The sequence below is a fragment of the Phymastichus coffea genome, unplaced genomic scaffold, assembly GCF_024137745.1.
Source record: "Phymastichus coffea isolate CEN01 unplaced genomic scaffold, Cenicafe_Pcof_1.1 PCOF00047, whole genome shotgun sequence".
In the NCBI taxonomy this organism is placed as follows: Eukaryota; Metazoa; Arthropoda; class Insecta; order Hymenoptera; family Eulophidae; genus Phymastichus; species Phymastichus coffea.
The window spans coordinates 990,879-1,101,722 of record NW_026706858.1 but is presented as its reverse complement, the minus strand read 5'-3'; the positions used below and the strand labels follow the sequence as shown (position 1 = coordinate 1,101,722).

The 110,844-nt window shown below is 44.9% G+C and overlaps 6 protein-coding genes across 12 annotated transcripts; 3 read left to right on the top strand and 3 right to left on the bottom strand.

The window, feature by feature from the left end:
- Positions 1-4,214: 4,214 nt before the first annotated feature.
- On the top strand, positions 4,215-81,864 carry LOC131665078 (5-hydroxytryptamine receptor 1-like). 4 transcript variants are annotated; one of them, XM_058936681.1, is made up of 6 exons: positions 4,215-4,605; positions 53,840-54,334; positions 54,997-55,202; positions 57,831-58,074; positions 59,605-59,829; positions 78,489-81,864. In XM_058936681.1, exons 2-6 carry the CDS (start codon positions 54,176-54,178, stop codon positions 79,164-79,166), a joined length of 1,512 nt encoding a protein of 503 aa, XP_058792664.1. In that variant the 5' UTR covers positions 4,215-4,605; positions 53,840-54,175; the 3' UTR covers positions 79,167-81,864. The 4 variants fall into 4 exon arrangements, with proteins under 4 accessions (XP_058792664.1, XP_058792661.1, XP_058792663.1 ...); XM_058936678.1 differs by having other exon boundaries at positions 54,907-55,202; XM_058936680.1 differs by lacking the exon at positions 4,215-4,605 and adding an exon at positions 29,452-29,526 and having other exon boundaries at positions 54,907-55,202.
- A 7,383-nt stretch (positions 81,865-89,247) lies between these two features.
- Positions 89,248-91,119, top strand: LOC131664994 (transcription factor BTF3 homolog 4). The gene is made up of 4 exons (XM_058936552.1): positions 89,248-89,487; positions 89,938-90,309; positions 90,399-90,514; positions 90,592-91,119. The coding sequence occupies exons 1-3, from the start codon at positions 89,410-89,412 to the stop codon at positions 90,495-90,497; spliced, it is 549 nt and encodes a 182-aa protein (XP_058792535.1). The 5' UTR covers positions 89,248-89,409; the 3' UTR covers positions 90,498-90,514; positions 90,592-91,119.
- Positions 91,120-91,307: 188 nt separating this feature from the next.
- Positions 91,308-92,946, bottom strand: LOC131664993 (RING finger protein 37). Its single transcript, XM_058936551.1, has 2 exons — positions 92,199-92,946; positions 91,308-92,114 (listed from the first exon to the last, which is right to left on the bottom strand). The coding sequence occupies exons 1-2, from the start codon at positions 92,813-92,815 to the stop codon at positions 91,337-91,339; spliced, it is 1,395 nt and encodes a 464-aa protein (XP_058792534.1). The 5' UTR covers positions 92,816-92,946; the 3' UTR covers positions 91,308-91,336.
- Positions 92,947-94,865: 1,919 nt separating this feature from the next.
- On the bottom strand, positions 94,866-99,446 carry LOC131664973 (CCHC-type zinc finger nucleic acid binding protein). 3 transcript variants are annotated; one of them, XM_058936514.1, is made up of 3 exons: positions 99,290-99,446; positions 97,447-97,700; positions 94,866-97,003 (listed from the first exon to the last, which is right to left on the bottom strand). In XM_058936514.1, exons 2-3 carry the CDS (start codon positions 97,687-97,689, stop codon positions 96,761-96,763), a joined length of 486 nt encoding a protein of 161 aa, XP_058792497.1. In that variant the 5' UTR covers positions 97,690-97,700; positions 99,290-99,446; the 3' UTR covers positions 94,866-96,760. The 3 variants fall into 3 exon arrangements, with proteins under 3 accessions (XP_058792497.1, XP_058792499.1, XP_058792498.1); XM_058936516.1 differs by having other exon boundaries at positions 94,866-96,985; XM_058936515.1 differs by having other exon boundaries at positions 99,278-99,361.
- Positions 99,447-100,168: 722 nt separating this feature from the next.
- Positions 100,169-105,037, top strand: LOC131665184 (peptidylprolyl isomerase domain and WD repeat-containing protein 1). Of its 2 annotated transcripts, XR_009302005.1 has the most exons (9): positions 100,169-100,478; positions 100,545-100,647; positions 100,739-100,935; positions 101,008-101,201; positions 101,274-101,611; positions 101,677-102,439; positions 102,582-102,747; positions 102,851-103,141; positions 103,200-105,037. XR_009302005.1 is itself a non-coding variant. In XM_058936892.1 (7 exons), exons 1-7 carry the CDS (start codon positions 100,385-100,387, stop codon positions 102,723-102,725), a joined length of 1,833 nt encoding a protein of 610 aa, XP_058792875.1. In that variant the 5' UTR covers positions 100,169-100,384; the 3' UTR covers positions 102,726-102,805. The 2 variants fall into 2 exon arrangements, 1 of the variants encoding a protein (XP_058792875.1); XM_058936892.1 differs by lacking the exons at positions 102,851-103,141; positions 103,200-105,037 and having other exon boundaries at positions 102,582-102,805.
- Positions 105,038-106,967: 1,930 nt separating this feature from the next.
- LOC131665056 (mitochondrial pyruvate carrier 2-like) lies at positions 106,968-108,051 on the bottom strand. Its single transcript, XM_058936654.1, has 3 exons — positions 107,423-108,051; positions 107,188-107,329; positions 106,968-107,124 (listed from the first exon to the last, which is right to left on the bottom strand). Exons 1-3 carry the CDS (start codon positions 107,517-107,519, stop codon positions 106,968-106,970), a joined length of 396 nt encoding a protein of 131 aa, XP_058792637.1. The 5' UTR covers positions 107,520-108,051.
- Between the last annotated feature and the right edge of the window lie 2,793 nt (positions 108,052-110,844).

Genomic DNA, 110,844 nt, shown 5'->3' with positions numbered 1-110,844 from the left:
CGAGCTTTCCCTTTTTGCACGGGATCGCTTTTTCTCGTTTGAACTTGGAAACTGACGGCGAGATTCCTCTTCCTGCGGATTTTCAATTTCTGAAATGTTCTCTAATGAGTTTAAGCCGTTTATATCAAGAGTACTCTTCCCGTGATAAAAATATTTTCCTTTGAGGAAAATTGCATTTAATGCAATCGCTTAGCTGTTTTTGAGTAGGAGTGAACTGCTGGATAACAGCTTTACGTAAAAAATCAACGTGAACGATCATTAAGCCTGGCTCATTTGTATCGATTCGGCGATAAAAAAAAGATTCTAAAGTTTTGGAAAAAGCCTTGCCATAAGAGCACATAGCGGAGTTTTGAAAGTTGTAAGACTCAATTTTCACTGATTAACAGTTCGGTCGCACCTGCTTCGTTCGGTGAATTAATTCAAACTTTGCGCAGCGAGCTTTTTTTACGGCATCGGCGGCTGAAAATAAGCTTTCATCGATAACGGTAGAAGAGAAAAAAGCTGGTCCGAGGTGGAAGCTCGATGTCATCTCGGGGAAACTTACCATCTTATTAGAGCAATCTGCAATGCTAAGTGAAAACTCAGCAGCAGAAAGACTTGCAAAGATTGTCGATGAGAAAGCCTGCATTGATTAGCCTGCGTTCCGAGCGTTTCACGAAGGCAGAGGGCGGAGATGTTCCCAAGTGAAATTTTATCGTTAATTCGTTCGATAAAGTCCAGGAGAACGAAGGCTCGCTCAGGAATGATTTAAAGCATCATGCGTCGAAGCGAATATCTGTGACATCTAGCATTTTCGCGTTTACGATCAGCGCGCTTTGTGCGCTTTTTAGTATGGCAGCTGTGCGCGCTCGCGACTGGCAATTTCACGCTGCCGCGGCATTGTTTTCTTTTTCGCCTCTGCCGCGCGCGCCTGAATATGTATATTTCATTTTTTGGCGAATTCTTGATGAACCGGCCCGCTTTACAGCGTTGACCCGTAGTGACATCAATTGGGTGAATTGCGCCGTCGTGGCTCCACTAATCATGTCAATGAAAATTGCAGCTGAATATTTCGCGCGTAGAGCCAAACAATAGCGTCAAAGCCAACGCGTGGATTATTATTTTCCATCGAGTGCGTGTTTATTACCCAGATGGAAAAAGCAGCTGAGTGAACTCACTTTATTATTTGCCATTTTGCACTCGCCATCGCGAACAACGTGGCCGAGATATTTTTCTCTTTTTTTTTTCGACTTTGAAAAAATCAACTAAGCCCACTCGGTCAATTAGCTTTTGTTATTTCGGTTTTGAAAAAAGCCGAGGATAATTAAATTTAAGTTAGAACAATGAACATTAAAAGGCCATTAAACGCTCGAGAAGATCTTTTGTTAAACAGTTCAGTAGTCCGAAATTAAACTAAATTTAACTGAAACTCGCAGCGGTTGATCCAACAATAAATGCACTCGAAAACTTTAGTAAAGCATTATCATGCCGCATAAACGCGATCCGCAGTTTTCGGCTCGACAAACACAAGTGATCAAGTCCCTTTGTGCATAGTAATGAGAAGCCGCGTGCGAGCTTTCTCCGCAGCAACTAGAACGTGGCTTTCGATATATTCGACGCCTCGCCTTTTCAAATGCTCTCATTTCTTTTCGAGCGGGGAGGTGATTTCCGCTCCCGAATAACTTCGGCACGCGATTCTGCGCGCGTTGACCGGCTTCTTTTTTCCAGCGCCGAGAACTTCTAAGCGATGCCTTCTATTTTGGTTGTGTGGCTTTTACGAGAGCACGCTCCTGGCTTTTCGAGAAGCGGCAAGGATGGAGCGCAAGCAGGAAATCGAAATGAAAGTGGTCGAAGGAAACGCGCGCGCGCACGTGTCGAGCGAGCAGACGGGGCCGAGCGGACGGCATTCGAAGGGTCATCTTCGGCCTGTTTTTCCGACGATGCGTCTCGCCGCGGACGACATTCGCGCTCGCGAAACTCGCAAACGGGAGTTTGAAGCGAATGATAAATAGGAACGCTTGACAGCGTCACGCGAAAGGGCAAGCGCAAAGGCAGATCCGATGAATTTTCCGGACACGTATTTCAATTCTCCTTTCCAATTTGTGCGTTTGCTTGAGACCGCTACCGGCGCTAGCTATAGCTGCACGCGCCCTGGCCCGCACATAATCTCTCAAAGTTAATGCGATCACGACAAGAAATAAGCTATGCTCGCCGGCCCTTCGAGTGGCGCAGAGGTGAAATGCAATTTTCTATATAGCGCGCGCGACGTTCCCTAAGATTTTTATTCTATTGGTGTTTTATTGGAACTGCTCCGTATATCGCGCTTATCGCATTGCCTACATCTATATGGCAAATGCTTTCTCTGCGTTGCCCCTCCCTTTCTCCCCGGTTATCTTGGCAAACGATAAGAAACAGACGCAGGTAGCTTATAAAGTAAAGGCAAAAATAGAGCAGAGCACCAATGTCTTCGAAGCTATGTATACGGCTTCTCCAAATAAGGGCTACTCTCCAGTACGGCGGTTCTCTCAAATATCGGATTTTTAGCAGGGACGCTTTCATTTGTACGCGCAGCGCCGAGTGAGAATTAAAGCCAGCCACGTGAGGCGCCTCGCAACGACCGTCACTCTGGCGCGCGATTATTTGAACCCGAGATATGTAATTCCGCGCGATCGCCGTTCGCACCGAGCATTCATCGAAGGTAAATAGGACCGTTGTCGCGTGCATTATCATAATTGCTATTTCATCGCTGATTTAATCAACGAGCGCGCCGAATGTAGCGGCTGGTTTTAAGTACAATTCAGCCAGTCCTGGCCCCGTCTGATCGATAATTCGATAAACAGCGCTGTAGATGCCGCCTGGCTTATATTTCCATTACGCGCAATCCAATTATCTTATAGTACTTGGCAGCGCACTTCAATAAACTTTGCTAAATGCCTTTGTCGAGTTTCGTCGCACGCACGCCAGCACAAAGTCAAGGGCTGCTCCTCGGTCTCGTTCTCGTTCCTCGTGCACTAATCGCTTGCCGACGCGACGATACGCGCCCAATTTCGATGCTCGAGCGCGCCTCGAACTCTTGAACTGGGATCAGTACGTCGAAGGCGGACATCCGCTCGCAGCGGTCCGCGAAGACCCATGGCGATCTCACTTTTGATTGAGAGTCTCCCCGTCGCCCTCGCCAGCGCCGGCGCAGGCTTACCTCTCGGCATTTCTCTTTTCGTCTCTATTTATAGCTCCTCCAAAATAACTATCTATTAGCGAACAATCATTGCAATCTTGCCGCGGTTCTTGGGCGTACCCTCGACAAACTGTCGAAACGTATTGCCCAGAGTGCGCATGCGTCAAAGACCTAGAAACGCTTGTCAAGTCTTCATTTGCATGATAAGTTTTTTTTTCGAGGCAAAGCTCCGTCGCGTGACATCGACTCCTTTCTTGCAACGTATTGATGTTCTCGATACTTTCGTGAGTCATCGCGAGAGAAAAGGAAACATCGAGTAGGTTCAGTGAAAACTTGACGTTTCAGTACTTTGCTGCATGCATTAACAAAAGTACCATCATCGGCTCGCGGTGCAACGTGAACCTGATAAACCATTCCGTTAGATAAGCTGCCAGTCAATTTTGACAAATCAATCATTTCCAATCAGCTGATTCGAATAATTGAGGAAAACTCGAACGTCTTAATTTCACTAGAAAATGGCGAAAACGCCGCAAAATAACACGACAGTGTCAAATGATACAAGCGTGTTTGAAGCTCGGACCGAGCGCCGGAGTTCGTTCGATCAATGCTTTTTCAAATGCCATTAATATAAATAACTGGAACAGTCGGAGTAGACATTTTCATTTGAAATTGCGTCATAACGAGACCAATCGAAAGAAATTCAGCTGTTGTACGCTGAAAAAGGCAATTGGCCAAATTGTCCAGGAATCCATTAGCCTGATAGCATGAGGATGGTCACGATCGCAAATCTTATAGCCTCCCCGGTGCAACGCTTCTCGTCGATTCTGGCTTAATAAGCAGCGATACGCGAAGAGTGAATGGGCAATCTGACGACAATCATGCATCTTCTCGGCAGAAACACTCCGAACGAATGTAGTAGGGCCGACCTGATCCTGGCAAGAGAGAGCACGCGCACACCTGCTGCACGCGGTGGCGGCGGCGGCGGCGGCGGCGGCGGCAGCGGCGGCGGCTGCGGCGACGACGCAGAGACAGTTGTCCTCTCGCTTGCTCGCTCGCTTGCTCGCCCGCTCGAGCCATCCATCAGTAGAGCGAAGGCGCTTGCGCGCGCCCTCCTCTTTTCTCTCTCTCTCGTTCTCTCGCTCTCTCGCTCTTTCGGGCGCGCGGTACGTACGCGCGGGTCAAAGTCTCTCCGTGTCTCGCGCGCTTTAGTCTAGCCGTACACACGAGACCGGCGCGTCCGTCGGCTCTCCAAGCACTCGTTTCGGTCGCCGTATCAGCGAGCTCCTCGCACGAGTGTGTCGCGACGCCGACCACCAACGAAACAGTCCTCTTCGCGCGTGTGCAGTTGCTCGTTGTTTTGCTTCTCTGCTCGTTTCATCGGCGAGCACGCGGCGACTCGTTTGAAGGATCAACCCCCACGGAGATGCATCCGTTCGCCCCGGACAGAGGAGGTGAGTTATGAGTGGTGAGTTAATTTCCCCCGCGGCTTTAGCTTATCGATTGCAACAGGTTGCCTCGTCGAAAAACTTTTTCATCCAGCGCGTGCACCGCTGCTTTCGTCTGCGTTTCGCTCGTTATCAGCGACTGCGACTGCGAGTGCGACTCCAGCAACTTTTTCCCGCTCGCTTTTTTGTCTCGGCTTCGGCGGCCGTGACGAAAGTTTTTCAGCGCCACGCCGAGGCCATCGTTTCAGTTCATTAAAATTATATTATTAGCACCGCAGGGCGAAATCGTTGCTAGTTGGCCGTTTCGGAACCAATTAACCGCTTGCCAGCGCAAAACTTGCATCCTTTTCCTCCGGCGAGTATTCTAATCGACGGTGGCATTAATGAGACTGACGAGCGCATTGCAAATTAGCATTAATTATTCGATATAATTAATGCAGTCGAAATTCTGAAACAATTGGCTTAAATAAATAACCTACATGGGAATCCTACTCCGGCGCTTAGTGCAATTATTGAATAAACTAGCTTTCGAACAATTATTGACTCTGTGTTTTTCACAGTCAGTCGCGCAGGTGAGAAGCAAACCTTTGTACATTTCACGAACGGTTCGCCCGCGTATGAATCACAACCTCGTTAAATTTATATGTAGGTATAAATTTCTTTTATATAGATCTCTTGAAACGGCACTGAGCACCTAACGATCCGAAACGTCGAGTTTACAATAAAGTTTTTTGCGCTCCGACTGGACCGCTCGAGTCTGTTCTCATTTTTGCACGGACGTACTTGATACATGTCCGTGAGCAAGCTGATAGGGAAAACTCGCAGCTATGCGATGGTTAACAATATATCATCGTGCTACTCTCAAACTCTCCGCCGCACTATTTCTTCGTAATTATTCACTACATCATAAGTGTCTCGTCCGTAACCGTCACGCTTATCGTGTATACTTCATTATAGATTCATCATGATAACCGAATCTCGTTTGTTTGAAAAAAGCATCGTGCTTTCCTAAGCTGGCATCGTGAAAACGCGAGCACGCTGGTCCAATGAGAACGTACAGTAGGTGGGTTATTTACACAATTGTTTGAACATACGCTCGTTCCGAATTGCCCGCCGAGCGCGCAACGCGCACAGCCGCACCGATCAAAAAGGAGACATTAAAAATAACAAAAAACAGCTCTCAAATCGCATACTGTTTGTGGGTACGACTACGCGCTTGTCTCTCGATTCAATGGCCAATGCTATTTTTAGCCAATTTTCACGCAACAGGACTTACAGCAATCATAATTGTCGGTAATTGAATTCTCGACGAACGCCGCGCGCGCACACGACTTCATTGTAGCAGATAACAAGTCCGCGAATTGGGCAATTTGATGCTTTACGCGCGCGTGCCTGGATATATTCAAGTGACGATTTGTCAACAGCTCACTCGTGGCGAACGGGAAAATTGGTAGCTATGCTAGCCACGCGCTCGCTTCTCATTAAATATTGTATCAGCGGAATCAGCAGAATCTGGCACTCTCTTTTTCATAGCGTTTCGATCAAGCGAGACACGATTTGGCAACGGTAGCTTACCTGCCAAGTGTTCTGTTTACTCCAGCTCGAGAGCGCGAGAGCCATCGATTGCCGTAAAGCTTCGTGTATGTCTTATCGATCGCTGACGGTCAATCTTCGCAACGCACTTTCAATAAAAGCTACGTTCGTTAAAATCGCTCTCGAGGCGGAAAAAAGGGAGTTTAATTGCTCTCGAAGCGTCAGGGTTGAGTCGACTCGCTCACGGCTGGGAGAGGGTTGTTTTTGCTCTCGACTAACTTCGTTGCTTTTTCTTACAATTTATCGCCTCCCGAGAGATAGACGACGAATTTTCAAGCTTACGGCCTGGCATCCTACCTTTTTTTCTCCCTCGCTTTTTCTCTCTCTCCATTTCTCTCTCTCTCTCTCTCTCTCTCCCTCTCTCTCTCTCTCTCTCTCTCTCTCACTATCTCTCTGACTCGAGTGGTTTTCTAGTTGCGCTTACGGTAGATCTCGAGTAAACTCGTGAACTGTGTTAAAAGTCAATGTTTTGTCTTAATGTTTACTCAGCTCTCTTGCTCTATCGCTCTCCCAATGGAATTTTACAACTTTCGCACAAACACTCATACTCGGACATATCGCTTTTTTTTAGCATTTTATGTCTTCGATTAAAGGTGATTGCTTTTGTGCGGAAAAAGTACATTCGCGTTTTATTTTTCGCCACGTTTTAATTCCGCGGGAATCGTTGATATAATACGTCGAGTCGCCACTAGAACAATTTGCATGTGGTAATGCGCTCAACAAGATAGAACAGCCAGTTGTAAAATCATTCAGTGACTCAAGAATGGAAATTCACGATAGAAGATGTAAGTGCAAATGATGAAACTGAATAAATTCTTGCGCGAAGTCGCACGTTCCCAAAGAAAGTCTCATCGTAAAAATGAAAAAATCAAAACCGATTTTCAGCTGGTTCAACTATTCTTGAATGTTTGAGACAAAACAGAACAGTAGTATTTTCACTTGCGTGAGTATTATTATTTAATAGTGTATATAGACTTTTCTCCGAACTTGTTCTTTTTTCCCTGCGGATTTCTTTTACGATTCCACTCGTAAAAGCATTGTACCACCTGAAAGAATCTTCCCTTTCTCTTTTGGCCCTCGTCCGTGAGCGATGAGCGACGAGCAGTTGCATAAAAATGGCACTCGGCAGCGGCAGCAACAGCGGCTTTGCCAACAGCTGTCGTCGCTTGCTCCTTTTTTCAGCTCATTTTTTTCCTCTGCACTTCCTAGCTTTTTGGCTTGGTTATTCAAGTGTGCTTTGCCCGAGAAAGAGAGAAAGAGAAGCGTTGCATAAAGATGCTCAGGTCCTGCTCTAAATGCAACAAACAACCAAGTAAAGCGGTTGCTCTCGACAATATTGAAGGGAAGAAGTAGATTCGAGCTTTTGCCTCTGAATAAAGCATCCACGGATTAGATTGAATTTCCGCAAACATACTTTTTTATCGCGCACCGCTGCAGTATACCTGCATTAAATCTCCACAGTTTTATCCATAAAGAGTGGCGTCATCGCAGATAAATCTTCTACAAGGCTATGCTTTCACAACAACGAACAAAACAATGTTGCGCTGTTACTCGTGATAGTGCATTGCATCCCTCTTCGTTAGAGTTACTTAAAAAAGCTCTATCGAGGCAGATAAGATAGTCGAAACAAAACAAAAAGAGGTACAACGTGAAAGCAAGCCGACGCTTTCGTGTTAAATTATTTAATTGTGTTAAGTTAGACGACTTTGTTCAATTATTCTCTTTCGGCGAATTCTCTCTTCATTTCCTGTCGGCAGCTCGCGCCTTTTTCCATCTTTCAAAGCAAAAAAAAATTCATTTAGCCAAAGTTGCGAGACAACTTTTCAAACTTTCCGTTTTTTTTGACTTTGTTTTTCCATTAATTTTTTGAATCGTTACCTTCTTCAACCCTCCGGCCACGACTTTAATGTTTCTGACCTATTTAAACGCCCGAAAAGTTCGGCGTCACTGCTTCTGCATAATTAAGTTCAAAGTTGAAATTCTGATAACTTTTGAATGTTACATCTTGAGACTAATGAACCTGTTTATTAAATAGTAGTAAAGAGCTCAGTCAGTTTATCGGCATTATATCAAAAGCTTATTTAATACGCATCAAAACTCTGGCGCGCGATCTAATTACATCCAAGCGTCTTTCAGTTAAAGCATAACGCGTTGTCACTTTCAGCAACTCATTTACTCCGCAAGCTCTTTTCCGCTTTTCTTTTTCAATGCACTTGCTCTGTTGCGCACGACACTCGTATTTCCGAAACCTGAAACTTGGCGCGCAGTAGAGTTATTATCTGGAGGGGTGTATCTTGCTTGATGGGCAAAGTTGCACCGTCGGTTTTTTGTAATCCATTTCCAATAGTTTTTCTCTTGAAACACACGCACAGAAACGCGGGCGGAATTCGAAATACCGGTCGAGAGCGATAAATCGTCGCGCTGTTGCGATTCCTCGCAGCGTCGAAAAGTTTTTCGATGCAAGCTATGCGTTTTTTCGTCGAGCGAGCGCGCAAATTCGTCGACAAATCTATACGAAGTAATCGTGTCTGCGCGCTGGCTCACGTGCGAGAGGAAAGGGAGAAAGCTCTGGAAAGTTTCCAGCTGCACGCGATGGGCGTTAAACAAATGTACTTACAGCCAGATTTACATGCAATTAGCTTTCGCGCGCGCTCGGAGCTTTTATACGGCAGAAAGCTCCGAAGAATGAATTGTCGATCGATTTACCGTCTTTATAGAGTCGTAGGCGTGCGCGCCTGTTGACTTTAATCCATGACTGATCAATCTGAGTCGCGATCTATCGATTGTCGCACTCGCTGCGATGAGACGCGAGTCGCGAGACCAAAGTTGGTGCAGATATCGAAAAAGAAGCTATCGATTAGCATGTTGAGCGTTGGTGCGCCTCCGTACCATCTCAGTCGGTTCGCCGTGTGTTCCGCGCGATATCCCTTAAAGAAAACAAACGCATTTTACAGCTGGAGTGCTTTTCGCTCTCTCAAGCTTGCCAACCTATCGCGCTGTTCGTGACGGCGCATACGACAGTTCCATCCGAATCCAAATACACCGCAAGCGACTTTCGACGTTCGATATATCGACGACTCCGCGCCAGCAACGAGCAGCGTCGCGCCCAACCGAGCCTTCGCCTGCGTCTCCTTCGTTATTTTCTTCTTTCCGCGGAAGACTCCTTTCGCGCTTACACGAGACGGAATACGCGAGTCGCGCGATCGAAAATATAAGCGACGATGAAATGCACATCGACGAGCAAGCATTGTACACACCGTGCGGATGTGCGTTGTTGCGCGAGACGGAAGAAAACTGACAGGCTCGAAACATCATTCGTCACCAGGTCGGCCTACTCTGCGAGTCTTTTTCATCGCGCGCTCATGCGTGCATCGACAAGTGGTATGGATCCGTCATCGTCGGAGGCAATTGCTAAGTCCCGGGAAACGCGAGCGAGTGTGGATATGCACACAGCAGATTAAATAATCGACGGCTAGCGTGATGATCGTTAATTACCCGCAGGCCGACTCGAGTCGAAAGAGATATAACGACGGTGCAGCTCGCCCTCCTCTCGACTTTAGTCCATTAGCGGCCGCGTCGCTAAAAAAGAGGCTACCGAACGAAGACGAACATCAATCATACTCTACTGCCAACTATATTCGTGATTCCGAACTCCTCGTTTACGCACCTCTTCTCGCTTCTGCTTTCCGTATCACGGCTCTTTTAGCCGTGATTTGCCTCACGGAAGAGAAAACATTGCGCGACATCGCGATGCCTGTGCTTATATATCAATCATTATTACGATTCGCTGACGAGCAATTCAGTCAGCCTCTAATGAGCTCGCAGCTCTACTTAAAGGCGGCTTTCGTTGGATTTAAATAGTTTTATGAAGGCAGATGCCAATGCGAAGCGCTGCGTGCTCTTGCGAAAATCAAGATTTAATTACGTCGCTGCGCTTCATACTCTATACGAAGCTGATTTAATTCGTACGTTGCACTAATAAACATTGCCGAGCTCATTAAAAATGCACCGCACTCTCGTAAAGTATAACAAACTCGATAAATTGTGGCGGCGTTTCGCGAAATTGCCCGGGAAAGCAAATTCAACGGCAGAAAGGGGCCTTGTTGTCGAGGAGCTGGAAATAAAGAGAATAAAAGAAAAAAGCCCCTTGAAAAAAGCGAAATATTGAGAGCTCATAACACCCGGTGGTTTTACCACCTCGTAAAATCAGTCAATAGAAGACGATAGTGACGAACGGCTGCGATTCAGGCGAGAGGAAAAAAAGAGAGTAAGAGAGAGAGAGAGAGAGAGAGACAAAAGTAAATAATTCCGGAGGCTGATATCCAGCGGCAGAGAGGAATGTACAAGGAGGATTTTCTCGCCTGATAGTCCGGGAAGACATAGTCACGCATGCATCTATCCTTCGGTGATACCTGCAATAGCCCCGGTGGAAGTAAGAAATTTGTCGAAATTACCCGGGCGAGCGTGAAGTAACCGAGAAAACGTGTATCGCGCTGCGCTCGGCATGCATTTATGTATAAGCTCTAGCAAACGCACACACATAGTGAATATTAATATCGCTTGCCTCTCTCTCTCTCTCTCTTTCTCTCGTGAGCTTTGAATAAGATAAGTCGCATTTCCATTCGACGCAAGCTCAGCGCGTACACACGGCCTCGGAATGCACCTCAGCAGTACACATCGCTCTGCTTTATCGATCACTCGCTAACAAGCTTAAGATCTTTCCATTAGCATGGGCTGCCTGGCAAAAGATACCTTTACTTTTCTCGTAGAAAGAGCAAAGAGCAGATCGGCGGAAAAGGAATGCTGGCGCGCGACCAACGATCCGTTACAGCGCGACGTAATGGCCCGCTAACACGATTTGACGCACGTGCGCGCGCGCGCGGGCGCACACACGACACGCGTCAAAGCTCGCTTCTGTCTTTCTGTGTATAACCGCGCTGACGGCTCTGGTTTCCGAATCGGCCGTTTTGATAACAGTCGTCGTTCGGTGCGAAAGAAGCATAATAAGCATTTCCGTCCTAGTTGCGCGCGAGAAAAGAGAAGCAGGCTGATGGAATATTTGTGGAATCGATTCGCCGCCACCACCGCGGAGGAGCGATTAATCTTCTCGCGGCCTATGACGGACAGCCGACAACCCTTGCGGGCCGCTCGCGCATGTGCGTCTGTGTGCACTCGCTTTCTATCTCGGACTTTCTTCCCACGCTGATACACGGCAATTTTCGGACAGCTTTTTTTCATTCTCCCTGTCTTGCTCGAGGGAAGGGAGGAGGCGGCGACGTAAACCTCGTAATATCTCTCGACGGCTAGGGCGTTGTTGGAATGGACTTTCATCTCCTTTCATCGATTTCGGAATGTGCTCTCTTGCTGCGCTGCGGCCTTCCGCAGCCTCTCTCACCCTCTCTGTCTCTCTTTCTTACTGCTCTACGTTTCGGATCGTGGCTCTGAGTGACAAGTAGTATATAAGAATACACAAGTACGCGTTTTGTGATGAGAATATCCGGTATACTCGAGGCAAGCGTATACGGCTTTTTTGGAATTCTATGAATTTTAAATTGCAACGCTGAGTTCAGAATCACGATTTCTTTTTAGAAAATTACGATGACTCGCTGGCATTGACGCTAATCCTAGAAACGTTTTTGATGGATATTACTTATCTCTCTTGTGTCAGCTTATATATCATTTGTATGAAATATCGGCAGGGGGAAAAAGTATCCGCTGCTACTGCTACTGCTACTGCTACTCGCTAGCTTTGCGCTTTGAAGTTGCATACTTCATCGATGGAATGTAGGTCAGTCGCAGTTATTGGATTTACTTCTGCACTTTTTTTCTCTTTTAATTTCTTCGAATCATCGGTCCGCATTACATACACTCCAAGAATAAATATTCAGCAGATTTACACATTTCTTAGGCAAGTTTTGCGACGAGCAGCTTGGCTGCGTCTGCAACCCCACCCGTAGCATGTCGTAAGAAATCACTTAAAAATTCGCAACTCCGCCGCCGCCGCGTGCAACGCACATCGTTTCTCGGCACGTCGTCGTAACGAGCGCCGCCGCCAGCTGACTTCGGTGGCGCAACTTTGCCGCGAAAGCGCGCAGCCCGCCTTACTTCGCTTCATCTCTGCGCCATAAAATATTCTCGTGATGCATTATACGAAAGTTTGCGCGTCGCGGGGCTGCCCGTCGGATTACCGGAATAAGCAACACAAAGAAGGAGTGAGAGAAAAAAAATATGGAGAACGAATGTTTCGGACGTTCAGCAAACGATCGTGGCAATCTCTTGCAGGCTCGCAAGGGCCTCGTGTATCGAAGACAGCCCTGATACTTACGTTCGAGATACATTCAGTCGTCGCGCCAGAAGCTGAGGAATTCTTCAGCCGTCGGTCACTGACGCGCCAGCGACAAGATCGTTATGGCACGAGCACCCATTTCACGTATTTCGCTTTCGCCTGTCTCCTCGAGAACGCAAACTAGACGGCTTGCGCCTGGCGCATAAAGTGCAAAACAGATGTGCAAGCTATCTGTAGCTGCCTATAGTGCTACAGCCATAAATTACGTAGGCGGCGCGCTGCGAGTAGAATTAAGTTGCAAACGGAGAACAACATAGTCCAGCGATAAGTTTGTCACGAGAAGAACGAAGTATTAACGATTGTTAGCGACCAAAGACAATCAGAACTACGAGTGTGTTGGGCGGAGAGGCCTTGGGTACGCCTCTCGCGGGAATCCGTGAGACGCCGAGCGGCCATATAAATGACCCTCCTTGTGCTGCCCATGATTAGAAGACATGCGTATAAAAACACGTCGCAAGATCGCTACGACTACCTTCAGACCCATGCGTGGGTCCTTACACGATTAAGGAAGCCGTGCACGTGACAAGTCGGAACATATAGGTTTCCGCAGTTGGAAGACAAAAGACGGAAGAGGGATCAAAATTTCCTGTTTTCTTCAGAGAAGAAAAGAGGCAATGAGCGACCATAAAAGCCGAGTGGCAAGACTTGGAAGAGGCCGACTGGTGTCTCTCTTCTTGGACCCGCCCGGGTAAACGCACAGACTGACTCTGATGCTCTAGTCAAGTTTGTGATTTTTACGCCAGACAAGCAGGTTTTCCGCGTATAGTTAGTAACAACTAATTAATAAAAACGCTTCGACTATTTATACCGCGATCCCATGTTAGTCTTCGAGTTATTATTTATTTAGATTTCATTTGTTGTTAATCAGTGTTAATCCATTGATTCAACTTCGTGTTGTTAGTTTTTTATTGTTGGGCCTGTCATTTTAGTCTTAAATATAATGCTAAATCTATCTGTCGTGGGTTTAGTTGATTGTTTGAATTGGAATAAATTTTGACTATGTAACGAAAAGTCGAGTCACAGTATCACTTATTCTCTCTCAGGTCGATGAATCGGTTATCAAAATCAGACAATTTTCATACAAATTGTACATGCCGGACTATTTCTCGCGCTTTCGATAGGTTCTCCCAAAACAGCAAGATCGGCGATAAGTTTGGATGTTCCGTGCCTGCGCCGAAAAAGAGAGACGATCGTATGCTATTTGCGAGCGAGAATACGGTTGATCTGAATATTTACGGCGATTGTTGTAACACCGCTGCCGGGACAATAACCAAAAAAAACCGCGGCTTTCCCGTTGCGCCGGTAACGCCGTAATAAGCGACGATCCGACTGCGCCCGAATGAATTTCAAATACGGCTGTGATTATAAACGAGATGTATATCAATGAATAGCGTATCGCATTATATTTTTGACTTTGGCTTCGACTCGGCCAACGAATTTACATGTTACGCAGCAGTCGACCAGGTTTTTAAATAATCAACTTGCCATTATGATTTGCTTTTAAAATCAACGAGTGTTTTTGGAGCTCTATTCTCATTGGCTTCTCGGTCGAAAACGTCAAAACGCCAGATCTCGTAGCGTTTAGTGTACCGCTCGTCGCCGAAAATAAGTACAGTGACGCGCTTCTTTTTTCTCGTAAAAAATGCTGCTTGCCGCTCTTAACTATCTCTATTGCTGTTGATACTTTATAAAAAAGCCATTAACTCGACGCATAATGCCATAAAGCTCCCGGCGAAAATACCCCGTCGTGTATACCTGTATACCTGAGACGCAGGGATGCCGGTGCATCCTCTTATCTCGGTCAACGTAATTTGCACTCGCTGAGCGATTCCTCGCTTGGCGGCGATACGTTGTCCGGCCACCGGAGCGACCGAGAACGCCGCGCTTCCCTCCGCGAAGCTTCCATGAATCGCGCATCGACGCCATATCCTTAGCGTTAATTTTCACCCGGCTAATTCTGTTTATGGACGTGGCCTGGTCTCTTTACTTGGCTGTCCCGTCGCGCACCGGAAACCAAGGCGATCCTAATTATTTGATAAATGCGCGAGAGGCAGAGAGTAGCGAAAGAAAGCGTCTAACTTAGGACGGCGACGAGCTCTATCGGGTGAGAGCGAGCGCTGCGTGGCGCCGGCGTATTTTTTTTCAGCCGGCGCTCGTTGCCTTTCGCACTATTTACTTGTGCTCGGGAATTTCAAGGAGATTGATGGCTCTGGCTGTGCCACGTTGACAGCTGCATATCCGCTGCTCTCTCGTGCCCGCGAGCGCTGTTTAATAATTGTTTTACGGCGTCCGTTTATGCCAGGCGCGATGCGCTTATTGATTTCGATCCCAACTCTGCCTCCCCCTTCCTATAATTGCGGTAGCCCGGATTACCTACAACGGCGCTCGAGTCCGCTCGACATTTGACAGATTTTGGGAAGCGACGCCGGAATTCGCAACGAATGGGTTTTACGAAGGCTTACACTCTGTTTCGCTTGGTCGTGCGCGCTCGCACGAGCTTTCCATTGGCTTTAAATGTACTTTGTTGACGAATCGATACGAGGTAGAAAAGATTTTTGAATAATTTCCCGACGTTGCCAGAGCTTACTCTGCGACTTCGATTCGAAGATTGATCGATGTTTCCGAAAGGCAAAGTCGTCAATCATACATGTTTCAAGCTTGCAGTGCTAGTTTGAATCCGAGAATCGAAAGGAAACAGGTACATAAATCAATCAAAAGTGTTTGGGATCAGATAGCGTCGATAACATTTTTGAAAGAGGCGAAAAATCAAAAATTAAACCGAAATGAGGGGAAGGACGGGAAAAACTAGTGTCTGTGCGCGCGAATGAGATAAAGAGGCTGCGCCTTTAAGTCTTTCGCTGCATCCTCCATCTGCAAACGCAGATTGAATTAGCAGCCCGTTTCTCCTCTTTTCACAATTTGTTTCGAATCATCCATTCGCGAGACAATGTGTGTTCGTGGTCCAGCGCGCGGGGAAAAAAGTGCGAAAAATCAGAAGGCCAGTGGATAGCTGCCCGACTACTACCGCTGCGTGACAATTGGCTTACTTGGAAAAATGTATTTTCGTGCTCGTGCCGCTCGGCGGCGTATTTACACTAGTAGCCGTTGCGCGTTCACTCAACCGAAAACTCGAATTCAACTATATATGTATATAGGAGATTCTCTCTCTACCAGCAGTTGCGCAGTTTTGATCTTGCAGTGTCTGCTCTTTCAAGCAGAGCTTGCTTTTGCTGCTGCTACTGCCGCCACCGCCGACGCCGCCGCTGCTGCTACTGCAAAGAAGTATCAAGACTTCCTTATGCATTGAATTTTCTCGATTCCGCGAGAACTGTGAAAAGGACGCGTGAAATTTCTTTCCGAGTAGATACTCTTAGAACTTCCTTAACCGCACGATACTTTCCAATAAGAATGTAAAGCCACCTGATATAATATAATAATAAATCTGATAAAACAAAGTAACCGGATAAAATTTTATCCGATGAAATTGTTTGCGTCCTACGTTATAACTCCGATGATAAAGGAAAAAAAGCCAACTTTAGTCGTCGCGCGCAGAGATTCTGTACAAGCTGTACAACTCACGCATATATTTTTCGCTCGTTTGCGTAAAAAGTATCCATTACTTTGCGTGGCCGCGCCGGCAAACGCTCGCGTTGTGCATACAGAGTGTACTCATCATTTTATTCCCTCGAAGCACGGGGTTTGCCACTCGGGAATAGGAAACGAAAATCGGACGATCCAGGAACTAATTTCAGCTCATTAGCACAACTAAGATAAAAATTTGTTACTAGTTTGTAACTTGGGGGCTGAATAAAGTTCGAGAGAAGATCGCTGAATTGCAGGATTCCTGAATCCCACGGAAACGACGAAACAATTGAGCAAGAACGAGTTGCGGAAACCGCAAATTCGCTCCTCGCAGGTAAATGCTGAATATTTATTGAAATCTGCGTGCTACGCGGTGCGGGGAGTGTCTCGATGCAATCATTCGTCGTCGCGCGTACGTGCGAATCAAGTTGGGAGAGAACCAAGTCCGCGGCGACGAAAGCGAAAACATACGGCTCGCAAATAAAGGACAAGCGGCAGCTAACGATCGTGAAATAAAAGCTCAAAGCACAAGTCAGCCAACGGCGAAATACGAGCTCTCAGAAAGAGAACCCTTTCTTCCCTTATTCCGCTTTGATTGCGTCGCTCGCTTCTGCTGCTCGCGGAAAGAAGAAGGAAAAGCGCTCGAGTTTTCTTTCTCCTCGCCTAAGGATTTCGATTTCAGAGAGCAAGGGTAACGCTAAAAACTTGAACCGACGCGAATTGCAATGACTTCGTTAGGGGATAATCTTCTCTCGGGGATGACGGAGACTCGACGGATAATCACTTCCTGCCGCAGGCTCCAGCTACTAAACTCGACAGCGCCTAGTTTGCTGCTCTGTGATTTTCTACCTCTCTCGTTTACACCTGCAGATCTATTGCAGTACTTTTGTTGTTACGATTCTACCGAAAAATACGATAGCTTTTTTCTGTTTTCTGTCGCTTTATGGCTTGTTGCATTGTCCATAGCTTTACAAAATGCTCTTTGTCGTTTTTTCGCGTTTTTTTGATTTCTCTCCGGATTTCGTGAACGAGAGCTTTCTATTTACAAAAAGCGGCGAAGAAAACGCGAACGAAAAATCAGATAACTCGATATAGAAAAACATCTGCCTGTTTTTTGCACTCGTTAGGACGAAATATTTTGCTTTCGCGATGCAAACGCTGCAATTAAATCGTATCCAATTTTGTTCTCTCCAGCACTGCTTTTTAATTAGCAAACACACTCTCTCCCAGGCACTCAATTAGAAGAAAAAATTTAGCAATATTTATTGGCGATGCAGTAAAGGACCGACGATACACCCGCAGCACACTAGAAATTGGACGTGCGCCCCGACGAGCCATGAGTCACGTGGAAGAAAGCGGAGGAAAGGCAGGCTGAGACTTTTACTCTCGCGGGCGTTCGATTGGATTCCAAGTTAGAGTGAAATAGAGCTACGAGCGAGCAAAAGGTGCGTGCGGCGAGCTGGAATTCTAAGCTAATGCAATAAGCGAGAATGTCGAGCACCGGCCGGAAGGAAGGCATATCGGCCGGGGCTATAAAGCCCGAACCGCGCGATCTCCGGATCGGGAAATGCCTTTGCACGAGACCTCGCTCTGTGCCTCTCCGCCGCTGCTCCTCGTCCAGTGATAAAATCGTTATTTCGTGCTCTATTGTTTTCCTTATTGCGCGCCAGTCGTAAGCTACTGCCCCTTGCGCCGACTTTGCCGATATTGCGATGGAGCCGTGCGCTTTTTCGTCTGGCTTATTGAACTTTCTTCGATCTTGTTTCTTGAAAATCAATATTCGTTTGTTAAAAATCAACGATTTTCAGTTCGTGCCGAAACAACTTTGAACCGTCGATCCGACACAAATGCAATTTCGTTGTAAGTGCCGCTGATAAAGCTTAGCAAAGTCGAAACAACGCAAGGGCCATCGGAAAATAACACGATTGCAGAATATCTGCACTGGCGATCCCGCGGGCAACACTCAGCGCGGCAACGCGTTAAGCAATCAAAACGCGAGCTCTATCAAATGGTATCACCCGCGCGATCAGCGGTAGCTTTTTCAGCTCCGATCGCAAGTGGCGTTTTACGGGAAATCGCGTTATCAGATGGATGAGAGCTCGCGCGTCAAAACCGCAATATGCAAACGCGCGCGGCTCTCCAGAGTTTGCGCAAACAAATTATTCTGTCATTGTCGAAGAGAGTGCCGAGTCGCGCGACGAGAGGGACTCGCGTGAGCTCCGAATTGCGCTTGCTGCCGAGTCCCGAATGAATATGCAAAAGCGAGAGCAGGTTCGAACGAGAGCCCGAAAAACTGGAACTGGATGGCCTCCTAGACAGAGAGAGAGAGAGAGAGAGAGAGAGAGAGAGAGAGAGAGCAGGCCTGCGTTTAAATGCGCGCCAATCTATATGTTCCTTAGCCAGCTGAACAGTGCCAATTAATAGAGCATAATTGTAGCTGCGCTAGCATCACCGAGATATCAATTAAATTCTCAATTGCAACTGGCAGCTCAGATGAATGGCGAGCTAATATAATTAGTCGTGATCTGCAGATGGAAGCAAAGACAAATATGAGCGAGCCGCAAGCTGCAGCGGTCCGAGTGGCAGCGCGCGCGTGCAAAGCTGCCGATTATCATCTGCGCGCGAGGTAGTTCAGCGTCCGCGTATCCCATTGATAATCGACGCCAATTAGCGATCGAGTTACTCGCTCTCCTCCGCGCCAAATCAATCTTCTTTGTCCTCGATTCGCCGGATAGACTTTTGCGCCACTCGGTGCGATCTGTCTGCCGGTCCGGCAGTAAATATACTCCGGCTCCTTCTTTCGCTTTTTACCATTGATTTTTCATAGCACGCAGACGATTTAATCCCCATCTCGCAAGAGCCCGCTATAACGAAGCGAAAGCTCGCAACGACGTTAGATCCCACGCCAAGGAGTAGGTAAATATATGTGTATGTGTGTGTGTTGCCGCTTTTGTAGCAAACGACACAGCTCCCTCTAGCACGTACTCATTGGCTGTCCGAAATTGCCTCAGGAGCACGGCTAACGTTCGCGAAACGTTATTAACTCGTCACACGACTAACCGTATGGTCTCTAAACGAGTTTTGATCTGCGTGGACCAGACGCTTGATAACGTAAAGTCTTCAAAAAAAAAAAAATACATTAAAGCATACCGCCGGGTTTTCAAATTAAGAAGTTCTCTCGAACGCTCGTACGCGAACCAAAGCAGATTATCGCAAGCTCCAGGCTGTATTTATTGCGAATTGTTTACACAGATACGACGACTTCTTTTGTATCATCCAGCAAACAAAGCCTTCGCAAAACAGTTAAAAAATTAATAAACATCCACCTGTGCTTTAAATCAAGTGCCACTTGAAACCGAAGAAGCCTTAACCCGCAAGGAGTCATAGTGCAATAAAAATCCCTTAAACGAGCGGCAATAAAAAAAACGAGGCAATTGAAAGAGTAGCGCTGCTGAGTGCGGCAAAAGAAACTTGGAGTAACTGAACTTTTCATTAACCCCCAAAGCAAAACGAGTCAAAGCAGCAGATCGCCGAGAGAAAGGAAGAGGAAACAGAAGGAAAGAAGGCAGAATAAAACGATATGTAGAGTGGCTGTTCGACGGACGATTAGAGCGACATCTGGAGAAACGGCCAACGAGCGGAAAACAAGAGACGAGGAGTTCCTGGGCGGGACGTATGGACTCTACTCGTCAGCGTGCATAGCCAGTGGTCAGCCGGCTGGTGTACTTTATACAAGTGTAAAAGCACAACAAACTTTCGCTCAAGATTCCGCGAGACAAAACTCCGCGGCGCACCACTCTTTCCTCCTCGCTTCCTTTTATCTGTGGGATGGATAAGTACGTCGTTTCCGCCTCTCTCCTATGTAGTGCAACTTTTCGCGCGCCCTATTTGAATAATTTTATGGAACTGTTCGCTTCTACTTTTTCCCCCGACGCTGAGGCCACATCCTCCTCGTTTGTAGTGTGGCGTGACTGAATTTGAATACGGTTTTGCTGGGAATTAAAGAGATTCCCCTCGTGAATGATAAAGAAGAGGCTTATTGCATTATGCACTTGCTCGGCTTCTGTATTTTATAGTTGCTCGTCCAAAGTGGAGCTGGAGCTTTTGTATCGACGGGAGTGCTTTTAAATATTTCCATGCAAAGTTGAGCCGCGCATAGCGAGCGTAAGTGACGAGCCAGCAAAAATGCTTGAGCGCTGACCGGGCTCCTCCGCGATACGCAAAGTTCAGCCGCGCTCCGGCAGGCAGCCGCATCCGCGAGCGCTTTCCGCGCTCGGAACGGCGCCGCTATCGAGTGACGCTCCGAAATGCTCTAATGGAATGAGCGCGCGAACGTATACATCATCTTGGGTCGAAGCGCGCGTGCACGGGTATTGCCTTTTTCGCGCTCCGAGGCGAAGAGCAATTCCTCGAGCGGCATCTTTCTCCGATGCTGCGCGCGCCTACACAGCCAGCGAGAAATTTTTATCTTTCTAGTTCAAAGAAAGGCTTTCAATTTTACAGAGCATTCAGAGAAAAGAAAACGGCGACGACGACGCGTGGAACGGCATATCGGTCGTGCGCGCGAAAATTGCCATCTCGGCTGCGCCGGCGAGGAAAGCCGCTTTCCGTGCGCGTGCAAATCGAAGTGGAAGGTCGTGAAAGATGGATCCGCGACGACTGCAGCGCCGGCAGATAGGACCATTACGCAGATAAAACCGCCTGAATGTCGCGATCAATTGTCCACGATCCCCCTGTAGAAATAAGAAATAAATTAGTTGAAAATATCCTTATCGACTTGTTTGTCCACCTACAGGGCGAATCGCAACTTTCCCAATTTTCCAGATAATTGAGAGTGCAGCATTCCGCAAGCAGCTGACTGCTGTGTTAATTGTCGAGAAATGCAGCAGCTCACCTGACCAGATGCTCAATGAAGCAGACATCAAAACGGTCCTGCCCAGCCCAAGTTTGTTTTCGAAACAAACTGTGCGCGCGTCTGGAGGAACTTGAGTCCGGTGAACACGGAGGTAGCGGCGCGCGTGCGTCCGAGATAGAGAGAGCGAGAGAGAGAAATAGAGTGAGAAGGAGCAAGTCTTGGATCTAATTTAGAGCAATTTTCTTCTCCTTTCTCTCTCAAGTTTTCTAGTTAAAGTTGCATGCACCCGTTCCGACACAGGATGCGAACAAGCGATTCGCCAAGGCGATCGCTTCCGCGATTTTCATGGCTTCCGGTGTCGACTCTCATACGAAGCTTACGTCACTTACCCAATCAAACGCGTGCCCGTTGTGTTTTTTATTTATCGGCCTAGTCCTGTGCGTTTTTATGCTGGAAGTTTCGAGCGCCATTCGATTTCAACGAAACAGCACCGGTTTACTGCCCCAAGTGAGATAACGTTACGCATTGTGTCGTTTATCTCGAATGGTAAATGACAATTACCAACGAATTCATCGTAACCGAAATTGATAATTTTTTAAAGCGATAAAATTATAGAAAACTTAAGAACTTTGACCGTAAGCGGACAATAGGCATTGATACCATCTGCAGAATAGAGAAAAATCTCGTCTCCCGGCGATAAAAAAAGGTAACAGAATCCCAAGTAGAATAAGGTGAAGTCTCGCTCGCGACGTTGAATTGGCATTTTTCCTCGTGTTCATCCTCTCTTTCTTATTCCCGTTACATTGTTACGAGGTAACGCCGGATAGATATCTCACGGCCATGACGATCGGCTGCTATAGATCAGCTGGATAAAGGGAGCCATATCCCAAACCTTCTCTCTCGCTCGACGGTCCGAGGCGGACAGTTAAATGCACATAAACTTTCATTTTATTCTCTCGTCTTGACTCCGTACATTTTTCTTTTATGACAATATCCACACCCGCTATCTTCTGTTTATTCATGTATCTGAACTTTATGCGATGTCTCTTCCTTACCCTATTCTTCACGCCTGACCATACTCGGGCTCTTCTACTTGGCTTACTGCCACTGCCCTTTTTTCACTTACTACACTCGCCGAGCGCTCACGTTTTTCTAGACTTTTCATTCGAAACTTTTCGCTTTTATTGCTGAGCTTCTACTTTGAGTAATCCAGCACCTTTCCGACAATCATCTTAGGCGAAAGTTGTCAGCAAAACGCGAAACGCCGTTATCAGTCGCTAAATTGGATTTCGCTAATTAATATTCGTCTAATTGTCTCTTACAGATGAGCGTGCGTTGCGCATGATATATGCACAAGCTTCCGTTCGCATCCCGCAGATGCACTACGAACTACAGCTCGTAATCCGGGACCCACGACGCGAGTAGTGCTTTTTTCGCGAGGACACGCGCGCTTTTCTTTTTCTCCCGCTTAGCGCAATTCAAAGCCGGACAAAGACAACACGCACGAGCGCCCGCGTATGGTATTCACGGGACTTTTCTCACCGAGAGTGCCTTGTATTGATGTTTCGTATATACAGACGATGCCGTAAATTGTGCTATGAATGCCTACTGGCGTCTTGAAAGCGTGTTTACCTTTCATACGAGCACGTTTACTCTTCTCCTCCTGCCCCCCCCCCTTCGTGGTGTAGAAGCTGAAAGTGTATTTTTCTTGGCGATAATAGCATTGGAATGTTAGCAATTAGAATGTTTAGCTCGCGCGGCTTCCTACATCTTCCGCTCCGTCGCTTATTTACGTCAAACCTTTCCCTCTGGCAAAACATCATCTCGATAATTATTCGATAAACCGCTGGGATGCTGTTTTCCTTATTGTTACCAGGAGACTTGATTAATTGCGCTCCACTTGTATTGACGCAATCCTGTGCAAGATTGGTTTTCGAATCGAATTACAATGTCTATTTCTTCCGCTTCTACTTCCTCTTGACGAGACAATTGCGTCAAGCGCGCGCGACTTTGACGTGGTTGGGCCTTGGCAGCCGATGTTTATTTACTCATCCGGCAAAACCGCGCATCTTTTGCGTTATGTAAAGCGCCAGCCGGGAATAGCTTTTGACTTTCGAAAAAAAGAAAACCAATATAGAAGGAATTGAACGCGATTAGCCGAGTGGAGTTGCGCGATTTAATTTACCGCTGAGAGATTTAGCAACGGCTTGTTTACTTGTTTGTGCCACGCACATTGAATCTGGGTCGAAAAAATAAAGTGACAAAGATAGAGAGAGCGAGAAAGAGAGGGAAAGAGAGCAGCCAAAAATAGATCGCGGAAGGGTTTCAATTAATTAGTTTCGGCGTTAACCTAATGTCCGGCCGCAGAGTAGAGGTCCACGCGGATAACCATTGATTCCGTCGCATCCAAGTAACAGGTACGTGGGGGTTGACGTACGGATAAACCAACGATCAAAATTCAATTAAGTCAAGAGACAAGGGCTGGCGCACGAAAACAACCAAATTGTTTTTCCTTTGGCGACGATGCCGCGTCGCGAAGCAAGAGCTGACCCGTCGTCTACACCACGCTTATATACAGCTTGCTGAACTAATCCAGTCACGTTTGCTTGCCCTGGAGCGCGACTCTAATGGCATTTTTTTTAAAGAATTAGCCAACATTGTTCACAGTTGGCCAACTGATTCGCTGATACCACGAGTGGCTGCTCGGCGGGTTTTATCGGATATGTGAATGACGATCGATGCGTGTTACGTCTATAGTACTGTAGCGAACAAAGTGACTGGAGATTAGTGGAGCGGCAAAAAGGCATACGGTCACAGAGAGGTGATAAATCGACTCGTAAAGCAGTGGCTGGAACTCATCAAGGTATATCATAAACGAAGCTCGCGCGCTCGTCTTTCCTCGGTCGAAACTTTGACAATAAAGCCAGAACTGCCGTAGTCCCTTTGCGAGAACTTGAGAAAAGATAAGAGATTTGGAATGTTGTCGGCCTACCAATAAACCGCGCGCTCTTGAGCAACTTCTCCGCGTGCGCCATATCGCGCGTCTGCAAGAAAGTTAGTCGTACTGTAAATTACTCGAGGTGCAGAGCCACGGGCGGCAGCAAGAACCACTCCCATTAATAAGTGAGCGCCACATTTTCCGGATCGCCGCCCGTCCGATCGGGTTATCGGCCTGTGGCCGTGTAGAGACAATGGGCGACCGACCAATTTTTTGCCTCTTTTCCACGTACGCCGCGCGCGCGTAGCACCCGTGATATTGGATTAAACTGCCGCCGTGAGCCAAAGTGCAGATTGCATTAATTTATCGGGTTTGCAGGCAGCGGCCAAGCGACCAGTGGGAAAACAGGCGCAGGACGTTATGCAGCTCCAACGACGCGATCGGATTAAGCGCTTACTTTATTATGTTATCCTTGGCTTATTGCTGCCAACAGAACGTTCGCGTGGTCACTACATGTCAATTGCGAGACTCGGATGAATCGCGCGAGCCTTCTCGGCGCCTATCTCGAGAAACAATCTCGTTTTGAGAGGTTCGGCGTGCGCGAGGATGACAGGCACGGCCATTTCGCGCTATCTTTCCGCGGGAAACAGAGCAATGGATAGCTCAGCGGTGGGAGCGTCGAAGCTCATTTTGTTCACCCATCCGACAGATGAATCGCAGAAGCTCGAATAGAACGACCATCGAGGCTCGCGTCTTCACGGCAGTGATGCGTCTTTAACGAGGTGTCGTTATGGCACATACACGAAGACACTGAGCCGTAGCCGGGGAGAGTCAGCGCAGCAGGGAATAGCCAAACTGAAGCAGCTTCTTGAGGAATTAATGTTTGATCGCGCTGCTATAGCCTCCGGCCGCAGCAGCAGCCCGAACTCGCGCGCAGTTTATGATGGGCCAGTGCGCTCTAGGCTCGCTCGACGGTCAATAATTCACTCGCCACCTCGGTTATTTTTTCCGCATTCGCGAGCACGCACACGCCCGAGTTGGTTGGCGGCGCCACTTGAAAAATGCACGCAGACGGCGCTTACGTCCGATAAATTCGCAGGCAATTGCAGCTGGCGCGCGTCCGAGCGAAATTAGATCAGTTTCGGGGCTTGTCCCCGCAGAGAGGTAGGCAGCTCGCGACACGAGGCTGCGATGGCCTTGACGTAATTAAACCGGCGTAATTAGAGAGCGGCCGGGATTTTGCAGAGCGCCGGCCGCCACCGCCGGCGTCGCTCGGCGAGGCGCTTTTATTTTGCGCGCCGTTCGCTCACCCACAGCGTGCGTTCAATTTGCCGGCTTGCGCGATGTATCATCTCAAAGAAGGGAAAACCTATCGCGTCGGCTATAAAATCGGATAATCGTAAATTGGGTATCGGTGGCGTTACTATCGGGCCGGCCGCCGTGCGCGCGTTTTGTCCGCGGGGGGGAGAGCTTAAACAACGACGCACTCCAACAAACAACTGCAATATATTCTAGCAAGTGCACTTAAACTGTTTTAGCGATTATAATCCCCGGGCAGAATTCCAACGAGCATATTCATGTTTTGCACGATAGCTCGAATAAGCGCCACTCGCCTATCGTCAAAAGAAACCAAAAAAAACGCAATGGACATGACGTAATGGAAACGTTAGTGGCTTTCTTTTCTGGGAGAAAGCTCAGGGGAATGAAAAGGATGACGGACAAAGAGGATCAAGTGAGAGTGAATTATTGCCTTTTCGCCGTGCACCCCTATCACACAATGACCGCATCTAAACTGCTACTAAGAAGAGGGAAGCATTGACAAATGGCGCGATGCATAAGAAATTCACTCGATTGATGCAAACTTTTTCTATAGCCTCGCGCGCGTGTGCGCGACTCTTCTGCGTGCAAGTTGCGACGTTATTATGGCATAAATTCAGCTTCAATAGCAAACTACCTATTGTGTATATACGTGTGTGTGCGCGCGCGTTCGTGTGGATGTGTGCGACAACTTTCCAAAGTGCTTCGTCGTCCCGTTCGTACATTTCGAAGACGTTTAGAAAATGAAAAAACTTTGTAATGAAATTATGTTGTTTTCCAGACCTCTCTTGACTTGTGCGCGAACGGGTCACACGCCTAGAACTAGCTTTTCATATTCAGCATTCGAATCGTACAAGTTCATTAAAGTTTTTCAGTTTGCTTTTTACACACTGTTAAAGTTGTCATGAATATTAAAATATGTTTTGCAAGAAGAAATTGTACTTTGCGACGTTTCGAATGACAAAAGGCATTTTTTTTTTCGCCAAAAGAGCTCCACGAACTCATATTTCGCTATAAGCTTACGAACATTAAAGCTCGCCTTGTCGTCCCTGCCAACTCGACGTGTTCTGTGAAAAATTTTTTTTTTCATAAAACGCGCAGAAAAAAAAGCGAAAGTCGTGGCAAAAGTGTGACAGGTGAGAGTGAAAAGGTCGGAACGAAGGGAATGACTATCGTTTGGAAAATCCAATATGGCGATGACGTCGCAATTTCGTCCCTTGGCTAGCGAGAACGAGGATCTTACGGATAGGATTTCGCGCGATGGCCCAGACCGCATCAGCGTTGATTTTCATTGAGCGCTCGCGAGCTCATAAATAAAATATAAGCCGCTGCCTAGCGCCCCGATAGATTTACAAGCGAGCCCTACCACAGCCGCAAACTTTTAATCCGCATCGATTATTTATATGACCGCTATATCAGCACACAGAGAAATGACGATAAATATAGCTCGAAAGCTAATAGCGCTATGCCATTAATCTCCAGTATTTTATTAATACCGTTGTCGAGCAAAGTTCTCGTGACATGGAAGAACGAGTCGGGGAGGAACGTCAGAGGCAGACTGCATTTCCGTTAATTGAATTGCAGTCTCTCTCTCTCTCTCTCTCTCTCTCTCTCTCTCGGAGCCAAAAGAGATAGGTAGAGAAAGAGAGAGAGAGTGAGAGAGAGAGAGAGAGAACTAGCTGTCTTGTGACCGAGTTTAGGAGATTAGCTTCCCGCGTCCACGCAAAATAGATATGGCTTTCAAGTGAGCTTACGTGTTTGCGCACGGCGCTCGCTAGTACAATCGTTATTACTGTGGCAGCCTTCTTCTCTCTCTCTCTCTCTCTCTCTCTCTCTCTCCCCGTTTCGTTAATGCTACTTTCAGTGATAGACGTCGAGTTGTTCCGGCATTAGTACCAGTACACTAAGGCGATTAGATTTGGCGGCTCGAAAAGCTTTGGCATTGGCGTCCAATCTCGACTACACGAAAAAAGTAATTCGTTATATTCTGGCCATCGTGTTTAAACGTCATCTCTGCGGATTTGCACGAGATGATATTTCGCAATCGCGAGTCAATATTATACCGCTGTAATATTATATAGTCTACAATCGATATTCTCGCCAATGCATCCAAGCATAATCAAACATTTACGAATACGTTTGAAAAGATTGCGAACAAGAATTGGCAAAGTTCCATCAAGGACGTTCGTTACAAACGACCACGATCGAAACTGGAAAGAATCGCCAGACGCCAAGTAGTTACGCCAGCAATAATAAATGTGTAAGTTAAGTGAGATCGGTGAGTTGATGTTGAACTTCTTTGGCGTCGAGAGTCGCGCACTCGAAGCGTTCTCGAACGAATGAAGATAACTTCCATCCAAGTTGGCTCGGACCAATATTCTAGAACAAATACTCATGCATTAAACATATACTCATGCGCTCGGTCGTCAGTTCCGATCGAAGAGATGCGTCTGGATCATAGAGCAACAACTCACGTCAGTCAAATTCTAAAATTACAGCAGTTCTCATCGATGCCTAGCCGCAGCGCCAAGATACAACGCCGTAAATAATCATTTGTGGAGAGGCGCTCAGCGCAGAGCCAAGCTTGGCGAAGGATTGCGTTACATCTCATTAATCTTGCGGTAATGCATCAGAACACTGCGTGTGCACGAGACGTTGTGAATTTCAACGCCGCTGCACGTAAACTGCGCTGCGCGCGTGCGCGTATTATATCGCCGTTCGCTTACTCCTTCGCAACGTGTCGCCACACATTTTTCCGAGCGAGCGAGGCTATTGAAAAATCGCTCGGCGATCCGTAAAGGAGCGCGACGCGCGACCGCGCCGCGTCGTGTACTTGAAGCGCACTCGTTTTTCTCCTCTCCTCGCGGCGCGGCTGGGCACTCGCGCCTCTCGATTTTTCAACTGCAGCTTAAGCACAACCTGGAAAAGTCGCGTGGATTTGACCGTTTAATTGGCCTACTTTCTTTCTCGCCGCGCTCCAGCTCTTTTCTCTTTCTTTTCCGTAGCCAAAGAAAAATAAAGCGAATCGCTGAGACGACTGTTTATCATGGTGGTGATTCGCTGGAAAATGAGAAAATAAACGCCCGGCGGAGAGCTCACCGGTGACAAGCTTGAGTGAAAAATATTTCAGTTGATTCTCGTCGGTTTAAAGTTCTCAAGTCATCGTGTAAAGTTTTATCCCGCGGAACCGAGGAATGCTCATTGCTTGTAATAATGTCAACCAGTATCTAGACTTATTACTATTAATGGTCAGTAAGACATTGCCAACCATAAAAGGTAGGTATCCCGAGAAAAAATAAATGACACACTCGTCCACTTGCTTGAAAAGTCAATAAGTATCCCCCTCTCTCTTCGTTTCAATATTAAATAGCGTCTCAGCACGTGATGGTACCAATGCGCCGTCACGCGCGCGCACCAAATGTCAATACCAGTCTTCAGATTTTACATGTCTAATGAACAGACAACTAATGCATCACGTCAAAATTCGACTCCTTTGAAACATCATCTCGCGTGCATAACGCAATCTTATTTCACTCGGCGGGCAAATGCCACGATAATACTGTCAGACGGAGAAATGCAATTTGCGCAAGACAAGAAGTTCCAAAACAATGCTTGATTGTTAAAAAAGCCTGTTTATCTAATAATTGACGAGCTACATTCTTATTGGCATTTGTTATTAGTAGCCACTGCCGCAGCCGCATTCTAAACATCAATGCCCGAGCAAACAATTAATTAGCGTGACGCAACGCATGCACATACACCGGTTTAACAAGGTTGAGTGAGAGTGAGAGAGAGAGAGAGAGAGAGAGAGAGAGAGAGAAATAACGCGAATTATGAAAGCCGTGAAAGAGCTGAAAGCAAAAAGCATATCATTTGGAAGTCATAAAAGCTCGTTGCAAAGAAAGAGCGCACTCGCCTGAATGAGCTCCTCGCATCCCAACCCGTAATCGTTAATCCCTCAAAGCTCGGCTATTTTTAATGCCCATCTCATCCCTTCACGACAGACATTGTAAGGAAAAAAGGAAAGAAGCACGTGAGAAAATTTCCACTCTCATCCTTTAATGAGCACCGACGATTCATTAGCGACGCTTTTTTATCGCTCGACACTTACACCGCCCGACTATTATACCTCTGTCTTTTCCCAGTTTATCGAGCTGTAATTCATCTCTCTTTCTCTGGCAATTTGCATGTGCCCATGAAAACAAGCAACAAAAAAGTATTATTCATCGCGGTCCCTGTGGAGCACGGTAGCGGATGGAGAGCGAGCTTTTTTCGACGAGGAAAATATTAGCATCGGTAAAATTAAACGTTAATTAGCATGCAATTTAGCTTCGTAGAGAGAACGAATGAGAGAGAATAAATTAAGCTGGCTTACAAGAGTCCCCTGTAATCACTCTTTATAACAAAGTTGGGGAAATATTCCAGGCGACGTAGTCGCACTCTCTTTCTCCCCCTCTCTCTCTCTCTCTCTCAGCTAAAAGGTCAAAAATGATAATACGACTAATGAAGTAGCTCAAGTTTTAATCGAGACGTTTTTGATGCCAATTGTATTTTGCGAGAAATTCTCTTTTGGCTTTGTATGTAGTGAGTAATAATTTTGTCTTATTTATGCACTTTTCAGATTTCCATTCACTTTTGCGGCGTAAGCATGAAAAATAGCCTTTAATGTACCACGGCTTTGTACAATGAATTCGAGAATGAAGATCTAAGCCTTTATGGTTAATGGAGTATCATCAAGAATGTAGCCCTGAAATTCTAAATATTATTTGTGACTTTTGGCTTTTATTCGTCGCGAATGATCATTCGAACACTGATAAGGGTGAGGTGAGCAGGAAATAATCGTATGAGTTTTCTTAGTTTTTTTTTTATTATTTAGTTTACAATTATTAAATTCCCGAGAGCAAGAATGAGCGACTTGCGCGCTTGCTGGCTGGACCAACAGTGCTGGTTCTTTCCTGCTCTGCCTCGCTCGGCGGAAACCTTCCGCAAGAGGCGCTACAGGTTTTCGGCAAGCAATTAACCGAAGATACGATCTGCCAGCAGTCACACATGTCGCTCAAACTTTTACAGCGCTATATATCTTATTTAATACCCTACTTATCTAATGGTTCATGCGTCGCGCATATGGTTGTCGCTTGGGTCGCAGCACGCTTGCCGAACAAAGGATTTTCGAAACCAATCGCGGAAACCTTCTACGCTCAGTCCGGACGCGAGTTTCTTCGTTTGCCCCTCCATTCGATCTTTCGCCCTCACTCTCGCTTATCCGCTCCCTTGTCCGCTTGCCTGCCGGTCTAGGGTAACATGTAATTACCCTTCCCGTATTTACGCAACTTGCGTAACGCTGATTGTTGCTCAATTCTTTAGCCTCCAGGAGATAACTCCTCAAAGCTGATGGGGCATCACGGCCACGAGTACGCCTTCCAAGCGCTCGCGCACGTCCATGAGCAGGACAAGGAGCGGCAAAAAGACGAGGCACATATTCAACATCCCGGTTCATTAATTGTAAACAACCGCGCACGAACTCGAGAACGGCTTACGACGCAGGGCTTCGAAGAACCTAAAAGGAATATGATGGGACACGTCTGCGTCACACGTGGCTCGCACTCGTTCATTAACGCTATCGTCACCGAGATCGCTCGAACTCCCGCCCCTCACAACCTTCACGCGCTGGTCAAATTTTATTACTTTTTCCAAAATTTTTCGTTTACGCCTCTCGAATACGGTTTGAAGATTTTACTTTCGGCGTTTCTTACAAACACAAAAAATTTGTATGAAAAACTATGGAAAACATCAGCCTGGGTTGAAATATTTCGCGGAGGATGCCTCGATCACGGAGATGTGCAGTGTTCGGTTAATCGGTTAGTATGGAGAAAAATATTCTTCTACGGATATCCGAGAAAACAATCAAAAGTTGGTTGTTCCGAGGAATAAGGTGATTTCGTGCAGTTCAATTTAATCCGATAAAAGCAATACACACAGGGGCGTGATCTTGCGTTTGGCACCTGACTGAAACTCCGTGGGAAGACACAACTGAAAACAAAGTTTAGCCGGTCAGTGGTAGCAGAGCAGTGGCGAGGCCGCGCTTTCATCGAGTTATGAGACTAAACAAACTGCTCCCTGCGAGCCGCCGAAACTCAAGCTAACAACTTGCGATCAAAGGTGCACGAAAACTTATGCGCTTGATATTTCCTCTCGTTTTTCTTTTTGTTAATCGAATAGTTCATTCGTCTTTTCAATTTGCTCCCCGATGCTAGCGTTTCCACCCCCAAGCTTCCCTTTCACGTTATCTTTGCAAGCAGTATCTTTAGTGTTTTGTTTTTCCGGAAGGACAAATCGTAAATTCGCTGAACTCGTGCGGCACAAGGAAGAGAAATCAATTTATCGAAGCATTTTGACGAGTTGTCTTGTTAATAGAAATTGATTTGAAAAAATATGGAGTCTATTTTTGGGATATATATACCGTGGTAGTAAACAAAATTTACATGAGCAAGTTTGTCATGCTCACTCAAAGGGAACTTGCCAACATTTTAACACATGGAAGATCTTTTCTGCCGGTGATCGATGTTTTATCGAGAAATATCATTAATATCTATTTGCATTTATTCGCCCGGGACTGAAACGTGATATTTTGTGTATTTCGTGCTTCGATAATGTAGCATAGCTTTCGCACGAGATAGCAAATAATCAAGCGCAATACGTAATTAACGACTCCAGCCGCCTAGTTAAATATTTGATTTTTACTCAATTGAATGAATGCCGGATACTTTTTTCGTTTGCAAAATTAATGACATTGAGACTGTGTAGTCTAGTAACTAGAAGCTTTATTGTTTCAACGTATTTCCGCTAACTTGAAAAGTACACTTGCAAGCTTGCAAAGTCTATCTTCATCTCCAGACTAATCAAGCATAGCGCCTCCTCGGGCATGGGCGAATGAGAAAAAAGTCCAGCTCCGTGCTAATGAGAACGAGCGCGCGCAGGGAAAATAGCCCAAGGATAGCGCGTCGCCTCCCCCCATTGGCGATGCAGTACACTCGAATCTCGTTGAAAGTCAGATGCTTCCACAGTTCATCAAAATCAGCGAATTGCATTTAACTAATCAAGCGGAGAAAACGGGTTTCCCCCCCATTAGCGCCAATGAACGCGAGGATTTACCGCTGCTCATTTTCTCTCGGTCTTGTTTCGCTTGTTCCGCGTGCAGTTTTTCCGGTTGGGTGCGAACGGATGTTTCCGTCTGAAGCAATCATGGAAAGGTCGAGCTGCCCTCCGCGCTGAGCCGCGTCTTTGCTTTGGGCCACGTTTGTCATACGGACCACCAGGCAATTCGACCGACGAATGAGCCATTAGCAAACATTTAGCCGCGCCCCCGATCAAGCCTGGCCACGCGAACAAGCTCATTATCGGATGTAGCGCCGCGCCGCTAGCGTTTGTCTTCGTGGCCTTTCAGCGGCGTTTCCCTCGCCGCGCCTTTGAAAAATCAGCGCTCTCATGGCCGGTCGGATAGGCTGCCGCTGGCGCATGTACTTTTCCGCGTGATCGCGCGACAACTCGCAAAAAAGAGGAGCGACGATCGATCCGAGCTGCGCTAGCCGGCGCGACTATGTAGAACGGCGGCAAAAAAATGCGTTTCACGCGCGGGCGGCAAGGACCTTGTCGTCGCTGTACGGACAACCACCGACGGCGAGCTGCTTACGGCAGCTAAGCGGATTAGGTGTCGCAATGGGAGTAGCAAGCTCCCTTTCGCTGCAGCAGCCACTACTTAGCTCAAACGCGTCCTCCCGCCTATTTTTAATGCTAATTTTTCTCGTTCACTCGATACGCCTATCGCGCACTCGTTGCGCGCGCCCTGGGTGAACAGCTTTTAACCTTTGATGCCAATCTTAACTGTAGCTTCGGCAGCGCGCTCAATGTTTCTTTCCATTCAAAGATCGATAAGAGCGTGTGTGGGTCGACGACGGTTCTGCATTGTAATTCAGCGTGAAGCCTTTCGAGAGAGAAGGGAAATCACCTCGCCGAGATCTTTTTATCTCGGCGGGGTGTTTCACGTTGAAGAGAAAAAGAGCACGGCTTCGATTGACGGGAAGCGAACTAGCGCTGCGAAACCCGTAGGTCGATTCATAAATAGTTAAGAGTCGCGGTTCACAGGTAGGCGAACTGTATGCATGCAGAGTAGAAGTCATTAGGAAAGATCGAATATTCCAAGCCTATCCTGCAAGCGTGTACTATTCATGAACATCAGTGCGCACAGCCGCTGGTATGCACCTTCGAGGACCATTAATATCGCAGCCAAGCCGTCATTATACGCTCTCGACAGACACAGAGAGAGAGAGAGAGAGAGAGAGAGAGAGAGAGAGAGAGAGAGAGAGAGAGCGCTGCGACGCGTAGATAAGATGCCCATTGTTCATGCCGCCCTGGAATGCCACTTGTCCCGTTTCGTAGCCTGTATAAGTTTCATTTACGGCCGATGCCACTCCGTCGCACGAAAGCTCCGCGTAACGTGTAAAGCGGCAGTCGCGCGCAGGTAAGACGGACGTCCGAGCGCAAGAAGTGCACGAGAAAGCGGCAGTTGTTCGATTCCGCATATTACACGGAAAACTCAGCCTCGCAAGCAGCGGCAAGCTCGTCCGCGTAGCCTCCTTTTTGCGCAGGAGGGTGAGTTTCTCGCGCGCTCGACCGCGCAATCGATACGCCGCCGCTGCAACTTGCAGCGCCCGCGCAAGTTGCATGTGCTCTCGCGCGAACGGACTTTTTATTCGCAATAGCGCTCGGCGTCGAGATGTGGACTCGCTCGATACGCAGCTATCAATTCGTCAATGTTGCGTGATAAAAGCGAAGAATAAATATTCCCGTCTTGCAGACGCTCACGCGCTTGGCGCGGCAGAGCTGCTCGGAAGCTGTTTGCCACCGCATAATTAATGCAGAGCACTTGGACGCTAACCAAGCGTTTTGCATAGCCATTACGCGGCTGAGCGAGCAATCGTGCTGCCGCGATTCGCGCCTGAATCAACGTCGAGTTTTCTAATTGGCGGCGCCACCGCCTGTCCTTCATCTTACACGCTCGCTGCACTCTTGCGTAAGCTCGAGCGCGTATTTGCCGAAAAGATCGCCGAAGAGATCGCATATCTTTTCGGCGCTGTAGGTCAGCTCAAAACACACAAGCCTCGACGGCGATGCTCTGCTGATCCCTCGGTGATCACGCTCCTCTTTGCCGAGGACAAACAAGCGACAATCCGCTCGAATGCACACGGCAAATCGAACGACAGCAGCAACACGAATATACTGTGCAGCCCGTTTATACGTATATATGTATAAATGATCGGCCCGCGGCCCGAAAGCTCGCGCGAGCGTGCTAATCGAAAACGTATAATGCTCGGGGGCATTGAATGATCGTTTCGAGTACACAGCCTGGCCAACCAATTCTTCTCTCTGTCTCTCGACCTTTTTCCCGTATCTCATTGCCAAATATAGACTTGTAATTGATGGTCGCCGAAAAAATACACGGCTAATTTGAATTCGACGGAATGTTATTGTGCGTCGCGTGCCTCGATGATTGAACGCTGTTTGCTTATCAGCCTGTACTTTTTTCCATTTCGGAGAATGCGTTAACGGCTAATGGACGTGCATTGGCTTGATGGTTTGAAGCGAGCTTCATTAACTTAGGACGCGTGCTTATTCCATGTGCATTAATATAAATTTGGCTTTTATACAACGTTCAATAAACTCGACGCGAACGTAACGTCATTGAAAAGCCACGTATCACGACAATCAATCTATATCTAGAAGCGGCGTAGCATTGGCTCTTGTCAATTGCGTTTGACTCGTCGTGAGCGACATTTGCATAGAGCAGGATCGCGACAGGCGCGAAAGCGATACGACGTATCCCGTCCGTCGCTCAACCGGCGCGGCAAATTACAAATATTTACGCGCGTTTTCGGAAACCAGCCTCTACCCGCCGAATAATATTTGCCAGATTACGCGGATCCCGCTATTTATAAAGCGAATCGTACAATTCGCCACGTATCGTAGATCCTACTTTGATCGAGGGAAAGAGGAAAAGAAACGCAGTGAGTGCGAACGAGCGTGGAAGCCGCCTTAATGACGATAGCTGCGAGGCGCGACACTGATGCGAATGACAGCAACCGTTCGCGGCGACAAACGCCTGTACGCGCCGTCAAGAGCTTGGCCATTTGAACGAACAATGGATATTCAATTGAAGCCCACCGCAGCCGCCTCGTGGATTGAATTCTGCGGTCGACTACGCCTATCAATTTCTCCGGGAGAGAGTATTTGGCAAAGCCAGCTCGAATTAGTCCGAGAGAGCCGTGAGCTGTTTGCGCGCGTTAGCTCTCGCTCGCTGGCTCTATCGCAGCCGGGAGCCCCGATGTAACCGTGCGGCATGTTGTTACGCTGCCCAACCACTTAATACCTGCTGCTTAAATAATCGCCGTGTGATTCTGACATGCGTAATTAGCGACATTAATTACGAACAATGGGCCGACGACAGAACTAGGCACAACGAGTGCTCGTTTCATAAAGTAGCATCGGCTATGCGAGTTTCATTACCGTGTGGAACGCGCGCGCGCGCGAGGGGCTCCTCCATAATTCATGATGCTCGTCACGGGGCTGATCTTCTGCCGTTGGCTGTCTGATAAAGACGAGCGGAGAAAAAAAAAACGTTTCAGTCGAAACCTGCAATTCATTCGCCCTCCATCGATCGCCACCGCCAACCATCGCACCTACGTATATCAACGATCGAAATTCAACGCGGCGAGCAGTCTCGCGTGACACGCCCGAGAATACAAGTGCTTACCTACTAACAATATAACCCCCCACTGTTACCGACGAAAAATCAAACGATTGTTGGTCGATCGTGTTTCCGGCAAGAATATTGCGTTTCAATCAAATGAAACTTTCAGCGCGTTTTCAATTGCACGAATCATTGCGCGTTGCGCGCGTTGTGCGCGTTTTTCTTTTCTGCGCTGTGGCTATATTTTTTTTTTTTTTTTTTGACATGTAGTGTTTGGTTCGGCGATAATAACCCTTTATGTATTGAGAAAAAACTGACTGGCTATGCTCGGTTTCTATTCGACATTGATTGATACGTAAACTAAATTATTTACCGAGCGCAGGTCACATTACACATATCATCAGAAATACAGCAGGTTATTCATGCTCAAAGATCCGACCATAGACGATTTTGCCAATATAGATGTAATTTAGATTATGAAAGAAAAATCGTACAAATATTACAAGCTAATTTGTAAGTTTGTCCCTACTTTGTGAGTTTGACTTTCCGAAAATACTATTGTTTGACTACCAAGTGATGGCTTGGATTTTCAAATATGAGAGTTTGAAAAGGGAAGAAATTATTATTGTCAAGTGATTCTTGCTAAGTAGTAATATTGTAATCTTTTCAATTTGTAGGACGCAATGTTTTTTGCTAACTTGAAAATGCATCGAATCAACAATGACTTGTGCATCCATCGTGTCGTGAAGCTATGTACCACTGCCATTCTTTTAATAGCGATAACCATAGGTATGCCAATAGTCTGATATCCTACATAACTTGATAATTAGCTTTAATTGATTAGTACAGCAGTACTTGGGAAGTGAAAACAATGAAACTAAACTATTTTTCAAGTGCTTAAATAACGCATTCACGACATATTTCCATTTTTGCAGATTAATTATTCATATTAATTATTCATAAATAGAATTTACTGCAAAAATATAAATCTCATACTTCTGCATGTACAATACAACTAGTTCAAAGTATACAATAATTCAACATTTTTTGCTCTTTTTTTCTCATCAATCAATCACAACGTTGGATGTCGGCGACTCATCATCTTGTAGATAGAAAGATAGAATAGAGGAGAGGAAAATTCGCGCACCAGCATTCTTCTCATTTTCGCTCGCGTGATTCTCGGGCGAATTCTCCCGTTGACCGCGATAGTTCTATCTCGCATTACCATTATATTACGGAATTCCATTCTGGGCAGGAACTAACGAACACATACCTAAATAGCGCAGGAAATGCAAATAAAGCGCGAAATACAAAACATACGAGTGGCCAAATGCATAGTTGTGCCTATGTCAGAGTGATAACAGCAACGAAACACAAAAGGCACATAATATGAGCGAGATAATAGCTCGAACGTGGCCACTTTGCAACGTCCGCGAGCGTCGAGGGCCATTATATCGCGCGCCCAAGCGAAAGAGTCGGCGGCCGCAAACATGCCGTACCGAATTTCGGCAAGCGACCACGCGCACGCGGCAATGGCTTTGTTGTTGTTGGCCGTTCTTTCGCGTTCTTTCTCGCGCGCGTGTAATCACTGGCGCGCAGCTGGACGCTTCCTCGGATGCCGTCTGGAAATAGGGGCCGACATTGTCAGCTCTCTGTCCCCTTTTATTTGCCCCGTTCGCCTATGGCTCAAGAGTCGCGCAAGTAATTAGAATCGTTCAAAGGGCAGCTGCGAGAGTTGATCCGGATGCTGGCATTTTTTGGATACGTTTCAATGTTTGCGCGTTCGTTGATCACAGGCAACAAGCAGCAATTAAAATGCAGTAGTTAATACATAACTACCATCGGCTATAGAGCAAGTGGTAATTGCGTAAATGAGATGTAAATCTCGCGGTCGAAGGCAGGAGAAGTAGAGCGATCGACGAAGAGAGATACCCATCCCTGATTTCTTTCTCCGCCTCTGGCAGTAGAACAATCCGAGAAGAGTCGGACCGACTCAGACTACGTCGATCGTATCTCCCAATCAATTGCCCTTTCCCCTCGCGCGCGCGCGCGATTGCCATTAGGAAGAAAGCAGCAAGCGCAAGAGGAGGAGCAGCAACAGCAGCAGCAGCAGCGCAGAGGCAGCAGCGGGCGATGCTCCCGCGCGCATTCGCTTGCCTGTACACTGCTATCGCGATCTCCCGATCTCGCGTCATTCCTGCAGTTTAGATAAGGTGTTCGACTCTCCGATGCACTGCCAACACGCGCAGCCGCATTTCGACGCTACTCCCACTCGCTCTCATTCTGCCGTCACGAGTTGTTTATTCGTACGTTGACTGCCGGCCCCAGGCGCTTTAACGCCACTATGAGCCTTAACCCTTCTTTTTATTCTCGTCGTAAACTATCTTTCGCTTTGCGTTAGCAATCTCTATCGCGCATTTTTGCCGCTGACGAGCCGTCTTAGCCGAACCTATCGATGGAATACCGATGGATAAGCCAAATCGCGCACTTTCCGCTGGCTGTGAAAGCGACACCTGCATAATTAACCCGAAATAACTATACCCGCGTTCGATCGCGGAATGCTGAAAAGTGATTCCAGCCACGAAACTATAAAGCGAGAGCAAAACATCGAAGTGAAACAATACTTGAATGACATTCCCTCGCCGGCTGTGCTTCGCTGAATATGTCTGTAGCGCCAGCGAGAGCGACACAGCCGGCAAGACAAAGTTGCCGTAGCTGGGTCGAATAACGATGTCTTATGCATTTCTCATCGTAACTCCACACCTATTGTCATGCAGATCTCATAGAGAAATCTTAGGCAGTAGCGACGGTGGCGTATTTTATTACTCCGTAGTTACGACCTGCTTTAGTGCAACAGCGCTTTTTTAGCACACAGGAGGATAACTCGCACGTGCGCTTTGATCAGCAGTACTTTCGATTTACACGGCGCATGCGACAGAGAGGAGGCTTTCATTGATAAGATTCATGTAGGCGGGAGAAACGCTTCGTCACTCCGCGCAAGGGTATCAAAATGCACAAGATGCGAACTACGTTTACCTCTTGATTTTTTTACGAAAGAAAATTGGATCGCTGGCAAGCCATCCGATGGTCGTTAACGAGTCGCGGATACACGTTATTAGTTATTGCTTAGGACGGTTAACGGTGAGCATGCGGATTGACTTGTCTCTCTCTCTCTCTCTTTCTCTTTCGCAGACGGATAATCGAACACGAATTGAGACTGCTTACGCTTTTTCTCTCTGTATTTTTTCGCCATGCTTTATTTGCCGCTTGAACCCACTGAACTTGATTTAAGATCGTGGCCGATCCCCTTAGCCGTTTTTCAATATTCGACTACGGAATTGATTTCAGCTTTTTCACTCTTGTCTTTCGGTTTTTCTCCCTCCGAACGTTTATCGATTGACTCCCCTAGCAGATATTCCTTCTTGTCCCCTTACGAATCGTCATTCTATCCAAAACGTGGTAAATATTGATCAACGCACATCGCACTCAGGTCAAATTCGAGTAGACGGACGCACCACACACGTACACACGTACAGAGATATATATAGCGAAGCAAGTTTGTGAAACACAATACTACGAGACAAAAACCAGACATAAATCAATGAAGGTGTGATGTGATTCATGAGCGCTCGTCGTGGTCATCGGCCGTAGGTCGCGCAAGGAGTTACCTAACCCTCGAGAATGGGGGAGAGAAATACAACGCTTGCTTCTTGCCAGCGTATACGTATGATTGAGGAAGGAGGGTGGTCCGAACAATGATTTTCGGTATATAAATGAACAACTTGGAATCGGCCGCTTCAATCTTCTAAATGTAAGCGTTGTAGTTAGTCGCGCACGACGGCGTTCGTCCAATAGGCGAAAGGAAGATGAGACGTTGACACGTGCACGCGCGACAATAGGAACGATATATAACGTAATCGCGACGGCCCATCGATCACGACGCGCCGAGGCTCCAGCGACGCGTAAATGGATTTACGCCGCTCGCAAATCTGATTTTCCTCGCAGCCGCTAGAAAAATAAATCGCAAACAATAATCGCGATTTATTTTTCGCGTCTCGTTGCGCGCCAAGCATTAATATTTGAAAGCGCGGCGTGGCCGCGAGCGTTTCAATTGCTTTTCGAAAGCGATAAAAAGCTCGAAAGACCGGGTGGCTGATAGCGCTGTTGGTTACGATTTCGCCTTCTCTGCAGAATACACAATTGGATGTCGGGACGCGAGCCCGCTCGTTAAGATTGTCATTCTCTAGGCGTGTAATTGAACGAATGACGATTTTTTCCGATAAGAGCTATGCATAAATCAGGCGCTAACTTTTACAATTCCCACGAACGTCAATTGGATTTGTCAGGTGCACGCTTGGGTTGAAAACAATGTAAATGCAAACGAGCCGAGCGAGCGTGCACTTCGAATGTTAAAGCTTCTATGTGCGCGAGGCTTTGTCATCGAATCGGCGCGCGCGCGAGCAAAGATTAAGGCGAGATCCGAGAAGCTGGAAGCTTTAGCCGATGAGCCGCACGCTAACCGGCTTTGCGTGTAAAGACAGCTTATACCATCGTGATTCTGCAACAGCAGGGCGCGATGAAGTCCGTTTCATTAGCTATCCCGCGAGCTCTTTGTATTTCGCCCGAGTAATTCGCTGTTGGGTGTTCGTGCCGCTGACCGAAATTCGACTAGTTTCAAGGCTGCGCGGCGTCAGTTTATGTCTAATCGTAAAAACGAAACCGCAGGCCCGTGGGCGCGCTCGCTAGTCGAGCGTAACTCGTATTTTAAGGTCGTCGCAGCTCTGCACCGCCGATCGCCGTGAACGCGACGAAACAGAAGAGGCGAGCTCCGGGCGCGCCGTAAACTGGTTAAAAATCTCCGCGCCGGCGGTCGAGCCGAGCTCCAGCACTGCCTCGTTCGCGCAGCGGTGCGCCGCCACGCTGGCATATCTCTAATTTGGCGCTACCGGCTGCCAAATTGAAATTCGATAGACAAAGCCCGATACAGACGCGGATCGGCTTCCTCTCTTTTCCTATCCTTTGAGAATCCAATTAAAGTGGCGCCCCTGCCTGACGCCTCCCTCGCCGGCGGAATATTAAAGGCGGATTTCGTCGGCACCGGATAAGCCGCTTCGCATCGGTACGAACGAACCGAGAAAATAAACACGCGACCGCGCGCTTCCAGGCTCGGCCGCATTTGCATATCAAAGTCCCCAATGGCCAGAGCTCCGATTTACGCGCGCGCTCGCACTCGTCGGCTATGAAAATCCGCCGGCAGTTCGGTATTCCTCTCGCGGCCATCGATTACGCCCACGTGACTTTGCTCGAGCCATCCGAGAAAGGTGGAACGTCCGACATATCTTACGAAAGCAACTGCAACGATTGCTTACCTCGGCGCTTTACATCACGGACCAAGAGAGATGGATACGAGATACTGCGGAAGAAGCACATTTCGAAAGTAGTTCGCTGATGACACATAACAACAATAAATTCTCGAGCGAGTTTTCTTCGGGACTGTCGTTATAGCTGTTAAAAGGCAAGCGCTTCGGGTCGTGTGATATATAGAGACGGAATTGCGCGCGAAACTCTTAAGCAACAGGGATTTCTCCACCGGCGAATTTTTCCCGAAATTATGGTCCCCATAAATCATCGCTCGCCATACATTTTTCTCTCGCAAGTGCACTTGCTGCTGCGATTATTCCTCCTTTGGGAAATTTCCATCTAAATGTACTATTATTTTCCCCGTGCGAATACAATGTTTTCTGCGCGATAATTGTACCCATCGAAACATAATATACACACGCGGCATCCACGAAGAGGAGAGAACAAAAGATAAATAGTCCATCAATCATTTGTCAGTCGCGAGTATCATTATAAATACCCATAGTCTGTCATTGCTAAATAATTAATAAGGGAAAGAAACAGATCCGCATAGGCGTACACAAAATATCAGACGAGAGAAAAAAAAATTATATAAATGTATGGGCATTAAATCGACGTTTTCCCACATTCCCGTCAGCTATCAACTTGAATCCCGCTTCAGCGGCGCGTCGTAAAAAAACATATCGAGCTATTTCCCTAATCGGCTATTTCAATGGCAGACAGCCGACTAGATCGATAAGCCGAGGAATCGATGTGCACCGCCTCTCCAATTTCCCCAGCCTCAATCAATCTTTCGCACGCGTAAAAACAATGAACCCGCCGGCCACGAGTCTCGATCGCCCTACTGTGGTAGTCGATGCGCCGTTTATTAATTTACGTTTTTTTTAATCTACGTCGCCAGTTGAAATGATGATTTATAGCGACATCTCTCTCTCTCTCTCTCTCTCTCTCTCTCTCTCTCTCTCTCTCTCTCTCTCTCTCTTTCTCTCTCTCTCTCTCTATCACCATCTCTCTTTGGCAAAAAACCATAAAGAGCAGCGCGTTTGTTTTCGTAGTGTGGAACGTCTTTGCTTGCCAAGGTTAGCCTCGTTGCATCGAAAGTCGTGTTTACTACCAAATTTACAGACCGTCGACGGATTGCACGCCCTTTCGCTGTGTCGGGCGCGAGCAAAAAAATTGATTGCTACATGCTACTTAATTAGGCCGAGAGAGAAAGTACAAAGGTTGGTCGCTTCATCAACGTTGTTGTTCCAAGCATGTAAAAGCTCACCCTCGCCTTCGTAAAAGCCGAAAAAAGCCTCTCGAGTGGAAACATTAAGATTAGTTGTCTAGTTTTATCTGTAATGTGCAATGACACGGGAAACGAATACAACACGCGTAAACGCTCTAGTTGACGAAGTATCGCGATTTGAACAGCAACGCGTAGCTTTCCAGTCGACTTTTATCTCTTTGTTGCGCTCGGGTTTCACTGTGTCTCTGTTTTCCGGGTTCTGTTCTCTGTGCGCGTGGGTGTGCATCGATCCGACTACATCAGGCGTCAAGGGAGATGTCCTTGGAAGATCGGGTATCAGTGGGTAGTAGTTTTAGCGGTCGAAGCTTCCGCTCGTGTGGAAGTCCGTCGTTCCGCGCTTTTCTCTCGATGGATACGCGGACAGACTGCGACTGTTATTGCCCGCGGTACGCGCGTATTGTCTCATCGAACGGACGCTTCATCTTGCTCGTCGGAGACGAGGCTGAAAGACGCCGCCCGCCGTCGTCTACTTTCCAAGCTTTTTCGACATAGGCGGATCGATCAATTTTGCAGAATGCCACGTGCTGCTTTCGAAAAAAAAAATCCATGCGCGCGCGAGAAAGAGAGAGAAAGAGAGATGACCTTCCTCGTGATAGATATCGAAAGGCATTCGCACGCGAGCACTTTTAGAAAAGTTTCTCCACTGCTTGGCTCGCGTATGAGCGCGCGCGAGTTATCGAAATCGCGAAAGCTAATCCGCGAGACTTGCGCCAGCGGCGCTGGATCTGCGTCAATTCAACAAACGAAGCCAACGAAAATAAATCGTAGGAGGAGGGAACACAACAAGTCCATACATCGCGTCGCCGAGTAACAGCAATCCAATGTACTTTTCTCTCCTCGGACGCGTATAGCGCCATATAGCTAAAGCTCGAGCGCTTGAAATATCCAACGGCACTCAATTCACTTTCTCTTTCATCGCGGCGCCCCGTAACAAATTCCACCCTCGAGTGTGTCAGCAGCATCGACGTGAGCTCGTGCCATGTGTGTACTAAACGTGAATGCGTACTTTGGTCAAGATACATACTCGTATTGTCTCAGCCGGTGTATCTATATGCCCATCTCTCTCTTTCTCTCTCTCTCTCTCTCTCTCTCTCTCTCTCTCTCTCTCTCTCCCTCTCTCTTTCTAGTGCCCTGCACTAAGGTAGCGTTTGTGCAAGAGCTCGGCTCTACGAGAGCGCAGCTGCCGTTGTTCGCGTATCGGACTTTTTTGCGAGGGAAGTTGGCTATCATACATCCTCCGCTCTGCACCCAATTGTATCCTATTCTCTCTCCCTCTCGCTCTATTTGTAATCTTGTTCTCTTATCTTAATCTTTTTTATTGTTGTTAACTATTCTAGAAATGGTAGATATTGTTATCCAACTAGCTCTGCGGACAGCTGATCAACATTATTTATACAACGTTTAATTTTGTATTTTCTCCAAATTAAAAATATTTTGTTTTTTATTTGTATTCGCTTTTACAATATATTACTTGTTTACGTAAGTGCTTTATGGCTCTAACAAACCTAAACACAAGTAAATATAGTATTAAATCAAATAAAAAATTCTCTCTCTCGATTCGAGGGTCACGCGAAATTTACGGTTGATACGTTTCCCCTCCACCACGTAAAAATATATACAACGGATACATCTGTTCCTCGCTTCGTTTTTTCTTTTTGGCGCTTACTTTGAGTTGTGTTGCCAAGCTTGTTTGTAATTAGAGCGACGGTTTTAGGGCTCTCCGGCGGTTAACTTTATGGTTCCTTTGAGTCCCGACTTCCGCGGTTTTTGAGCAGCCAAAGCCTCGTATACTCGTTCGTCCGACTAATTAATCGTAAACTTTTTGAACGACAAAACTTTTTTCGCCTTCTGTTCGCAGGTAAGGTATTCGCTCAAACAAACCTCGAGGCGATACTATAAACAGCGCATCTGATTTCCGATTGGAGCCAAGCGAATTCGCCGACGTTGTTCCTTTTCCAAATTGCCCGTCGAGCAAATTCTCTCTCGCGCGCATCACCGTAAGTTCCAAGCCGCTCGAGAATCCAATTTGACCGCGTATAAAAAATGAAAATCTTTTGGATTTGCAGGCAGATTCAAGGAATTCCCGAGCTCGTGCCCGAAGTGCGTGAGCATGCGGACGCGAAGACAGAGAGGCTCGGGTGGGCGCGTGCGTGCACGCGTCCGCGATCGACAAACGTTTTCTCTCGCGCCAACACACCTACGTGTGCGCCCGCGATGGGGAGACAACGTTTTTACTCGCGCGGCAAACAACAATGCGCAGCACACCTACATAGCTGGGAAACCGTCCGGCTCTCACGCTACGCGTCCACGGAAAAACATGCTCTACTCAAATGAATGCTCGTAGCTCCCTCGTGAAAAAAAGCTGCTGCGGATACGGGCCGTCAGCAAACACGCGCGCGGTACAGTTGCGAAGTGCAAAGCGTGAGCATATTTACAATAGCCTTCATTGCCGCCGCCTACAGTATGGAAAAAAGCAACCGGGGCTTCGTTCGTCGCGAGAATTTGAATCTCTCGAGGAGATGATAATCGCAGGAAAAAGTGCGAGCCCGCCGAATGGAATTTCAAAGGATATTTACTCGCGCGAGATCGCGCACCACTCGGGCACACGTCTAATAAATCTACTTCAATGCCACCGTCGCGAGAGCGAGCCCCGCAGTGACAGCGTGTTAACTCGGTGACTATGTGCACGTCAAAAAGTAAACTTAGGGAATTGGGCTTATTTGGACGAGCGAGGAACGTTGTGTAGTTTTCGATACTTTTATTTTCTTCTCCGAGATTATTAAAATGGAAATAGCGACAGTCGATCGCTCGACCGTGTCCAAATAAATTTTCGCAAAAGACGAAAATTTTTATTCTCGCTCAAGCCAGCGTATTTCTATTGAGAAATTAGTTGCGAACAGGGTCATCTGCAGTATTAACAATGAATTTGAAACATTTTTTAATTAAATAGGAAACATTTTTGCCGTCGCGTCGGTTTCAAATGCCGTGGAATGAAGTCCCTTGCACAAGAGATGCCGTTATAATTTAGCCCGAATGACATCAGCGAAATAAATTTTGTCGACATCTCGAAAAGAATAAAGACAATAAGAACAATAACCCACAACCGAGAGCGAACATTATAAAGGTCAACCATGGCCGAGTAGAATATTAGCGTCGTCTCCTTTCGATAATCCAAAATAGGATGTCGCAATCTTGACCGGAGAGGCGTAAGGGCCGACGAATGAAAGCAGACGGGGAATAAAGCGTCTGGCGCACGGCTTAAATAATCCAAATAATGCCTAGACTGAGATATCACGCGAGCGCGTCTTACCCGGACGCTTGCGAGTAGAACTCTTGCGGGTTACGGGGATGGTGGGAAATTTGGGCCACCTTTGACGTGGAAACGGCATAATTGCCACTGGTAATTATCATCTTGAATAAGGCACCTTCCTTTGAAGCCAGCTGCGTGAAATTAATTAGAAACCAGTGCTATTGTTCCGCGGCCTTTGATTTCCACTTCCTTCTCTTTGGCACACTCGTGCAAAAAGCTTAGAATATAAATATTTATAAATCCACCCTTCCATACCCCCATTCGTTTCGATGTGTGTTTGTGTGTGCGATATGCGAAGCTCCTGGAATAAAAAAAATATATATGTATATATACGTTAGATCTCTCGCCGGCATCGTAAGCTCACTATTGTGTGGCTGAATCCGACCGACTATTGAAATTTTCATCGAGGTTTTTTAAGTATTTACCTGCAACGCAGCGTTCCTTTTTTGCTCTCGCAAACCCTGCTGGTTCCGAATCTAAGGCACGGCAAACAGACGTCATTGAAAATCTCCAGAGCGCGAAAATAAACATGCACGCGTGGGGCATTAGCGCGCCAAGCTTTGACTGTCAACTTCGACAATCCCAGGCGAACTGCCGCTTGCGCGATATATCCCGTTGTCGTTGGCGCTTAAGTGCAAACAACCGGAAAATTTTCGTGCTTCGCGCTACGTATCCCGGGCAAGAGGCGTTTCGGCATAACGGGATTGATACGCAAAAAGCCGAGCCGCGTCTCACTTCGAAATGCCGTCTGTGCATGTTTGAGAGATGCACAACGCGAAAACTCGCGGCAAGCAAACACTTCGGTAAGCTTCCGAACGGGTTTCAGTCGATATCTTTTCTTCCTCTCCTCTTTGCATTGATTTCACCCATTTGCGAGAGCCTTTAAAGCGCACTGGCATTCGAGTCGCTTTTCGAAACGCTACCACCGCAGACATCATCGCTCGACCTTCTATCTTGATTGTTGTTTATCGATTGCTCTATGGCCTGCAAGAATTCAGAAGATCGATTTTATTATTATATCATTAGAAGTAGAAAATAGTTGTCGGAATCGTTTCAAACTTGACACTTTGCAAGCTCAAGCGAAGGTTTCCGGGCCAATTGTCAGTCATTAAACTGATCGCAATCGATAGCGTTTATCCGCAAACCTTGAATAGTTGGAAACGATCGGATGGAGGTGTATATTTAGCGCGAAGAGAAGACGCTTATCGGGTCGAAGATCGTAAGCCGGCGCGACTCGAAACGCCGTTCTATTGAATTTAAATCCGAGTCGCCCTTTCTCGGTGAAATCGGGCGTACATGCTCGCGCGGATAAGGGCGTTTGCTCTGTCATCAAATCTCATAGCCGCGCCTGACTGGGCCGACTAAGCCTTCGGAGTCTTCTTAGGCCCATCGACCCCGTACGCAGCCAGTCTCTTCTTTATTTTCGAACCCAAGGCCGTCCCCGGCGAGCGAGCTACTCGGACTTCTCGCCCCTTTCTTCGTCGAGGGGTTTAATGTGTCGTCGCCTTCGTCAACTCGATAACCGCTGGCTGCTTGCTAGTCTGCCGCGAGGCTCTTTTTAATGAGACCGAGGAAGGCCGGGCCGGGAAGAGAAGGCTCCTTTTTTCTTTCTCGAGCACGGTCAGATTGATGATCCCCAGACAGGAGTGAACTCTCGCGCGCGCGCGCGCGCGCGCCCGCCAGCTTGATGAAAGTTAGGGCTTCTGTGCTACGCCACACTTTTTTCAAAGCTGCTCTCCTCCCGCTCTCCCCGGCACCGTCGCGGAGCAGAGTTTTCCAAGCTCTTTTAACAAAAAAAAGGACAAAGTTGTAGGCGTTGATTAACGTAAAATTGAACGCCTTGTCAGTGGCATCACATTGTTTTTCTAAATTTAAGAGCTGGTTTTCCGCGGCTATTTGGATTTAGGTCAAGATTTGATAACTGTGTTCAAAACAACGGCGCATCCCGCTTACAACGTTGCATGCGTCATTGATGCAAATCAGGTATTATTTTCCGGAAAATGTTCATTATTCGCAATATCCTAATGCTCTAAAGTAAATTAATCGGTAGACAGAGCGAGAAGTTTATTCATCGGCAGATGAAGTTCAGAAAAGTAATAACTCGATTTGATTCTCACAGTAAAAAATCGTTGAAACCAATGCCTTCAAGAAACCTCAAAATATATTATTTTCCAACAAGGCTATTTCACGTTTCGAAAATAAAAAGAAACGCGTAGTCCGCGAGAACTCAGGTTTCCTCGCACGTGAGCGGCTAGTGCGAGCGTGTGTGTGTGCGATAAAAAAATCATAGCTTTCATTATAGAGCGAGAGAGAGAAAGGGAGGGGAGAGAGATTACATATTCATTGAATTCCACGGAGACTCTGGTTTAATTGAAGAATGCCGTGCTTCCTCTAATTACGAACGCGCTACAAAAAAAATACACGCACACGCAGACAAGGCCTCAGCGAAAAGATATTGCCAGGGTCGTACCTCATTTTGTGCTTTGTTTCTTTTCTCGACGCGCGCCTGTTTTAATTGTCCGGCCGCGAATGGAATTCGAGCAAGGAAAGAACGACGTAAATCCGATAGTTTAAACTTGCGTCGACGCTTCGGACAGATATGCAAAGTAGGTAAGAGGATGAGCATTTGGTTGAAATATATCCATCTTTGTTTTTAGCGCTCTCCAGCGGATATCCTGTCGATTCTTCTCCATTTCTCTATTCTGTCTCAGTCGGTCGGTTGGCAATAAAAGTAGCTTTACTGCGCTTACGAATAAACGTCGAGTTTAACGAGGCCGAGCAGACAGCCTTTTACGAGGACGGCAAAGCCACGCTTCCTCCCGTGCATCTGACTCGGGCAAATTCGCGTGCGTGCGTGTGTGCGCGCGTGTGTGTCAGTCTTGCAAATTATACCTCTAAACTTGAATTTACCGCTTGCCGCTGAAGGGCTTAGTGCGCCCCAAGCACTGCCGTCGCCGCGCGCGCGCACGTGTGTATTACCTCGCTCTCTTTTTTACCTCTATCTCTAAAACTCGCAGGTGTGAAATTAAAACGGCCGGTCAAGTGCTCGTAAACAATGCTCAGTTGTGCTAACGTATATCAACGAGAACTCGGGCCATTTCGACGCGTATTCAAGTAATCGCGTTTGAGAAATAAATCCGTTACCGCGCCGATCAAACAATGATAATTCTAATTTGTTTGCGCACTGGCGCTTTCTTTGGAATTTGAGGGTAGGAGGCGCAGCTCGTTCAACCACAATCCCGATGGATTTTAACTTTCGAAAGCAAAGGAAAAGGTTAACATTCTCCCTCAAAATGCGGAATTAGTTCGTTCAAGTTTGACAAACCAATGCTGCTTCTGTCGATACAACGAATGACGTTGACAATGGAACGGTAAGCCTTGGCATCGTGTCGATTTATTAATTACAAATGGCGAAACTGTTTCAGCTGGGGCAGGAATGTACGTAGCCGTATAGGAGTTTGTCAGGCGTACTCGGTGTATTTATGTTGATTGTAAAGTTGTAGTTCATAATACTGCCTAGCATAGCTGCGTACAGTCAAGTTTGGCTTGAGAGTTTGACTGCTGGCAACGCTTTGAAAACACAGGCGCACAGAGCAACTCGTAGCGCAGCTTGCGAAAATTTATCAGTCAAACTGACTGTCGCTCGTCCAAGTCCAATTAAACTTGTATGATCGAAATGGTGAAGAAAAGCGCAGTCGCGGGGGTATGCCCGATAGAAGGGCCCAAGAGTACTCGAGGGAAGGAAAAACGACGAGGGGCCGGCTGCGAGAGAGGCGAGCGAGGTGTGGCATACAAAGGACAAGTGGGTGGGAGCAAAGTAGGTCGAGGGCCTTCTCGCAGGTTGACGTTAACGCACCCTCACTCGCGAACGAGCCTGCGAACCAAGCATTCTTCTGCTGTATCGTCGATCCAACGATATGCAGTCGCTCGCCTGTCCGTCGAAAGCGAGCGACTGCAGGGTCACCGCGCGAATCCATCGGCGACATGTGTCCGATTTCGAACGGTTCGCGACGACGTGACGGGTACAGCGCTGATTCGAGTAAAAAGATCGCGCGCGATTTTGTCCCGGCTCGCCAAGCACATCCAAACCAGATTACGCGTACGCGACCTCGTCCGCGCACGTGACATCGCTACGCCGCAATCGAACGCTCGTTACTTTTCACGCTCGATTTCGTCTATTCGAGTCATTTCAGTGGTGAATGCTCGATCGCACCGATCAACACGTCGTTTCGAGCGACTCGCCAAAGAAAAGCACTCGCCGCTTTTTTCGAACAGCCGGCAGTCTGACCGGATGAAAAACCACTTCGGCATACAAGAGCCACTAAATAGCAGCGACGGAAGCGCGCTCGTGCCTGCGGCGCTTACGTAGGCAAGCAAGCCGATGTGGTGTGACGCCAATTAATGGAATGTTCCCGCTGGCGAGCGCATCTTGCTCGAGCTCGCGGACGGCTGCGCGCCTTGACTTGTTGCTCGCTCGCTCGCTCGCTCGCTCGCGGAGTCCGCTGTGTTCTCTGTGTTACCCGTAACCCAATTTCGCGGCGCGACGTAACGTTATTTTCGATAGCATTATCGCTCGACGTGTATAGGAAATCCCCCAAATGAACCAGCGTGTCGCAATGAAGAAACTTCACTGAATTATCGTGCCGTGGTGGGAATCTAAACTCCACTCGAAACTTGTTGCCACATAATTCGAGTGCAACTTTGTTGACAGTTATCCACAGCTTCGAGTGAATTGCGTCCGTTCTGTATGTTATAGGCGCGAGTGGAGTGCGTAAGCTTGAAAAATGCCTTGGCTTGGCATAAGTTTGATTAAAGTTATCAGTCAGAGTTGGCGCCGAAGAACGACAAAAGTACATTAGTATTACTTACTATTACATCGGAAAGATTAGATTACACACGGTGTCTGCGCGAGCAGCCAACTTTCAGCCCTCGTAGCGCAACTTTGCGCTCCGGCAGCAACAGTTCGGCTCTGAACTCGATGGCTATGTGCATCTCGCTCGCTCCACGCCCGCCTCGCTGCCGCGCGCGCGCGCGCGCGAAAGAGCGAGCACTGCTTAAAATCTCACTGCGGCGCCCTTTTTGCTGCGCGCGAGCGACGAAACTTTCCCGACATAAGCGCAAGTTCGCGAGAGTTCTGGTGTTTGTTGCGCTCGCGACGACGGAAAATCTCACTGAACGAAGCTTTCGTTCCCCAGCTGAAATGAACTTTTTGGGATTCGCTTTCGGATCAGATTCGCGATAATCCCCCCGAATGGTTATCGGCAAGAGAGATGTTCATAGAAGAATCGAGAGCTACGCAGCCCCGGGCAAAGTATTCGCAATCTCATTGGGAAGTCTCGTCGAATATTCCAAAGTTGGTCTGCGGCTCGAGAGCTGGGCTAGTGTAATAATAAGTGGCGTGTGCGCCGCCTGGCAGTAGCAGCCAGGCCATAAGATACGGCGTCCACTTGGTTTTTCCAAGTTAAATTATAATGAGCAGTCAGGCTGCTGCTTGCCCCTCTCCCCTTTCTGCCGCGCGAAATAATGATACGCGAATATAGCATTCCGTGGGCTTTGCCTACACTAACGATCCGCGACGCGCTCCTCAAAGACAAACTACCCTCTCATCCGCTTTTTCTATCTGTCACGGAAATATTGGCTGCCTAACCGGCCGAATAAATTCCCCTAACGAGAGACGCGCTTCGCGGAATGAAGTAATAGTTCAAAGTACCGTGCGGTCGAGTGCGCAGCTGCGCGTCGACGAGACGCAGAAAAAAATAAACGATCGCGACATTAGAGGACATCGCGCAAGTGTGGTACAGAAGAGGACGGGAGAAAAACCGACAAGATGGGGTTCCGGGCAGGAAGAATTAATGGCCTTGACCCCAAACTATCCCGAGATGGATCATCCATCACGCGAAGCTCGAAGCTTTTTTCACCCGCAGGATTCACTTCTGATCGATCAATCTTGGGACGTTTTCGCGTATGACCGAACGCGTCAATTTCCGCCGTGCAGTCAGCTCCTGCTAGATACTTTTCTCAGCCGGTCCTACTGGCCGGCCACGCGTGTGCGATGGCATGCTCGTTAATGCTGATGATGTGCCGGTGGCAAGTCGTAGCTTGCGTTAATGCGCTCGTCGATAAAAGAGACGATGGAGAGGGAACGAATAAACAAATGACACGTCCTTCCGTGCTTCTTATGAGATATTGACGCCAGCGGAGAGATTTGCAAGGCAGTTCGCGAGGCAATCTCTTTTTTCGCCTTGACGATCTCGTAACGGGGAGATGGCACACGCATGCGTTGCTGAAGAAGAGTAAGTCAAACTCGGAAATATCATTGAACAGCTGCTGACTCATGCTCGCGCCTTCGAGATGGACGTGTCACCAGGCGACGTTCACGAACAAACATTTAGTTTACCGACGACATTACTATCTAGCCGTGCGCCTTTCCGCGTTCCCGAGCGACTCCCTCGGTCCTTGATCAGTCGTCCGATAGAAAAGAACTCGGCACCGTAGCAGTATTGGAGCTAATTACAAAGCACGCGCGAGTAGAACGAGATAAAGGGCTTGTTTCGCGCGCAGCCAGTCGTATGGAGCACCAAGCGATGGCGTGTCAGCGAATAATAAACTTCGGTCGCGCTTCACCGGCGCGTGCGAAATGGGCCGAACGTTGCGATGCGTCAAGACAAGCCGCGCGCCTCCGGTCGTCTTCTTTTGCCTTTCACGACGTTCATGGTTAGCACAGCGTACTCCCCCGCGTACATGCGATCACGCGTGCACACGCAAGGAATTTCCAATTTAAAAGCTACAGGCCGTCGAACAGAAGAGGAAGAGAGAGAGAGAGAGAGAGAGAGAACATTCTGCCCCCGCGGAGCGCAATCGGACGAATACTAGTTACTTGGGACGGTTGCGAATCAAACTTGGGCTTGTAACTGTCAGGCCGAGTTGTAATTGTGCGCTTTGCAATGTGATCGAATTCCCGCGGTGTAGCGTGTTACTCGTCGCAGCATACAAACGAATCGCCTTTATTTACGGGGCGTGATCGTTGACGGAAAGGAGAGATACTCCCTGACGTACACGTGAATTTCGATTCACTGCAGTGTCCTGCGACGGGCTTGCGCGAACGAGCAAGACAAGGGGAAAGCACGCTCGACCTCCCAGCGCGTCCTGCTGACGCTTCAGCAAGTGCCACTTACGCAGCCCCGTTTGCACGTTGGCTTGACAGCCCTGCGAACGATTTCTTGTCTGTCGCCAGTCAAGTCCCGTTGCCTACTTAGCCTATTATCTGGCGCGCGTCGAATATCGGCGAAACTAAAAAAAACGAGCGTCCGCGCGGCTGCAGTTCCGTGTCTTCGAGCATCGTAAAAGACGCGCGCGATTTGCATTCTACTGGCTCGCCCTACGGCTTATCTGCCGATGTGAATGACGCCCCACCCGACAATTTCAGTATATATAAATCGATGTAACGAGTCGAGAGCCTGTAAAAAACAACGTCGACGAGTGATTCCAAACCGCAACAATTGCTTTTCAAAATTGTCGCGGGTCTTGGAATCTCGATCGATTCGCCCGACGACAGATGCGAAGCGATAAAGAAAACAAAAGGAACAATTGATAAAACGCATTCGAAGAGGGGGAAAGAGCGCTGTTTCAGGCTGGAGATAATCAAAGTGAAAAAGTAATGCAATTAAAAGGCCCGTAAATCAGGTCTGGCGTAAGGGGCCATAAAGAAGAAAGTTTAACTTGCGCGGAATTATTTTACCAGCTCTCGGAAGATTATTATCGCTGCGCGTTATTTATTTTGAAATAACTGTTACGTCGCCGCGAGTGGCATGATATCGGTCTTGAAAACTCATTGCCGGAGTGATGAATGTACGATCTTATAAAAAAATACCACGCAAGCGAAATATGAACGTTTTATTCGCAGGATCGGCAGCGGCACTCGGCGAGGAAGCGATCGAAGCCCAGGAAAGCGGAAGAAAATCGCGGGGCGGTTGAACTGGCGGCCCGATGCGAGGCGAGGGCCCGAGCGAGCGCACGAAGACGAACACGAAGACGCGGACGAGAGCAGTAGGATGCAGCAGTCGCCGTTTTGACATACAAGTGAGCGCTCAGTTGACCGGGTCGGGTTGGCCGACGAAGCTCCGAGAGGAGGAAGCGGCGGCAGCGGCGGCGGCGGCGGCACCAGCAGCAGCAGCAGCATCAGCAGCAGCAGCAGTGGAAGAGGAAGAAGATGAGCCGCTTGGCTGCCGGCTAGACGCGTATGGAGGGGCCCGACGTAACGAGCGGCAGCCCGGAGACTACCTGGCTTCCTAACCCGAGCAAAGGCGACTGGCCAGCCAACAACGACACCTACGAGCTCAACGCCGATGGCCTCTTCCGGGTATTCCCCGGCAAGGATTCAGCCTACACTATATGCGGGGTAAGCCGTCGCTTTGCCCGGTCGGCTGGCCGACGCGGATCCTCGAGCGCCCTCCTGCATCTGCTCCACTGGCCCGCCGCATGCTCGCGTCCGTTTCGATTGCCAAGCGAACCTTGCTCTGCCCGCTGCAGTGCAATTCCGCGGGGTCGAGTGCGCTCGCTCCAGCGGCGCGTTCGCTCTCGCGCCGACGCACCAACGCCCAGCTGCTTCGACAGTCGAGCGCGCTTGGCGAGAAAACATGTCCCGAATTAGGAGGGATCGCCCGATGCGGCATTCCAGGCTTCTCGCGCGCGCCACTTCGGCCGAGTCGCCCGTTAAAACCAACTGCTCGAATCAAATTTCTCGAGAACTGGGAGCCGGGAGAATCGATCTGACGTCGCGCGCACTTTCGAATTAAGTGCCTCTGGGAGTTGGCGCGCTTGTATATTCCAGCAAACGGCGCGGCTCCGTGGAAACGTGAAAACGTGGAGACGTGGAAACGCGGAACCATGGAAATGCTGCTCGCCACCAAGTGCGAATAAAAATCAAAAGCGCGGCGGCTGAATAATGGGGCTGGCGATCGATATCCGTAGGCGCTCCTGGTGGCGCTGGTGCTCGGGGCGATAATCGTTGGCACGGTGATCGGCAACATCCTGGTGTGCGTGGCGGTGTTCTTGGTGAAGAAGCTGCGCAAGCCCTGCAACTACCTGCTGGTCAGTCTGGCGGTGTCGGACCTGTGCGTGGCGCTGCTCGTCATGCCCATCTCGATGCTCTACGAGCTGCGCGGCAGCTGGGCCTTCGGGCCCACCCTGTGCGAGGTCTGGGTCAGCTTTGACGTGCTCAGCTGCACCGCCTCGATTCTCAACCTTTGTATGATATCCGTCGATCGGTAAGTGCCCCAGAGCAACAACTGTTATTCGGGCTAAACGCCAATTGCGCGCCGCGACCGCACGCGCCTCCATCCAGTCGGCTCGCTAATCGCTCTCTCGCCGCGGGATGCGCCTACGTGTGCGCGACTTGTACGCGCCGGCACCACTGCTCTTATTTCCCGTTGCACCGAGTCTCGTTGTCGGGCTTGGACAGCAGCCCGCCGACGCGACGCGATGGTTTCATCTTTTGGGCGTATTCTGTCGTTGCGTGCAGTCACGCAAGGAAGAAAGCACCGCGCGAACCGCTTCTGTTTTCAGCGCACGCGTGTTTTCTTTTTTTCTTTATTTTTTTCTTGTTTTTTATTTATCACGTCGATAAATCGTAACCTTTTACGCTTCATTTATCAATATTTTTTGCCCTGCCGGATTTCCATGGCTCGTACATTTTTTACAATAAAGGCCGACGCGCGTTTCGCTCGCGACAAAGGGGAGACGGAAAAAAAAGCGCTTCAGCTTTGTAGGTGCACAGGGTGCGTAAAATTAATTCCGTGCGTTGCCGCGCGCGCACACACTATCAAAGTTAAATCAGGTCTACGTATAACGAACAGTTGCGGTGCGCGATTCGTAGCGGCGAGGTGAATTCTCGGAGCAATTGTCCCAACGAAATATGAATCTTCGCGCTCCCCTCGCTCCCTCGGATATTCGTTAAATCGCGCGCGCTCTTATCGACAAGACGAGATCACGGTGTAAAGAAAATTTCATTGACAGCAAGTCGAAAAATCTGCCGAGATCTCGATTAGCGAGCTGGCTGGCGAGAATAACTGAACGTCACGTTTAATTAACTTGGAGGTACAAGCGGGGCTCCTTGGCCAAACTGCCGGCGCAGCCGTATAACCCGTCGGAGGAGTTTGGCGCTGCGTGATGTCACGCGCAGACGTCAATGTCAGCCCGATATCGCTTTTAATTAACCGACCGACCAACCTCTCTCTCCCACCTGCCGTAGATCTAAGCGAGGCGACGTGTCGCATCCTCTATACGTGTAATGCAATTCGCGACGACGGAATGTAGACGCGCACGATAGCGCGTTGATCGGACTCTACTTTTTCTTTTCAGCTCTCCGTACGGACCAACGAAAGTCTGCTTTTAATTCGCATTCAGTTCTTTCTTTTGCCAGGCAATCAAATAAATCTCCGAGTTAACTGGGAAATGCCCGCGGCAGTAAAAATAAAAGCCGCGAAATTCGCCCTCCTTTTCTCCGTCTGCTGCCGGCTCCGAAACAAAGCTCGCTCCTTGAAAAATTGCGCGAATGCATTATCATCGCGAAGACCCGAAGCCACGGGAATGCATACTGGGACGCCGAATTTCAAACAATGCGACTTTCTCGCACGAAACACAGAGCTAAGAGCGAAGAAGGTGCACCTGCATTCCCGCTGAAACCTCGCCAAATGGAACGTCGCGGATCTCCGAGTTGCGACGAGGCGCCTGATCCGCCATCGTACTCGCTCTCGACAGGCCGACTCTTACGCTCTTACGAGACGTCTCGCGATTGATCGCGCGAAAGGGTGCCGCCTCGCGCGTATGGAAGCTACGGGACGCGCGGACGACGTTTATGCGCGAGTGAAAAGTTTACGGGTGTATTGGCAGGTGAAGCGCGCGACGCCGACTTGTTATCGAGTGTCCCGTAGAGCGCCCGCGAAGAACGTTTCAACTTGAGTGGCGCGCTGACGCGCGTGCTTCGATAACCGTCTATAGCGTCTTCTTAACGGCCGCGACGGCCAATCGCATCGTGTCGGATTTACGGAGGGATATCTTTATAAGTCGGAACGCCGTGAAGAATGACACTCCGCGGTGCTGCATGTGAAATTGAATGGAAATCGCGCGCCAACGGATCTACACGCCCGACCTCGACTAGATTTTTTCCCCCATTCCGCGCACTCTTTTCGGTGGCGAGGATAAGCATACACGCCCACGCGCGATTTTCGGGACGCGCTGCCAACTGCATATCCCATGCCCTGCGGCCTCCAAGAATTTCGTTTGCATACACGCTCGCGCGACCAATTTTTTTCCCGGGATTATAGGTAATCCACTAGCAAGTGATGGGTTTTCGATTGGTGGGAATGACGGATGGATCATCCCCCCGGCCCCTCTCATTTTTGCTAGTCGCGAAATATGACGCGAGACATATTTTCTTTCCTTGTTTCGTCGGAGCCATCGATTCGCCAATCTACGAATTTACAAATATTTTTTTTTTAAACTGCATCTGGATCGCGGAAAACGCGCAGCATATTCGAGTCTGAAAGTTGTCCCTATATGAACGTTTTAATTAACGAGAGCACGCTCACGTGCTAATTGAATGCCGAATGCTGCTTTCCCTAAAATGGTATTTCTCGCGCTGCGTAGAAGTACTTCAGGAACGTTCGATTGGACTAATCCAGAGGCGTATATATAGAGGCGAGCAATTAAGCGAAGCCCGCGCCGCACGCGCACACGGCCGTAAAAGTACATCGCGCGGAAAAAAACGAAAAAGATCGAGGGTCGGACGAGGTGGAATTGAATCTCGCGCGCGGACAAACTTTGTGCATGATAACTCGTTTTGTCGTTTTTTTCGTTTCGGTTAAAGCCTTGCTCTTTTTCCTGTTTGTGCGCAGATACTACGCGATATCGATGCCCCTAGAATACGGAGTGAAGAGAACGACGAAGCGAATGATCATGTACGTGGCATTCGTTTGGTTTGGCGCTGCGGCCATAAGCCTGCCACCGCTGCTTCTACTCGGAAACGAGTACACCGTCAGCACGTCCGGTGTCTCGCAGTGCATCGTCTGCCAAAACTTCGGCTACCAGATCTACGCTACGCTTCTTAGCTTCTACATTCCTCTCACCGTTATGATATTTGTGAGTATTTTCTTCGACGAACGACAGTCGAGGTGCACGTTCCTTTTTGGGCCAGCTCGATAACAGTCGAAATTGCTCCGAAAAACGAGGACGAATGTCACTTCACGGGGAACTCCGTTCTGACCAAAAATGTACACCATCCGTGAAACGGCTTGCATAGTTTATACTTCCGAAAAGTGACAGAGACTGCAGTTCACAGCCGCGCTCGTCGTTAATTTCCCTAAGACTAGCGGCTGAATAATCGTTTGCTCGCAAATCCGCTGCGACCGCCTATTCGCCGCGCATAGTCGGCGCGCATTGTTCATCCGACGATTCATCATGGATAGCGACGCCTCGATCGTAAATTAGCCGCGACGATGCCAGCGTCTTAATTATCGAGCGCTCGCGTGTCGTCTCGAGTATCGACGGCGCCTACGTCTTATCTCTCGGAAATCGCATAAACAGACTTGTTGATCCCTCGGGAGCAAGAGGATGAGGCTCCGTTGTGAAATCGACGCGTTGAGTGACCTTGAGCGATAATGCAACTTCGCTTGGCGCGGGACCAATCGCGGACTCTTTGATTCATGAGTATGCGAGACACTACGTCAAGTAGGTCAACGCGAGCGCGAACGATAACATATTCGTAACGATAACATTCACAAGCTTTCAATGGAATTGTTCGTTGAAACCTTGCAACTTCTTGTTTCATCCTTCCAAGATGAGCGGACGTTTCGAACTCGTTGATAAAACGCAACCTGTAACTATCTTTATTAGAATCGATTCAAGATATACTTGTGCATATAATTCCTTAATTTGTCCGATGAACATGTTTTGCAGCACACTTTCATGGCGTTATCATGATACTCGCGACATTACCATAATGAAGTAGATATGCAAGCACTCGAGACAGCAAATTTGACTTCATCGTTCATGCATAATTCATTATGTAAATATAATAAAGTCATTATTAAGAAGCAGGCTATTTAAAATTCTAAAAAGAGGCACGGTGGAGAATTTTAAGTGGTAAGTTAGGGTGAGACAAGTAGCAAGCTAATTGCAGTTCCGCAATTAATTATCGTTACATTGATATAGCCAATTAATTGGATCCCTTCATTGTCAGGAAACGCACGACGATCGACGAGAGTGAGGTGTCGCTCGTGAAAAGAAGCGCTCACTCGAAAGCAGCAGTCCGGCGAAAAAAGATATTCATTTTAAAAGCGCAAACTTGAGGTTCCTTTCGAAACGCCAAAGTCATTCTTTGCTCGTCGCTCGAATCACCAATCGGACCTTTTCAAACTGACATTCGCAAGGAAAACTCGCTGTTGTAATTTTTAATTCACTCGCAATGGTCGTCCCACTTTGTCCCCGCCTGCCGCGACAATACGAATCGCGGAATCGATTTGGCGCTTTGCTTGGCAAGCGGCCCTTCAAAGTCAGAGCTCGAGCGCGAGCGTCACTCAAGCCGCGCTGACACTCGATGCGCTCGCAGCGCGGCTCGAGTCGAAGCGACGCCGGCGACACGCGTCTAACTAGTCGAAACGGAAACTGCAGGTATACTACAAAATCTTCTGCGCGGCGCGGAAGATCGTGCTGGAGGAGAAGCGGGCGCAGAGCCATCTGGACGCTTACTGCCACCTGGACATAGAGCAGCACCTGCCCCCACCGATCGTGCAGCAGAAGCCCACGCAGTTCGACAGTCAGATAAACCATGGCCGCGACGGTGGCAGTTCGCCCGTGGCCGAGCACCACCACCGCAGCTCCAGCGCCTCGACCACGGTAAGCCTTGCAGCTACTCACCCCCAGGCTCGCCTTTTAATTGCGAGAGCCGAGTCGCGCCCTCGCCTGTCCGCCTGTCCCGGCGAGTAGCAGCGCTCATTTTCCAAATGGATCCCAGAATACAACAGGCGCTCCACGTCGCAGCGCTTGCCGATGAATTACGACCCTTTCAGGCCGATGCAGTTTAGAGTCCTCCACCGACGACCCAAGATTATTGGATCTCGAGGGCGGCGCGCGAAATCGCAAGCCTTCTTTACGAGCGTTTCGAGCGCACGTTATAAACTTTTCTTATCTCGCGCGAAATTGTTTGACTGGCGCTCCCTCCTCGCCCTCGTAAATACCTGACTGCCTCCGCTGTGAGCACTAAAAATTTCCAGCCGACTCGACGACTTTTCAGCGGCTTGCCGTTTCGCGGCTGCGAATCGCGGGATAGATTAGCGTCGCGGCTCTTCCGCTACTGATATTCGCGGGACGCCGCGCCGTTGCGTGGTTTTCGGTTTTTTTCTCACGTCATTTATGAGCTTCCGCGACCTCGGAGAAAAAAAAACCGCACGCCGCCAGTATCGGCGTTACACGTTTATCGGCGCCAAACTATTTCCAGGCGTTCCACGACGATTTTACGAAAGAGAAAACTTCGGATCGAAGTGGTAAGGGAGCTTATCAAGAGGCATTTGGTAAGCTAACACAGCCGCTTGCCGAGAGCAACAGCGACGGCTGGCAATCAACGCTCCACAGCGTGAAAATAAAGAGAAATCAGGCTAAAAGACGCCTTACGCGCGCTCCGATCCGCGTTTGCGGGCCAACTGGAGCGGCAGAGTTGAGCTCTCTCTCTCTCTCACTGTCTCGAATTACCTTCCAGTTGAAGCCAAGCATTTCGACGATTCCCGCCTGAGGGTCTGATTGCACGGCAAGATCCTTGCTTTGATTCGCGTGGCTCTCGCTCGACTGACATGCCAATTCCGCGTCAAGAATAAATTTTTGATTCTCTACGATTGATTATCTCATTCGGCAACTGGCTGTCCGCTCCAAGCTTCTTTGCTGTCGTCGTCGACGCGAGTTAACGTGACCTTAACAAAGTCTCTCTGGGAAATTAGCGGTCGCCGAGAGAGAAAGAGCGAGAGAGAGGGCTGAGGGTGAGGGGAAACGAAAGTGCAGATTATAAAGCGCACTGCTGCATTTTGTATAAGTGGCGCTTCGAATGTTTCGCTTCACCGAGATTACTTTCGCAAACGTAGAATTTTGCCGCGTGTTTTTGCGAGATTATTCTTTAATACGTGTCGTTGAAGTGAAGTGGCCTACTTTTACAAACGCAATGGCAAAATGAGAACGTATTGTATTGTTACACTTTTCATTATTAGATTGTAACCGCTTTTACTTACAGCGGCTATGCTGTCCCAGTTTTTTGTTTTCTTTTCTAGGCGAGTTGTCATTTGTTGTCCTTGCCTGAATGATTCTCGTTGCGCCGTCACTTATTGAAAAAATTATCGAAAAAAATTATTGAAAAAGTTGGAACGATGAAGCTCCTGGAATACGAGCGGACTTTGCTGCAAAGTGCTTACTCAGCAAAAGTGGAATGCCCATAATTAAATCACCTTAGCAACTCTACTTTATGCACGTACGTTCTTCGGAAATTGTAAGATTAGAGCGAGCGAGCGAATTCCGTGCTCGAGGAAAAGAGCAACAAAGTATATTAGATTTTACGAGCATTCCTGCGAGGGAGAATGTATCCCCGGAAAAAAGTTGGAGGTGAAGGGAGTTGCAGTTGGACCCGCGCGCAAGCGCGCGCGCACGAGCAACAAACGGGAAGCGTGATTCCTTAAGCTTATAGAGACGAGAAGCAAGATAAAAGCGTTAAGCTTCCGGAGTGGTAGACAGACCGAACAAAATCTCACCGCCGTCGTCCCTCCCATCAGGACGAAGACTTTTGGAACGAAAAGTTTTTCGCGTGACCGTCGTCGTCGCCGGACGCTTAACAACGAGAAGTAAAATATATCGAGTAACAGTCCGAGCATTTTTCAAAGGTATCGATACCTCGGAAATGTCAAAGTTGCCGCGCACAGCACACAGCAGCAGTGAACCTCGAGGAAAATGTTGAACTCGATAATAAATCTGCCGTTAGCAGGAGAATGGAAGCGCACGACGAAGAAAAGGCGCGCGCGATCGATGTAGGCCGCACAAAGAGGATGCAGCTCGCGCGCGCATTTTCACCGTATTCATTGCCAAAAACGCGCTCGTAAATAGCGACCGAGGGGAGGAAGCCATAACCATATCCGCAAAACGCCAGGCCGAAATTTCGTGATACTCGTTCGACTCGCTATCGCCGATCGCATTCGCCAGCAGTTAAAAGCCGCTTTAGGCTCTCTCGGAGCCGCCGCTGGAATACCGAGCCACTCTTCGTGCTCTTTTTCCCGCTGAAATTTGCATGCCATCCCGGAATAATCACTAATAATCACGATTGAAATACAGTCATTTCGGGGAAATTCCATCGAGCACCGCGGCTATTTCTGGCGCTCTCATCCAAAACCAAGTGTAGATTTTCTACTTTAGCTCGATAAGACGAGCTAAGCGAGCTAAATTCGTATCGAGCGCAGCTATTCTCACGTTACAATCATTTCTCGCTAGCGCCGGCTATTGTCAATGTCATTTACGGTAATCGATTCGCGTGAAGTCTGTCAACGTCATTCGTCGCGTCGACCGACAACAGAGTGAAAACGATATTTCGTCCGAGGTATGTTTAAAAAAAAAGTCCAACGAGAGGAGAGGTGTAATTGACTTCCAGTCAGGTCCGTTATTACGCGAGTCCACCAGCTTTGATTTTCACTCCTTTTTCCGACGATTCATCACGCAAAGAGACGTGTACTGATAGGTGGCGGCGCGGCGGGTGCCTCCAAATCCGCGGGAGGACATTAAATCAACGGCATGAGATATTCATCTCGGTTGCGCGGGCGGAAGTTCGAGCGCCGCGCATCCAATCGACAGGAGCATCGATAATTCACATCCCATTAGGCAGCTGCACTATGAAATTTCCATGCCGCGTACATTATATTCCCGCATTTATGCCTCGAAAGCTCATCATGGAATAACTATTAGCGGCGGACCGTCTACTATGTATTCAGCTAATAAAAGCCAGCGTTTTTCCTCCCCCACCCGTTGACTATGAGGCTATGAAGGGACGGGGGTGGCGGCGGGAGGGGGCGGGGGGTCAAAAAATAGGGAATCTGTGGATACCACCGGGGATGCTAAAAAGTTTTACGGTTATGCCCATCGTGGTAGTGCACACTCTCGGTGCATCCCGCGCGCATGAAAAATGCAAAGAGTATGTGATCCGAGGAGAAAGCGCGTGAGCCTCCTTGAAATGGCGAATTTCGTGCGGCGAGAATTCGGAAACAGAGCCAGAGAGAGTGAACTTTTTTACGAGAAGTCTCCGTTTTTTTTTCATCTTAGCATCACCCGCGAATTCAAGCTTTCATGAGCCAACGTCAAACAAGTAAAAAAATAAGAATAATAAACTTTGATCGTCAACCAAGAGTTAAGGAATTTTCTTGAATGAAAGAAATCGATAGAGAACAAATGAAAGTTGAAATGTGGAGCTAGTGGATAATCCTGGCAATTATCGGGAAAACTCGAGAGGGAAACGAACGCTACGCCTGGAGATTATATCGAGACTTGAAAAATGCACTTCACCACCGACGGGTGCGCGCCCGAGAGAGCGTAAGTCCTTTAAATTCATTAAAGGCAGTCAAATGAATCTGTTCGTTGCGCCATAGCTCTCGGGGATATGGAACTACAGTGCCAGCCGGCAACACACATAACGCTTCGGCCTGGCGACATTTTATTTTTTAATAGACGCGAGACGAGCGAACAAGCGTCCAATGTTCCAACGTTCATACGTGGGCTAATTGAATTGCTTATCGCGCGCGCGTAATCACTCGATCGCAATGTTGGGAGATGGATTAAAATTGCCCCGCGAGACTGTTACTAAAACGATTTATAGAGGGAAAAGAGGCGGAGATCGCTTGTTGCGGAGGAAAAGCGCGTCTCAATTGCGCGTCTCAATTTATGCCACCATAAACGTCAGCTCGTACGTACACACGCGCGTGCGCGAGAAAGAGAGAACATTGTGCATACGGAGCGCCCCCTCCGCAGAATCAGCGTCGTCTACTCTGTTCTATTAATTACCAGCTTCATTCCAGATTTATTCGTGAACGTGTCTCGGTATGCCTTCCTAATACCCTGCGCATGGCCGCGCATACGTGAACCACGTAAATTCGATCTACTTATTGGCTTCGCACGCTTCCCCGTCAAGCCTAATTTCTCGATTCGTTGATGATCAGAGAGTTTTTGCATACCTTGACGATCAAGAAAATTCTGTTCTTTTCCCTTCGACTTTGTACGCGCTTGTTGATTCGCGAGAGGATGAATAATTAGGAAGAGGAAGAGGAAGGAAAAACGTTCAGGATGCGGGAGACGCTCGTGGAATTTTTACTGGCTCGAGAGGAAAATTCTTCGTGGTATGGAGCACTGCAAAAGGAATTTTCGGCTCGTAAATCAGGTGGCATCCAAGCCACAAATGACCTTATCACGAAAAAAGTTATTGTCACGATTCAAAGTAGATCAGAGTCGTGAAAAACTCTGGTAATTCGTGTGCGCGCGTTTCTTTTTTGCCAGCGTACAGTTGGGACTGCACTCAGCAGTAATACTGTGCGTTATTCGTGGAAAAATAAGCTACCGGAGGCGCCTCGTTTCTGTTTTTGAGACGTCGACAATACTAATTACAATGTATGGAGAGGCATGACAATCGACGACTTGGTTCGGCCTTTTGGTTTACTTTGAGCGAAGGTTAATAGCACTCGAGAGAGAGAGGAAAAGCGAGACGCATTTAATAACGAGCGGGAAACGAACGGAGACTATTAAATAATTGCGCGCCTGTGAAAGAAACAAAGAGCGAGAGCGACACTCCGTTGTGCGGCCTCGCAACAAGCTCCGTTTCAATTAGAGCGCCGGCAAAGGAAATTCTTCGCGTAGGCGAGTCAAGAATTTCTTTTGCCGAGCGAAAGAGTGAACAGGCTGGTCGACGCTGGCGTGTTTATTCTACTGATAATTCATTGGTAATGGGTTGCATGCGTCAAAGAGCCACGTGACATTATATTAAGGGCATTTCAATGCCGAGTGCGACAATTGATGGCCACGAAGGCAAACCGAAAAAAGAAACGATCGTCAAGATCATTGATCCGCTTGGCGATCACGCGTCGAGGAGAGCTCGCAAAGGTTATCGCGACGATTAGTCCGCGAGAGACAGAGAGAGAGAGATGCAAAGCGCGCCACCGCGTAATTACATTCGTCCGACGATGCACTCCGAGCCGCAATCGAGTACTTTTATAGGTTAGCAAGCGCGCGCGATGCGTGCTAAGCGAAATTTGACCGAGCGCCGTTGATGATTATACTGTCCATTCCGGCGCATCGATTATTCCAGCCGGCTGTAACCGTCTTTGATGACATGTAAACTGCACGCTTCGCAAATGGAAAACCAATCAGGCCATTGTGCGCGATTGGTTATTTTTTACCTGCGTTATACCATGTGGCTAATGGGTTTTTAAAAAGGCTTTTCTCATCGGAATTTTAATGCAGTCATTATAGCGTGAAACTGTAGCACAGAGCCGAGCAGAAATGTTGAAATGTCAACGGCGGACAATGCGATTGGAAGGCTCCGGGTGGCCGCTTCGGCAAATTATAACTGATGTCGCGCCATTTGGCCGGGCATCAAAAAATGTATGGTCGAGCACGGTGAGCGCATTACCGATGATGTTTATCCCGAAAAATCACGCGCTCGTCGGCCAACCGCCACGTTTACGGGCAGTCGCGTGAAAACGCGTCTCCCTGGCGAACGAGGCCAGTTGCTCATCGGTAATGCGCTGATTCACAGCAGATAAAGATGATAAAGCTTAATTGGATAAAATATGCAAGGCGCCATAAGGCAACGGACGTACAATTTGCATATGAGCCTCGGCGCAATGCTTAACAGCGAGTTAAAATTGCGATCGCGATCATTTATATTACGCGGATATGCGTACGCGCATGCACCGAGCGAAGAGGTTTTCTTTCCCCGATGATAAGTTAGGGTAATTGGTCCACTCTCGCTAAAATCTATTAAGCGAACTGCGTAACTGATGAGCGCCCGACCCACAGTTATATAGACATTAAGCGAAAATCAATTGACGTTTGAATAGGCCGATATTCCCGTCGATGTATGTATTCGCAGATGAGCTTAATTACATCAGGAAGGCAATGCCGAAACGCACTTTTGTGCAGGCGTGCACATGTGTCCGGTGGAGATGGAGCGCTTCTGCGGCCGGCGCTCCATTTTCGAGCCACTCGTCTGCTGCCGTCACGGACTTTAATTAAAAAAGCTCGAAGCGCAGCGCCCCGCGTCGGCGACGAAGCTGATATTTCATGGTCGACACCTGCGCCGTACTTTACGCCGCTGCGTCGCCTCGGCTTCCTTCGCTGTCCTTCCTTTCATTTTCCGCTTTTCTCGTGTAGCGCGCCAAGTCTCAGTCGGTGGCTGCCACTCCGATTCTCGCCCACCTCTCACGTGAAAACATCTATACTTCCACCGAACTAGCTTCCAACGCCAGCTGATTTCCTCCGACGGACTTTCCTCTTTCTTTTTTAATCCTTGCGAAATTGGACGCGTTGCGCGCTTCATTCGCTCGTACAAGCTCGTATGACCTTTTAATCAAGGCAGCGTGCAATTTCGCACTGATGACATTGACGAGAAGAGTACGGCAAAGCGGACAATCGCAATTGGAGCAGCTCGACCAGCGAGACGCGACAATAAAACCGCGAGGTCGCGCGGCCGATATGCTTTTTCACTCTTGTTTGTCTTTTTTTCAAAATTCCTCCGGGCCCGTCGCGGCTTTCATCGCAGCGAAAAGTCAGGAGTCACAAACAAAGTTGTTCCCTCGGTCGTCGTAGAGACGAACGGATATTGCGGCACTTCTATCGCTGAACGACGGACCTGCAAATGGGTGTGCGTCGAGCGATACAGACAACGCTGTCCGACGAACAAAATGAAATAGTTCATCGTGCGTTTGCTTGTTTTACAATTAAAGATTACGCGCGTTCACACAGTGCTCCAAGTTTTCTCTGCTAATCGATGGCGTTTCTCTTTCCACTTTTTCAATCAAGCAGTGAAAAGAAAAGCCACACGCACGAGCATTTCTGTATCTCTTCGTGAAGAAGTGACGTCAAATGCTGCCGCCAGTCACATCTGTATTCATATCTGGAAATGTGCCGACGTTTAGGCATCCTCAGACGAGTAGGAGGAGAGGAGCTCATAACATTTATGAAAAAAGCTCATTTCTACGGAAAGGCCTAATATCGCGGCGAGCGAGGTCGCGAGCGCGCGACAGCCTCTCGAAAAGTCTAATATTGTTGGAGCGTGGCGCACTACAGCAGCCGTCGACGAATGTCATTATTATTATTCGCCGAAAACGTCCGTGCGGCGAATAAGAAATGCACAATCTGATGAGAGGTGATGCGCGTAAACCTACTTGAACGACCCCGAAGAGAAACCCAAGTGTACATTCGCGCGCAACCGCGCTGCGCACAGGCTAATACCCCGAGCACTCAAGCAGCTGTCGAAGACGTTTAGTCCCGGTCTTACGGCCGAAGAGACCCTGAGTCCGCACGTAATGCGCGTACCCGCGCGCGATTTCACCTGCTGATAAAAGCCGCCAATCGATCCAAAGCATCCATCCAAGACAACACCACCACAACAACAACAACAACAACAGCAACAACAACAGCAGCTGAGGTAGCGGTACGATAGTGACGTCGGAGTCGTGTCGGTGAACGTCGACGTGATAATTAGTGCTTCGATGTACAGACACCGAGATAAAATCGATATAGGCTTGGGATCTCGACATCGTCGCTGAGGCTTCATACCGGGCTAATAAAAAATTTCATGACGTTCAGTAGAATAATCTAGATGCGGTCAGCCGAGAACGCCAGGCAAAGAATCCGACTTGCTCCTTTTTTTTCTTCCCGTTATTCTCTCTCACTCACTCTCTCCGATAAACTCTCTCGCAAAACAAACGTGCTGAGAATAAAGGTTAACGCCACGGTCAACCGCGCGCGTTTCTCGCTTTTTTTCAACGGTGTGTTTCCCTATGCGCAATGTTCCACCGGCGAAAGAGTGAATAAAAACTAAAAGCGGAAATGCAGTCGCAATACGACCAGCTGTTGCCGCGAGAGTTGAGCTCGGAACTTCTTAATGGCCAAATGTAGCGCGGTCTCGCGAGGAATCGGCCATTGATCCCTGGCCCCCGCGAGCGAGCTGACGATGAACTTCTTGCGATCGCTCCCAACGATGCTTTGACTGTCGGTAACTACCCAAATTCCCCAATTAATTGGTCGACTTGTTGTTTTCATCTGGCTTTGTCGAGCGGTGCCCGCGCAATCAATGCTTTCCTCCGCGCTCGACCGCGGCTTTTCGCAACTTTTCCACCCCTGTGCTGTGCCGCGGCAAGACGAGGCAAGACGTCAAAGCAGGCCAACTCGCCAAGCAAAAATATATTTCACTTTCGACGCTAATGAAACTCCTCGCATCCTAAGGTCCAATTTTTAATAAAGGCATCGCAAAACTTGTCGATGGGACGGAAGTTGACAGTGCATTTACGTATAGATGAAGAGATCTCGTTCCCGTCCGCCGGAGTAAACTTTCATCGAGAATGAGAAAAAATTAGCGTAATTCTTTAATCAGTCCATCGACACAACTTGAACAACCGGAGCGCCAGCGACGATGTCGCACTCGTTTTAATAACTCGGTGCAGTCTCGCGCGCTCCTTCGAAAGGACACTTGCTTCGAGTTGGCGTGTTTTCGGGAGGATTAAAAAAGCTCAGTGTGGTAAATCCTCGCTCGAAAAACTAAAACGCTGGCGCGCGTCCCTCACTTTTTCAATATTATTCTTCCCCTACGCGCTCGGATGAGGGGAGCGCTGATCCTCGGCGCGAGCTACTTTCGAATTCGTGATGCAAGAGCAATCGATTAAATATTCATGCGCAAAGTTTCAGCCGTCATGCGGGGAGAAATGTTAAATGCCTACGCGCGTGTGTACGCCCAAAGAAAACGGGTCATCGCGTCGACGATATACGTAACACTGTTCGGCGGGCAGCCAGTTAAATTAGCTCGTAACTCGTAAAGCAATGCTAAATCTCCGGATCCGGTGAATAGTCGCGCGATAGAACGAGCACCTGTTATTCATTTATTTTGACCTGTACACTTTATGAATTCGTAACGAACATTGCCGAGCGAATAGGCTTACCTTTTTTTGCTGTTTGAGAGTGCGCTATTTCGTCATTTCGAATAGTACGCTTGTAACGGAGCTTCCTCTCCGCTACTTGAACGCCACTTTCGCCCTTGCCAAGTATACTTTTGTATTCGCAAAATTCATTATGTCTTGTACACTTGAAGCACTCCTGCAATTCTGGTAGTGATTAAGTGTCAACGTGGTGAATGTAAATGTCTTTCGGATAGCGGAAATAATCGGGTGATATAGATCCGGGTCAGACGGCGCACCTGCCCCCGCGACGATGGATCAAGGCGCGCCCGGATTTTCTCATTGTCCAGAGTTTCGCGGATCTGCAGCACGCCGACGATTGAGATGGATTATGACGAACTGTAGACCGGCGCATCGCCCTCTCGGGGTTCGGCTACTCCGCTCTCAAGTGCTTATCTCTAACGCAGCGGCGAGTTTATTGCCAGAGCTGTAACGAGAATAATGGATGGACCGGGGCGCGAACTCGCAACAACTCGAATCGCGCGGAAAAGTTCGATTGGCTTTCCTCGAGAGCAAACGGCGCTGCGAGCTCAAGCGAAAAATGTTGGATTGGTCCTACGTCCGAGCGGAGCGCCTCAACCCACTTCCGCAGGTAGCCCCGCCGCGCCGGCTCCATTGGACAATCGTGCTTCGTATTGTGAAAACGCGAATTGGCGCTTTTCGACAACCTACGTCGGGACGCAAGACCGATGCGCATTATTAAAGTTGAAAAACAGTCGCTTAGGCCACCTCTAAAAATCCATCGAACGACATACACCGCGTTGAAAATACGCAAAAGCACGTAACGCGCGCGCGCGAGCGCGCGAGCCAAGCCAAATCGGATTTTCCACTCGCCACTGACTGCCTCTCTTTTCAGTAGGTAAAAATCAAGCGGGTTGCATTACTCGACGCTGATCCGATTGTGAAAGACTAATGGAAAGTAAATTAACGTCCGAGCGCAAATCATAAAAAGCACAATTGTATTGACAATTTGAATTTTTATGCGATCTCTCTTGTAAAAGAGAAAAGTAACGGTGCCTACGCGAGCCCACATAAATCTTCCAAACAGATATGGCCGCTAATGGGCTCGTAAAAAAAGAACCATATCCAAATACTACGGAGTAAAAAAAAGTTTTTTTTTTTAGGCTGACCGTAACGCACGCGAAGAATATCCCAGAACACGACGCGGACGCGTTCATCACTCGGCATTGTCCGCCGCCCCGTCCACTTTCGCGCGCCCATCGAATTTTCCACGCCTTTCCATCAATTCCTCTACTTTTCTTAACCCAAATTTCTCCAGCCCTCTGCAAATTAAGCAATCAGCGCCGACTCAGGTGGGAACTTGTTATTGGCCGTGAGCACGCGATCGCAGCGCCACTCGGGCTTCTTTTTCTATCGAAGAATAATTTGGCAATTGCGCGCTATTTAACAATGCTCTCCCCCGTGCTGCGCTTTATCACCGCGGACGCGTGCTCGCGCTGCGATGCATCCTTTCGTTTTCGAATTACCCGACGCCACGCTCCCGCTGTGAATTTCAAATAGCGGAGGCACTCGAGGCCTCCTTCCTTGTACGCTCGTTGGACAACTTTTTCGATGTTTGCAAGCGCCATGAATTCTCTCCATTGTAAGCGCATTAACGTGGACATAAAACAATGAAAAATTAGGTTCCGAAAGCGGGGGTCTGAGTGGTTGAGTGGTTGGCAACGTTGTCGTGTCAAAATTGTAAACTTTCCGATTTTCGTGCTAGTTGTACTGCGATTTTCATTGAAACATGGGAAAAAAACTGCACAATATTTGCAATCTTTAAAGTTTACGTTGGCCGAACAACTTCGTTTCTAGCGAGTATGAATTGCCTTCAAGCCAATTTTATTCCCTTGTTTTCGCTGGAATGGTAAATTAAAACAAATTAAAAGCCGTCCTAAGTACAATTACGCGAAGAGAAGCTCCTTCACTTCTTCCTCAAATTCGACTGAACGATAAATCATTGCCAAAGAAAAAGCAAAGCTTAACTTTATCAAGATGAAAATACTTCTGAAGAGTAACGGCTATAATGAGAACATAATCGCGGATTTGCATGTGATGTATATACAGGGACAAAGAAACATTGTCTTCAGCTGTGCGCGGGGCTGAAGCAAAACTAGAGCACAGGCTTAATGCGCTCGCGTAAGCTCGGGCGCGGTGCTGCGCGTAATGCATCGAGCAAAAAACAAAGGCCCGGCAATTTCCATCCACGCTCGAGCTTATCCCCCCGCCCGCTCGTGCAATAATGTCTCGTGCGCGAGAGATAGGGCAAATCGTCGTGCGCGCTAACACTTTTACGAGCCAAATTTCTTTCTCTATGCGAATTTTACTTTTTCATTTATATTTTGTTTTTTTTTTTTCTTTTTTTCTTTTTTTTTCTCTTTTTTTCACTTTTTTTTTCTTTTATTACTTTTTTCTTGTTTTGATTCAATGTATTTTTCATTTCGTTCGTTCGAAGCTGCGTAAGGATGCAAAAAATTATCAATTTCCATCCATATCTCATGTGTTTTGCCCGAAAGAAGAAAGTTGCTTTTTGCCTCGACAGCAGCGCGCAATTTCTACGCGCCCTCTCTCGGGTGATGGATCGCTCGCATACACGTAAATTCCTCTTCCGGCGCTCATTTTTTCTAATCTCACCGAGTGCAGCGCAGCTTTTTTCTCAGTGGTGTCTTAAAACTTTCAATGTCAGACTATTCTTATAAAAGCAGTCAAACAACTTGGTGAATCAGTTTTGTTGACATTGCTAAACAAGATATGCTGTATTATTAAAATAGCGGTGACTGCGAACAAACATGTGAAATGTTGTTGATTCTGAAAATGATTTTTGCAATGTAGTAGCTTATACATAATTAATTTAGAATTTGCTTATTTCATAATAGATTAAATGTACACAACAATAAAGGTTGGAGTATATTAATTACTGTGATTAAATTGCACAGACTCAAATGACTTGAATTGGATTTAACGTTCATAACCAAATCTCCATATCGTGAGGATTAGAAATAACGATTGAACTAGTGTAATATGGATATTAGCTGCATGCAACTTGCAACTATAATATTTATTAAATCGCTTGATTATAAGGAATTAATTAAAATTTATATTATTTAAAATCTTGTAAAGAAAAGACAAATATTGCAGTAATAACGGAACGTAGTAAAATGTGACTTTGTTGGAAATTCCATGTCGCGAGTTTATTCTTCCTAATCTCGGCGTGTACATCCTTGCCTTTTCCGTCTCTTTGGTGCCATAAACTATTCAATGGCCGGGCTTTTCATAATTTTCTGAGAAGAAGCTCAATCTTCCGGAGAAGGTGCAAGTAGCCTTCGGAGAGGGACTACAAGCATAATAGTAAAGCAGCACTCGGCGCGTCAAAGGGTCCACGTATAGAAACTGGTATTTTCTTTCTAGCTAGCGAAAATCCTATACGCCGATATTTTAATTTTCATTGTTATCATAGTCTCAAGATTACCAGATGACCCTGTTCGCTCACTATTTCGAGACAAATATCGAAAACAGTCGAGGGATTTCAAGTACACACATTTGAAATGATAGAACAGAATAAGCAATAACTGATCTGAAAGGATAGAACGTCTAATAAAGTACTGCTGGATTATTCGTGCACACAACGAAGAGCAAAGTGGGGGTAACAAATTAGTAAAATAGTCAAGGCCAATATTTGGCATGAGGCTTAAGCGTCGTCATCGATCAAACAAAAGCCAAGACAAATACGGGAGCGGGAGAGTTGGTAAAAGCTCGCCATCCGGAAAGACGGGCACAGAGCCATACGAGAAATAGAGAGAGAGAGAGATATGACAAAGCCGAAACCGGCCGTTTTCCAATAATTCTAGACGTTTGCTCGCTTGTTCTCGAGAGAAGGGAAAATGATTTCCGCGAGGATTGCCTGCGCTCTGAACTTTCGCGCGCGAAAACCTCTGTAATTTCGACAACCTGTTGGCGCAAATTACTCGGCGTCGTTAGCGTTGCGAACAAGCGCGAAATTGCGACGGAGCTCTCCTCTCTCGCTTCTCTCTCATAAATGCCTTATTGTAAGGTGGGCGCGCGCGCGAGTGATGAGGAGGGAAATGGAAAACTTGGCCCCGAGCGGAATGAAAAAGGGAGGCCGGATACGGACGCTTGATTGTCAAGTCCCTTGAGCGAAAGGGCCGAGAGGGAGAGAAAGAGGAAAAGAGAGAGAAAAAGCGTTCGATTGACGAGTGAAAAGCGCATCGACGAGACGTATATATACTGTGCGTTATGAGATTGTCAATTGACTTTCCATTGAATCAATTTTTTCCCTCTCCCTCTCTCTCTCTTTACTTGCCCTTTGTACGCGTCGAAGCTTTCGATGTACTATTTTTGACTCGACTCCGTTTCCACGGCTTTAGTATAGCTTCGTTTCTCCTTCCTCACTTTTAGAAAGTCCCGTAAGCAGGCTCTAATCGTACGAGACCTGAGTTTTATCGCAGATTCGAGACGTCTCTCAAAAATCGATTTTACTTGGTCCATTGCCTAACTGTTTATCAAGTAAAACGAAGCGTCGAAGACACGCATCCGAAAATCAACTTACTTTTCAACTATCGATAAAAAAATGATTGTATCTCTCTAGCGGGCTTTCACAAAACGTTTATCGAATCACTGACTGCTCTAGTAGCACTTTCGCTCAGCTAATGCTCAAATCAGGTTAAAGATTGTTCGACTACTCGGCTAACAGAAGGTCAGCGTAAGAAGTCAACTGTCGATGGTAACCTGTTCGTGTATCATTCATATTTATAAATTGTAGTCGAGTACGCTCTCCATCTGTCACTTCCAAGCAGCGACTGAACGAATATTCATTTAATCAAGCTTTTTCTCTCGCCTGGCATTTCGCTGTGTGAGTATCGTCTTCCTCAAACGCCGAAGACAATAACAGAATCGAAATCCTGCTTGGCGTTTTAGTTAATGGATCCGTTATCCGCCTTAGAAATTCTATATTGTATAAAACGTAAAAGGATGAAACACTAGATTAAAGCGAATAATTAACACATTATTATAAACCAAATACATTTGTAGTCAATTGATGTATATTAGAAAGTTGGTTTTGCGGTATTGTCTTGATCATTAACGATTGACCGAAAACTCGTAATGTATGATATTCTGAGATCAAGCTTGTCCTACAATCCGGTTCAGTGTCAAGGATATCGGCGTCACTCGTTACTCCAATGACAACCACGAATTTGGTCGTGCGCCAACATTTTTCTTATGTTTATGTTCGCTTGCACGAAATATATATTGCACCGCGCTGCTTAGTTTGCACACGCACCGGCAATTGATTTTGCACGAACGTTGTAAATTTGACTGCTGAAGTCAAAGTAAATATAGATTCAAAAATAATCGACTACCTATCTATATCTTTTTTTATTATGCAAATAATCAAGAGTGAAGTCTCTGTCGATAATTTCGAAATCTGTATTTACTTTGTCCTCAGCAGTCAAATTCAAAACGTTCGTACAGAATCCATTGCACCGGCAGCGTTAGTCCGGTCCATTTTCGGAGCCACGCCCTTGCCTTATTTTGCAATCGAGCTTGAAGTTGAAGCTTAAAGGCCAAGCAGTTCTAACATGATTGTTAGCGACAATCGCGTACTGCTGGAGAATGATTAAATTGGCCAAGCAGCAAGTGGAAGACGATCGAAAAGCGAAAGCGAAAAGAGAGACGCATCGCAGCAATTAGAGTGGAACGGCTATTAGCTGCGAAGCCGCAGAGTTGAGCATTAGCGGTTAACGATCGGCCAGGAAGCACTGGCACACAGTGGCTGGCAACGGTGCGTCGGATGCGCGCATACGCGCTGCTTAATTGAATGCCAGCGGCCCGGTAGCATCTTAATCGCGACGCGCGGACGTCGACCCGGCCGCTAATCCATGCAGCGGCTCGAGCATCCGCGCGACGCCATCTCTCTGGCCGGCGATTCATTGTATCGCGTATCGCGCCTACGACCTGTGCGCGATCGGGATTAGGCGATTGATTTTCGTGTCTTGTGCGCTAACGAGGCAATTTGCGGGCGACGACGAGTTTGTTTCCATGATTAACGCCAAGCACGCGGCAACTGCTATTGTGATGCAGTTTTCGTCTCTGGTTTTATATTTCGCAGCGTCGGGAGTAAAAACGGTGCTGATGTGGCACTTCTCCCTGTCTCCCGCTTTTTCTTACGGCTTTACGAGCGACATGGCGTTCTAACTTTCATTGCGAGCAGCAGGCTTGGCCGGAATATTTAGGGAGTCGCGTCGTAAAAGACGATAGAGTACATCAGCGACGAGGATTCGGAAGAGCGGACGAGAGAAATGAAGGAAGCTCGCGAGCGAGATGAAAGCTCAAAGCGTCGTCGACGTGTCGTTGTGGAATCGGCCGGGGCAGGGATTAACAATTTCGATTTGTATGCATCGATGCTCGCACTCGCCGCGGGACACAGCTCAGCGAGATGTCACAAATAGAAAGCCAATCTTGTTTCCGTTTCGATACGCACTCGCGGATATTTCGCGCGCGCGACAGGCATCGAGTGCGGAATTTTCGATTGTTGCCGCGGGACTCTGTAATACGACGATTGTCCGTGCGCGTGTCGGGGATGACCGGGACATCCGCATAACTATACCATTTTCTGTTGCTTCGTTCGTTACGTAAACTTTGATAGCGCATTACGTTTCACTGCGCTTTTCTGAAGCATCATATCTCGACAATCGTTTTCCATACGATCGAGCTTTTTAGGTCCCTCGTAAAAAATGCTAATTGCTAAGTCCCACATAGATGCCTGATATTAAGACTCTATGTTTTTATTTATTTTATTTATTTATTTATTTGTTTTTGCTGTACCAACGGACAGCAGTGGAATTCCGCGAGCTCAGTGCAAAAAGAGCTGTGCGTGATGAACCTTTGTCCGAATTTTTCAGCTTGCTGACACTCGTGTTAGTTTTTTTCGTTGAAAGCTCCAACGTGAATTCCTTCTTTGTAACAAAGCAAAGTTTTTTCCGCGGCGGTGAGCGTCGTGCAAACCAAACATTTGCCGCAAGAAATGCCATTCATCCGCAACGAATACGAGTTCCGACGGCAGCGTTTAATTCGACCAGTCAGAATGGAAGTCGTGCGTCGTCCGTCGTCGTGGCAGTTTGCTACAGAGCTCTGTATAAAAATTCAACGTCCGCAACGCCAACTTTTCGACAAATATCCGTCTCTCTTTCTCTCTCTCTCTCTCTCTCGGCGACGGCGAGGCTGCGAGGAAAAAATATGCGCGCAAACGCGTATCACACGCAAGCTGGTCGTATATTTCTCGGCCAAATCCGCGAGCGACGTGCCATGATCGAGCGTCTAACCCAGGTTGCATTTTTATGTACGCAAAAGCTTTCTCTATCCCATAAGATCCGTTATAACGATCAAATATAAAACAAACACGCGTGCAAAGTCGTTAAAAAGAAGTAAATTACATCGCTCGTTTCCATCTCGACGGCCTTTTCGAGCACGAAAGCCTCTACGGTAAATTTATCGGGATCGAAGCACGTCGAAAGAGCAAAAGCATTGAAAAAATCTTGCGACCGTCTTCCTTTCAATTCGAATTTCGCAAAACGCTCTGAAAATTCTCCTTGAGATTGATTCGCAGGTTGCGTGATTAAAATAAAAACAAAAGAAAAATATAACAACAGTAATGACTGCGCGGACTTTTGCTTTTATTCGCTGGCACACATGTACAAGCGTTTTTTTTTCATCGAGGGCTGTGTCCTTAATTATTGTTTTCAGCGCGTTCACCTCTTTCAAAGGCAAGAGAAAACGGATTCATTTGAATGCCGGTAAATTTTTGAAAATTCGAGAGAGATGCTTCACTGCTTCCGGACGAGAGGAAACGTTTTGTGATCGGCTTTTTTTCGGGTTAGAACGGTTGAAGGAAGAAAAAAACTTGCGTTAAACTTTTTACAAAATATTGTGGACGCGCTCTGGCATACGCGTGTTGGAATATGCATGAAGGTTGTTTATTTGGAAAAGGAAAAAGCTGCGGGGTTGTACTTCATAACGGTGTAAATTCTGCAACAAAAGCCGTGAAAATGTTCATCAGTCTGGGCGTCACGTGCACCACGGTAAACAAGTCATTTCACTTCACGTTTTCGCCCAGGGCAAAATATTCATCAAAGTTCTAATTAAAGCTCGCTCCAGGCTGGCCCGTCGTCTGCTCGTTAAGCAGCGAGTGATCGCGGCTGTCGTGGCATTTATACGCAGCCTACAGCCATCGATCATTGCCGAGCAATCTTCACAGCCAACGGGAGAGAAAGAAGAAACAACGTCGTGAATCGGCCTACTTTCTCGTGTTCTTTTGGCAAGCGCGTCGAGGAACGCCTGTCGAACGCATCGAATGGCTCTGGTTTGAGCTTTGAAGCGAAATTAAAAATACCTCGGCTCCCGGCTCCCGCGTGCAGTCGCACTGCCGTCGCTTCAAGCTAATCGCGCTAATTATTTGGATGAAGCGTCCAAGTCAGCTGGAGCTTACTCAGCCTCACGAAAGAAAAGGACGCGTTATCACTGCGGCTGCTAGCGATCAATCTGCCGTTGCGCTACATTATATTGTCGGCGAATCTTGTGGGACTCTGCTTTTTATTCTCGGTACGCCGGAAATGATTTATTCCGCGAGCGAACAAGTGATTGATCGCCTCTCATTGTACTGGCGCGTAATGTTTGCACAGAGGTCGAGCATTTCATGAATTCGGGAGTAAAAGATTGCGCGGCAGACGGAAGGAGAAGCATCAGAAGCGGCAGCGAAGGTAACTCGACTCTCGAGAAAACGCGGATAAAAGCGGAGAGGCCTCTCAAAAGCTCTCGGGGAAGGAGTAAACAGCGACCGACAAAAGACGACGTATACAGTGGGTAATGGGTACGGGCCGATCGATAAGACCGATAGACCGGACCAGACACGTCTTCCTCGCCCCCGGACTCTTTTAGCTTCCTTCGACGTATTTGTTCTGCTCGCCGTCTTGGTCGTGCGAGCTCTTCTTCTTTTCTCCCTCTCCAGTCTTCCAGGACGGTAACCACTTCCAGCTAATTAACATTATTATCAGCCTGGAAGAGCTGTTCTCCCGCTCTCCCGATCTACGCTCGCTCCCGTATCTGTCGCGACGTCAACTGCTAATTATCTTTCCGACTTGCTTTGCCCGCTCCTCTTTATTTTCGCCCTCTCTATTTCTTCCGCCCTGCCAATTAGCGTAACAAGCTTCCTTCGCTGCAGGATCACCATGCGATTTCAGTGATTGCACGCTGCGGCCCATATCGAGAATCAAAAATAAGCTTGACTTTCTGCTGTTACAGTGCAGCGCGCACGCGGTCAAGTGCTTCGTGGGAGGGCCGCGCAAGAGCAACGAGTCGCAGTGCCCAATGCTGCAGCCGTTCGCGGAGAAGCAGCCGATCCTGACGCCCACGTCGCAGTGCGCGCCAGCGGCGCCGAGCACCGGCTGCGGCAGTGGCGGCGGCGGCGGCGGCGGCGCGGGCCCGCGGCGCTCCGCCAGCGCCGGCCGCCAGCGCAAGCACGCCAGCAGCACCTCGAGCGAGGCCAACTCGCCGCACAAGCAGAAGCGGCTGCGCCTGCAGCTGGTCAAGGAGCGCAAGGCCAGCACCACCCTGGGCATCATCATGAGCGCCTTCACCGTCTGCTGGGTGCCCTTCTTCCTGCTCACCGTCATCCGCATCTTCCTGTCCGACCCCTCGCGCATCCCCACCGCCCTGTCCAGCACCTTTCTCTGGCTGGGCTACTGCAACTCGCTGCTCAACCCCATCATCTACGCCACGCTCAACCGCGACTTCCGCAAGCCCTTCCGCGAGATACTCTACTGTCGCTGCGGCAACCTGCAACACATGATGCGCGAGGAGTTCTACTACAGCCAGTACGGCGGCCCCGTCAACAACTACGTGGTCAAGTCCACCTGCGAGTCCGCCCCGGCCGCCGTCGATGCCGGCTCGCCCGATCCGCCCAGCGAGAGCTTCCTGTGATGGCTGCGCGCGCCCTCGTCGCTTTCCGCCTCCGCGCTGCGCGAACGCGCCTGCACCCCACTCGCTTCTGTTTCGCGCGCTGCCCTTTCTCACCTGTCGGCGCGGACTTCCGAGGCTTCGCCAGTGTGCGTCACGACGCCGAGTGACCTGGCCTCCCTCGATGTTGGCGCGAATCGCAGGGGGACGGGAACGCCTGCGATCCGCGGATGCTCCACTTTACACTGAGTTCCCGGCTGCGCAGCGAGTTGCTTCGACTCTTTGCCGAACGGACGAGTCGGCCGGCCGCAAACGTTATACCGCTTTGCTCGATAATTTTCGTAAACGACCTCGCTCACGGTCATTTATTTCCCTCTGATTTTTCGTTCCTTGGAGATCGCTGCCGCGAGATTATCTTTGGCAGGTTTTTAATTGCGAGCGCTTGAATTCCAGCGTGCACAGATTTTATTACGTCACGCGACTGAAAGAAAGAAAAGTGCAACGCAAAACCGGTGGAAATTCAATGTGCTCGACGTCAAAGAATTCAGAAATGAACGCGACCTCTACAGTGTTTCATGAAATTTCAAAATTCTTGTAATCCAACTTTCGCGCCTGAAAAAAAAAGTAAAAAAGTGGAATTCGGCTGAAAGTCGTCGCCGAGCTGATAGATAAAAAATCTCCCTTTTTGAAAGTTTGTGGGGCGAAATAAAAATTCGAGCGATCCAATAAATTCTGGGCTGTCTGACCCTCGATGTCTCTTCGAGAATATTGAGTCAAACCCGCGACTCTTCCGCCCTTCTTCCTGGTTTTCTGCGACGATTTTCAAGTTCGACGCCACCAACTTAATTTTTCCGAGGAGAAACGCTTCGTTAACAAGAGTTTTAGTTATCGCCGAGTTTACCGCTGTAATTCCGAGTGGGTGCAAAAACAAGATTGCGCCACGAGTATATCGACCGCTAAGAGTAACGTTGTTTAAGTTTCGCGATGTCGGCAGTGAAGAGAAGACGCACAAGAAGTTGTTTTTCTAAATTTTTCTCCTCGGCGGCGGAGAAAAGGAGCGTGTCTGCGTGTATGCGTGTATGCGTGCGTTCTCGAGCGAGAGAAAGGAAAATATTGGAGGACAAAGAGAGACATCGCGGTCCGACGCTTTTCCTGAGACTATCCTCTATTTTTATAAGATTTTGTGTTCCTCGTGCTTTGTACTACTGTGCGTCTAGCCTACGTTTTTTAGATTTGTGTAAATAATAACCTCCGAGAGCAGAGAAGCATCGATATATACAGCAACTTTGTCGATTTTTTTTTATCAAACAACAGCATTATAAAGAGCAAACTCGATGTGTTATATAGATTTTAGTTGTATAGCGAGAGAATGATGCAAATACAAAACAAAATAACAGGTATACGTAGTTTCGTTGTACTCTTTGTCAGATATTGTAAATATATATAAATGCTCGTAAAATGTGTGATAATTACAAATTTTTACATGACGATGAGAAAATTAAAAGAACTTAGCGTAATGTAACGAAAAGGAGAGAGCTTATATACAATTAGAAAGCCATCGCAGATGCTAAACAAAAAAAACAATGTGTACGTGACTTTACTGACTTCCACCGCAAGGTACTAGATCCTACTTTTTTCCCCTCTTATTCTTCTTGCTTTTTTTTTAATTGGAGTGTACGTTGAGTTTTTCCTTCGTGTCTCTCTCTCTCTCTCTCTCTCTCTCTCGCTTCGAGACGTATTGACAAAACAATGCGAAGCTAACATGACACGAACGCAATTACACGGAAGGAGAAACGCAATGTACTTGCAGCGAGTTCGTATATTGATCCTCAAAGCTCCAAAGGAAACGTGATTTCATCCCTTGGCAGCGAGCGAATACACGCAGTCATAAACCGTACGTATGCGTTTCTGAGAGAGAGAGTGGGTACACATACTATACCCTCCTCCCCTCCCCCATTCTGTATGAGACAATCTGTGCTAAAGAGAAAAGTAAGGATAAAACAAAATAAACAAAATAGGTAAATAAATATAAATGAGCTATTAAAAACACACACACATATACACACTCACGTACACACGAAGCTATATGTAGTTCAACGTGATCGTTATAAATATGATGGTTATAATATAAAAAAAAAAAACAAGAAGACGTAGCGTATAAACTATATGCGATAATATGAAGCAAAATATGTGTCATAAACCAAATGAGAGGGAATACGGACCGTTGATGGTCGCAACATAAACAACCACTCGCCCCCGCTACCGCGCAATAAATTCTCGTGATGTTCTTGTACCTCTCGCGTAAATACTCGCGAGCTCATTTTTCACGCAGCGGCACGTCGTCGCGTGACTTGCCTCCCCTTTACCACCAGTTTTTTCTCTTCTTATTGGTTTTTTACCCCCCTCCCCCCCGCCCCTTCCCATCTCCCACCCAAACCCAACGATCGGTTTCTACACAACCATCAGTGCTGCTAGTGTGTTGCACGCCAAGGAACACAGTCAGCTGTTCGATTCATTAAAATGCAATCATCGATGTGCTGCGTTAAAAGGAAAAAGACGACCTTTACTTTTCCTTTCGAGACAAAGAACGCGAGGAGGGTAAGAAAAGTTATTGTTTTGTTGATAGATTCGCAGATTTTATTAGGTAACGAGAGAAAAAAAGATAAATAAAATAAAGTGTATCCGTCAGATGAGACGAACGTCGAAATAAAGAAATTTTCTTCAAAGTTAAAAAGTAAAGAAAAAAAGCATAATTTTTTCTTGCCTCCTTCACACCCTTCAGTTTCCCATGTTTACACCCATCGATCCTCTCTGTCTGCGAATTACAGTTTTCTGTTACACGCCTGTTGGGAATAAATGTGCTCCATTATTACACTGTAGCTGACTCGATATCGAGTTACTTGGAAAATCACTTCATTTATCAAACACGCTAGGTCTCATTTTTTAAATTATTTGCCGAGAACGGAGGAAAGTAGCCAAGGAACATTATCGACCTCTTTCGCAGTAATTTTGTAGCAACCAGTTGAATATATTGATATTTTCGAAGTCGCCGAACTGTGCTTTCTTTCGAGATTTAGTCCTAAAGTCAGAGAGTCGAAAATTCTTTCGAACTTTACCACTATATTTGTTTCAAATGCTTGAAACTTGGACAGAGGTGGGGAAGAAATCTATGCGAGGAGATCGGAGGAAAATTCAAGATTCACGTTCAGCCCCTACTCCAAAATACTCGCCGCTGTCGAAAGTTTTCGACGCCCAACTCGCATAAAATTACTTATCCGCTAAATGGGCGGCCGCGCACACGTGAGGATTGCGGCTACCTTCGATGCAATCGCTCTGCCGTCGAATTCAAAGCGAAGGGCGCGAACGATAAATCGATACCCATTCACCGCTAATCTCCGGGCGGCTCCGCGCATCGATAATTCATAATTTCTTTTAAAAAGCCATATCCATCCCGCGAGTACCGGTAAATCAAAATCCCATCAATTTGGGAAAGGCAGCGTGCTCGCAATCTCGATCAAATCCACAGCACGTCTTTCTAGCCGCGCGGCGGAGGAGGGGGGGGGGCAACGCGACGGGGGAACTTTCAAGCACACCAAAATCGATTGCTTGTTTTTTTTTTTTTCAAAGTCATTCGTAAGCCACACGATTGCAAAGTGGATTTTGGGAAAAGTAGATTGGCACTATGGGTATAATCTACCCCCAAGAAAAACGATGCGCCGAAGTTTTTTTATCTGTTAAATTAATTAGATGGATTTCGTTAAATAGTTGAAAATGCATCGCAGTCGTATTTTAATGCTTCCAAAGCTACGTTTCTTTGCCGATATCCGCTCCAATGAAATTGCGTCGTATCTTACATGCGAACGTTATTTTCCATTTCCTTCGTTGCACAATGAATGACCTGTTTTGCATAGTACATCGCCGCTTGAACGCTAAGCTCCTTGCAGTTGTAAAACACTTTTCAATTAAACACCTGCGGATTCTTCTGTTTGCAGGCTGCAAAAATTAATATCAAATGAATTAAAAGCCATGCCGAGAACTTTTTGATGCTAACGAACGATACGCGAAATTAAAATCAGATAAGGTTCGCCAGAAAGAAAATTTAAATGGTACGATAAGCGCAAAATAATTGTTTTTATCGTGTGAAAATCCATTTGAAAAATAATTCACTGCCGCTCGCAATTGTTTCGGATGCGATAATTCCAGTGCACAAATATTTGAGCTTCCGCAGATGAAATGTGCCTGACGTCAAAGAACTCAAAAATACATAGGTATGTCCGAGATTCACCGCATTTTTATAATCCAATTTCCGCACATACAAAGAAATCTATATTTGGAAGTTAATGTCGTAGCTGAGCTCGTCGGAAAAGAAAAAGGGATTTTGACCTCAAAAGTTTTACGGCAAAATAAAAAAATTCGAGCGTTGGGAGGAATTGTCATAAAAATCCTTTTAACAATCGCGAGTATGTTTCCCAAAAATACCTAAGAATCACTACGGTCTGATGTATTCCGCATAGATGGAAGTAATGTTTTCGCTTCGTAACTTTCGAAAAGAAATAATTTGACCCTCGTTTCTGCCGCAGAACACACGATTCCCATTCACAATGAGAGGAATAAGAAGTGAAGGCAGAGTACAATAGATGGAGAGCCGGCAAACTCCATGAGAGCCAACTTTACATTTCTATCAGTTTGAGCGAAAGTAAATCTTGGTCCGGCCTTCTCGCTAATCGAGCCAAGAATCAAAGCAGAGAAGGGAGCGAAAGCAAAGCTCCTGCGCGCACAGCCTTGGGGACTCGGCACGCTAATGAAGCAGAGAAAGAGAGAGCTTTCGGCGAAGAATGATTCCCGGAGGTATACATCCTCTGGTACCACGCTAGCGCTTGAGTGCGTACGTTGTGGTGCTCCGATCCTTTGGTTTCCGCGGAAAACGGCGAGTAGAACGCGAGACCACAATTAAAGCACTCCGTGTGCAAATTTTGCCAGCGGCGCGTGACTCGCTATATAGAGCCACAAGCCCTTCGCCGACCGGCGTGGGCGAGTTTTATTTTGATGGAGTGCTTTCGCATGCCTGATTAGTTATGACGAGTTTATTAGCCAACCTACATAACTTTTCACTGAGCGATGAATCAATGCTCGTAAGTCATTTTTATTTGACTAAGGCGACTTTTTACGCGGACGCTCGCTCTTTCTTTATTCCGAGAGACGCCCACTGCGTACAACTATTGCAAAAATATACCATCTTTCATTGAAAGAACTACTTTTTCAAAAACTTTCGTCAAGTATTCGTGCTACAGTTATCTATTCGCGTTTCACATAAATAATTTTTGCAAGATTGTGATGGAACATTGAAATACAGTAAGTATTTGAACTATTTTAAAGCAGAATACTTTAGAGTTCGCTGAGAAAAGAATCGAGTTACAGAAAAGCCGTTGAAAAATGTATCCATTAGCATCGGTACACATACCTATTATATTTCTGTTTATTTTGCAAAACGAATGATGTACAGATGAATATTAGAGAAACGGTGTTCCGAAATAGGAAGCACACAGACCAATCAACTGCGACGAAGAATGACATTGAAAAAAAGAAATTAGAAAAAAAGGGCAGGCCAAATCTATTTCGCGGACAAGGAAAAATGGAGCTTCCAAACTGTACTGCGTATTTTTCATGCTGCGGCCTTAGGCAGGCGCTAATTGCGACCCGTCCGATTCGAAATTCTCGTCTGTTTGGCTTCCGCGAAAGCATCCGCCAGCGCGCGATCAATCTTTCGCGCATTCTGCCCGCGAAGCAATGAATGATTCAGAAGCAGCCGTCGATCCTTGCACGACGCTCAGCACCGGTATAGGCGATGTCGCGTGCTCGTGCGAGAGTCGGCAATTATAAAATGCAAATGCGCGCGCGGAAAGATGAATGAAAAATTGCGGGACAGAGAGCGCGCAAATTACAGCGTACGTTTCATGCAGTCAAAGCGCCGCGGTATTAGCGCGCGACGCTCGCGCCCCGCGGGGATTCCATTAAAAAGCTATTTATTTACTTTGTTTTTCCCGGCGACGGAAAGTAGCACGCGCGACCACTCGTTCTCGCCTGCGCACCCTTTCCCTCATGGTTATTAATAGCCGGCGCCGCGGCCCGACGGACCTTCGCGTCGGGAATTGGGATGGCTTGGCTGAGCGTATTGGCGCCTTTATTTTCGGGCGCGTTTATTTGCCGGGCGTCCGCCGTGATTCTCTAGAAAGGGCAAACACTAGGCCGCGAACGCGCAAACCCGAGGTGACGAATGGGTTATTTTCGTCGTCGTGCTTTTTTCATACTTCACGCGGCTGATGAATGTACATAGTGCCGAGGCGGCAGATCTGCTTTAATGAAGTGTTACACACGCACGCTCGGCTGGGAAATGAAATTTTGAAGGCGCTTCCGCGCAAAGTTCTTAGTTACATTAACCGCCGGCAAAGTTTAATTAGCTATGAAGCGCATACACACACATGCGGTCACGGCGTGAGCCAAGTTTTACCTGAAAATTGAAATTTCGCCGCGGATAAATCCAATCGATCCCTTGTCTCCTGGTCCGCGAGACGCGGCCCGCGGGCGAAACCTCGGCGAAGGAAAGTTGCGCGGGTCACTGAAAAGTTGAATCGACGTTAAAGCCGCGATCGGCCGCTCGTACAGAAGCGTGAAAGTACAACGACGAAAGGCACGATTCGTGACGAGCAAGACACCGGCAAAGTGGAAAGCAAACGCTCGCCCTTGGCCGGCCCGCAGCTCAGATGGAAAGAAAATATTTGGACGGCGCGCCGACGAAAAAAAGAAGCCAGCGCTCGCCCGAGGCGCCTAATTGGCGATCGATACGATTTTCGCGATTCATGCACCGGGTTGGGGGGGGGGGGGGGGGGGGAGAAGAGACCAAACTTGTTGTTCCTCGTACAGGGAGCTTTCGAACTTGCGCTCTTTTGCCCTCGTTGCGTGCTCTTTCTTTGGTGCCCTTCCTCACAACGTTCATTGTCTCTTCTTCCATATTATTCCGGAGTCTTTGTCTCGCTAGTGCCTTTCTTGAGTGTCGGCGTCAGAGAAGACGGCCAATTTCGTCTTTCACTTAGCCAGAATAATCACACTAAGTGCGTGAAAACTTGCCCCTTCATTTTCAAGCATTCGTCTTTAAGTTGGCGCGCTTTTCCTAATTAATCAGCACTTTAAGCATGGAGCAGTTAAATATGAATAAATATAACATGGTCAATAAAGTAACGAAATATTTGAAATGCAACAGAATAGTGGTAATAATCTGGTTTGGTCAGGCATAACCAAGTTCAGATTACTTTTGAAAGAACATAAAATTAGCATTCTTTCATACGGGGTCGTATGATCTAGTCATAATAATGAATAATTTTAATAAACAAATAGTCGTTTCAATCAAATAGATAACATTTTAGCGTTTGATGGTAGTCGAGCTAGTTGACGTGAGACCATAGGTTGGTAAAGTAGAGCTGTATACTTCTTTCACCATGCGCAGAACAATTTGGATTTGATAGCGAAACTGCTTTTCAAATTCAAGTGTTCTTGATTATTAAAATGATTCAACAAGGTTTCAAAAATAATTAGAAACCAACATTTCAAATTAAAAATATTATTAATATCCACATGAGTTTTTACTGGTAAATGGCTAATAATACAGGTCATTGGGTGATATTCTTCAGTCGATTATTAATTATCAGTTCACTAGAAACAATTTTTTTCAGTCAACAAATTTTACGATCAATTAAATATCAAAACTCTTCGTACCAATAAAACACAAAATAAACAATGATATGTCAATGATCAAAAAGTAACCTGTATAGATATAGTAAATTAATTTCCTGCAAATGATTAATATTATAGAAAAGAGAACATGTACATATATTATACTTGCGACATAAGTGGCTATTATTCAACGCGGTTTTTATTGCGGTTTGAGAAAAGGTAGTCGAGATACTCGAGACAAATTACACATCTTTCCTCTGCCATCAATACAAATAAAGAACCGCCGTACTTCGTCATAACTTCACGAGTCAAGTGAGCTTTTAATAATGTACTTTTCTAAATAATTTGACCATATTCAAAATAATTACTACATCTATTATTAGGTTTCTCAATTTATCAACAAATGTTTCCACTATAATAATATTCATTATAGGTGTATGATTTCAAAAAAAAATCATCAAATCTAACCTCAAAAAATACGCGGCATATATTCAAACAGGTTCAACACATTCTCATAGACTTGTAAAAGCGATATCATTATATATTTCGAAAAACTATCTCTAATTTTATGTACTTAAGTAAGTATTTATTTAACCATTTGAATTTGATTTACAGTCTTGCTTTTTCTTATAGTCATTTTTTTTCATTATAGTCAGGCATATCTGTCCTTCTTAATCTGTAGGATAAACTATTACTAAATCATCATAAATTCCCTGCATTGAGATTATAAGCATCTACTTTTTAAAGATTAATAATTATTTTACGCATAATATTGTATACATATATAGATGTATCAGTTGTTACAATACCAAACATGAGTACAGTTGCATTTAATGATTTTTTTGAAAAGATGGCATTAACCATAATCACCTTATTGGAACACAAAAAGATTTATTTGCCAATATTTTAGACTATTCTTTCAATCCCTCTTCAGGATCTGTAAATATTTACAATTATCATACACTTACAAAAAAGTTCGTAATTTTAACGATTATGTACAGTAATATAATATTATAACATAATAGGGATAATATTACATTCCACATTACATTAAAAACTTAATTTTCATATAAATTTTCTCAATTTTTATAAGAGTCGTTCCCAGTTGAATGAAATCACGAATCAAGCATATAACATGCATTTGTTTGAACATGTCAATGGAGCCGGTGTTACGTACGAAAGAGAACGTCGTCGTACTTTGTGTTAACATTGCGCTAGAGCACTCATGATATCATGATGAGTAGCTATGAAAACCTGGGGCCAAGGTATAAACATTTACTTGGAAATTAGAAAATTAGTATTGAAAAATAAATAACCAATTATTTTATATTGCACTTTGTGTGATATTTATCTAATCAACTTGCGTTTTTTCTATAGCCTCCAAAGAGCAAACTACTATATTCCTTGCATTATTTGGCTATACTACATTTTTTTTAATTTTGATGATGTCCTTTCCTTTTATAACAGAAATTAACAAATTTAAATTTTAAATGCAGATCCAGACATTGGTAAGTCATATTTAGTGAAATTTACTAGCTTAAATTCTAAATAACTAATTATATTTTGAGTAGATATGTAATCGAATGAGCTACGGTCCAAAAAATGACAATTGCAGGCATTGTAATAAATTAATTTGTTTCCTCAATGGAAATAGAAAAATTATTTTTTTCTATTTCTATTGACTTGCAATATCGGCATTTCCATCTAAAAAAATTAATTAAAATTGTCACTGTAAAATTATAATAACATAACACTTCGATTTACTGCTTTCAAGAAACATTTATAAACATTCATAACAAATAATAATCAATTTTATGATTATTATTTATGATATTGACCTATTGATTATAACTTAGAGCAAATTAAAACGCCGATAGAAGCATACAAAAATAATACCTAAGATACTTGAAACATAATTTGTTAAATTATTTTGATCCATTTGAAATGTTGTAATAAGTCATTTTATACTACAAAAGTAAATATGAAAGACACACTTTTTCGGAAACATCCTCAGTTTTAAACGAACACAAAGGCGAACAAAGGTAAAAAGTATAATACATGCTAAAATCACGTGGACGGCTGCTTTTCGCGGGAAAGAAATTGACGCAACTTTTTACAATAAAACCATATTAACATTAACATTGAACTATTTCAAATATTAGAGACGGATAAGAATATCACAACTTCAAGTAATAAAAAGAGAAGTAATGATTATTAATTACTCTGAATTCTGAATCGCTCTGCTCCTTAGGTCTCCAAAGTCACATATGGCGTGAAACGAATTGGGTGTAAAGATCTTTATAGAATCGAATCGGAAGCCTTGATTCAAGTAGTGCTTATCTTTTGCCGGGCGCGTGTGCGCACACAGGCGCGGATATTCGGAGCAAAACTTCCATTTTCCTGTACTGCTCGGCGGATCTCTCTCTCATGTCCCCGTGAACGGTGGAGTGAGCACGTGTTTGCCTCTATCAAAAACCCGCTGACCGGTAACCGTCGTCTTTTCTCTCCAGTGAAAAAATAATCAAGCAAGTTCGCCGACATGAATCCCGAGAAGCTGAAGAAGCTTCAGGCTCAAGTAAGAATCGGTGGCAAGGGTACTCCTCGTCGTAAGAAGAAGGTAAGAATTATTTAGTCTTTGTGTCTGCGATGCCGTCGTTGTCATACTTCTCGAAAACATGCGTCGGCGTGATTTATATTTGGATTAGTTTTTCTGTAAGTTGACGTGCTCCAGTGAATCATTTAATTATTCAGCAATCAACTTGGGCTAGGTTGTATAGTAATTGTAAAACCTGCTGGATCACACTATGTGACGTTTCCTAACCAGTTGGCTCTTGCACTCAGCCCTCTTTTGAAAAGCTATTTTTAATCTTACTGCTTTTATCAACTTTCCCTTTATAACTTAGTACTAAGAATATCTCTTTTGCTTTGAAATTCATGATGTAAAAGTCAAATCACCATTACCTAAAGGAACTTCATTTCGTGTCCTTGAAAATGTCATGACCATACTTCTCTACACATTAAAAACTGGTCCCCTACCTTTCTTACTCTTGATTGTATATTTTTCAAGGTTGTTCATGCAACTGCAGCTACTGATGACAAAAAATTGCAGAGCTGTCTAAAGAAACTATCAGTTAACACTATCCCTGGTATTGAAGAGGTGAACATGATTAAGGATGATGGAACAGTTATCCACTTCAACAATCCTAAAGCACAAGCCAGTCTATCGGCGAATACTTTTGCTATTACTGGTCATGGTGAAAACAAACAAATCACAGAAATGCTACCTGGTATTCTAAGTCAGCTTGGTCCAGAGGGTCTTACTCAGTTGAAGCGATTAGCCAGCACAGTTGCTGGTAGTGGAAGCACCAAGACTGCCATAGAAGAGGATGATGAAGTGCCTGACCTGGTGGAGAACTTTGATGAAGCTAGCAAGGAAGAGGTATTTTGATAAATTTTAATTTTTAAACTGTTGTGTATTGTTTACTATTTATTTTACATAATTCTATAATTTATATTATCACTGTCAAGGTGGCAATGAAGAAGGATGCTGATGAAGCTCTTGCAGCTGAAGAAAAGAAAAAGACAGAAGAAACAAAAGATGCCCCTCTTGCCAAGCAAGAATCTTAAACACTGGAAATTACAAAGTAATTTCTTGCTAATTGAAATTTATTTTGATATGTTTCAGCTAAAAAGTCAAAACTAACTATTTTTTTAATTTCAGACTTACAGGCGATATGGCTCTCGGCAATGAGCTAAGAGGTTTAAATAACATAACATTAAGAGTTATTTGTAATTTAAAACGAGATCGAAATCAGATTGACTTTGCAAATGTAAACATAATCGAGATAGCTGAAAAGATTATTATATAATGAGTAATGGTTATAATAAAAGTTCGAGAAGTAGAATAATGATGGATATCGTTTTGATTTATAATTTATGGACATCATGTTCTCACTCGAAATTGTAATCATTCAGAAAGAATACTTTATTGCATAACAATTTTCATTCCCTACATGGCATTTTGAAAAGATTGTAAAAATTTTTTAATATTTGAGCAAACCCATTGAAGTAATAATACATAAAATAGACTAGCTAACATTACGTGTAAAAATGAGAATTTAGTCACAAAAACATTTAATAAATATGTGATAATAATCTGATAGTACTTTGCCACCTGATCTTTTAGCTATGAATGTTATTAAAATCTATGAGTAGTGAAAAATAGCTATTTAAAAATTGTATTTCAAACATTAAAACCACTGGTGAATACATTCTAATTCATTTGTTCTCTTTTGTTACTATAACAATCCTAAAACAAACTAAAAATAATGATTAAGAAAATAAATAATGTAATCACTACAATAAGAAAATGATCACATTTGTTGATTTTATGTAAAAAATAAGTTTACTTTTAATAAATTACTTTGAATACATAAAATCAGTACCAAAATGGAGCATTATTTACATTAGCCATGTAAGTGAAACCTTTGAAGATCACTTCTTTCAAATTCTCTATTGCAGAAAGCACATTTATTGCTTTCAAGAGATAACAGAGCTTGTCTACAAATAACATGATCACATGGTAATTTATAAAATATACTATTTGTACAGCATTTACAAGTCAATGCACTATTAAGTTTAATACTTGAATTTAATTTTTCTTCAACAACAGCATTCTGTTTAGCTATTTCCTGCTTTTTCATTATTGATTTTGATTTGTTTTGAATAGCAATTTGACCAGTAGAGATTCTTACAGATGCTACTGGCAATGAGTGTCCATAAAACGATCTTTTGATATTATTGCAACTATTTTCTTCTATAGCTGCTAATCTCTTTTTCAAGCCAGCATCATGGTTATTCTTACTGGTACTTACAATATTTACAGCTTTGACATTTTGACAAGTTATCAATTTTACATTTTCCCTTTGTTGAACTACTTTTGAACCTAATACACGAGGTAATTGCTTTACTTCATCAGAGTTGCTATTTTCTAATAAAAACTTATCGATTCTTGCTTTCAAAGAGAAAGCAGCTACTGGTTTACGTGTTTCAGAAAATCTTATTCCTGTGAATGGATCCGAAACTGGCCTACCCCAAATAGCTTCTGTCTGTCCATGTTTCTCTAAAGTCATTTGATCAATTATTTTACCACTAGGCAAAACTATTGGTTGGGTCATTATTTCAAAAGTTATAGGATCTAAAAAATCTTCTGGTACATTAAGCAAGTTATTATGTTCCTTTCCTCTGGAATAAAATAAAAAGTGATATAAGCAATTTGTTTGCATATAAGTTTTCAATATATTATTTCAAATCAAGTAAAATATTTACCTATTACTTTCTTGATTTTTATAATCGGTGGAATGGACAGAAATTTGAGAAGCAGATAAGGAATTGTGTCGATTCATCCATAATGCCATAACATTAGAAGCTACATCTTTTCCACATTTAGGAGAAACTGTTCCCCAAATTTCAATTTTGCTTAAAGCAGGAACTGAATTATCAGTTTTGATTATTCTAAGACGTAAAACATTTGCATAGTTCACAACATTTGCAGTCTTAATATATCTTTTCAAAAACGTATTTGGTAATGTAATTTCTGTATAATTTGTAATGTCTCTTCTGTAAAATAATAGCCCAGTATCTGTTTTTTGAAGAAAGGCAGAGGAAACATCAATAAATGGTTGATTACTGCTATCAGTTGATTTGACTGACAGCTGAAACCCGGAAGATTTTTGTGCACCAATTTGAGGCCAAACAATGACATGACTAATTTGAACATTGCAGATGAAAGAGAAGTCTATTGACACAGGAGGTTTGATGCATGCATATGCTAAAAAGCCTTTTTCTGAATTATTTATGAGGTTCTCTGCCTCGTAACCTTCAGTACTTACTGTACTACATGTTATATCTGTTCTCAAACTACTATCACAGAAATTTACCAGCATTATTTACTTATGTTTGGAACAGTATGCACTAATTTATTATAATCATAACCCTAAACTTTTTCGTCACTCAATTAAAAATCTCCAAGCTCTTCAGCAATATTTACGTTTTTCTTTTGGTGACTGCTACTCCATTTTCTCATTGTCAAACTGCCAAGAGCCAGTAGCAGGAGTGGGGATGAAACTATGTGCGGCGCTCGATCATTTTAGTGCCTCAGAAGTTTAAAATTCACTTCGCGATGAATTTACTATAGTAAAAAAATTGAAAAATAGAAATAAAAAGTTCACTGATAATTAATATAATTTTCTTAATATTCTATGCAAATAAAGAAAGTATTAAATATTTAAACGTACATGAGAAACGATAAAAGGATCAGGAGTAGAAAGGCGAACTTATAAAACTGAACAAACTTCATTATTTTTTTATGCAAAGCCGCAAAGCAGCAGTGCTCCATTTATTATACCAATGTGTACTACGCTTTCAATTTATACACGACAAAAGCTCACTGTCATAGACATTAGAATAACAAAGGTAGAAACGAGTGAATCTATTTTTTTCTTCGTTATTTCTTTTCATTCAAATGATTAAAGTGGGTAAAGTTATAAAAATAAGAAACTTCGAATGTCTGCCTTTCTTTTCGCGATCTATTTGCTTGAAATTCAAAAAATGCTTTTATATATTCATTTCTAAATCAATTCTCTTTCCCTTCATCTCTTCATCCTTCCGTTTTTCCTCCGAGAACCAAAAAATATTACTTAATTAGATTTAGATTAAATCGAATAGAAGCATCGGCCGGCCACCGATCAATCAAAATACTCCGTTGCAGTCGTATTTCAATTTTTACAATATTCATATACTAAAGTCTTGTAAGAGGCAAAAGTACAGGAGCCCTTTGATTTCAGACGAATTACTTGCTTTGGACTTATTCTCGCTAAAATCTAATAGTCGGCTGCAATATACATTCAACAAATGAGATCTCGCGCAGTGCATCGCAAAAAAGTTAAAGCAGTTCACGGGCCTCCTGACTTATGCACAATTTCTATACGCATTGTCGCTGCTGGCAAAAACACTGACTTAGATTACCACGCACTGTTATGCTTTTCTTTCAATTTCTTCGGCATTAGAAGACTTTTATTTTTATTACGAAACAACCCCGTATCAAGCAAATGACCATGCACACATTTATTGAACCCATACAACACATATCCTTGAGAAACTGTTACATCACTAAGTTTTATCGTGTCAATCTGAGAAAAATTAATTATTTCGTCTCTACTTCGCTCGACTATTACAACAAACTCCTGCATTGTTCCACTTTAAACATACAACATATGTCCCGTGACGTCACATATCCTGATTGCATATCGATAAGTAACGTTGCAGCTTTTTCGTTAAGTAGAATATCTACAAATTCCATTTCCCATACTGTGCGACCACCGGCTAACGACTTTATTTATTTTCTTTTTTATCGTGAGAGATACAAAATATCACATTTTTCATCAATTGTCATTCTCATTTATGTTTTATCTGCATTTATTCGGCGAATGAAAAAACGGGTGTGCTCGAGAAATAAACATCTCCTTTATACGTACAAAAATGTACGAGACTCTATAGATTTTCATACTCGGTGACATGGATCTATCAAGTTTCTATACAATTTTATACACGTTTTCTTTAAAAAAAAGTTTGTAGAGGTACACAAATCGGCATCAGTTACCAGCAACGACCACAGTATATCTAACTTTTTACAATATAAAGTACAGCTCCTGCACGTATTTAAATGCGATGATAGTTTCAAGGAATCATTTCATTGTTTAAACGTAAAAATGTAATGAGAAACCCGTCGCGCCATCGAAGTATGCGAGTTTTACAATGGTTCGAAAAAGATTCGAAATCTTGTCGATTTAGTGATGCGACAACGATGAATTTAATCATGATCATATACAGAATGCAAGAAAGACATCTGTACATATTATATATTATCACGATAAAAATCAGAGGAGCCGATTATAAATATTGAAGGACAGCAAAGGAACTATTGTACTCACAGTGTCGAGAAAAAATGAGATATTTAATGAAATAAAAAATACACCTTCACTTTTTGCGATATTGGACCCCAACATTCAGTCTTACGACCAAAATGCGGTTTCACACATGTGTACACACTCATGTTTACAAATGCTGCTCTTGCTCGCAGCTACAGAAAAGAAATTAAAGGAAATTACAATCTCATTACATTCTTACGATCGATTCTTCTTGGTGCGACAAAACCTTATATTCTGCTTTTTTTGTTTTTTCTACCTAACGTTTACATATTATTATAGCGCGCATATAATCCAGGGCCAATACAATTAGCGCGTTCCGTTTCAAAACACATATCTTTTATTTATTCCAAATTTCTTTTTGTTTCTTATTTATTCAGCTTTAAATAACAACTGAGTTTCATTAAAGAGGAGATTAGAGGGGAAAAAATCGGAGCGATTTTTCCTTAGATACAAAGAGATGCACAATTCGATACAAGATGCATAGATATAATAATTAATGATTGCGCGCCATCAGTCGATTTTAAAAAATAAGTAATTTTACAAATCTTCTGCGTCATTTTGTACTAAAAAAGGAAGAAAAGAAGGATAAAGATGAGCTCCATTGCCGATAATGGACATAGCGCTTTGCTTATACTCCCAAGTACTACAAGTTACAACTCAAATTACACAGCTCGTTCGACTCTTCGCACTCTTTCGTTGTCATCGTGTGTGTTTGTATGTTATGTATACGTGTATGTGTCATCATCTCGTGTCTTTCTCGTTTCTTAACTAAGCTATCCAAACACCTTACATGATAAAAACTTACAGGGGAAAATTCTGAATGATTCCGTGGAGAAGATCACGGTTCAGGTAAGGTATAGGAGAAGGTCAAGGGAATGGGTAATCGAAGGGTATGGTTTTTTCCTTCCTATGCACTACTATGTTTTAAATCGAACGTTACAATATTATTACATCATTAATAGTCCGTGTACATGTAATTATGCATATATGCCTTTGCATGTACGCAGTATGCCTTTACTTAACTTTTACATTTTTTTTATTCTTCTTCACTTCAATGACTTTTGGATGTTTATAGTGGATATAAATTTATCAATAGCATCATGCGAACGGTCTACTTGAATATCTGTCGTTACGCCAGGACAACTTTCTATGTAAAAAATTTTATCTATGGAAGAGAAGTTACTGTGATAAAGAGGTCGTCGAAAGTATAAATCATTCTGATAAGAACCTTTTTTGAGTATAGTAGACAAGTAGAACGTACATAAATTTATTTTGAAGTAACTGAACTATTCGAGTAAACCTTAAATATCGAATCTCATTCGATTTTTTAATGAACAAAAAACTGATATCCACTTAGCTGCGCGCACGCACAGCAATAAGGAACACGCTTATCAAAAAATTGATTGTCAAATAAAAAGTCGCAAAAAACCGCAGACAAGTAAAGCAATAAAAACTCTTGCAGGGAGGGGAGCCAAGAAGGTGATAAGTGTGCGAACAGAGACTACAGAAATATCGCACAAGTGCAGCTTTTTTTCTTTACTAATAATAAAACAAACAAACTGATGTTCGGACAAAAAAGAAAATGAAAGATAGTGATAATATAATATAAAGGGGAATGGGCGTTTACAATGAGACGACGAAGGAACCGATATTACACGAACCGATCCAGGACTCTTGTATAGGCGAGATAAGGACTTGAGATGTTGAGCGAGAGAGAGCATCTTTGACTCCACGGAAAAGAAAAAAAATAATTAGACGAGCACGCACTGAACTGGGAATTGGGCGCGTGTCAGATAATAAATCCCTACCTAGCGGCTACAAAATCCCTGGCAGTGGCGCGCGCGCGAGAGACGGTTGTTGTTGTAAACGGCGGCTGTCGTTCATTATCAAGCGAGTTGGCTCCTACTTCCGGTCATCCTGGTCGCACTCCCGGCTTATGTGGCCAGGCTTGTAGCAAATGTAGCAGGTCTTGCCGCCACCTTCGGGACAGTTGCGAGCGATGTGTCCGTATTTTTTGCAAGTATAGCAGCTTTGCGTCGTGGAACGATCGCCGTCGTTCACGTTCTCCGGGCAGTTGCGGGCCATATGGCCCGTCTTGTTACAGTTGTAGCAATTCGTATCTGGTCCCTGGTAACCATACGAGGACTGTCGTATTTTATTGCGATTAATTAGCTACTGAACAACAACCTTTTTGCGAGCGCACATGTTCTTTTGCGTAGTTTTAGAAATAAAATAAGGATAGGATGAATTTTTTGCTCAAGCTACTCCAACAGTGTCTACATTGGATAAGCATTATGTTATTTAATGCTTACTATTAAAATGAACAAAAAATAGCTAGCACCACATTAATCATTTCATATCAAAAGCAATTACTATAAACACAGCAATACAAGGTTTATTCAATAGACTATACTCTTGCATCATATGTGTCTACAAATTATTCTAAATATCAAATTATGAATGACGAAATAATAAAAAAAAAACCAAATCAGACAAGATAAAAAATAAATATATAATAGCAAACAAAAAACTATCCAATCATTATTCTTTTGTAAAACTACATATAAAATTTAAGGATATATGTTCACCTGTTGACAATCCTTTGCAATATGTCCAACACCATTGCAACGGTAGCAGAGATCCTGAGCCTCCTTGCACTCACGTGCAAAGTGCCCATACTGATTGCACTTGTAGCACTTATCACGTCCCCTGCCGTAGCCACCACCACCATCACGATCACGGCGGTCTCCTCTACCAGTACCACCACCCTGGGGGCATTCCCTGGCAAAGTGGCCCATTCGGTTACACTTGTAACAAGCACTGGAACTCATTTTTTACAAATCTGCAAGAAATGCATGTATTGCATTAGAACAGCTACATCAATCCAACTTACAGTTTTCTTCTTATACAATTGAGGCTCTTATTGAATAAAAAAAAGGAATAATTAGGCTCAACAGTCAATCGAGTTGATGTATCTTTTTCGAACTGACTTTACCTTCTGAAATACTAGACTATATAAAAATGCACATGTTGTAAGGATTCATTCACCCTCTTTACTTTGTTTTCAGAAGATATACCAACAAAATATACAAATTCTCTATAAGTGCAATGTATTACATAATACAATCTTTATACTCCAATTAACCAAGAAATTTACAATATATATTCTTTTTCATTTGCAAAAAAATAAAATATGTCAAAATGTTACAAGTCATCAAAACTTGAGCAATGCAACAAATAAACCCATAAAAAAGTAACTGTAGAAGTTATTAAGAAATCAGGAGAAAGAATACTATGAAAATTGAATTATCAAGTTTGGGATTCATGCACGAGAGTGTGCTAAATATGCCAAAACTAATACACTCTCGAGTGTAGTTGAAGCGTCAACACGTGCAGACGCACCGAGGTTCGGAAAAGAGAGAAGCGACGCGGGGCCGAGTACGAGAATGACGAGAGTAAAGTGACGCGGGGGAGGCGTCACACATACATGCACGCTCTGTCTCGTATATATATACGCGTACGCTGTTTACACCCTGTCCGAAGCGCAGCTTTCTCTTCGATTACCAATATCGAAAATCCAATTTTTTCATAAATTTCACAGGAAATTGCTGTTATTTCGATGAGAAAACGGCGGCAGACATGAGTGATGGAGTGAGAGAGATGGAGAGGTAGCAGCCGTCCGGCACAGGGCGCTACGGTGTACGTAAAATGGCACCGTGTGCATCGCGCGCGCTCTCGTCACGGAAAAAGCGTGCACGTGCTTTTTTCCCCAAGCGCTCAGTACACGGTTATCCATCTTTTCCCCATCAGTTTTCTTTTAAAATTTCATGATACAATGTATTCACGTAGCGTCTTGAAGATCTTTGGAATGGAATTACGAGCAGTAGCTTCACGAAAAAGCCGGATTCCAAGCAACGTGGCTTCTCTCTTTCTCTTTCTCTCTCCCTCTCTTTTTCGCCTGCCGCCACAAAGACAATGGCTCGGCGTAAGGAGACTCGCGAGCGAAGTCTGTTAAATATTTGTAAAAAATGATTTCAGGCAAGAAAACGTTCAGGGCTGCACGATTTTTACGACTAGATTTGGATTTTAGAAGCAACGAATACTTACGCGGCTGGCGCGAAAGCGTGCGAATATGGCATCCGTACACAGAGGCTCGCAGCGCGGCATGCGACGCCGTTTGCATAAGAATGTAATACCTCGTACGAACGTACAAAAACCTTTTAGATAGTCAATTTCCGGCAACCGATAACGATTCATGTATGCAAAATTCGTGTAATTAACATGAAAATATGAGAAAAAGGATGAAAAAGATCAAGGAGAGGGGGGGGGGGGGAGTCAGCGCGCGGTTATCGCGAAAGAGTCATCATGACGACCCGGCCGAACCACGTGTTCCGGAGTCGGCGAGACGTTGAGTGTTACCTTAACACGTACCTTGGTACAAAGAGTACGGGGATGATGAATATGCGCTACTGCCACACACCTGGAGCTGCTGGACAGAGACCGAATCGATTCGTCTACACCGCGACACTACTCGACGCGGACTAGACGAACGCCATAGTCCGATCCGCCGTGCGCCACTTGCAAAGATTTTTAGCGCCTCCTGGCGAGCCGCGAACCAAGCTTATCTTCTATCACAATTATTGTAATCATTTACGCAAAGTTTTGCTATAAAATGATTTTTGAAGGTAGTACAATATAATATAAGATTCTAGAATTATTAAATATTATAATGATATTCTTAGGAAATCTAAAAATTAGGTTTGAAAAATGGCTCAAATTGAATTATTTACTACGAGTTGGTAGCATGAGGAGACGCAAATTTGGTCGTGTTCTGCTTCTGCGCAGCGAACATTAAACTGAATGAGTCATGCGAGCCTCGTGTTCGATAAAATCCCTACATTGGATAGATAAGCTACATTTTATTTTGCACGTTTCATTGCAAACTATCACTATAAAAGTTAATAATGAGAATATGATGATCATAAAATGATATTTTTTCAGGCTGAAAAATCATATCTCCTTTGGATTTGTGCAGCAAAATCGGAAAAAATGCGTTTTTGTTTTGACTCTGATGCAGGGGTAGCAAATTAACAAAGACAAAATTTAAATTGGAGGTACTCGCTAACGTTTATTATTTATTGTCATAGTTTGATAATAATTTTATGAAATTGAGTTAATAAGTCATTCCATAACTACAGATTAATGAAATAACCAAACTGAGAATTAAATGGTCCTATTTTTACATCTACTAAAAATAGGTAATTTTTACATAATTATAAGTCAATAAGAAACTCCAATATTATTTTTTCAAATAGTATATATAACCAATCTCAACTATAAAACATTAAAAGAACATTGAAGCAGTGCATAATTTTACAGTAGTCTATATCATTTTCACATTACCGGTGATTATCGGTAATGATAGGGTAATCCAAGTCAAGCTGGCAGCTGAAAATAGCTGTATAGACACTTGTTGACATTTTCATTTATTAATTTATTTTTAATAATTATTTTTACATTGTGATCATGAGTGAGAAAAGAAAAGCTGAAGATAGTGATAATGAGGAAGAATGGATTGGTCCTCTTCCATCAGAAGCTGCACCTGTTAAAAAACAAAAAGGTAGATTGCTGAGGTTAAGTTATTTTTACTTTCATTTTGGAATGCTAAATATTATGTTCTTTTTAGTTTTGCAGTATGAAAAAGTGTACTTGGAAAATCTACCTGATTGTGAAATTTATGAAAAATCGTACATGCATAGAGATAATGTCACTCACATTGCGATGACAAAGTAAGCTATATATATATAAATTGCTGAACAACAGTATGAATAGCTAAATTATTAAACAATCTTAATAAATCAAAATTCTTTTTACTCACAGAACGAATTTCTTAATAACAGTAGCTGTTGATGGGAGTCTTAAGTTTTGGAAAAAACAAGAAGAGCTTATTGAATTTGTGAAACATTACAGAGCGCACCTTAAGCCTGTCCATGCTTTAGCTGTGAGTGCAAATGGAATTCATGGGTGCACCGTTGGTCTAGATAAAGAAATGAAAGTTTTTGATGTTATCAATTTTGGTAAATACTTATTTGATATAATTTTACACAACATCCTATGAAAAAAAGTCATTAATTACTACTTTTTTACAGATATGGTCAACAAATTGAAGTTAGATTTTGTACCTGAGTGTGCTGAATGGATATATTCAGCTGGAGATGCTATTGCAGCTGTAGCAGTTTCCGATAGAGAGTCTAATAAAATATGTATCTTTGATGCTTTGAGTTCACCCACACCAATTCATGAATTTAAAACATTGCATACTAAACCAGTTATTGTTTTGAAGGTTGACATTTACTAGTTATTCACATAATATTACTATAAGCATTTTACTTACATTTTTTAATTTTATTTACAGTACAATTCAGTGTACGACACATGTATATCTGTAGATAAAGCAGGAATCTTAGAGTACTGGACAGGACCAAAAACAGATTATAAATTTCCAAAGCATGTACGATTTCATTCTAAACTAGACACTGATTTGTTTGAATTTGCAAAAAATAAGACTTATCCTTGTGGCTTGGCCATATCTAATGATGGCAAAAAATTTGCTTCATTAAGTAGAGATAGGAGAGTAAGGGTATTCAATTTCCTTACAGGAAAAATGACCAGAGTGTATGATGAGACATTGCAAAGGTATTCTGAACTGCAACAAACGACACAACAAATTCCAAACATGGAGTTCAACAGAAGGTAAGTTTATAAGGTAAACTAAAGGTTTTTCTATAAATTATTAAGTGTAATGATTTTTCTTGAAGAATGGCGGTTGAAAGAGAATTAGACAAGACAGAAACAAGCATTGGCAACATAGTATTTGATGAATCAGGGCATATGTTGCTGTACAGCACGATGCTCGGTGTCAAGCTGATAAACACTTACACGAACCGCTGCCTAAAAATCTTCGGTAAACCAGAAAATCTTCGACCAATGCAGATTGCGGTGTTTCAAGGTAAAGCTAAAAAATTAGCAGCTACGACTGTGGAAATGGAAGCCTCGGAAAATCCTACCTTGGAAATGAATAGACCAGATCCAACGCTCTTTTGCACAGCGTACAAAAAAAATCGTTTCTATTTATTCTCAAGACGTGAGCCCGATGAAACTAAAGGTCCAGAGTGCGACCGTGACGTGTTCAACGAACAGCCTACCAAGGAAGACATCGTTTCCTCTACGGAAACTATGAATGTACAAAAAATCTTTGACACCGCTATTCTTCACACTGCGCTTGGTGATATTCATGTTAATCTCTTTGGCAAAGACGTTCCCAAGACCGTTGAAAATTTCTGTATGCATGCAAAGAATGGGTATTTCAATAGCCACATATTTCACAGAGTGATTAAAGGATTCATGATACAAACAGGAGATCCTACTGGAACAGGTACTGGAGGAGAGAGTATATGGGGAGGCGAGTTCGAAGATGAATTCAGAAAACATCTGAAACACGACAGACCATATACACTGAGCATGGCTAATGCGGGACCAAACACTAATGGCAGTCAGTTTTTTATTACATTGATACCTACCGTAAGTATTTCAAATTTACGACTATTCTGATACTATTCGTCGCCAAAATTTGATACCTACATTGACTAAGTTTTTATTCGTTTGAAATTATAACATAGATTTTGTTATATACAAGCATTAATTTGCAATTGTTTATTTTCAGCCCTGGCTTGATAATAAACATACAGTTTTCGGCCGCGTCGTAAAAGGAATGGAAGTGGTGCAGAATATTAGTCAAGTGAAAACGAATCCAAAGACTGATAAGCCGTATGACGATATACGTATTATTAGCGTCACAGTCAAATAACGAATTGACTTTCAAATCAATTGTAAATACATTGAAGCATTATTTTTATTATTATTCAATTAAAACGAACTTGATACGTTGAATCTTAACGTTTCTTACCGCTTGTTTATTTATCTGCATCACAGCAAAAAAAAAAATTCGTATCTAGGATGAACTGTGAAATCCATAGATAATTCATAAACGAAAGATATGTATACTGAATGAACTTGAGAATTGAGCAAAATCGACTAATCTCTACTCATTTCAATAAGGAGCGAACAGAAAAGTCGTTCACATTCAGTTGTATATCTGCTTAGCGCGCGTGGTCTACAGAAACAACACGAGTAGCGTGTGTCCTTTCGTACCGTGCAGTTGCTTTAACTCACTCGAATACAGCTGATAATTTGACCATTATCTTATCTTTACTACCTGCACAAGTAAGTATTGATGCTAACCATTGTCCGATGGAAATAATTCATAATTAATTCGTTACAGTCTTTCCAGTGCAAATTTACGATGCAGTTAATATTTATGTGACGAATGAATTTTTGACGTAGCTAGCCCCTAAATTTTTAATCGACAATGCATCTTTGTGAAAACTTATAACGAACCATATCTGTATATCTTAAATAACTACGTCTAGCTTAAGCTGTCACAAACTTATCGACTCAACAAGCGACTGAAGTCCAAGCATCTTTTCTTTTATAACAGCTTTTATCATGTCTAAACTTAGAGATAACATAATTGGTTTTTCCATTTGTCCAACTATTAGAGAGAAATATTTGCTTAAAAAAGGAGACTTTTACGTGAAAGATTTCTCAGTGACATCGGAGCAACCGAACATAATTAAAGTGGGTGATACCCTAGAGAGCGATAGCAAAAGCGAATTTAATTTTTTCGTCGGTAGAAAAAAATCCAAAGACGTAGCCAAATGGTTCAATATGCAGTGCGACACTCGCAAAAATACGACATTTGGTCATTTTGCCGACGAATTAAGTTTTGCATTTCTCGGAACATTACGATTGACAATATCTTATGAATCTACAAGTGAGCATGAAGTAATATTTGATGACATTTTAATTGCACAAGGCCAAAATGGAACGAACATAAGTTGGTGGTTCGGTGGTAGAAAGTGCTACAATATTGGAAATAACACTGTGAAATCGAATGGAACAACAGAAATTGCAGACAATTTTCGTTTCATTTTTTATAAAGGCAGTATGAAAAGCAATTCAATTTTGATTAAGCGTATAAGCTTCTTAACGTGGATGAAAAACATCGATGACAGTAAATTTCTAAACGAAATAAACATTCCTGGAACTCACGACTCCGGAACTTACAATTTCACAACGCCAATTACCCGTGACGACGTGCAGACGCAAAACTTATCGATAGAAGAGCAATTGGACCTGGGTATACGATTTCTCGACATAGGATGCAGACACATTCATGATAAATTTGCAATTCATCATGACTCCATTTACGTTCATTTAAGTTTTGACAATGTGTTAGAGCAATGCACTTCATTTCTAAACGAGAATCCATCGGAAAGTATAATTCTGCTAATAAAGGAAGAATATTTTCCAAAACAAAACACAAGAGCGTTTTACCAAACATTCTTAGACTACGTGAATACAACTAGTGCCTACTGGTATCGTGGAACAGCAATACCAAGTTTGAAAGATGCCAGAAAAAAATTAATCCTTATGCGTAGATTCAGCTTCGATGAATATTCCTTTGGTGTCGATTGCACGCACTGGGTGATTAATTCAACGTTTGAGATATTACATAACGATTTCACATTGAAGATCCAAGATGAATACGAGGTATCACGTATGAAAAAAAAAATAGCAATACAAAGATTGGTTGATTCGTCAAAAAACCGAGAACACCGTTGCTGGTATTTAAATTATATGAGCTTAGCGTCGTCGTTAGAAAAAGGAACTATTATTAATACGTCAAACTTTACTAACAAAGTTATACATTCAATAGTGACAACAGACCAGTCAACATTTTTAGGCGTGATTATAATGGATTTCCCAGACAATCTAAAATGTCTAACCAGGGATATAATCGATAGCAACAATCATTTATGAACGGATACTTGTATATTTAAAAAAATGTAATTATTTCGCAACAAGTCTCAAAATGAAACCAACAATGTACATTACAAATATATAATCAATCATTGATTTTCTCCTTTACTATGTTTACTTCCACACTATGGCCTGTTTACCTGCGTAAACTACAAGAGCAAATCCACTTATCTCGACAGCAGTATACAACTCAAGCGTAGAGCTGTGCTCATCAACAAGATTAATAATTCGAGTACTATTTACTGCTTAGATTTACAACGCAGAAACGCATTTATGCGCGACCCTGCTTTATCAGATCTTTAACTGTATTTCGATCGGAGATTCATCACCTGCCGTCAGAAAAATAATGTCACTTCCGTGTGATACTTGAAGGAGCTCGGTGTCTATCGCACGCGCATTTTCTCTTTTTCTTTTTAACTTTATCACTGCTGGCTCGTGAATATACGGGAAATTTACGGGAAGTAAGCCAATCTGCATTGATTTCTTACCTTATCACGTGCACGAACACAATTCTTCGTGTAGACTCGAAATTATTGCATTCACAATTCGATTTAAAGTACCAACCAGCGTTTGTTTACACACCGAAAATGTCTAGATCGTTTATTAGATATATAGACTGCAAGTTTGAATACTTGACGTATATGTTATGCTGTTATCATGACGGCCTGAAAAACGCACATTTATTTTTTATTTTCTGCAATTAATAATAAAGTTTGATAATAGCGTGTGGCATGCGGTTGATGGTTTGGCTGCAGAGGCGGTTCGTATCAAAGTGCTGCTTCACGTACGAGCTTGACGATAGAGCTGCACGCAAAGTACTCCCTGCTAACTACAAATCAAGTTCAATGCGATGCAATATAGGTAGGTAGCGAGCATACGTTGTGATCCTAGTTTAATGAAATTGCTGCCTGAAGTGTAAATGATATGCTAAATAGTTTCCGATCAAATAAATGTTATTGATGTCATTTATGTCTTTTAGCCTATCTTTTTTATTTTTGTTAATTTACAATAAAATGTGTAGTAATTTTTCTTACTTTGATCTTATATTTTGAACATCATGGATAATTATTTGGGCGATTTTCAGCTGTAGATTACGATCGAAATTGTTGTTATTTCTGTGAGTAATTACGTCAAAAGATCGATAACTCGAATAATCGCATCCAGCTCGAGTATTACTTGTACAAGAAAGGGCTTGAGTGAGCTATAATAGCCTTATGATGCCTACTATCGCCATTAAGGTCCCCCATCGAAATCCATAGATATACAGTTAATGGAGAAATTTTGTCACGATTTCCCTCCCATTGTTTGCCTAAAATATAAATCAAAGGTGCTCGAAAAAATTATCATCGACAACTATTCATATACTTAGAAAGCGACTAATTATTCTTGAAATGTTTTGAGCAGTGGTTTCGTCATATCAAAATTGAAAAACCAACTGTCATCAACTGTCATTTCCAGTTTATGTTTACATTCATAATCAAATATTTTCACACCTCATAACCAAGTTAACCTGAGAAACATCGTTTTTTTTATGAAAAAATCACTGCTCAAAACATTCCAAGATTAATTAGTGGCATAATTCATGAACAGTTATCGATGATAATTTTTTGGAGCACCTTAATTTATAATTTAGGCAAACGATTGGAGGGAAGTTGCGACAAAATTTCTACATTAAATGTATATCTATGCACTTTCGAAACGAAACTGTTTATTAAAAAGGTGATTTCATGTGAATTATATTTTCGAATGAGCAGTAAAAACACATAGCATTAAATGAATGGTTCAATAAACGGTGCGATATGACTGACAAACACAACATTTGGTCAGGCTGCTGAAGGATTTAATTAATGTGGCTTTTATGGGTGCATCACGCTTGACAATAATCTACAAAGGTATACAAGGATATGTACTAATTTTTCACAGCTGCAGAGAAACAAGTAATAAATGGTATTTTGGAAGTACAAGTTGTTACAAAATTATTGAAAGAAACGAAGTAATGTCGAACGAAAAAACCAACGATAAAGCCGTTGATATGAGTTAAAAATGAGTGAAACAAAATTCAAATTGACGTATTATTTTCGAATTGAACGCAAAAGATTGCTGTATTTTTTTATGCGTAGAAGTTTTATTAAAACAAAAGTAAGTATTAACACTGCGAGAAAATGACTTATTTTTTGCCTTTTCGCGGTGCTTTATCATCACTACTCTTGTCCTCATTCATCTGATACATGGCTCCCCGCACAAAATTGTACCCATTCGCCACTGCAACGAAGGCATTGACGCTAAGTAAATTGTAATTCTTGGGAATGATCACAACAGAATACCTGTAATCTCAACGAGCAATCTCAGTGAAATTCAATGTCATGCGGAAAATGGAGGCAATTCACCTTGACCATATAACTCCGGTAAGCATGAGGCTGAAAGTTTGGCTGAGAGAAATCGTGTCGACGGGTCGATTAATATCACCGATGCCCGCTATCACCAAACCCCACTTGAAAGTTGGCGCCCAGAAGAAGATTGTTGTCGGCCCTGTTTTTCATCGAGGGTTTCGCTATAAAAATGATCTCGGCCGAGTTGTATATTCTGACCGTTGATTCTTTCCCCAAATTCCGATTTCCTTACCTGCTGGGTGTAAAAACACGCCACGAAGTTTCTCCGGCAACACTAGCGCGACTTTCTGCATGAACCGCTGGTAAGCCGTTGGATTTTTCGGCACCATTGTAGAGGAATTCTCGAAAATTTCACCCTGTAAAAATTGTTTACGAAATTCTAGCCTGTTATGCACGAGACAGGAACGCGGGACTGACTTTTTGTTTTAAATACTGACTTCATAGTGTTGCAGAGAATTTTTTCCTCGAGAGCTTTCTTCCTTTATGAATGGCTATTCCACGTAAAACTGAATATACGTTTTAATTTCACGCAGCATCGTATTTTAAATTCACGTTTTACATTTTTTATTTTTATCGTTATGAATGCTTATTATTTCTAGCTAAAAATCCCCAACGCGTACGAAATAATAATGAAACATAAAAATAAAATAAGAGCAGTACTGGCGGCCTTCTGTTTTTTCCTGGAACTCCAACTCTATTTGATAGCTTTGTATTCGAGGCGAGCGCTCCATTTTTCCCCGCGCTGGTATTACAATTTAAACATCCTCTTTTTTATATGAAAAACTTACTCCACAATAACCAATTAAACATATACTTTGACTCGAGTATAAAAGGAAGTTTTGAAGAGCGATCGTAATAACTTGCGACTCACCTTTACGCAGCGAGGTAATCTAAAAAAATAAAAAAGTCAAGAGGGCCATAAGTGAAATGAGCAAAAAAGAAGGTAACAGCGTGAGACGTAAGATAAGACGTAAGTGACGCAAGCTCAAGTGGTCGTTGGTTGCCTCGATTATTTCGCCTCGTTCGTCCGCGCGAGAGCGCTCCGTCAACGCTGGCTCCTGCAAATATATGTGTTATCCTGAACGTCGCGCACGTGCCGGTTTCGGTGTGCTGGTAAGCGCCGAATCCGCCCATTTGTCGTCGGCCGAGTGTCACCGAGCGCGCACTCGGTGCTTCTTTTCGCACGCGCCGTCTTCATCAATTTTCCCCGGTTAATTTGGCCGGCTCTCTCTGGCTTGTCCTCCAAAGGGAAAGACACGACGTGGCGATTCGTCCTTTTACGTGCCGCGCGCGGACGTGATATTTTCAAAAGACAGCTCTACTACGCTCGACAGATATTTCGCTGATTTCCCATCATCTTTCGGACTCGAATGTGTGTGCTTTCGAGGTACGGCTCAGAGGGGGAAGCGACTCCGTATAAAATTAATGTGTTTCTCAAACGCTGATCCGAGTGAAAACAACATTTCTCAAAGTACACAGGTGGAAGGAGATTGTGTTAGTTTACGGCGCGCTCACAAAAAACAGTCTCGCGCGAGCAGAATGCAAAATACTAAATTGTCATCAATCATGTGCCATAGGCCGCGAGTATTATAGCACCTTTTATGCTGATCTAAAAATATGCGAAAAACCACCATGCTACGTTACAGATGTAAGACTCATTTTTCCTCTTGAAAAAACAATTTTTTCTAAGAAGACTTTACAGTTGAAATAACTTTGCTATAAAGTTTTATGAAAGAGTAGATAAACGGCATTTTGAAACTTGCAGCATTAAGATGTACATCTCACAAACCTTAACGGAAATTCAAGTTTTATCTTTAATAAATCTCATCTTCCGACTGGCACGCATTTGTATACCATTTTATTTCAAATCTCAATGGTAGCTGAAGAGAGCAAAAGTTTTAATGAAACTCTATTCTCGTCTATAGAACTATTCTGGAAATCTATCAAAGTATTTTAATCAACGGATATACACATCTCCAAGTTTTCAAGCTTCTACCGTGAATGCTAAACATAAATGCTGGATCACTGAATTATTGAAAAAGAGGTCGATTACGAAGTTGCAAACGAAAAACTAATACGATTCCCGAGCCCAACACCTAATGAAATTTTCAATGGATGAAACAACAATACCACACGTCACGCACAGACTCTTTTGTCGATTCCTGAATAAAGTATAAGCAACAATGAACGTAATATGAGCAAGGCGCGCACGCGCGATCGTCGAGATTCAAGATTTCACTGTCTCTCCCTCGCAACAAAAATCTCAATGGCACACGTCGCATCTTTTCCTCGGAAGCCTTGTCGTTGAATAAAACAATAGTCGGATGATACGACGCCAAAGCTGAAAGACAAGATCAAAGTTGAGAAGCTCTGGATAAAAAATCCATAACCATTTAATAGGATATCACCGAAAACACGTATATATAAATATAGATGGAAGCTGTCCGTCAATGATGTTCCGCGCATCTATCTTTTTCTCTTTTAGTAGAAATCCTAGTGGGAAGTGATACTACGAGAGGCATTCGCGTATAGCTTTGGTCGCTCTTCGCGGATTCTTTACTTGTTATTTGCTCGCGGAACGACCGAACGAGCTTATCCGCGCTGTTCTACACTTTCTTGCACGTTGGCTGGCAAAACTTTGCTAAGAAGCTTCTGCTTCTTTTTGCAAACTAGATCTGTTCACGGAATATGTCTGAAGAAAGTAGTCTCTAGTTAGGGATTTGCCGACAAAAAGAGCATAGCACGAAAAGACATTGATTATTTTGTGAATTAAATAGTAAAATAAAAGATTTGTTTTCATCTCTCTCGAACGGAAATAACATCATCAGTACCATATAACCCGAACGGAAAACGAAGATGAAAACTTGTTTTCGCTCGGGCTTATTTTTATTCAATTATGGGAGAGACAAGAAAAAGTAGCGTAGGCGTAGTGAATTATTTTCGCAGCATTGTGATATCGCTTTGAAAGAGTTTAGCAGTATATTTTTCTTTTGTTTTCGAATTTGATCGAGATTAGCTATTGTTAGAACGGTACTTAGTAGCGAGCTGAAGATTGTACAAAGTTCGTAACATTCAGTCTTACGGACAATGGGTTGTTGGCTGTTTCTGCATAATTCGAGAGGACAGATAGAACGCGTTACAGTTGGCTTTACTCGAGTGACCCCTGACAATGTACATTGCAGATAGAATTGAGTATTTAGGACACGGAGTGGGCACTATGTTTCAAACACTGTTCCGTTATTCAGAGGGCTTATATCTCACAAATGTTGATTAGAAGGATTGTGAAAAGACTTCCACGTGCTGGATAAATCTGTAACAATAATGAAAAAGAGTAAGAGCAAAAATAAAGATGAAAAGTAATTGAAGCACGAATATTCAAACGTACGTAAAAAGCCGCTGACGGTTACCTTATGCTCCTCGCAAAAACGATGAAAAAAATTCCATTATTACGCGGCAGCAAAACCGTTAGAAGTATTCGATAGAAAAAGCACGTCAAGTCGGGCAGTATCAGCGATGACCTTTCAGTCGCAGTAACAACTTACAGCTTTGTTTCGTTTCCAGTGATAAGATAGGTGTCCACTATCGATTGTAAAGTGCACCGTCGTGTTTAAACGGCAGCGACGTAATAGTGGGAAAAAGCTCTCGAGCGAGAGC

Excerpts from the sequence above, each read along its gene's own strand:
- LOC131665078 (XM_058936678.1), top strand. The coding sequence starts at position 54,176 with ATGGAGGGGCCCGACGTAACGAGCGGCAGCCCGGAGACTACCTGGCTT. Across the intron at positions 54,335-54,906 it reads CAGCCTACACTATATGCGGG|GCGCTCCTGGTGGCGCTGGT; the intron begins GTAAGCCGTCGC and ends CGATATCCGTAG. Across the intron at positions 55,203-57,830 it reads TGTATGATATCCGTCGATCG|ATACTACGCGATATCGATGC; the intron begins GTAAGTGCCCCA and ends GTTTGTGCGCAG.
- LOC131664994 (XM_058936552.1), top strand. The coding sequence starts at position 89,410 with ATGAATCCCGAGAAGCTGAAGAAGCTTCAGGCTCAAGTAAGAATCGGT. Across the intron at positions 89,488-89,937 it reads CTCCTCGTCGTAAGAAGAAG|GTTGTTCATGCAACTGCAGC; the intron begins GTAAGAATTATT and ends ATATTTTTCAAG. Across the intron at positions 90,310-90,398 it reads ATGAAGCTAGCAAGGAAGAG|GTGGCAATGAAGAAGGATGC; the intron begins GTATTTTGATAA and ends ATCACTGTCAAG.
- LOC131664993 (XM_058936551.1), bottom strand. The coding sequence starts at position 92,815 with ATGCTGGTAAATTTCTGTGATAGTAGTTTGAGAACAGATATAACATGT. Across the intron at positions 92,115-92,198 it reads AAAAATCAAGAAAGTAATAG|AGGAAAGGAACATAATAACT; the intron begins GTAAATATTTTA and ends ATTTTATTCCAG.
- LOC131664973 (XM_058936514.1), bottom strand. The coding sequence starts at position 97,689 with ATGAGTTCCAGTGCTTGTTACAAGTGTAACCGAATGGGCCACTTTGCC. Across the intron at positions 97,004-97,446 it reads TTGCAAAGGATTGTCAACAG|TCCTCGTATGGTTACCAGGG; the intron begins GTGAACATATAT and ends AAAATACGACAG.
- LOC131665184 (XM_058936892.1), top strand. The coding sequence starts at position 100,385 with ATGAGTGAGAAAAGAAAAGCTGAAGATAGTGATAATGAGGAAGAATGG. Across the intron at positions 100,479-100,544 it reads ACCTGTTAAAAAACAAAAAG|TTTTGCAGTATGAAAAAGTG; the intron begins GTAGATTGCTGA and ends TGTTCTTTTTAG. Across the intron at positions 102,440-102,581 it reads TTATTACATTGATACCTACC|CCCTGGCTTGATAATAAACA; the intron begins GTAAGTATTTCA and ends GTTTATTTTCAG.
- LOC131665056 (XM_058936654.1), bottom strand. The coding sequence starts at position 107,519 with ATGGTGCCGAAAAATCCAACGGCTTACCAGCGGTTCATGCAGAAAGTC. Across the intron at positions 107,330-107,422 it reads CGTGTTTTTACACCCAGCAG|GGCCGACAACAATCTTCTTC; the intron begins GTAAGGAAATCG and ends GATGAAAAACAG. Across the intron at positions 107,125-107,187 it reads ACCGGAGTTATATGGTCAAG|GTATTCTGTTGTGATCATTC; the intron begins GTGAATTGCCTC and ends TTGAGATTACAG.